Here is a 142980-nt window from a genome sequence, read left to right as displayed (position 1 = left end):
GAGAATGCCTAGGAGCTGTTGCAGTCCACTCCCAACCGCCCCACAGGGCGAATGTTTTAGGCTACAAGGTTGGTGGAGGGCTCTTGTGTGGGAGCCTGGTGAAGAGCTAAAGTCAGGCTAGGATGTCTCGTGCTTTCGCCGCACTGTTGAGTCCCAGTCATGAGCGGATTGTATCAGGGTGAGCTGGATGTGGGTCAGGAAGCGGCAAGGCATCGGTAGCACTGAGCAGCTTACAGCCAGAGGCGGTATCCGATGCAAGGGGCATCTGTTAGATTAGAGCCCTACGCAGAGGTATAGCCTTAAGTGCTAGGAGGTCTGTTGCACCGCCTTTCAATGGAAGCCATTGTCTAGCGGGCTGCTCTGCGCAGAGCATTTGCAGGCATAAGTACCAGTATCAGCTACCAGTTCAAATGTGCATTTTTCACTAATTTACTCCGATAACTGGGACAGGAAGTAAGGCGGGCTGGATAACTCTTTCTTCTACCTGCATTGGCACATCTTGTCAGGAATGATTGTCAAAGGGATTGCACTTCAGCCAGGTAATGTTAGCATCCATCCACACCAAGCCAATTGTTTACGCTTACCCTGGGCTGCATTTATACAGCACAGTATTAGGCCTTTGTGGGCCAGTGCCATGAAGTACTAGAATGAACTGAACAAGAGGCGTGACCATGGGTTACACTAGCAGACGTTTGGGGAGAGCTAGACCCCACCTATGGTCAAGGTGTAATTTTAAGTAGTTGGAGTTAGTACTCTTATTTGACCAGGGGTTTGATGCTACACAAGGGCATCGCTGTGTTGCGGCCAGACCACGGGCATTGGGTGTTTGCCAGGGTGCAGCAAGTGAAGGCAAGGCTCTTTCACAATCTGGCACCAGAACACAAGGTAGCCAGGGCCAACTTGTCTGTTGGGTGACTTGTGTAGACCCCTGTGTAGTTGTCACTCCAAGAAGGGGTGAGTTGTATCCAATAGTGGGCACAATACATATATGGCAGTTGTCAGCACCAAAAGTTACTAAATTACAACTGTATAGTGGGCGTACTTGCTGACCGGGCAGTATTGCTACAGCCTCCAAGGGACGATTAGTCAGACACCAGTAGCAGTGAGTGTGGCTTGCCCTCTTCGCAGTTGTTAGGAGAATTTAAATTCCATGTGCAGGTTATACTGGACTTGCTATCAGCGAGGCTCGTGTGCGAGCGGGTTAACTGCTTTGAAAAAGGCAGAAAAGGAGTATGGCATAACATATAGTCTACTAGGAATTAAATTAGGGACCAGCTACCTTTACACATGAATTTCGGTGGAGGGCAATTAAGTCCGGGGTAACCAAGGGTACCGGGTTTAGTGCTTTGCATCTTTGGTCAAAGCGGGTGGGCACACAGGTAGTGTCTAGGATCGTCCAGGCACACTCTGCAGTGTAGAATGCAAAAGAACTGCACGTTGCCACTATTTTGAGTTTGACAGATGCAACAATTTGATCCCTGACAAAATAAATCAAGGTTCTTATGGTCAGATGCACAACATACAACTGTTCACTCCAGCTTCACTGAAGGTAGTCTGTTAGCAGAGGTATAGAACGGCACCTCTTGCGCCAGGGGGCGGACATTGCACGGCCGACACAGCAGATAGTCTGCTGTCAGACGAGGGTGCTTGCGGGCTAGGAGGCCAGGCTATGTAGCAGAACTAATGCTAAGGACCTCTCGCCCCAACCGGACTGCCCGAGAGTGTGAGTACAGTGGGATTTGCAATGTTACAGGGTATATACAGGCCCATACAGGGGCAGAAGGGTACATTGCAGGTAGCTGCATAAATTGAGTGGGGGCAAGAGGGTGGTGTTAAGATCAAAATCTCGCAGCGGCAAGTTAGCCAGGTGACATGTGTCAGTTGGTTAGGCCAGAGTGTGTGCTGTGGCTCCATGAGCGGTTGGAAATGTGTTTGGAGCACCATCGATGACAATTCCAGAGCACACACTGCACCTCGGCCCAGTAGGTAAGGCCATATGCTCATGTGCTGTGACTGCAATAGTGGGCGCTATGCGAACAGTCTTGTTCGCCAGGGTTTAATAATCGCAAAGGTCTTTGCACATGTCGGGTCAACTTTAACAAAGTAGGTGCACTCGGCTCCCAGGGCGGGTTACGGGTCGCTTCAGTGATGCACGAAATGCCCTGTCCGCATAGCCAGAGTATATAGGCTGGTTGTGGAAGCGGTCTTCTAAGGAAGTGTGCTGCTGTTCCATAAATTGGGGAAACAGGTGTTAGGAAGCACAGAATGCTAGAAGGACTGCACCTACAGGTTGCAGGAGGTGGGAGCCAAATCAGCTTGAAGGAATATAGCGATGTTTAAGAGTAGAGCTCCATCCTGGGAGGCCATCACATTCTTGCAGATCGTGTGAGGTACTTGTACATTCCCAGAAACGAATAAACCGTTCAGTGCGCAAGTTTGTAGAGAAAGGGGCTTTGGCTGCATCAGACATGGGCGATGCCGGGCGAACATCAAAGGTTAATTTAACAAAGTTGGGGTGCACGTGGCACAGGTGAGCTTGCATTTGTTCCTACCGGGAAATTGCAGGTTGAAGTGAGAAAAGAACTGTTTTGGTGGGGGGGCTCTTTAGGCGATGGTGGCCGCGTCCAGAGCTTTGGCGGAGTTAAAGGGCGATCTGGAAGCATATGGGTACAGAAGGGTACCTCTGCAAGAGCACAATAGGGGTGCCAGAGCCAACTTCCAGGAGCCTCAGGGGAGAGTCCTGGAATAATAACGTCAGCGCCCCGTTAGTCTTTCGGGGGGTTGTGGGCCTGAACAACTTGGGGCTTGCCTTGCTACGCTCTGCCCTGAAAGGGGTGTGAGTAATAAGGGACCAATGTGTCACGTGATCCAGTAAAGGGATCACCCCCATAAGGGTAGCACTGATTGGATCCTCCACAGTGCCTGGCTCATCAGGCGGGTAGGGCAGCATAGGTTGGTACCGCTGCCGGCCCTTGGATCGCCCGTGAGATAACCCACCATATTGCATACTTTTGTATGGAATAAACCTGCAGCAATATTTTTCCCAAACAAAAGTTGTGTTGTGTATTTATTTATGCATGCATACTCTGTTGTGTGGGTGGGGTGTTTTGCCAATAATGGGACTAAGTATTAAAGCCATTTTAAATAGCGGTACGTGGCTGTTTTGTGTCGCATGTGTGTTTCGGGGCGGGGAGGAGTACAATCCTTGGTGAACACAGCCCTTTTTGCGGGTATGTCAGTTCCCATTTGTTTTCGATTGGTTTTTGCATCAATTAATTCATTTACCTCCAGAAATTGGAAAAATGGGTGACGCCTCAATCTGAGTTTCAATTGAGCAATGAAACCTATGGATAATAGGGATCTTCTTGTCGGAGTGTATTGCCATAGAGCCCTAATAAAGAAAAGGTGATCTTTACAACAAATGCACCAGATGTAGATTAGAACTCCCAAGTATAGTCTGTCATGGGGATGATGCCTGTTCTTCAAAGGAAGGTCTTCTGTGCACTGCTGGGGATCAGCGTGGGTGTGGAACCGTGTGTAAGATGGAAGTAGTCAAGGTCAGGAAAGCACGGTAAGGCTGCACTTAAAAGCTAGCCTATTGTATTATTTGGGGGGCGAGGGGGATCAGAGGGGCAAGCGTATTTGTTTCTGAAACTTGCGTTTCCAGTCAGCTCCCTCCCTGTGGCTATCGTTGTGGTATAGGTGGTACAGTAGCCCCTCGTTCATCATTACCACAGCCTGGGTTTTGTTAATAGCTGAAGAACAGATTTGTGTTGGTAATCACCTACTTCATTTCGTGGGTATTTGTTTTTGAAAACCTTGTATTAGCTTTTGTGAAGGTAACTTTCACTTTTACATTGTAAGTTGTAGTCCCTGCAGTGCTCAAAAGCAGGCTCATAATGGACACCCGAACTCCTCAGTAAGCAAGATCAATCAACCATTCATTTCTCATCAGATGATACCTTTATGTCTATTTATCCAGTCACACTGTCTTTTGGCATGTATTTCCCCATGTCTTCAGTCCTATGTGACCTAATTTAGTGGCCAATATATGGCCAGAGCCCTTGGTGTTTAAGGAAATGTCATGCCCTGTCATTATGAAAATGATCAACCAGCTGTTAAGTACACAGTGGATTCTTCTTTCTCAAATGTGTCAGACATTCGATCGTGGGCATCAACCAGCCTTCTAGACAAGTTAAGAACATTTGGAAGCCTGTACCTCTTCCAGTTAAGTGCCATCTTTAGTTTGGCTGCTAATATCCTGGGGAATAAGTATCCAGTCTGTCATACCCTCCAGGGAATCGGAGTGTATTTCCAAAACGTAGGGGTCCCTAGATATCAAGAATCCCTCCCCCCTGTTAATGGTGTAAAACATCTTTCCAGTAGATTTTAATGTCCAGACAGGACCACCATATGTGCATTGTACATATTGCATTCTTCCCTGCATCTGGCATAGAGGCTGCCTGATAGTATAATACCTGGCATAACCGTTTTTAGGTCGAGCATTCGAGACCTCCTGTATATACTTTAGTATATACTTATATGTGTATGTACTTTGTGGGCTCTCGATCAGCCCTATGACTTTTCTGCTTCCGCTTAGGGACTCTTTTTTTTCTGTTCAACTGCCTCTATTTAAATTGATAGAAAACGACCACCAGAGGTCAGTAAAATACCAGAATCAATTTAGCATTCTCTAGATTCCAGTCCATAGAAATTGTCTTCCACGAGCACTCGAGGACAATATTTTTTTCAAATCTTGGATTTTCAGTGATATGACCACCGCAGGCCCTGATTTCTTTATTAAAAACAGAGTTTTGGACTATACCATTTCCTGCTGAAAGGTAATATTTCTCTCCATGTGTTCCCATACCTGGCATGTCACACAGTTTGGTGCTTACCTTCCCTTCCTGTTAAAGAACAGTAGATGTTTAAGCACCCAGGCTAATCTGCTGCATAGCTAAATACATATAAGGTCCCAAAGGCGAGACCGAATGCATTGCAATGCTTGTTTTTTTAGCAATTCATGTAAAAGAATGGTCTACCTAGTTGTTTTGATAGGGGTCCCCAGCCTTTTCTGTAATAAGAGCTACATATGTTCATTAAAAATGATGGCGAGCTACTAATATTATCAGTGTTGTATCGTGACCACATCAGACAAGATTACATCATTGGCCACCCTATGTAAGACTGTCAGCGGGATCACTTCAGCGCATCAGGCAGGGTTGCCATTTGCAATGCAAAAAAGTATTTATCTACTTGCAATGCCTAGACATGGGTAATACAAAACAACCCTACCTGCAAAGCCTTTGGCAGCAAGATTATGATATGAGGAATAACCCTTCCTAGCACCACATGACTTATCACTCAAATATCAGCTTCAGATATATTTTAGAAATTCAAACGTTTCTCTCCAAACATAAGCTTAAGAGTTTTGGAAATACACACATTTTCATCTAAAACACACAATTTTCAATTTTCATATACATATGTTAATTCAACCAATCAAAAGCCTCTAATTTAGTAGACTGAGCTGCACGCAGGGGAGCTCCTTGTAGGTAGCTGGAGAGCTACCAGTGGCTCATGGGTGTTAGAAATGGGATCTCTGGTTGGCTAAGGCTTGCGCTAAAGCCAGGCAGAGACCACCACTCTAGTCAGGGCAAGGGAGTTACACGCCAAAGATAACCCCTGCTCACCCCCTTGGTAGCTTGGCATGAGCAGTCAGGCTTATTCTGAAAGCAATGTATAGAGCGTTTGCGCACGCACACAGCAACAACATACCAGGTACACCACAAAAGGAACTCCACCCAAGGTTATATCAAAAATAGCCTTTGTATTCTCATAACACATTAGAATAGTAATCACATAATATACATTGTGCCACCTGGCACTAGGTAATATCTACAAGGGATTATGTACACCTGACAGGGCCGACTGGACCACTGTCGGAACCATCACAAATTGAACTTAGTAAAAGTAGGACATCACATAAACGCACAACCAGTGATCACTGGTAACCACTGTACTCAGCATCATCCTGTAACATAAACCATATTATTCACAGTATCACATTTATGGTTTAAATGTTTTAATTAGTTTGCAAATCAAAGGACATAACCACATACATACAACTATCCTCATATAGTGCTATAATAATACCACTGAACCCAGTGACAGTAAAGCACTGCCCCAGCTGTATGCACCCTGTCGTGAGACAATACATATAAGATTTAACAATGAAATGCAAAGAAAGAAAAGGAAAAAGAAAAAGAAAAAAGACCCAGTAAAAGAAAACCCTCCCGGATCTCTAACCCCTTCCCTCCACCCCCTCCCCTCTTCATGCTCCACGTCCTCCACTCAAGTTATGTGAACTCCCCATCTACCCCCTCAGCCATCCACTTGCCCCACTTCTGTAAGTCGCAGCAACCGTAGATACCAGAGGCATGTGACCTCTCGAAATTCAGCAGCTAACAATGACAGAAATGGTTGCCACAGTTCCTCATATTTAGGTCCCTCCCCTGCCATGGTGAGTTCCAGCTTCTCCATACCAAGGACATGCCATAGGCGGTGCAGCCATCCCGTAAAAGTTGGGGCATTGGGAGTGCGCCAGTGTATAAGTATGTTTTGTGTCGCTGACCCAAGTGCAATAGCCATCTGTCTACCCCGGCGAGATTTTAGTGGATAGGTCAAGGGATTGGGGAGACCCAGTAGGACATAGGCCGGGAAGCGTGGTATCTCAGTCTCGAAGCATTTATCCACCTCGTCCAGCACTTGAGTCCAGTAGGGCTGAACGTGTACGCACTCCCAAAGTAGATGCACTAGGTTGCCCACTTGGCTACAGACCCTCCAGCACTTCGCCTCTCGGGTGTGATCCATTGCGTGCAAGCGTTCTAGAGTGTAATACCAGTATGTCACCATCTTCGTGAGTGTGTCTGTGAGTCCCATGTGATATGCCGAATGCCTGGCCCTATAATATATTCCCTCCCACTCTTTGTGGCTGAGTGTTCTGCCCAACTCACGTTCCCATCGCTCTCTACTTGGATTGTGATTGTATTTGTGAATAATCTGCAGTCTTTTGTAAAGGTCAGAAATGAGTTTTTGATCTGACGTGCGAGTGAGAAGCCATCGTTCTTAAGAGGAGAAGCGTCTGTCTGCCCTGGAGCAGACCTGTGGCTGGAGTTCCCAGTATCTCACCAGTATGTATCGAAGTCGCTTTGACTCCGGGAATCCACATTCCTGCTTCAGCTGAGCGAACGAGTAGACCTCATCAGCGCCATAGATGTGGTATAGAAATCGGCAACCAGCCGACCTCCAGCCTGCAAAAGCAGCTTTATCCATCGGAAGGAGTAAAATCAGGGTTATCTGCCAGCGGGGTGAGCGGGGACGGAAAGGTTGTGAGTGTGTTTGACATTAGTGGCATCCCACACTTCCAGGGGGGCCTGTGTGATATATGAAGCGTATAGATTAGGAGACTTATAAGGCTTGCGCAGGCAGGGAATTTCCTGCAGAAGTCGAGCCGCCACCGCCTGGTCCTGAAATAGCCAGTGTTTCCCGGATTCCCATCTACTCCACTCCACCAGGTACCGCAACTGTGCCGCCTGGAAGTAGAGCTGGAGATCTGGGACTCCCAGCCCTTCGTCTTCCAGAGCGAGCATTGTCAATGCTCGTCGCATTCGCGGTTTCCGACCATTCCAGATAAACTGGGCCAGGTCGGATTGAGTCTGTCGAATCCACCCGGCAGGCGGCCTCAGATGTAAAGTATCTGCGGTAGAATGGTCCTTTTCACCGCTGCCACTCTGCCTAACCATGACAAAGGGTAGTGTTTCCACCGGCCCAGTTCTTGGCGGATCTTCTGGCGCAATATCGCATAGTTAGTATTAACCACTTCAGGGAGAGAGGGAGCCAGCTGTATCCCCAGATATGGGACTGTGTCCGTAGCCCACTGGATGGGGAGCAGGGTCTGCAGGTATTCCTGGGTGGGTCGTGACAAGGATAGGTCTAGGGCCATGGATTTGTCTGCATTCACCTTAAATCCCGCAGCTCGGGCAAAGGCGTCCAGCTCTGCTGTGCAAGCCGGCAGTGCATTTCTCGGTTCAGCGAGCGATATTAACACATCATCTGCTTATAAGCTAATCATGTGGGTGTAGCCCCCAAATTTAATCCCCTGTACCTCTGGGTTCTGTCGCATTCTTTGGGCTAGGGTTTTCCATATAGAGGGCAAAGAGGAGGGGTGACAACGGGCACTCCTGTCTTGTGCCTCTTTCAATATGGAATCGGGAGGATGTGTAGCCATTCACTCGAACCATTGCTGTGGGAAACCTATAACAATTAAGTATGTACGTGTGGAATTGCTCCCCCATCCCCACTCTTTCTAGCACCTGTTCTAAATATGGCCAGTGCACATGGTCAAATGCTTTTTCAGCATCGATGGCTAGCATCATTAACTCTCCCGGAACTCGAGTAGCTTTCTTGATAAGATACAAAACTCTTTTGGTGTTATCTGCCGTTTGCCGTTCAGGGATAAACCCTGCTTGGTTTGGGTCAATGATGTCAGGCATATGGGGGCCAAGACGAGAAGCTAGACTCCCTGCGTATAATTTAAAATCTATGTTAAGGAGGGATATTGGGCGGTACGCACCGCAACAAGATCTATCCTTCCCGGGTTTGGGTATCACCGCTATAGAGGCCTCCAAGAGGTCACTTGGTATCGCCCCTTGGGCAGCAAAGGAGTTAAACAACTGGGTGAGAATCGGGGCGAGCACGGCGCAGAATGTCTTGTAAAAAATAGCAGAAAAACCGTCCGGACCTGGAGATTTCCCCGGCTTAAGACGAGATATGGCGGCTATGACTTCCTCCGTCTGGATATCCCTGTCCAGGTGGTCAGCTTGGGCCTTAGTCAAAGCTGGCAGAGGAACAGAATTGAGGAAAGCTATCCCTTCGGAACTTTCCAGCGAGTCCCCTGCGTAAAGAGTGGCGTAAAAGTCTCAGAATGTTTCCGCTATAGCGCCTTCCTCAGACACACATGTACCATCCGCTCGGGAGATCTTCTTGACCCCGCGTTGCCGCTGGACTTCCCTCAATTTATAAGCAAGGAGGCATCCACATCTATCCCCCCTGCATAGTATGCATGCTTCAGTCGTCATGCCGCAAACTCCGCCCTGTCCTAATCAAGTGCCGCTAGCTGGTGGCACACCGCCTTAAGCTGTCGCCACACCCTCGGGGCTCCCATTCTCTGGTGCATCTGCTCCAGCTCTCGGGTCCGCTGCGTGAGTTCATCCTGTTTGCGTCCACGCTCCTTATTGTCAGCCACTGACAGTGCAATGAACTCCCCTCTAATGACTGCTTTCAAGGCCGCCCATTGCATAGCAAGTGTGGTGTCCGGGTTTGCGTTATGTGAGATGTAGTCATCAATAGCGTGTCGTATGCGTTGAACAATGTCCTTTCTGTGTAGAAGAGTGTCCCTGAGTCGCTAGACCCTAGTCGGCCATGATATGGGCAGAAGGACGAGGGTGGCGAGGACTGGAGCGTGATCTGACAGAGCAGCCACTCCAATCTCGACGGCCGTCGTGAGTGCTCGGACTGATTCAGATGCTAAGAAATGGTCCAGCCGCGCATAGGTCTTGTGTGCATTAGAGTAAAATGAGTATTCCCTGGCAAGAGGGTGAAAGCTACACCAGAGGTCACACAGCCCCAGTTCCTGTATGTGTGTAACCCCCTCGGTCGATAGTGCCCCTGCTTGGCGAGTGCGTTGGCTGGATCAGTCCTTATTATTGTCAAAGACGAGGTTCAGGTCGCCCCCAAGATGATATTGCGATCTGTCGTGGCAGTGGCGTCTACGAGCACAGAATGCAAGAACCGTTCTTGGCCTTCGGGGCGTACAGGGAACCAATAGTAAATGTCTGTCCTCCCAAGGCGAAGCGATATGCTAAGAGCCTCCCCTTAATCTCGGCCACCCTGTGTAGGTCCTTCCCCCGGAACCTCTGAGCCACCAATATCGCCACCCCAGCAGTCTTAGTAGGGCAAGAAGAGAAGAATTGCGTGGGAAATTTCTGGGACCTGAGACGGTGGCAGTCTCTTGACAGAAGGTGTGTTTCCTGTAGAAGGCAGAGGTCTGTGTGGGAATTTTCCAGACAGGACAGAACTAATCTGCACTTCACTGGGTTATTGAGACCCCTTACATTAAGGGTTAGGACCTTAAGTGTGGTGGGAGGTATGTGTGTGATCTGGTGGTAGCTGTTGCGTCAAGAGGATGTCACATGTGGCGTCGCTGGCGTGCGTATCAGGCAGTCGGAATGGGTGTGTGTGGGCATCAAAACTCCCTTGAACTCTAAAGGATAAGTGGACGTGGAGCATCGTAATCCCTCCCAAAACAATCCTCAGATAACTCAACCTGAAAAATAATTCACAACAATAACTAAGAATCCAAAGTCCATCACTCGTCAGTGATCGGTGAGAAAGTATTGGGGTATATTCACCAATAGCGAAACGGAAGCCCTCCTCCCGCCAATGATCTGAACATTAGTAAAACAGGCAGCTACTATCGGACAGCAGTGAAGGTCAGACAGGATAGGAGCTAGATAGCTCTGCGGAGACAGCCTCCAGAGCCGACCTCTGGCCCTTCGCGACTTCTGCAGCCGGGGGTTTCCTGGGACGACGCCTGCAGCTCTGCTGGCGCCAACGGGGTCTGGAGTCCTCGGGCCCTGTCTTGGGTGTTTCCCCTCCACTCTCTTCGTCCGGGAGGTCTACGGCCAGAATCGCACAAGCTTCGGACAGGGAGCGTAAATGATAGAGTTTGTTGTCTTTGCAGAACACCAACCGGAATGGATGGCCCCAGCTGTAGGGGATACCGTGCTGCTGGAGATGCATAGTGAAAGGCTTGAAGATTCACCGTTTTTGCAACGTGAGCGCAGATAGGTCCTGATACAGCACTGGTGTCTGGTCACGAAACTTTATGGGATGCATTTGGCGGGCTTTTTGGAGAATAGTGTCTTTGGTGCGGTAGTCTTGGACACACACTAAAACGTCCGATCGAGGAGCCTTTGGCGCTCTAGGAGGCCCCACTCTGTGTGCACGTTCTATTCGCACCTCCGCCTCTGGTGGCCTGCCCAAAATGTGATTAAAGATCTCCTGCGTGTAAGCGAACAGGTCTTTCGAAGCGTCATCCACTTTTACACCTCTGATCCTGATATTATGGCGACCGGAGCGGTTTTCCAAGTCTTCAAGGTGGGTTTGGAGGTCTACTTGTTGAATATGGAGCAGGATGATCTCTTGTTGTAGCGCCGAAATCTCTACGTCCCTCCCTTCGCTCCACAGTATCACCTTTAGGCGTGAAATACATTCTGCGCCAACCTCACCAGCATAAACACATTATGCAATCATCTCATATGTCTAAACACATTAGACCCTAACCTCCTAAGCATAACTCATATTAGGGGCATAGCTCACAGTAGAGAATAATCTCACTAGCATAAACACGTTATGCAATCAACCTCATACATAAACCACAGTTAGAGGCATAAAACAGGGTGCGTAAATCATAGTACATGAATCACATTTCCTAGCACCACATAAATCACATTAGGGCCTGGCGACCTACAAACCCAACAGTCCCCTTGGCCAACTGGCCTTCTCAAAAGGGGCTCAAATGCCCTATGTACCAAAGTCAGGACGGCTGCCAATGCAGCAGAATCCACGTGCGCAATTGTGCTGGGGCAAAGGAGTGTATCTCACTCCTGTCTCATTCACAGGCAGCTGGGAATAACCAAATCAAGGGGCCCTGGCACCTCTGTGCCTCTTCAAATCAACTTGGCCCCATCGTTGTAGACATGGCACTGGCACTACACGTGCCCTCTGAGACCCGCTCTGGGACTTTTAGAAAATGAAAGTGCCCCTTTTATGCAGCTGCCCTCTAGCTAGCAGGGCAGCTGTACCCAAAATAGCCATGTGGGGAGGCACGGGCAACCTTGAGCCCTCTAGACCCCTGTAACTCGTGCTGGAGCGGCCCACTGTCAGGCGGGGCTGCTCTGAATCCCCCAAGCACTGGTAATGTGCCTCGAACGGCACCACCACAGTGGAGATAGCCCCTACTCACGTGCTCTCTCTGGAGGCTGTACTCTCGGCCTCCTCTGGTCTCCTTGCTTCACCAGCATGCGGGCATCAGGAGAGCCCCCACTCCTTGGGGGCTCTCTCTCCTCTCTGCTGCGGGACCGGCCTCACTTCTCCCGGTCTCTGCGGCACAGCAACACGTGGGGCTCCGTCTTCCTCACAGGAGCCCCGCTTGGATTCCTGCTCTGGCCGCACTACGCGGTATTCATGAAGGCGGGGTGGGCTCCCACCGGACTTTCTCTTTGGTTCGCCAGTGTAGGGTGGGCCCCCGCCTGGCTTTTCCTTCTCTCGCCGGGGCTCCCCTCTGCTCACGGGAGCCCCTCTCCATAACACGAGCACCTCTTTAGGCCCTGCCACCGGCCCCGCCCAGAGGCAGGCGAACTTTGCCTGGCTTCCGGGGCGGCCACTTTCCCTTGGGCTGCAGTGGTGATCTCCTCTTCGGCGCAAATGCAGGGTGGGCACCCGCAAGAACCACAGTAATTACGAGGTGGGCACCCGCTCAGGAAGAACTCACGGAAGCGAGATGGGCACCCGCTATCCTTCTCAGAATAAAGCGGGGTGGGCTCCCGCTCGGTCTCAGAATCCATAAAAGCGCCATCACGGGGGGAATCCCTATGCCGGGGATTGCCTCTGAAAGGGCCGCAGCTCAGCACTGCCCAGCCCACGCGCTCTGCTCCTTCTAAGGGAAGTTTTAGAGAAATAAAGCACTCTTCAGGGGCTAGGAACCACAGCTCCTCAGCAAAAAGTCCATGAGAGTTCCAGGGGGGCAAGACTGGGCCCAGGGAGGCAAGTCCTCATGGCGATTTCGTCTGGGCCCCAGCAGCAGCCCCCCGCAAGGTTCCGGAATCAGCACAAGAACTGAACAACTTTCATGGGGTCACAGCCCCTATATTTATATCACAGATTCTCTTTGTTTGACTGCAGGGCATGGAGGAATCAGATGCAACAGGTTCAGGGGGGATTTGGAGCACTTTGTTTTGCACGCTCCTCTTCCCCTTTGTCAGGTGGGGGCTGGGTGATCAGACACACCACAGGGGGCGGAGCCAGCATTCACTAGGGCATGTACCATCCTATTCAGAATCAGGGGATTACTCCTCCCACTACTCCCAGCCCAAATGTCCTATTCAGCCCAGCGCTGACTCACCCTGCCCCTCGTGGAGCCACACACACCTCCCAGCCCCTGTCACTCACAAGCCTGACATGCAATTCACATCAGGCAGGCAGACACATAGTACACTGAAATGCCAACTTCTAAAAGTGGTATTTCCCAAGTAGTCACAATAAATCTGCACACACCATTGCGCAGCATTTATTCTCACAATTTCATACATACTAGACTTGACCACACAGCTCCTCTCATAACAGTAATTACCACTACCACACACTGAGCAGGGAAACCCCAATGCATTCCTATGAGAAGGCAGGCCAAGCTCACCAATGTAACACAGAGAGAGCACACACTTCACACTGGACCACAGTGCTAAAGTGCCCAGAGGTCTAAAACCACCAACACCATGTCAGTACTTAACCGTTTGCGTGCTCATGACAAACCCAGCTCGTCATGAGGCAGAGTGGAGTTGTGCTCATGACGAGCCGGGCTTGTCATAACGGCTGCGGCCCGCCCACGTGTGATTGATTCCCCGCCTGTGCGGGAGAATCAATCAGTAGACGGGGTCGTGACGAGCTCAGCTCGTCATGAGCACAGCTCTACTGTGCCTCATGATGAGCTGGGCTCATCACGAGCACCGCGACGCCGCGCGCGCCCCCCCGCGCCATGGGGGAATTACCCCCGCGGCGAAGGGGTAAAGGCAAAAAGTTTAGGGGTGAACCTGCCAAAAAGGCCCAAGTCCAACAATGAGCTGCTCTTTGGAGAAGCCTGTAAACTTGCCGGCTATTTTTCTGACCAATAGAGAGAGCGTAGTAAGCTCTCTTTTGCTTGTCTAAACTTGCACCACATCTTATAAACAGTCGCCCGTCTGGCAAATGTTTACTCCCAAACCCGAAATCTAGTCTCAGTTGAGCTTGTCTGGTCGATTTCAGGAGGCACAAGCGGCCTCTCAATCGATTGCATAGTGCCCGATATAGCTAATTACTTATGACAACTGGAGGAATGCTGCCCCTTTGCCTTCATGCTTTCACGTCCAGCTTTTAACCTTTTCCTCTGACTTAGGACTTACTTTCTTCTCTCCTGATGACACCCCCTCTCATTCATCCTTTTCCTCACTTTTCCCTTTCAAACTCTCTATTTTCTTCTCTTCTATATTTTACTATCAGCTTTCACGTCTTTGTACTCAAGACTATACGCTAGTACTCTGTTACATGACACTTTGTATGCTAGGTCACTTTTCTGAACGTCCATCCAGTTTTCTAAACTATAATGACCATTGTAAACATATACCTGATCTCTAGTGACTCATCTACGTATAGATGAAAATTACCAGGTGCCGCAAATGCAATGGGTTCAAACTCTCTCCGTAAATTGCGTGAACATTCTCCAGCATTATGACCATGTTGCACAAAACCAGATTCTTTAAAAAGAAACAAATGAAACAAAACTTCATGTTTAACCTTAGTAGAAATTTCACGTGTCTAAAGAAAAGTCGACGCTTATCAACAGAATCTTGCCACAAGATTGTGATCCTATCGCCCCAGCCTCGAAGGAGTTGCACTGGCTGTCCCAAGTGTTGTGAGCCTCATTCAGATTGTTCTAAGGAGATGGCTCTCTCAGCTTCTGTAAATTTTACCTCCACACCACCCTACACACTTGGGTGCAACCTCAGATTTAGTAGGGCCAAGATGATCTGCATTCTGAACTCCCCAAGAAAGCATCAGGAAAAACAGTGAAAATAAGGGAGCTTTTTTTTTGGAATTACTTGTACCCTCTTCTGTGAGCTCTTCCCACCACACCACCCTTCAGAAAAGCACTACAAATAAGGCTAGTCAAAGTACCCTACGGCTAATAAACAGACCCTAATGGCACCCCTTTCTTTGTGGCCAGGCCTTTCTCACCATGAGTATGTCTTCTGCAAGCTCTCACCCTTGATTGTCCTGAATGCAAGCTTCCATTGTATTCTTTTTCGCCAGCTAACATCCTGATGATTGACTATGTCTTCTACATCAATATAATGTATTGTGGCATGGGTTTGGTGACATACTATTGCAATACTAATCAAAATAAATACATGGACAAAATGCATGTTTTCAGTGCTCGGGACAGTATTAGGTAAGCATAGGTTAGTGATACACTGGATGAATTCACAAGAACTATGACTCATTGTATGAATCAAGAGTATGAAATAATGCTCTACCAATCAAGAGTATGGTAGAATGCTCTACCCCAGGGAGGGGCTAATAAAGCTAATGAGACAAGACAATGGGTTCACTGAGGACATGGCAGTCAAGAGAGATGATAGAGCGCGATTGTGCTCTTTAACTTGTAGGGGTGCATTATAGTCACAAGTAGTTTGCACCTGCATATATTCCTTTGTCGTGTTAACTTTTGGTCATTAGAACGTGTAATGTAATAATGTGTAAAAAGTGAAAGATTAGAGATATTTTCGTACAACGTGGAGAAATTAACATTGTAATTGTGTTCTACATGATGAAGCGTAATTGTTCTGATTTTACAAGTGACTAAAGAGAAACTAATTTGTTGTCATGTAACGCACTGATTTCAACATACACAGTAACAATGCCAATGTATATGTGTGATTAATAAAGTTTCATATTGATTCTTATGTTAGCCGAATTTGTAGGCCTCATGTGTATTTTTCCTTGGCTCTCCAGACTCGTTGTTCGTAATGTTGTGTATACAGAATCTTTTCTTTCTCACGTTTCTGTTGCAGGTGGAGAAATTCATCTTTGTTAGTTAGAATAACGCTTTTGTTTTAGGAGTTAGGTTTAGAGAGGAAAGAATACATCTGAACAAACGGTGCTGATAACGTGGAGAAGGCCTGGGAATCAAAGTCATCGAGCCAGCGCTGGGAGCGCCACAACTGCATGGAAAAGTACTTACGAGGAGGTGTCCAACTGGATGGGACAGTGACGTGATGTGACAATGGGTGTGTCCTGTGATTTTGGTGTTGGGGTTAGGGACAGAAGTCAAGGGGAATCTAGGAGAGAGGAGATCTGATCGGAAGAGAGGAAGGATCATCTTAGAGCTAGCTCTGTAGCTTTATGCTACGTGACCCATTCAACATGAGTGCACTTCTGAGGAAGACTTCACACGCTAACACCTTTTCCTGAACTTACCTGGGAAATGCTAAGTAGGTAGGTCACGTTAGTGGTAGTGTAGGGACAGACTAAAGCTTATTAAATATGAACCTCCAATGAAGAAGAATCTCGATGTAGGCGCAGTTATATTCTGCGTCCTGATTCTAGAACTGGTCATCCTTTGTATGCTTCATAGACTCAATTTCACCCGTAGATTTGGCTTTGCATTAGTTCCAATGTATTTCTACACCCTGTTCTTGATGTGTTTGTATGTCCAGTTGTTCTTGGCTTAGGTAATAAACTAACTGAACATAGAACTGGGAGTCAGTGGTTCTTCGGAGTCAAGGTTCATTGAAATTGGGATGTATGATTGGCGTAAGATATTTCTACCCTCCACACTTTCAAGCAGGAACCAACGATCCATCGGCCAGGTGTTCCAGAGTAAATCTAGAATGTTGAACCTGGCCCCATGATCAGAGCAATACTACAGGAACTTAGTATTCGCATAGATGTTAGACCTCCACAAACCTTTTTTTGTCATCAAATAGAGGGAATGGATTGTTGTTAGAAATAAATAGCACTCATAGTGGTTCTGTGTTTAGAATCACCTTTTAACTGTAAACAAGTAATAAGAGGGTTGGATGGGGGAACCGCTATGCTGGACTGGGTGCAGTGCTCACTTTGTAAAATAATAAGTGCCAAGGCCCAAAGTTTTGTTCAGAAGCCTGTGGCCGACAGTTTAGAAGACTGGGGTGATGAAGACAACGTAATCCTCATTGCTTCTCCTACCTCTTTAATCCACCCTTTTACTGCACTCTTGTAGGTTATTTTTAATCTCTGCTTTCTCCCTTTGTCACTGTTTTCCTGACTTTCTCCTTTTGCGTTTTTCTCTCTATTACTCTGGATTAAAGTTTGTTGAGGAAAAATTAGTGCTGGGCTCTGAAAATTAGTGTCAGTGGGCCTTATCAGCAATCTGTTTAAACCTACCAGATTAGCACAAACAAGGACAGGGAATAGAGCAAGGAAAGAAGTGAGTCAAAACCGGATGGCTCCACGAAACTAGGGGCATAACATTAAGCTGGCGCAACAAAATTATCGCCGCTTTAGCGTCCGTTTTCGGACGAAAAGCGGCGATAATTTTATCGCAGTATCAGCAAGGTCACGCTATCGCGTGAATCCTTGCCTTGGCGCCCTTTTTCTCAAAGCCCAGCTATGCATCTCTAATGAGATGCAAAGTGGGTGCTCCTTCCCAAAATAACTGGAGAAATGTCACTAACTGACATTTCTCCAATTAACAAGGGAATCGCTAACCTGCTTAGCAAATGGAAAAGAAGCGCTAACCGCGCTTAACGCAGGTTCCTGTATGCCTGCTTTCAAGCTGATTTAGCCATGTAATCCAATGTGAGGTGGATTACATGGCTAAATCCACCCTGCCCTATCAGCAAGGTATCGCCTGTCACAGTGCGATTATCGCTGATTTCCAGCGATAATCACACTGTTTTGTAGCAAACGCATGGATTTCTATCGCTTTGGAGATAAGCGTTGCTGAAAGCACGCTATCTCCACGATGGAATCCAGCGATAGCCAGCGATAATTATCCTAGCGCTAAGTGCGCTTAGCGATATTTATTGCCGGTTGTTGCTGATAAACCCTCTAGTTTGAAGATCAGCAAAGTAACTACTACAGCACGCTTTAGTTTTACGACGCTTTACACATTTTCTCGTCAAATCTTTTCTGCTCCTCCTTGGGGAATATCTCACCGCGCTCTTTCCCACACCGATGTTGTCGGAATTCGGCTGCTTTCCCCTTTACATGAGACTTCTGCCATTAGCAGATGCAGGCAGGCTCGTCGCCACTGCGATGGAGCTCCGACAGAACTATGAACACTTAGCTGATTAATATGGGCAGCCACGCTATTAAAGGCGCCTCCAGATTTATTTCACATCGAGGGGAGTTTGTTTTGCATACGGTCCATGTCAGAATTTCAATTTAAAGTCATCGGCTGATGCAGCGTTTTAGTGATGTGCATAAATCCTATCGTGCAATAGCCCCTATATTTGTTTTTTCTCCCTTATTTTTTCATAGAGGCTTAATTGACAGTGATGAATTTTCTTTGTATCCCTGGCAGGCCCAGATACAGTAAGATATGAGAGATGTTTTATTGCTGAGCTGCCAATCCTTTAATCGAGTCTCTCTCATCCTAAAGCACAAACTGCAAACCTGTTGGTCTGTCTGGACGGCAGCTCTATTAGCAACGCGCATTCCAATGCTCTCAGTGCACCTTACAAGGACAATTGGTTAATTAGATTTTTATCTGAGAGTAAATGCAGGATTTTTGTGTTCTTTGTTGAAACAGTGTCCAAAACCCACTTGTTTTGAAACAAATGGGGGTTGTTTGTTGTGCACTGTGTTGCATTTCTGTTCAAATTAAAGAAAATGAGAGTGATTGGAGACTCGTTTAGACGGTGACGGGCTGTCACAAGGTAGGTGAGGCCCTGACACCACCCCAGTGCCAGACTATCACCACCACGTCTATAGAGCACCGCCTACCCGGTGTGTGTCTCTCTCTGATGAAAAAGCCTCTGTCACTGGAGAGGACAGACTTTCATCACTGGTGAATGCATGTTTAGTCTGCCCGCTCTGCAGTCTCTCACGGGTGAGTCGAGTGAAACCATGAAAACACCACTTTAATGTGAAAAAGAAGCATCCATTTGATGAGCTTTAATGAAACAGGTGCGGATATTTAACAATACAACTCTGGCACATGCCTTACAAGCTATTGAACCACACTAGGGGCCACATTTATCAAAAACTCATTTTGCGATTAACAAATAGCGATTTTTATCGAATCGCTATTTGGTAATCACAAAATGCTATGGATGGAAGGAATCGCCAAAGATTTAGCGATTCCTTAATATTATCAAGTAGCAAATTGTTAAATAGGTAATCGCTATTAGGTAAATACTTCTCCATCTGTTCCTATGGGCCTGGCCCAAAGGTGCGAATGGTTTTGCATTTGCTCATTTGTGATTACCTAATTGGTAATCTCAAATTAGCTAATGCAAAGCCAAGGGTGCCGCCGGCCTAAGGCTCCCCTGAAGCACCCCCAAAAATAAATGTACACATGTAAAGCGCACACATGCCATAGTGTGCGCTACAGGGCACATTATCAAAATTTGCAAATGGTTACCATTGATTTGAAGTCGATGGTAATAGCATTTTCTTAAATGCACAGTTTGCATTGAGAAAAAGCTTGATACATGTGCTAAGGGAGTCACAATTTGTGATTCCCTATTTGTAGATGCAATTTTAGGTAATCACAATTTTTGTGATTACCTAAAATTGCGACTACAAAGCCTTTCCTGTATCATGAAAGGCTATTTTGCACTTGCATTCAGCTGAATATTGTGATTCGCACGGTTTGCAAATGCAATAATTGTTTCATACATGTGGCCCTAAATATTTATGTACACCTGTCACTCCTTTCCCCCAAACTCCACTCCCCTTTACCAACAAGTTTGACTTCGAACTATTCCCTGCCACGTGTCCCCAATGCCAAAATCTCGTTACCAAACCTCATTTTGATTTCATAACTATTTCACAATTCCCTCAGACCCGCGAACACCCTGTCCCCCTTTAGCTGATCCTCCTGACCAGTAGCAATACCAATCACAACTGCATCCTAGCTCTGAAAGTCATACCATCTGCCTCACAGCGCACCTTTTCATCAGCAACTAAACCTTTCCATTTATTTTAACTTTCAAAACATCTTTTTACAAACAAAATCATCCGCCTCTGCTCCTTCCTGGAAAGTTTCTAAGAAATCTGTCAAGCGGGAATGACAAAAAAGGAGGGTGGGGAGAAACACTATTTCCCCATGTAATTTTTATAGGGAAGTTTAGAAAAGGCTACAACTAAAAAGACTGTACAGAATTACACATATGGACCGACAGATAGAGCTTTACCCAGAAAGCGCTATCTTTTTATTGTTGGGTGTAATTCTGTTCAGTAGTTTAAGAGATGAAGGTCCAAAATAACTAGATATCTGTTGTCACAGGAATCCTATAAGACTCTTGTTGAACAATTGCTTGAAATAACAGAAAAATGTGCATTCGCATTGGTGCTGCCCTCAAGACTCTTGCGAGTAAGAATAATGTGGTTAGTGGCCACAACATGAAGAAAAATGTTGCTGCCACCAGTTTAGGACACAGTGACTCGGTCTCTGGGGCATATTCTCAAGGAACTATCGCCGAGGTATCGGCACTTTAGTGCAGCCAAAGTCGCGATACATTTATCGCCCCATTCACAAGCTGGTGCTAACAGCCCATATCACCAGTTTTCCCGCGATAGCAGCCTAAAAAAACATCGCCACAGATGACCCCGGCAACTATTGCAAATGAGATGCAGAGTAGGCGCTCCCGTGCAAAAAGCACCAACACCACTCCGCAACATTCTCAACGACCAGCCAGATCGACGATAAGCACACAAAACATGCAATAAGGCGAATTAACTGCAGGAAATTACCACCTGCTCTCACCTGGTGTAGTCGGACGTCAAGCGGCACCAGACAAGGGAGCAAAGCCCAGAGCCACACATGAAGCACAACAGATGCCATGGAGCCACTCATCATGCAGCCCGGAGCCCCAATAGGGCAGCAACACCCACCGCCACCACACCCAGGTCCACCCCCCCGAGAGGTGGGAACCAGGCATGTGCTAAGGAGGCAAGTGACTCAAGAATGAGAAGGTACACAATGCCAAGTGTGGTGTAGATGTGATGGCCAGACTGCAGTATGCAGATCACACACATATCTAGGTCAACATACACCGCTGGTGTATGGAGTGAAGTGGACAGTGGACGCAACCATGGTACCCCAGCAGTGGGGAAGATCGGGAAAATGTAGCTTGTTACGTTCCCCCCCGTGTAAGCGTGAGCGGAGTGAGCTGGTCTTGCGTATGCCAGGCCAGCGTAGGGGTGTGAAGAAAAAACACATAGCTCTGGGCGTGGTTCTCTTCCGGAATGCCCAACGTTTCTGCCAGGGTGGAGCCTCTCACCTTGCCATGAGGCCGACGCCGTCATCGTGAGCGGAGTTGCTTGTGATCCTGTGCGCCTGCTGTACCCCGGGCCGCTGGTCTCCGAACCCGTCCTGCCCACCTCTGCACACCCAGGCCTCACTGCTCACCTGCCAACACCGGCGTGTGTCAAAGAGGGCCCACCACGTGCCTATGCGACCTCCAAGCCCGAGGCCCGTGATCTTGGCAGCCTGCTCAGACCATCACGGCCTCCTCGAGCAAGGCCCGCAGTCCTCCTTTCTCGTTGACGTACTCCACCGGCATACATAGCGGACAAGTAGGTCACACATTTGGAACTGAGTATTGATTACACTATGGCAGAGTACATATCTATGGCTGATTTTATGTCACTATACTCCCTTCGATGTGGTGCCACCAAGTCTGTGTATAGCATTCCAACCACAAGTGTCCGTGGGCTCTCGCGGACTACTGCCCTCGGAACACACTGCGCTCGAGTAGGTCACACATTTGGAACTGAGTCTTGATTTCATCATGGCAGAGTTCCTTTCATTGCACGCAAGAAGAGGTGTAAGAGGAAGATGCTTTTCAGTCAGGAGGATAAAAGGATCATCGTTATGGAGGTGTTCGAGCACTACCAACAACTGCCCTGGTGTCACTAACTCTGTGCTTCGCAAGCCGACGACACATGCTTGTGGGCCCATGCTGACCGCTGCCTTCGGCCTACACTGCGGTCTAGCAGGCCTCACACCAATCCAATCCAGTTTGTACCACATAGGACACGTCATCGTCGCTGATTGAACACCCGCTCAGCTCTGGTGTTTCTACCTCCGTCAACCACAAGTCACCCCCACGTGCCATTTCAACATTGCTGAGCCTTTGAAATCCTGTCAGGAGTCCCATTGCCTACTACTGCTTTTTTCAGTGCCCTGCGTTCCGGTGGCTGACTTGTGCATCATTGTGGTTTATGTGTTTATGGTTTATGTGTTTTCCACGCATCACATTCTCACCTTTCTTTCTGTCTTTCCTCTTTATCCTGGTATTCTGAAATTCTGTGTTTTCTATGTTGGGCTACTAACCACGTATTAGCTGAGTCGGCAGAAGTTCCCTTTACCTCCTTGATCTGTATAACTGTTGTGATTCTGCTCTGGATTCTTGTGTTATTCCATGTACCAACAGGGTCTTTCTTGTTCCTATGCCTATTGAGTACATCCTCGATTTCCTTGTTCTGAATTCTAGTTCCCATTTCCTTGTACCAACAGGGCATTTATTGTCCCAGTGCCTGTTGAGTACAGCCTTCTCTTGATTCCAGTATTCCAGTTCTTGATTTCTGAAGCCCTGTTCATAATTCATTGTCTTTGTTTTCTCCCTGCCTCCTTGCTGTTTTATCTGACTTGTATTCTGGTTATCCTTTCCACTGTGGTTTTCTGTTTCGTACCAAAAAGGTCCACTGTCTGTTTCAGTCCATATCTGTTTACAATGTGACCTCTGGCTTGGTCTTGGTTGGATCCGCTAAGGAAAAGGCTTCTATTGTTGCACCCAGGTCCTTTTGGATCTTACCTGTCTCAGTGTAGTTGTCCATCTCAGTTCACCTTTCACTAAGTACAACAGTCACTACAACAGCAGCGCCAACTATGACTGCGGTATGACTGTTGTTAAGAGCAATCTGCTGGTGTTAGTCCAAAGGACGTTCCCTAAACTAAGGGACTTCCTGTCATATACCAGTACATGGCTTACTTTGATGAAAGCTTATTCTTGCCTCCCTCATGTCCCTTTCCTTGCCCCTGCTTATAGCCCTCTCCTGTCCTCTGTAGTTCTGTGGCCACAATTATACTTTGAGGAGAGTAGTATTTGCCTTGCCCTGTTAACCTTGCTAGGTATTACCTATGGAATCACCTGTCACTGCCTTTGCTCCCTGACATCAAACCATGTATTTTGACGCAAACCCTGACTTACCAGAGTCAATTAACATCGGTTTGCTAAAAAATGGTGCACCTACCCAAGAGGGGTAACAAGCAGAAATTTCTTCATTTCTCTTTGTTACTTCTTCTTTTTATGTGTGCTGTCTTCTGCAGCACACATAAAAAGAGGAATATGCCTTGAAGGATTGGTTTTGTGCAGGAAAGCACCCCTTCCTGAACAAAAACAATCCTGCCCATAATGCAGTCACCCGTACAGCATGGCACAAAGGTGCCTGTGTTGGCAATAGGCTGACATGAAGTACGCCAATGCAAAGTGAAAGCAGAGGTTCTCCTTCTCTTAGTAGACATGGTGCATTTCTGTTCTCTCCTTAATCGCAACGCAGCAGGCTGCCTTGCTCTGTTGTGTTGCATGAAAAGTTAATAAAGCCAGGCCTTTGTCTTTTGCTCTGGAGGTCAAAATGCTTCTGTGGGGCAGGGCAGCATGCTATATCAAGGAGGGCACCACAACGTTGTACAGGCATTCAACAAAGTCCCATAAGGACTCAACAAGCTGGATACATTCTCAACCAGATCTAGCTGAAGTGGATTTGCTGCTGCAGAGAAGTTCCTATCGGTGGAAACCTTTTTCTTCAGCCCACTTGCAACTCGATTTGCCAGATCTGTTCCAGAGATTTTGAAGTCAAAATCTTTTTTTAAGTCCCAGATGTTCAGGGATGTTTGGAGAAGTCCAGATAGTCACAGCCAAGGTCTCTAAGAACTGCATTTCCGGATCAAGATTCACTCCAGCAGAGGCTCCAAGTAGGGTCCAGGTCAGGTCCAGTTGGTACTGGTCAGCTGGGCTCTTCAGGAAAATGCCTCTTGCAGTTTCTTGTGGCCCTGTAACTTACACAGGAGTCCACTTATTTGTCAAGGGTAGAAGTGGGATAAGATTCAGCCCTTCTGCTCTGCTCTCTGGTCTCAAACAGCAGGTGCTGTACTTCTTCTATTCTTTTATAGTTCCACTAGTGTTCTGAGGAGGGTTCATGGGATTCCACTTTTACATATGGCACTAGCTTGTAGATGGAGAATGCTCCTGGACCCTCCGTAACCAAAAGGGGAAACGTAATCCTACCTAATTTTGCAGCAGTTGCTGCATACCCTGATGAAAACAACCCCACAGTTCACCTCACTCACAAAATCAAAGATAGAAAAACCAATGTCCTATTGAGCAGAGATTGTGTGCCCACTCATAGTTGTGGCCAGGGTAAGGAGCAGTCCTCTCTTTATAGGCCACTCTAAACCAGTTCTGCTGCAGCTTCCTCCAATTGGGTTGGGTGTATGCCTGACTGGTAAGCAAAGGAAGTTGCCTGTGTGTAGGAAGGTAGAATCTGACTATATAGTTACCCCCACTTTTTGCCTGGTGTTTTATGGTTTATGACTTAGTTGGACTGGGATCCTGCTATTCAGGGCCCCAGCCTAGCTGCTTCCTCTCTACAATGGTTTGCATGTACATTAGGTACATATGTAATTGGATTCTGGAGTGCCTTATAAGCCCCTAGTGAATGGTATACTATGTACCTAGGGCATAGGTACCTCTGAGGCCTACCAGGGGCCGAAGCATGTATTATGCCACCCCTGGGAAGCACTCCAGAATGGCACCACAGGTCTGCTACTGCAGCCTAGGTAAGGGTGTGCTTGCACCCCTTACAGTGGTATAGGCTACCTATACCACTATCATTGCACACACATATAAAACCTATAAATCACTTCTATGGCAGGCCTTAACAATCCTGAAGGAAGAGTGCTTGGTTTTTATGTGAGAGGGTGCCCCTGCATGAGCAGAACTCCTCTTCAGCGTTCAGAGTACCTCCTCTGATGCTGTTTGTGGTGCAGCTTGACCATATACTCTTAAGTGCATTATAACCTTACGGTAAATGCTAACTTTGGGATGGCTGCCCGGAAGCATATCGTGTTTGGTGTCAAACACTTTGCAATACTACCACCCACCAGTTCTGGCGGCGGGGGTAGCATTCCACCCTTCTAGAGGGAGAGGCATGTTCACACTGGTCTAACCCGGTAGGACTTTCTTGAGCCCTGGCATCCCAAAATGGATGCCTCTGCCACAGACACGGGTCTGGCCTCCTGCTGCTGACCAAAACTCCAGCAGGGGAGGCCTGGACAATAGGTTTCTTGTCCCAGGGAGGTGTAACCACCTCCCCAGACAGGCAGATGTGTATTGGGGCTGGGCGGGAGCACTCTCTGGTGCTTTGAAGTCCTGCACTGGGGGCACACTTGGTGTCCCTGTGCATAGTCCAGTTCAAACCGGTTGCAGGGACTACCTGCCCCTGCTCTGGCATGAAACTGGACAAAGGCAATGGGTGTAACCACCCTTCTTTCCAAACCCTCCCATAGGTGGGTCCCTAGAGTATGTCCAACCCCCAAACTTAGTATAAGGATGGGAACTCAGTCCTTGCGACTTTAGATTACCCTGGACAAAACTCTGCAACATATATCATGGACCTTTGACGTTCTACTTTGACTAGAAGACTGAAGAAATCTCCCATGGGATCAAGGAGTGACTTCCCTGCTTTTCAGGCACCAAAGAAGCAACTGACCGGTCGGCATTGCTGAAGCTCCTGCTGGACGCCGAAGTCTTTGCATCACCAGAGGTAGATTTCCAGACTTCCCGAGTCTACCCTGAGTCCACAGCAAAGCTGAGGCCCGTGGCTATCGTGGGTGACATGGAACCGTGACTCCTGGACACCGTGAACTTTTGCAGTAACACTATCTTCTGGGACTTCCTTGAAGTTGTGCTTTGGGCTCTGAGTAGCCCCAGCCTTGAGCACCTCCTGCACCGAAGATTTCTGCCTTCCACTCCACGAGTGACCCGTGGGCCAGTTTGAAGTGCGACCGCTTGAGGCTCCTTCGCGATCGTTAGCCCGTTGGCTAGTAGGTTCCCACACAGCCAACTCCTCTTCTACTTGGGCTTTCCTGATTGCTCCAGATGTGCCCTGACTTACCCTTGCTGGGTGAGTCCCTCAGACCTTGCTGGTCTACACCGCAGTCCTTTCTCTGATTTCCAGGGTCTTGCCGTTGCCAAGACTTGTTGGGTCCATTCTGGTCGCCGACACCGCAGCACTCGACAGACTTTGTGGGACAGCTCGAGTCTGGCTCGTGGACTTTGTTGACGCCTCTTGGACCCCATGGTTGAAGAGTCAAGACACCGATCAACTCACCTGAAGCACCCGACATCTGTGGGCATTAGTCCATCTTGCCCTTGGTCACTGGCTAGTGACCCATACTCTGTCCCCTCTGCTTTCAGGTTCCTTCAATCCAAGATCCAGGCTTGGATCTCTTCGGACACTTCTCCTCTTCACGGCAGCAGCAGTTCTTTGCCAGCTTCCATTGCAATCGACGACGCGACCCAACACCAAAAGACACCTATGCACCCGGCTTCCCTGGGTGAGGTAACTCGAGTACTCCGGTGCTCCCGTGGGTGCTAGCCCTAGAACTTTAAGGCCAAAAGGGTTTGGTCCTGACTCGATTCTAAGTGTCCCTAATCTTTAAATTACCAACCGCGACATTGCCCATAGAAGCTAACGGGAACCCGCGGTTGTGTTTACACACTGCACACAGTCCCCGTGGGTCCTCTGTGTCACTACCTTGGGTGGTTCCTTGGGGTCCCAGCGATTCTACAGGCTCTAGACCTTGTGTCTAGTTCAGTCGTGGTTCTTATACCACTTTTTTGGTATATGGTTTGGTATGCTCCTAGGGCCCAAACGTGTATTTGTGCTATTACAGTTAATTGCTAACTTGTAAATTAAGTACTTCAAACTCCAGTCTCATAAAGAGACTAGAGGGGTGTGTTTTATCCTAAATACATATATTTTGAATATATACCTGGTGTGATTGTCCTTTCATTTGATCATTGAAGAGATTATAGACTGGTAAAACAAGCTGCTTTACATTCCTTCAAGACTTAGCCTGAAGGCTGCTCTCCTGGTAGAACGGGGTAGGTGTATACGAGACACGGACTCGGCGTGTCAAACGCGAGGAACTCCTTGCGTTCATCTACCAGGAACTGCAGTGGGATATCCTTAAGAATTATTAGGGTAGACCGAGCTGCAGGTAATACCAATTTGTGACAGAGATTGCATACTGTTTATTTTAATATTAGTTTAGATGTAGATAGACAAACATCTTTTTGGTCCTGAAGAATCGCCAGAGTACTTCTCTAAATGGAGCGAGAAACATGTCGACCTAACTGAGACAGTGTATATAACTTAGTTAATTACTCCTAGTTAATAACACTAAACCTCAGAATCTTTTAACTAGGGGAGAAGACTTCCTAATAAATTAGTTGAGTAAGTATTTCGACCCCTATTTTAAATACCCACGCATCTTTCATCTACATCACTTTAGAGCCCCATACACGCACGCATCCACCGGCTTCATTGGATTTAAAAGATCTCCATCAAAGTGCTCCTTGAACAAGAGCCCGTCGGGTATTGCACCAGCCGACTCGACGTAGGAGCAGCCCGATGATGATGCAATACATTCAAGGGGGTAACGTAAATTACGATAGCCCTGAGTTTGTGTGAGGGCCTCAAAATCCAACATTTTAAGTGTCCGTGAACACAGTTTTCCCTCCCCTTTCTCATATCTGACTTTCAGGAACAGCTTTGTTTTCGTTGTTGTATGCTCTCCATAGCTACCACTAGGATAGCTTTCAATAAAGGTTGTATTTAACCTATCAGCATAAGGGGTTATTTGGACTGATACAAGGTGCCCACTAGAATTAGTGGACAGCATATATCAGGCCACCTTCTCACACTGTGCACTTGTCATCTGGCATCTGTTTGTGACAGAAGAGGCCCCTTTGAAGTAAATTAAGTTCCTGGGCACTTGTTAATGTTGTGGCGGTGCACGCTCTAGGGGCTGCCCCACCCACTACCTCTGCAGCTAGATCACCCATGTATCCAGCTCAGCGGGTCTATGTTCCATGTAGCAGGGGGCGTCATGTTCAGGAACTGCCTTGTGGCAAGGCTCATGGTAGCGCTGCCTCATTGCATTGATGGCTGCGCTGCGTTTATTCATGTGCTCGTACTGATGTGCTTGTTTATAGTATGCTACTGATGCTGATGTTGTTTATTCTTCTAGCCTGGCCTATTCCCAGCTGCCCTGGGGTGGGGGCCATCTTGCGTGGGGCCGCCCTATAAAAGGCATCCCCATGCAAGCAAAGGTGCTCCTATTCGGAAGCCTTCCTGGGTCCTGGTAAATTCTGCTTTCCTGCGTTCTCTGTGCTGTTGTCTTGGGGCCTTCTGCTCGATCCTGCAGATCCTCGCAGACCATCACAAAAACTCGCTGACCATTGCAGGACCTTGTCTATACCTACAAAGAAGATTATAGTAAGACCAGTCGGGCCTTTAGCGTTATGCCCTTTTCGCCTGCATTGACAAATTGAAAGCATTTACAAGCTTCACGCTTTCTCTCATGAGTTGTCATGTTATTACATAAAAAAATCTTATGGTAGTGATAGCATTTAATATTTGGGCTGAGGTTTACATTTGGGAACTCCCCGTGATGATAATTGGGGAGTCTGTTGACATAGCGCACTCTGCGCCCCTCGGGTGCTTCTAATTTGGGGATGTTATTTGTGGCGCTTCATTCTTCATCACATTTAATAGTGTTTTTTTAACTGTTCTGAAATCAAATCCTTAAGAATCTTAGAGTGTGTGAGTGTAGAGTCCTTGACACTGTGAGACAGATACACCAGTGCAAATAATCACACCATCACTCTGGTCTTCATCGTCTCAGTCTAGTTGGTAAGAACATTTCATGAAAGAGACTCTGTGACTTGATCTGATGATTGTATACTGTTTGTTTATTGTAAGCTAACCTTTTTCCTCACCTGGCCACCCTAATATTCATTGCTATAATAGCCTCTGCGTTGGAGATGCCTGGAGGTGGACCAAGAGTCCATCAAGCAGATCCTGAGGAAGGAGCCATCGTTGATAGCACTACTCAACTTGTCTTCCAGACAGGGGAACAAAATGCCATCCCACACTCAGTTAATTGTCTCTGCTCTGACAGCAGTTTTCACACCTCATGAGGCCTTTTACCTGCTGGGTAACGGTAGTAGCCGAATTGCAAGTGCCTACGGGATCTTCAGGCAGGGAAAAGGTAACTTTATAAAAAGTCAATTTTCCTTGACATTTATTAAAAAAACATGCTTCATCATTAAGTTGGTATTAATATTAAAGACAGTCTTTGAATTATTTTTCTAGATGGTCCCTAGCGTGAGATAGCAGAATTGATATGCAGTACTGCTTCCTAGTGATCTCTATGAGCCAGTCAGACTTCCTACAGTGAATATATCTTTTGATGCATGGGAGGATGGCTGCCACCTGTGGGACTGGATGTAGAGCCTGTGCACCACAGGCCAGTGACATATATATTCACTGAAAAAAACCAAAGGTTACAGGGACTTTATAGTTAGGCTTAGACTTCACTCGTACAAAACCAGTAACATTCAGCAGTCATAGTTACCTGAGATAACTATAACTTTTGCCCCTGCAATGCACTGCTTATGAACTCACATATTACATCACTCATGACATGGTCAGTGACATCACTGATGACATTAATATGACATCTCAAATAACATAACATCACTGATGACATCATCCAGTGAGTGTTTTCTAAAAGTTTCTGAGTGCTAACGATATATATATATACTAAGATACTACAAAACTTAAATAAATATAATTGTGTACTACTAAAGAGTGATACTATTTGCAACACATATTATGTGAGTGGGTATGTGACTGTGTTTGTCCATGTGTAAGTAGGTCTGAGTGACTCTAAGGGTGTGTAAGGGGTTGTATGAGTGAGTGAGAAGCTATGTGAGTAGTTGTATGGGTGAGTGAGTGGGTGTATCACTGGTATATGGATGAGTGCATGGGTGTTTGTGTGAGTGACTGTCTGGGTGAGTGAGTGAATGTGAGAGTTGCTATATGGGTGAGTGTGTGCTTGTGTTAGTGACTGTATGTGAGTACATGTGTTAGTATCTATGAGTAAGTGAGTGAGTGTGTGATAACTGTATGGGTGAGTGAGGGGCTATATGAGCGACTGTATGGGTGAGTGAGTGGGTGTGTGGGTAGCTGGATGTGGCTGTATGGCTGTATGTTAGTGTCGGTATGTCCATATGGCTGGATGTGTGAGCAGCTGTATTAGTGAGTGAGTGGATGTATTAGTGACTCTATGAATCAGTGAGTGGGTGTGTGATTATGTATATGAGTGTGAATGGGTTTTTGAGTGGTTTTGTGGTAGTGGGTGTATGTGAGGTTGCATAGGGATATGAATGGGTGTGTGAGTGGTTTTGAGGATGATGTCATCAGTGATATCATTTGAGATGTCATTAGTGATGTCATCAGTGATGTCACTGGCCATGTCATGAGTGATGTTATATGTGAGGTCATAAGCAGTGCATTGCTGGGGGTAAGTTATAGTTAGCTCAGGTAATGTCACTGCTGAATTTCACTGATTTTGTACGAGCAAAATCTGAGCCTAACTATAATGTCCCTGTAACCTTTGTTTTTTTCTGTGAATTTCTATGGTTTTGTACTTTTAAGCGAACATATAAACTTTGAAAGTGAGTGTGTGAGTGAGTGGGTGAGTATCTCAGTGGGTGTGTGAGTGAGTGTGTGTCTCTTTGGGTCTGTGAGTTGGTGTGTGAGTGTCTCAGTGGGTGTCTGACTTGGGGTGTAAGTGTCTGAGTGGGTGTATGAGTACCTGAGTGCATTTGTGAGTGCCTGTGAGTGTCTGGATGGGTCTGTGCAGAAAAATGCCTCTATTTGCATGGCTAGCCCCCACGTTTTGCCACATTTCAAACTGTAAGTGCATTGGGTCTCTGCTAACCAGGTTTCCCAAAACTGTACCTCGATTGGCACGGCTTCAGTCACCCTTATAAGTCCCTACCAAATGGTGCCCCTGGTACCTATGCACAGGTACTGAAGAGGGTCTTCGGAGGATGCAGGACTGATTGTGCCCCCTCACCAAGGCTATGCACTCTACCACTGCAGACTACTTGCCTTGGTGCAGGAAAATCTAAAAATCCAAAAATTCAACATGCCTCCCATGCACTGTATAAGGTATAAGTAAACCACCCCTACTGCAAGCCCTCTGCCCTAAGGCAGGGTGCACTATATCCTATGTGTGGGCCTATCTGCATGAGAAGATAGGCCCCTACAATATCCAGTCTATTCTGTGAGGTTGTAAGTGAACAGGGAAGCCAAAAAGACTACATGGGCTGGATACTCGTTAACACAAGTTTCATAGCTCCATGATGGCTTCACTAATTTCTAAGGTATAGGTACCAAACATCTTGTCTTAGTAAATCCTCACTGATGCCAGTGATAGATTTATTAATATAGTCGTATAGGAGACCCTTTTAGAAGGTCTCCTGAAACCCTACCAAGCCCTAGTGTGATTCCTTGCCGGTTTTCATTAGTCTGCCCCCACCAGACATGTTTCTGAATTCATGGAGTGAGAGGCAGCGCTCTCGAGAGGACTGAGACAAAGTCTGCTCTGGGTGGAAATATTGCACACCTCCTCCAGGACATGATGGCCTTCCTGGGCAGTAAGATTCAAAGGCTGCCTTTTAAATCCAACCAAGGAACCTCCGTATAGTGGGGGAAGCCAAAAAGTACCTTTCCTGCTCCACTTTTGGTGGGAGGAAAGGCGGGAAGACTAGTGAGACTAGGAGGTTTGCCCGCCTTCTGCCTGCACCACCCCTGAGACGGGGCAAGGGAGGTGGACCCCACTTTTTACTTTCAACACTCTTGAATATTTGGAAAAAAGCCTATCAGTGTCAGGGATATACCCATCCCCTATGTTGGGTAAACATATAGAGGGTGTAGTCATTAGCTACTATCTTGATCCCCCTCAACAACCCCTATTTTTTTTTAACTGTTCTTTTTATTAGAAACAAGGTATGACATTTGAAAATGTGACAAACACAAGGAATGGCAGCAAAAGTGTAACACGGGGGACACATAGCAAAATAATAGCAACATAACGGTACTATAATCACAATTGTAGCATGTTAAGATCTCTTGTGATGGTTTCTTCTCTCGTCTTAGGGGGCACACATATTCCTCCCCTGTGGGTGTTCCCCTTGTCGCAGACCTGAGACCAATTGGACGGGCACCCCCTCGCTTTGTAGATGGTCTTTTCAGTGACCATACACCAGTTCATGTCCTTACTCCAGTCCCCAAGGGTTGCTGGGATCTGAGCCTTCCACAATCTTGCAATGTTCCGCTTTGCCACCATCAAGCCCAAAGTTACCCATGTATGCTCTTTGGAATTCAGGTCAGTTGGGTCCCATGTGTTTAGGATAGCAAGCTTTATATTAAAGTCCATTCCCAGAGTGTATGAATAAAGGTACCTTCTTGTCCACAGTGCCTGGAGCAACCACCATCTGTGCTGTACCCCATACAAACCAGTAGTGGACCAGACAGGTAGGAACGATGCAGGAGCTTCAGCTGTATTAAACGGGGCTTCGAGGAAATCGCCACCTCATGAGGAGAGGCCAGTGCTGCCAGCCACTCCTCATCATCCGAACCTGCTACATCGTCGTCCCATTTTGCCGGTAGCTGGACCAGGGGGTCGGGCATGATATTGATCAGCTTCTTATAGATTAATGATATAGCCTTCTCCGGCAAGTTACCATCTAGCACCCTATCCTAGAGCGGGGAGGACTCAGGGAGTGACTCTCCTTTTGGGAGCACGGCGAGCAAAGTGTGCCTAATTTGCAAATACCTATAATATTCGGAATGCGCCAGTTCAAATTCCTGCTGCAGCTGCGTAAAGGGAATAACAGCCCCTGAAGTCCACATGTCCCCCACCTTGTATATACCAATGAGATCCCAACGATCAAAGCCTTTTGAGAGGATCAGCCTACCTAGTTGCTCACTGTGCCAGAGTGGTGTGGCCTTCTTAATATTGCCCTCCCACCCCAATCTCTTCGTGGCCGCTTTCCACACCTGCACCGCATGCCCGGTGGGGCCGATCAAGGCCGGCTTCCACATGTGCACGTACAGTGCTCCATCAAAGCTCCCACCCGGCAAGAGCTACCTGTCGATCTGGAAGGCAGGGTCACCTGGAGGTCCATATGTACACTAGTTAATTGCTGCGAGGTGTGATGCCCAATAGTATTTCCTAATGTCTGATAATACAATTCCTCCGTCGAACCACCCCAGCGTGAGCTTGTGTGTGGCGATCCGGGAGGGTCTACCCTCCCAGAGCAGGTCCTGCAGAAGACAGTCTATTTCCTTAAAGTACGGGGAGTTAACGCAGTGAGGAGTGTTTTGCAAAACGTATAAAAATCATGGAAGGGACATCATCTTGAATAGGGCCGCGAGCCCTAAGAGAGACAGAGGGAGTGATTTCCAATGACGGACATCAGACTTAACACGCTGCAGGGGCAGTAGGAGATTATGCTCATAGAACCAGGACGGGTCTCTGGAGACCCAGATCCCCAGGTACTTGAAGTCATCTGTGGCTTCCACAAGCTGGAATCCCCAGGGGAGCTGGGGCATCGCCCCACTGAGGACATAGAGCACCGACTTAGTCCAGTTTTTTTTATAACCACCAAATCTGCTGAACACCCGGAAGATATTCAGGACATTGTTTAGGGATGCAGCCGGCGATGCAAGATAGAGCAAGATGTTGTCCGCATATAACGATATACGATCCTCCCAGCCAGAGGTCCACTTGCGGCCCCTGATAACAGGGTCTCTATGGACCCACATCGCCATTGGCTCGAGAGTCAGGGCAAAGAGAAGCGGGGACAAGGGGCAACCCTGCCTGGTGCCCCTGCCAAGTACAAAACTGAAAGATTTCCGGTTGTTGACCACTATTTGGGCTAGTGGCTGCTGGTAAAGGAGCTAAACCCATCTGATTTATTCAGAGCACAGGCCTAGTTTTTGGAGCACCGCAAACTTGTAGGGCCACTCAATGGTGTCAAATGCCCCAGCTGTGTCGAGACACCACTACTGCATCTTCCCTTATGGTAGCAGCTCGGCACAACACGCCATGGAGTCTGTGCAGATTTAGAGCAGTGTTCCTAGCGGGCATAAATCCCGACTGGTCCGGGTGAACCAGGCGGGCAATGACCTTCAGTAGTTGGGAGGCAAGGACATTCGCCAGGATTTTGGCTGCGCCATTAAGGAGCGAGATTAGCCTGTAGGGGAAGACCTTGTTGTTCGGTTTGCCCTCCTTGTGGATAACTACAATAGTTGCAAGTCTCTGATCAGCAGGTAGTATCCCCGCTTCTTTACTTTCAAGAAACATTTTGGTGAGATAAGGGGCAATCTTACCTGCAGTGAGTTTAAACATTTCGATAGGTAGGCCGTTAGTGCCCAAGGGTTTCCCCCCGCGTAAGTCATGGATAGCTTTCTCAACCTCCGTCTCAGTGATGTCGAGGTCTAAGTCTAGACGCTCCTCCTCGGTTAGCGAGGGTAGCGAGATATCTTGCAGAAAGGAGGATGCCTCCTCCTCCGTGTGCGAGGTTTAGGATGTGTAAATGGCCTGGTAGTACTGGCCAAAAGCATCGGGTATGTGCCGTGGGTGGTGAGATGAGCACCGCTATCCGTCTCTATTTCAACCACCACTCGGTGGGCCTGGTCTCTACAGTCTAGCCAAGCCAGTAGTTTACCAGCTTTGTCACCTACTTCGTAAATCCTACCAAGTGTAGCCCTTTGGCGGCATCAGTAGCTAAGTCAGTGTATTACTTAGTTTTAATTTGCAGTTCCTGTCGCGTCTCCTCCGAATGCTGCTCACTAAGTGCCCCTTCTAGCCGTACAATATCCCCCTCCAAGCGGGTCATGTCCGCACTCCTCTCCTTCCTCAATCCAGCGATTTGACCCAGGGCCACCCCCTGAATGACGGCCTTGTAGGCCTCTCACAGGGTAACGGACGAATCGACTGACCCCTCGTTCTCTTGAAAAAAGAGGGCAGAATCACCCAAGATCCTATCACTGAGCTGGGGAATCTTGAGTTACCAGGGGTTAATCGGGGCCGTGCGGCCTATGATGGGCTCCCCCACTTCCAGGCGACACAGAATCGGAGAATGATCAGAAATGCCCCTGGCTAAATGTTGTATTTCTTTGACACTATCGATCTGATGTGCTAGCGTCAGGACATAGTCATACTGCTGTGTGCTTCAGAATAGTATATGTACTGCTGTTCGACCGGGTGCAATTTCCTCCAAACATCTCCCAGACCCAGTAGTCCCAGGAAGCTGTGCATCTGCATACGGGAGGGGGGCAGGACCCTCTGAGGCCAGCGATCAAGGGAGGCAGAGACAATGGAGTTAAAGTCACCTCCGATTAATACCCTACCTTCCGGTAACCCCAAGAGGAGTTCTCCGAGATCCGCAAGGGCCTGGACGTGTAAGCCCGGCGGCACATAAACTGAGAGGAGGTTCAATTTACTCCCCTCCCAGGTCCCGCTGTGCAGACAAGGTCAATTGACATAGGGAACGATTTCCGTACCATTATTCCCACTCTGCGTGAGTCGGACCCAAAAGCTGAATGCGCCACCAGTTTAAATTCCCATCTTGACATGGCCCTACAGGCATTCCCAAGCAGGTGCGTTTCCTGTAACAGGATCACATCAGGGGAGTGTCGCTTTAAAAATTGGAGCACTATGCCCCGTTTGATTTTATCCCCCAGCCTGTCACATTCCATGACATCAGTTTGAGCCCTTGTCTAGATGCTACGCCCGTCCTGACTTGGGGAAGAGAAGTTCAGCCGTGGGGGAACCACCCCATGGGTGTCCCTGTGATAAAACGTACTAGTGAGTCACCCACACGGAAAGGCAGAGATGCCAAAAGCATACTGAAGTGGTTGCCAATTCTTGAATGATGCCGTGTATGTCATACTTATCTAACAGGAAACAAAACAAATGAAAACAACCTCTCCCGCCTCACCCTGCATTAAGAAAAGACCTCGGGGTATCACACTGATTGTGGTCCATTACGGAGAGACATAGTGCGCACCCAACCCTTGAAACATAGCAAACTCAACCCCCCTCCCTGCCTCCCTGTATGGCGGGATCAAAACCTCCCACCTCCCCCCAAACTTGCAGAGTGCCTTTCGCCCACCCCTTAAACTAGAAGGTGCGTGTAACCAACCGGGCACCTGTCCTGGACATAAGAGCCAAAAGAGTGAACAATGACCCAACAGATATATAGTCACAAATACTGCATACCAAAGTTTGAGTGACAGTCACTCCGCATAAAGTACAATCACATGAGCTCAGTCTTGCAGCAGGCACAGCCACTGGAAGGACGCGGCTGCTGCCCAGTCCAACAGGCCTACGAGACGGGGCCCACACACCGACAGCTTAAAATACAAACCGGTTATCCAAAACCTCCTGAGGCTGCTGAAGCCCGACGGGGTGCCTCTGTCTGGGCCACTCAGGGACCGTTCCTTGCCGGGTCTTGGGTGTTGTTGGTTCTCCGTTCTACCAAGCGCCAGCCATCCAACCAGTCCCATGCCTCCTCAGGGGTAGTGAAAAACCAGGCCTTCCCCTCTGACTCCACCCTCAGCTTACCCGGGAACAGCATGGCATATTTAATATTTTTCTCCCAGAGCGCACGTTTGACATCCAAGAAGCTGCACCGCTGCCGTTGCACCTTGAGGGTGAAGCCTGGAAAGAAAGTCACCCTGCTGTTCTGGAATTCAAGTAGGGGCGCAGCCCGGGCCGCCTGCAGGATAATGTCTCTGTCCCCATAGTTGAAAATCCTGACAACTATTGGCCGTGGGGGGGCGCCGGGCTTCGTTCTGCCCCCTAGCACTCGGTGGACCCTCTCGATGGAGAAGAAATTGGACAACCTCATTGGTTTCAAGTAAGTAGTGACAAGCTCCTCCACAAATAAATCTGCTGCCAGTTCCTCTGCTTTTTCCGGTACCCCCAGTATTCGAACGTTATTGCACCAAGAGCGCCCTTCATACTCATCCAGTTGCATCTCCAGTTTAGTGGTCAGGGTTTAAAGGTCGTCCACCCGTCACTGCAGGTCAGAAGCGTCGGTGACCAATGCACTTGCTTTCGTTTCCACATCTTGCAATCTAGTGATCATGGAGCGCATGTCCGCTCTGATGAGGGAAACCTCAGAGGATACGGAATAAATCCTGGACTCTAGGGACGTATGAATCATAGTGATTGCTGTGAGGATGTCTTGCAGCGTCGGTTCTTTTGCTCCCTCCCCCGAAGATTGCCTCTCCAACTGGGCATTGCCACCTTTTTTGACCGCACCAGAGCCCTTGTCCCACGTGAACTTCTCCAGCTTAGCCTGCACTGTGGCCTTGGAGCCAGGACCCCCAGCCATGACCGGACCGCACCAGGCGAGGAGCGAGCAGGGAGGCAAATGGCAAGCAGGCGGGTAACAAGAATTGTGTTGCGCAGCACAGCTCAATTGGGCCCTTCCCTCAGGGCTGTATATGGTACAGACCGACCCAATGTTGCTGTGTCAGATGGCCCTTACACTGGAGAACATGTAGCCACCGACCGCGATGACAACATCACACTCACCCCTCCTCACTGCAATATGATGAAGCTGGGAGCAGACCCACTCCCTGTTCCCCGGCCTGATAGCTCTGTCCGCTGGGGAATATGCCGACTGTATCATGGGGGAGGATGGCCTGGGTCAAGGAATGGTGGAGATCAAGATGCACCTCTGTTGTCATGCCCCAGGCCCAATACAACAAGTGGGGAGCACAAACAGCCCCTGTGCACAGCGCCAAGGTAGATAGTAGTTCACCAGACCAAGACAGGATTCACTGGGCGCAAGTGGGGGAAGGCCACTACTCGATGCAGCTGGTAGGTGGTGAAAGTGAGGGCCACAATTCTCTGTACGATGGTATTGGCAAATGGTGGAGAGGCGGACCTCAATGCGGCTGGACAGCAAGGGCTCAAAGCCAGGAAAACCAAGGGAGCACTCTCCCCCACAGCACATGTAATCCAGCCGATGGGCAAGGCACAGGAGAAATGCTGCATGCAGCTAAGCCCATCCCCCACCATGCCTCCAATGTGACCAAGGCCTGGGTGCTCCTGTTCCCGGTGCACACGGGGCCCCAAACACAGTCAACTGTGGCGCCAACAGCACCAGAGGGTTCGGATAGTCCCAGCACTGGGAAAAGCTGCGGTACGCCCTCCCGCGGGGTGCAGGCTGCAGCAGGATCTCCTCACCTGGGTGCTGGGAGCCCGAGCAGCCGCAGGTCCTTGCGTCATGCATGCCTCGTCCCGGCTAGCAAGAGACACCGCCCACTGGTGACAGGAGCTGCTAATCGGTCCTTCCTGCCTCCACAGCACAGCGGACAGGAGCAGGCACAGCGACCCTCTCAGGGGTCGACACAACGAAGCTGAAGTGATGTCGGTGTGCAGGGCCTGCGCGCCCCTCCCTCCTCGCTGAACCCGCTGCAGCTGGTGAAGTACGACAGCGACGGACGCATTCCGGAACGGGTGCGCTTGGTCAGAGCCGCTTCAGAAAGCAGCCATGCTGCATGGCGGTTGGCCACGTCCCCAACAACTCCTAAATATGGGGGCAGATTTACAAGCCCATTGCGACACATTTACGCCGCCATTGCGTCACTTCTGTGACACAGCGGCGGCTTAAACCATGCACCATGTTGCGCCTTATTTACAACGTGACGCATCTAGGGAGATGCGTCACATTGTAAAGCCCTGCGCTACATTAAACCTGCGTCAGGTTTAATGTATGCAGGGTGGGCGTTCCGTCGGATAAAGCCTCGGAAAAGTGACGCAGTGAAATCTACAAGATTTCACTGAGTCACTTTTCCGAAGCTGCTGCGTCAAAACCCTGTGCCTGCCTGAAGCAGGCGTAAGGTGTGACGCAGCATGTTAGGTATGGGCAGCCCCTGAGGATTGTTGGAGTTGTGTCGTGCTTGCGACACGACTACAGCAATGCACCGCTCTTACATCATCAGATGCGTCACGCATCTGTTTATCCTTGAGCCACGATGTGCCGCAAGGGTAAACTTGCATGACACATCTTACCTGGCGCATCCCTGCAGATATGCAGGGGTGTGCCAGTCCTTGTAAATCTGCCCCTTAGTATTTAGGTGGTTCCACGAGATCTTACTTCAGATTACACGGACCTAAAGAAGACACGCTGCTGATCCAGGAACTGAGCACTGCTGCAGAAGAAACTGGCTCCAAACCCTGCCAACTGAGAAAGGACTTGATAACGGTGGTCTGCAATTCCTACCTGATACCTGTGCAGCCTCCAAGAACCCTGGAACCCTGCTAGCCTTTGCCAATTGACTGGGATCTCCCTTTGGACTAGTGGTACTAGTCCACGGTACACCACCGTAAAAGACTGCCACGGGGTGAAGACCGGCACACACCGTGTCAACGTGATTCACCTTGTCAATCAAAAGTTGCAGCATCCATGGCTTGTTTGTCACCAGTCCGGTAACTGACCCTTTCAACACATCCATCAGCCAGAGGGATCCTCACTGTACCTATGACCAATGCTGGAAACAGCCCCACTACTGTGAGTTTGTACCTGCTTTCTGGTGGCGTTGACTGCGTGAAAGCAGCAACTTGGGCACAACCGCAATGGATTGCCCTCACCGCACCTGTCGATTAATGTCACTGGTGAAGAATAAGTTCTGCATCCCAAGACCTCTGGCACCGCCGACCCAGGTAACCCAGAACTGCCTTCTGTGCTGGAACCCTTTGACTTCCAAAACTTTGACTTCCCTGGAGTAGAACCTCCCCTGAACTCTGACTGACTAGGTGTGTGAGTAACTCTATGGATGAGTGGCAGTGTGTGAGTGTCTGTATACGTGCATATGATAGTGCTGTATTGATGAGTGACTGCTTGTATGAGTGACTGTATGGGTAAATGAGTGGATGTGTGTCTAGACCTAGGAATCAGTGAGTGGGTATGTAGTAACTGGTATTGGTGTGTCTATGGTTTCGAAAATGGGAGTCTGTATTTTAGAGTGGGTGTATCAAAGGTTATATTAGGGTGTGAGGAGGTGCATCAGATTATCACGTGGAGGATGTCATCAGTGATGTCACTGACCATGTCATGAATGATGTAATATGTGATGTCATCAGCAGGGCATTGCATGGGCGCGAGTTATAGTTGGCTCAACTAACCATGATCCAATCTGACATAGACCTTATGTGGAGCGGAATAATAGGTAATTCCATCATCTAGTAGATTCAACCGTGCCCATGCAACGATTTAGGAGTTATTATGTGCCAGATTAAGTATCGCTCAACATGTTTTTTTCCTACGGCCTCCATAGCGCTGCCCATACTCCATGCCCAGACCCTCAACCCCGTTTATGTTAAAATCACCGCCCAAGATGACCGGCTCGGGCCAGGAAGCCAATTCTGAGTCTAAGAATTCAAAAACATCCGGCTCATCCTCGGTAGATCCGTATGCGACCCCATAGTAACTACTTGGTCGTTTATTATACATTCCACCAAGACCCATCTACCCCATTGATCTTCCTGCTTTCTTATGACCGTAACATCCCTTCTTTTCAACAAAATAGCCACCCCTCTGGTCTTAGTCCCCTGTTTCGAGTGTGCAAGCAAGAAAAAACCCAGCTGTTCCATTAAATAACCCCTTGTCCCTTCTACATGTGTCTCCTGGAGCCAAACAAAATCCAACCGCATTAATCTCAGAGTGGCCGCAACGCTCTGTCTTTTCAGATGGTCAATCAGCCCGCACACGTTGAGAGAAGCAATCCTTATACTCATTAAAATACGTCGTATACCTGTCCCATCCAGATAACCAGTATGTCGCTACGTAATTTCCTCATCTCTTGTGAAAAATGTTTCATTCTTTTGCTGATACACCTGATATGACTGCGCAACCATCTCAGACTTGGTGCGGTGCTATACCGTGTGAGACCCCATCCCACCCCCACCCCCCAGACTCCCCACCCCCATACAGGCAAATAGGTCTCTCATGTGTGACAGCTTAGACTGAAGCAGTCGCAACCCCCCTCCTCCCGAAGCTTCCACCCTTTATATCCCTTAATACCACCTATTCCTAGGGGAGATCCCCTCTATCTGGAACATATCTCCCGATAAGACAAAAAAATAAAACACCCCCCCATCCTCCCTTCTGCTCCTTTAATTCTGCCAGGTACTGTTGGGTCTTGATTGCAGAAAAAAACATTCTAACATGCCCCTTAACAATGATCTTGAGCCTTGCCGGATACAACAGATAGGCCTCACGTCCTTGGCTCTGGAGGGGCGCAATCAACTGTCTGAGCCTCCACCTTCTTTCTACAGTGGCATGGCAGAAGTCTGGATGAGCAAAAAAGGTAACCCTGTCAAATGTACGTCTAGCCTCTAGTTTTGCCTTCTCCATAATCTCCTGCCTAAGGCGAAAATTACCGACATAGACAAGGATTGCCCGAGGTCTTGCAGCCTGGGATGCCCCATAAGATTTTTTTTTGAGTCAATGGGAAGCGGTGTGCTCTCTGGACTTCACTCTCCCACCCCCAGGACGTCAACTCGGGAAAAGCCCCCTTAAACAGATTAATAACAAATGACCTGACATCCTGCCCTTCGACTCCTTCCGCAACCCCCAAAAGTCTTATGTTATTTTGTCTCTGACGATTCTCAAAATCCTCCAATTTCCATTTGACATCCTCTGCCATCTTCTCCTGTGCCTCCTTGAATAAGTCAGTACAAAAGGGGGTGCCATCTACTGACATCGTCTTCCAGCCTTCCCGTTCTTTCCTCAACATGAGCGACCCTGTCTACCATCTCATCATACAATTTATTCATTTTTTTCATAGAGCTCTGGATTTTTTTCGCTGCCTGCTTAGCTCTCCGGCTCTTTGATCTGGCTTCGCCCTGCATTTGCTTCAGAGTAGTGTACAAAAGATCAAGTGAAGTGGCTTGAGGTAGGCTACTTAGATTGTCCTGGACCAGCTGTGAGTCAACTACCGTACCCTCCTGGTAAAGATGCTAGGTCGCAGAGTAGTCCCAGCGAAGCTTCCTGTTCGCCACAGCATCTAATGGACTAAGAGGAGGTTTTGATTTTGACTTTATCCTTCTTTTCTGCTGAAAACAGCTATGAGTCGCAGGTGCCTTCTGGACTGACGAACTTACTGCTAAGTCCGAATCAGAGCTTCTAACCAAACTTCCCTCGCTTGATAACAGGGAGTCCGTTTCCTCGTTGAGAGAGAAAAAACATTCCCTATCCGGAGTACCAGGAATCCCCCTATCTTGTATTAATGCGTGAACCTGTCCTGTAACCCCCACATCGCCAGACACAGCAGAAACCACAGGGGGGATTTTTTCAAGTCTAGTCAGCTTGTTGCTCAGTAAACTCTCGGCCCCCCCAGCAGCCCCCCCAGCGGCACCTGCAGCTTGCTCGAATTTAGCACCACAACCACCATTCACCCTGCTTTCAGTAAAAATCATTCCCCCACCGGGAGACTTGCCTTTTTCCATGCTCTGTATGTCCTGAACATCGGCTATTGGCCCCACAGAGACAACGCTCGAACTGCCTTGCATCTCTCCCGGAAATGCCTGAAGCACTGTTTCCGCTTGTTGCCCAGCAACCGCTCTTCCAGCGTCCTCCGACGGTGCAGCTCCAGTCTCAATCACTGCCGTCTCCGCTGCCTTCATGGAAAAGGATTCCTGCAAGGTAGGCTGCCGTAGTACAAGTTCCTTGGGGTCCTTAGATTTACCCCCATCTATGCCAACCTTTACTGCTTCCGAGTTGCGGATAGCTCAGTTGAAATCTTTCCTGCCGCTGGTCACCGCGGATCCACCGTCACCATTGCCTCGCGGGTCATCTGGCTTTTTGGTGATGCCTCTCCGTGGCTGTGTTGTGCAGCGCTGGATAGGGGCCAAACCGGGTCTTTCAGTGACTCCTTGCCACTACTATTCTCCTGCTGCTTCTTCTGGAAATTAGCGTCTTTCAGTTGCTTGGGCCCCCTAGGTGCCATGCTGACCTTGCCTCTGAGCCGCTGCAACCACTGAGGAAGCCGATCAGGCCGATAGTACTCCAAAGATGCCGTAATCCGCGGCACCCACCGGAGTGAACAAAAATCACGAATCCATGCCACTATCCGGTAATTCGTTAAGTAAGGGATCTCCAGCATTCCAGCATTCCCTATAGCATAATCAGGGCTTGGGGAGGGAGAACTGCGACCTCTCGCTGCAATCAGTCAGTGGCCATCTTGCCTAATTTAAATATATTAAATGATAATTTCTAACTATAACGTCCCTGAAACCTATGGTTTTTTTAGTGAATTTCTAAGGTTTTTTAAATCCTAATTTCTAACTATGCCTACAGAGGTAGGACATATAAAGAAAGGAAGAAAGGTACAGAAAGAAGGAAGAGTAATGGAGAAAGAGGCAACAGAAGTCCAGAAAGTCGAAGAAAAGTGAAGAAAGAAGCAAGAGATATGCAGAAAGAACCAACAGAGGTGCAGAAAAAGTCCTTGTTGCAAAGTCATCCTGTGCCCCCAACTTTTTATCGACTGGTACTGGTGGTGACTGACTCTGACTAACCAGGCCCGGAGCCAGTGCTATGTTGTAAGACACTTAGAATACAGTGAAAACACCAACATACACTTGGGTACACTATGGGTTGGGTTAACCCTGTGATTGGCATGACATCCCCTGTAAGGCCCTAGTACATAATAGGGCAGGGGGATTAAAACTACCTCTAACTCAGAGGTTCGTGAACAGGCAGGAAAGGTGCTGAAACAAGGAACAGGGGTGCAGAAAGAGGCAAGTGAGGTGCAAAAAGAAGTAAGAGCAGTGCAGAAAGAACCAACAGAGGTGCAAAAAGAGGCAAGAGCGATGCAGGAAAAGGTAGGAGGAGTGCACAAAGAGGCTGGAGAGGTACAGAAAAAAGCAGGAGGGGTGCAGAAAGAAGGAAGAGCAGTGCAGAAAAAGCCAAGAGAATTGCTGAAAGAAGCAACAGAGGTGTAGAAAGAAGCATGAGAAGTGCTGCAGAAAGAGGCAAGTGAGGTACAGAAAGAAGCAAAATCAGTGCAGAAAGAACAAACAGGGGTGCTGAAAGAGGCAAGTGAGGTGCAGAAAGAGGCTAGAGGTCTGCAGAAAAAAGCAACAGAGGTGCTGAAAGAGGCAAGTGAGGTGCAGAAAGAAGTAATAGAGGTTCAGAAAGAGGCATGGAGGATGCAGAAAGAGGCAAGAGAAGTGCAGAAAGAACCAAGAAAAGTGCAGAAATAAGCAACAGTGGTGCAGCAAGATGCTTAAGGGGTGCAGAAAGAAGGAAGAGAAGTGTCGAAAGAAGCAACAGAGTTGCTGAAAGAGGCGCGAAGGGTGCAGAAAGAGGCAAGAGAAGTGCAGAAAGAAACAACAGAGGTAGAGAAAGAAGCAAGAGTGGTACAGTAAGAGAGAAGAGAGATATAAAAAGAGGCAAGAGAGTTGGACAATTAGGGAAGAGGGGTGCAGAAAGAGACAGGAGAGGTGCAGAAAGATGCAACAGAGGTGCCGAAAGAGGCAAGAGAGTTGCAGGAAGAAGCAAGATAGGTGCAGAAACAAGCAAGAGAAGTGAAGAAAGAGGCAAGAGAATTGCTGAAAGAAGCAACTGAGGTTTAGAGAGAAGCAAGAGAAGTACAGATAGAGGCAAGTCAGGTGCAGAAAGAGGCAAGAACAGTGCAGAAAGAACCAACAGAGGTGCTGGAAGAGGCAACAGAGGTACAGAAGGACACACAAGGGGTGCAGAAAGAAGAAGAGGAGAACAGAAGGAAGCAACAGAGATGCTGAAAGAGGCATGAGGGATGCAGAAAGAAGGAAGAGAAGTGCAGAAAGAAGCAACAGAGGTGCTAAAAGAGGTACAAACCGTGCATAAAGAGGCAAGAGAAGTACAGAAAGAAGAAACAGAGGTACAGAAAGAGGCAAGAGTGGTGCAGAAAGAGGGACAAGAGGTGTAGAAAGAGGAAAGAGAGTTGCACAAATAGGGAAGAGAGGTGCACAAGGAGGCAGGAGGGGTGCAGAAAAAACTTAACAGAGGTGCCGAAAGAGGCAAGAGAGGGGCAGAAAGAAGCAAGTGAAATGCAGAAAGAGGCAACAGAGGTGCAGAAAGAAGCAAGAGAGGTGCAGAACCAAGCAAGAGAAGTGCAGAATGAGCTAAGAGAATTACTGAAAGAAGCAACAGAAGTTTAGAAAGAAGCAAGAGAAGTGCAGAAAGAACCAACAGAGGTGCAAAAAGAAGCAATAGGTGTGCAGAAAGAGATAGGAGTGGTGCACAAAGAGGCAAGAGAGGTACAGAAAGTAGCAAGAGGGGTGCAAAAAGAAGGAAGAGAAGTGCATAAAGAGGCAAGAGAATTCCTGAAAGAAGCAACCGGGGTGCAGAAAGAAGCAAGAGAAGTGCAGAAAGAGACCAGTGAGGTGCAGAAAGAAGCAAGAGCAGTGCAGAAAGAACCAACAGAGGTGCAAAAAGAGGCAAGAGCGGTGCAGAAAAAGGTAGGAGGGGTGCACAAAGAGGCATGAGAGGTACAGAAAAAAGCAGGAGGGGTGCAGAAAGAAGGAAGAGAAGTGCAGAAAGAGGCAAGAGAATTGCAGAAAGAAGCAACAGAGGTGTAGAAAGAGGCAACAGGGGAGCAGAAAGAAGAGAGAGAAGTGCAGAAAGAAGAAAAAGAGGTGCAGAAGGAGGCACGAAGGGTGCAGAAAGAGGCAAGAGAAGTGCAAAAGGAAGCAACAAATGTACAGAAAGAGGCTAGAGTGGTGCAGAAAGAGGGAAGAGAGGTGTAGAAAGAGGCAAGAGAGTTGCACAAATAGGAAAGAGGGGTGCTCGAAAGAGGCAAGAGGGGTGCAGAAAAAAGCAAGAGAGGTGCCAAAAGAAGCAAGAGAGGTGCAGAAACAAGCAAGAGAGGTGCAGAAAGAGGCAAGAGAATTGCTGAAAGAAATAACAGAGGTTTAGAAAGAAGTAAGCAAAGTGCAGAAAGAGGCAAGTGAGGTGCAGCAAGAAGCACGAGCAGTACAGAAAGAACCAATAAAGGTGCAAAAAGAAGCAAGGGGTGGTGCAGAAAGAGGTAGAAGAGGTGAATAAAGAGTCAATAGGGATACAGAAAGAGGCTGGAGGGGTGCAAAAAGAAGGAAGAGAAGCGCAGAAAGAGGCAAGAGAATTGCTGAAAGAAGCAGCAGAAGTGCTGAAAGAGGCACAAAGGGTGCAGAAAGAGGCAAGAGTAGTGCAAACAAAAGCAACAGAGGTACAGAAAGAGGAAAGAGTGGTGCACAAAGAGGGAAGAGAGGTGTAGAAAGAGGCAAGACAATTGCACAAATAGGAAAGAGGGGTGCCGAACGAGGCAGTAGGGGTGCAGAAAAAGCAAGAGAGGTGCCGAAAGAAGCAAAAGAGGTGTAGAAAGAAGCAAGTGAAGTACAGAAAGAGGCAACAGAGGTGCAGAAATATGCAAGATAGGTGCAGAAACAAGCCAGAGAAGTTCAGAAAGAGGCAAGAGAATTGCTGAAAGAAGCAACAGAGGTGTAGAAAGAAGCATGAGAAGTGCTGCAGAAAGAGGCAAGTGAGGTACAGAAAGAAGCAAAATCAGTGCAGAAAGAACAAACAGGGGTGCTGAAAGAGGCAAGTGAGGTGCAGAAAGAGGTTAGAGGTCTGCAGAAAAAAGCAACAGAGGTGCTGAAAGAGGCAAGTGAGGTGCAGAAAGAAGTAATAGAGGTGCAGAAAGAGGCATGGAGGATGCAGAAAGAGGCAAGAGAAGTGCAGAAAGAACCAAGAAAAGTGCAGAAATAAGCAACAGTGGTACAGCAAGATGCTTAAGGGGTGCAGAAAGAAGGAAGAGAAGTGTCGAAAGAAGCAACAGAGTTGCTGAAAGAGGCGCGAAGGGTGCAGAAAGAGGCAAGAGAAGTGCAGAAAGAAACAACAGAGGTAGAGAAAGAAGCAAGAGTGGTACAGTAAGAGAGAAGAGAGATATAGAAAGAGGTAAGAGAGTTGGACAATTAGGGAAGAGGGGTGCAGAAAGAGACAGGAGAGGTGCAGAAAGAAGCAACAGAGGTGCCGAAAGAGGCAAGAGAGTTGCAGGAAGAAGCAAGATAGGTGCAGAAACAAGCAAGAGAAGTGAAGAAAGAGGCAAGAGAATTGCTGAAAGAAGCAACTGAGGTTTAGAGAGAAGCAAGAGAAGTACAGAAAGAGGCAAGTCAGGTGCAGAAAGAGGCAAGAACAGTGCAGAAAGATCCAACAGAGGTGCTGGAAGAGGCAACAGAGGTACAGAAGGACACACAAGGGGTGCAGAAAGACGAAGAGGAGAACAGAAGGAAGCAACAGAGATGCTGAAAGAGGCATGAGGGATGCAGAAAGAAGGAAGAGAAGTGCAGAAAGAAGCAACAGAGGTGCTAAAAGAGGTACAAACCGTGCATAAAGAGGCAAGAGAAGTACAGAAAGAAGAAACAGAGGTACAGAAAGAGGCAAGAGTGGTGCAGAAAGAGGGACAAGAGGTGTAGAAAGAGGAAAGAGAGTTGCACAAATAGGGAAGAGAGGTGCACAAGGAGGCAGGAGGGGTGCAGAAAAAATTAACAGAGGTGCCGAAAGAGGCAAGAGAGGGGCAGAAAGAAGCAAGTGAAATGCAGAAAGAGGCAACAGAGGTGCAGAAAGAAGCAAGAGAGGTGCAGAAACAAGCAAGAGAAGTGCAGAATGAGCTAAGAGAATTGCTGAAAGAAGCAACAGAAGTTTAGAAAGAAGCAAGAGAAGTGCAGAAAGAACCAACAGAGGTGCAAAAAGAAGCAATAGGTGTGCAGAAAGAGATAGGAGTGGTGCACAAAGAGGCAAGAGAGGTACAGAAAGTAGCAAGAGGGGTGCAAAAAGAAGGAAGAGAAGTGCATAAAGAGGCAAGAGAATTGCTGAAAGAAGCAACCGGGGTACAGAAAGAAGCAAGAGAAGTGCAGAAAGAGACCAGTGAGGTGCAGAAAGAAGCAAGAGCAGTGCAGAAAGAACCAACAGAGGTGCAAAAAGAGGCAAGAGCGGTGCAGAAAAAGGTAGGAGGGGTGCACAAAGAGGCATGAGAGGTACAGAAAAAAGCAGGAGGGGTGCAGAAAGAAGGAAGAGAAGTGCAGAAAGAGGCAAGAGAATTGCAGAAAGAAGCAACGGAGGTGTAGAAAGAAGCAAGAGAAGTGCAGAAAGAGGCAAGTGAGGTGCAGAAAAACACAAGAGCAGTGCATAAAGAACCAACAGAGGTGCTGAAGGAGGCAGGAAGGGTGCAGAAAGACCAAGAAAAGTGCAGAAAGAGATAACCGAGGTACAGAAAGAGGCAAGAGATGTGCAGAAACAGCCAGGGAAGGTCCAGAAACAGGGAACAGAGGTGCAGAAAGTGGCAAAAGAGGTGCAGAAAGAGAAAAGAGGGGGGCAAAAAGGGGCAAGAAATCTGCCGTAAAAAAGAACAGAGGTGCTAAAAGACGGAAGTAAGGTCCAGAAGGAGGCAAGAAATCTGCAAAAAAAAGCAACAGAAGTGCTGAAAGAGGCAAGTGAGGTGCAGAAAGAGGCAATAGAAGTGCAGAAAGAAGCAACAGAGGTGCAGAAAGAGGCAACAGGGGAGCAGAAAGAAGAGAGAGAAGTGCAGAAAGAAGAAAAAGAGGTGCAGAAGGAGGCACGAAGGGTGCAGAAAGAGGCAAGAGAAGTGCAAAAGGAAGCAACAAATGTACAGAAAGAGGCTAGAGTGGTGCAGAAAGAGGGAAGAGAGGTGTAGAAAGAGGCAAGAGAGTTGCACAAATAGGAAAGAGGGGTGCCCGAAAGAGGCAAGAGAGGTGCCAAAAGAAGCAAGAGAGGTGCAGAAACAAGCAAGAGAGGTGCAGAAAGAGGCAAGAGAATTGCTGAAAGAAATAACAGAGGTTTAGAAAGAAGTAAGCAAAGTGCAGAAAGAGGCAAGTGAGGTGCAGCAAGAAGCACGAGCAGTACAGAAAGAACCAATAAAGGTGCAAAAAGAGGCAAGGGGTGGTGCAGAAAGAGGTAGAAGAGGTGAATAAAGAGTCAATAGGGATACAGAAAGAGGCTGGAGGGGTGCAAAAAGAAGGAAGAGAAGCGCAGAAAGAGGCAAGAGAATTGCTGAAAGAAGCAGCAGAAGTGCTGAAAGAGGCACAAAGGGTGCAGAAAGAGGCAAGAGTAGTGCAAACAAAAGCAACAGAGGTACAGAAAGAGGCAAGAGTGGTGCAGAAAGAGGGAAGAGAGGTGTAGAAACAGGCAAGAAAATTGCACAAATAGGAAAGAGGGGTGCCGAACGAGGCAGTAGGGGTGCAGAAAAAGCAAGAGAGGTGCCGAAAGAAGCAAAAGAGGTGCAGAAAGAAGCAAGTGAAGTACAGAAAGAGGCAACAGAGGTGCAGAAAGATGCAATATAGGTGCAGAAACAAGCCAGAGAAGTTCAGAAAGAGGCAAGAGAATTGCTGAAAGAAGCAACAGAGGTGTAGAAAGAAGCATGAGAAGTGCTGCAGAAAGAGGCAAGTGAGGTACAGAAAGAAGCAAAATCAGTGCAGAAAGAACAAACAGGGGTGCTGAAAGAGGCAAGTGAGGTGCAGAAAGAGGCAAGAGGTCTGCAGAAAAAAGCAACAGAGGTGCTGAAAGAGGCAAGTGAGGTGCAGAAAGAAGTAATAGAGGTTCAGAAAGAGGCATGGAGGATGCAGAAAGAGGCAAGAGAAGTGCAGAAAGAACCAAGAAAAGTGCAGAAATAAGCAACAGTGGTGCAGCAAGATGCTTAAGGGGTGCAGAAAGAAGGAAGAGAAGTGTCGAAAGAAGCAACAGAGTTGCTGAAAGAGGCGCGAAGGGTGCAGAAAGAGGCAAGAGAAGTGCAGAAAGAAACAACAGAGGTAGAGAAAGAAGCAAGAGTGGTACAGTAAGAGAGAAGAGAGATATAAAAAGAGGCAAGAGAGTTGGACAATTAGGCAAGAGGGGTGCAGAAAGAGACAGGAGAGGTGCAGAAAGATGCAACAGAGGTGCCGAAAGAGGCAAGAGAGTTGCAGGAAGAAGCAAGATAGGTGCAGAAACAAGCAAGAGAAGTGAAGAAAGAGGCAAGAGAATTGCTGAAAGAAGCAACTGAGGTTTAGAGAGAAGCAAGAGAAGTACAGATAGAGGCAAGTCAGGTGCAGAAAGAGGCAAGAACAGTGCAGAAAGAACCAACAGAGGTGCTGGAAGAGGCAACAGAGGTACAGAAGGACACACAAGGGGTGCAGAAAGAAGAAGAGGAGAACAGAAGGAAGCAACAGAGATGCTGAAAGAGGCATGAGGGATGCAGAAAGAAGGAAGAGAAGTGCAGAAAGAAGCAACAGAGGTGCTAAAAGAGGTACAAACCGTGCATAAAGAGGCAAGAGAAGTACAGAAAGAAGAAACAGAGGTACAGAAAGAGGCAAGAGTGGTGCAGAAAGAGGGACAAGAGGTGTAGAAAGAGGAAAGAGAGTTGCACAAATAGGGAAGAGAGGTGCACAAGGGGGCAGGAGGGGTGCAGAAAAAACTTAACAGAGGTGCCGAAAGAGGCAAGAGAGGGGCAGAAAGAAGCAAGTGAAATGCAGAAAGAGGCAACAGAGGTGCAGAAAGAAGCAAGAGAGGTGCAGAAACAAGCAAGAGAAGTGCAGAATGAGCTAAGAGAATTACTGAAAGAAGCAACAGAAGTTTAGAAAGAAGCAAGAGAAGTGCAGAAAGAACCAACAGAGGTGCAAAAAGAAGCAATAGGTGTGCAGAAAGAGATAGGAGTGGTGCACAAAGAGGCAAGAGAGGTACAGAAAGTAGCAAGAGGGGTGCAAAAAGAAGGAAGAGAAGTGCATAAAGAGGCAAGAGAATTCCTGAAAGAAGCAACCGGGGTGCAGAAAGAAGCAAGAGAAGTGCAGAAAGAGACCAGTGAGGTGCAGAAAGAAGCAAGAGCAGTGCAGAAAGAACCAACAGAGGTGCAAAAAGAGGCAAGAGCGGTGCAGAAAAAGGTAGGAGGGGTGCACAAAGAGGCATGAGAGGTACAGAAAAAAGCAGGAGGGGTGCAGAAAGAAGGAAGAGAAGTGCAGAAAGAGGCAAGAGAATTGCAGAAAGAAGCAACAGAGGTGTAGAAAGAGGCAACAGGGGAGCAGAAAGAAGAGAGAGAAGTGCAGAAAGAAGAAAAAGAGGTGCAGAAGGAGGCACGAAGGGTGCAGAAAGAGGCAAGAGAAGTGCAAAAGGAAGCAACAAATGTACAGAAAGAGGCTAGAGTGGTGCAGAAAGAGGGAAGAGAGGTGTAGAAAGAGGCAAGAGAGTTGCACAAATAGGAAAGAGGGGTGCTCGAAAGAGGCAAGAGGGGTGCAGAAAAAAGCAAGAGAGGTGCCAAAAGAAGCAAGAGAGGTGCAGAAACAAGCAAGAGAGGTGCAGAAAGAGGCAAGAGAATTGCTGAAAGAAATAACAGAGGTTTAGAAAGAAGTAAGCAAAGTGCAGAAAGAGGCAAGTGAGGTGCAGCAAGAAGCACGAGCAGTACAGAAAGAACCAATAAAGGTGCAAAAAGAAGCAAGGGGTGGTGCAGAAAGAGGTAGAAGAGGTGAATAAAGAGTCAATAGGGATACAGAAAGAGGCTGGAGGGGTGCAAAAAGAAGGAAGAGAAGCGCAGAAAGAGGCAAGAGAATTGCTGAAAGAAGCAGCAGAAGTGCTGAAAGAGGCACAAAGGGTGCAGAAAGAGGCAAGAGTAGTGCAAACAAAAGCAACAGAGGTACAGAAAGAGGAAAGAGTGGTGCACAAAGAGGGAAGAGAGGTGTAGAAAGAGGCAAGACAATTGCACAAATAGGAAAGAGGGGTGCCGAACGAGGCAGTAGGGGTGCAGAAAAAGCAAGAGAGGTGCCGAAAGAAGCAAAAGAGGTGTAGAAAGAAGCAAGTGAAGTACAGAAAGAGGCAACAGAGGTGCAGAAATATGCAAGATAGGTGCAGAAACAAGCCAGAGAAGTTCAGAAAGAGGCAAGAGAATTGCTGAAAGAAGCAACAGAGGTGTAGAAAGAAGCATGAGAAGTGCTGCAGAAAGAGGCAAGTGAGGTACAGAAAGAAGCAAAATCAGTGCAGAAAGAACGAACAGGGGTGCTGAAAGAGGCAAGTGAGGTGCAGAAAGAGGTTAGAGGTCTGCAGAAAAAAGCAACAGAGGTGCTGAAAGAGGCAAGTGAGGTGCAGAAAGAAGTAATAGAGGTGCAGAAAGAGGCATGGAGGATGCAGAAAGAGGCAAGAGAAGTGCAGAAAGAACCAAGAAAAGTGCAGAAATAAGCAACAGTGGTACAGCAAGATGCTTAAGGGGTGCAGAAAGAAGGAAGAGAAGTGTCGAAAGAAGCAACAGAGTTGCTGAAAGAGGCGCGAAGGGTGCAGAAAGAGGCAAGAGAAGTGCAGAAAGAAACAACAGAGGTAGAGAAAGAAGCAAGAGTGGTACAGTAAGAGAGAAGAGAGATATAGAAAGAGGTAAGAGAGTTGGACAATTAGGGAAGAGGGGTGCAGAAAGAGACAGGAGAGGTGCAGAAAGAAGCAACAGAGGTGCCGAAAGAGGCAAGAGAGTTGCAGGAAGAAGCAAGATAGGTGCAGAAACAAGCAAGAGAAGTGAAGAAAGAGGCAAGAGAATTGCTGAAAGAAGCAACTGAGGTTTAGAGAGAAGCAAGAGAAGTACAGAAAGAGGCAAGTCAGGTGCAGAAAGAGGCAAGAACAGTGCAGAAAGATCCAACAGAGGTGCTGGAAGAGGCAACAGAGGTACAGAAGGACACACAAGGGGTGCAGAAAGACGAAGAGGAGAACAGAAGGAAGCAACAGAGATGCTGAAAGAGGCATGAGGGATGCAGAAAGAAGGAAGAGAAGTGCAGAAAGAAGCAACAGAGGTGCTAAAAGAGGTACAAACCGTGCATAAAGAGGCAAGAGAAGTACAGAAAGAAGAAACAGAGGTACAGAAAGAGGCAAGAGTGGTGCAGAAAGAGGGACAAGAGGTGTAGAAAGAGGAAAGAGAGTTGCACAAATAGGGAAGAGAGGTGCACAAGGAGGCAGGAGGGGTGCAGAAAAAATTAACAGAGGTGCCGAAAGAGGCAAGAGAGGGGCAGAAAGAAGCAAGTGAAATGCAGAAAGAGGCAACAGAGGTGCAGAAAGAAGCAAGAGAGGTGCAGAAACAAGCAAGAGAAGTGCAGAATGAGCTAAGAGAATTGCTGAAAGAAGCAACAGAAGTTTAGAAAGAAGCAAGAGAAGTGCAGAAAGAACCAACAGAGGTGCAAAAAGAAGCAATAGGTGTGCAGAAAGAGATAGGAGTGGTGCACAAAGAGGCAAGAGAGGTACAGAAAGTAGCAAGAGGGGTGCAAAAAGAAGGAAGAGAAGTGCATAAAGAGGCAAGAGAATTGCTGAAAGAAGCAACCGGGGTACAGAAAGAAGCAAGAGAAGTGCAGAAAGAGACCAGTGAGGTGCAGAAAGAAGCAAGAGCAGTGCAGAAAGAACCAACAGAGGTGCAAAAAGAGGCAAGAGCGGTGCAGAAAAAGGTAGGAGGGGTGCACAAAGAGGCATGAGAGGTACAGAAAAAAGCAGGAGGGGTGCAGAAAGAAGGAAGAGAAGTGCAGAAAGAGGCAAGAGAATTGCAGAAAGAAGCAACAGAGGTGTAGAAAGAAGCAAGAGAAGTGCAGAAAGAGGCAAGTGAGGTGCAGAAAAACACAAGAGCAGTGCATAAAGAACCAACAGAGGTGCTGAAGGAGGCAGGAAGGGTGCAGAAAGACCAAGAAAAGTGCAGAAAGAGATAACCGAGGTACAGAAAGAGGCAAGAGATGTGCAGAAACAGCCAGGGAAGGTCCAGAAACAGGGAACAGAGGTGCAGAAAGTGGCAAAAGAGGTGCAGAAAGAGAAAAGAGGGGGGCAAAAAGGGGCAAGAAATCTGCCGTAAAAAAGAACAGAGGTGCTAAAAGACGGAAGTAAGGTCCAGAAGGAGGCAAGAAATCTGCAAAAAAAAGCAACAGAAGTGCTGAAAGAGGCAAGTGAGGTGCAGAAAGAGGCAATAGAAGTGCAGAAAGAAGCAACAGAGGTGCAGAAAGAGGCAACAGGGGAGCAGAAAGAAGAGAGAGAAGTGCAGAAAGAAGAAAAAGAGGTGCAGAAGGAGGCACGAAGGGTGCAGAAAGAGGCAAGAGAAGTGCAAAAGGAAGCAACAAATGTACAGAAAGAGGCTAGAGTGGTGCAGAAAGAGGGAAGAGAGGTGTAGAAAGAGGCAAGAGAGTTGCACAAATAGGAAAGAGGGGTGCCCGAAAGAGGCAAGAGGGGTGCAGAAAAAAGCAAGAGAGGTGCCAAAAGAAGCAAGAGAGGTGCAGAAACAAGCAAGAGAGGTGCAGAAAGAGGCAAGAGAATTGCTGAAAGAAATAACAGAGGTTTAGAAAGAAGTAAGCAAAGTGCAGAAAGAGGCAAGTGAGGTGCAGCAAGAAGCACGAGCAGTACAGAAAGAACCAATAAAGGTGCAAAAAGAGGCAAGGGGTGGTGCAGAAAGAGGTAGAAGAGGTGAATAAAGAGTCAATAGGGATACAGAAAGAGGCTGGAGGGGTGCAAAAAGAAGGAAGAGAAGCGCAGAAAGAGGCAAGAGAATTGCTGAAAGAAGCAGCAGAAGTGCTGAAAGAGGCACAAAGGGTGCAGAAAGAGGCAAGAGTAGTGCAAACAAAAGCAACAGAGGTACAGAAAGAGGCAAGAGTGGTGCAGAAAGAGGGAAGAGAGGTGTAGAAACAGGCAAGAAAATTGCACAAATAGGAAAGAGGGGTGCCGAATGAGGCAGTAGGGGTGCAGAAAAAGCAAGAGAGGTGCCGAAAGAAGCAAAAGAGGTGCAGAAAGAAGCAAGTGAAGTACAGAAAGAGGCAACAGAGGTGCAGAAAGATGCAAGATAGGTGCAGAAACAAGCCAGAGAAGTTCAGAAAGAGGCAAGAGAATTGCTGAAAGAAGCAACAGAGGTGTAGAAAGAAGCATGAGAAGTGCTGCAGAAAGAGGCAAGTGAGGTACAGAAAGAAGCAAAATCAGTGCAGAAAGAACAAACAGGGGTGCTGAAAGAGGCAAGTGAGGTGCAGAAAGAGGCAAGAGGTCTGCAGAAAAAAGCAACAGAGGTGCTGAAAGAGGCAAGTGAGGTGCAGAAAGAAGTAATAGAGGTGCAGAAAGAGGCATTGAGGATGCAGAAAGAGGCAAGAGAAGTGCAGAAAGAACCAAGAAAAGTGCAGAAATAAGCAACAGTGGTGCAGCAAGATGCTTAAGGGGTGCAGAAAGAAGGAAGAGAAGTGTAGAAAGAAGCAACAGAGTTGCTGAAAGAGGCGCGAAGGGTGCAGAAAGAGGCAAGAGAAGTGCAGAAAGAAACAACAGAGGTAGAGAAAGAAGCAAGAGTGGTACAGTAAGAGAGAAGAGAGATATAGAAAGAGGCAAGAGAGTTGGACAATTAGGGAAGAGGGGTGCAGAAAGAGACAGGAGAGGTGCAGAAAGAAGCAACAGAGGTGCCGAAAGAGGCAAGAGAGTTGCAGGAAGAAGCAAGATAGGTGCAGAAATAAGCAAGAGAAGTGAAGAAAGAGACAAGAGAATTGCTGAAAGAAGCAACTGAGGTTTAGAGAGAAGCAAGAGAAGTACAGAAAGAGGCAAGTGAGGTGCAAAAAGAGGCAAGAACAGTGCAGAAAGAACCAACAGAGGTGCTGGAAGAGGCAACAGAGGTACAGAAGGACACACAAGGAGTGCAGATAGAAGAAGAGGAGAACAGAAGGAAGCAACAGAGATGCTGAAAGAGGCATGAGGGATGCAGAAAGAAGGGAGAGAAGTGCAGAAAGAAGCAACAGAGGTGCTAAAAGAGGTACAAACCATGCAGAAAGAGGCAAGAGAAGTACAGAAAGAAGAAACAGAGGTACAGAAAGAGGTAAGAGTGGTGCAGAAAGAGGGACAAGAGGTGTAGAAAGAGGAAAGAGAGTTGCACAAATAGGGAAGAGAGGTGCAGAAGGAGGCAGGAGGGGTGCAGAAAAAATTAACAGAGGTGCCGAAAGAGGCAAAAGAGGGGCAGAAAGAAGCAAGTGAAATGCAGAAAGAGGCAACGGAGGTGCAGAAAGAAGCAAGAGAGGTGCAGAAACAAGCAAGAGAAGTGCAGAATGAGCTAAGAGAATTGCTGAAAGAAGCAACAGAAGTTTAGAAAGAAGCAAGAGAAGTGCAGAAAGAACCAACAGAGGTGCAAAAAGAAGCAATAGGTGTGCAGAAAGAGATAGGAGTGGTGCACAAAGAGGCAAGAGAGGTACAGAAAGTAGCAAGAGGGGTGCAAAAAGAAGGAAGAGAAGTGCATAAAGAGGCAAGAGAATTGCTGAAAGAAGCAACCAGGGTGCAGAAAGAAGCAAGAGAAGTGCAGAAAGAGACCAGTGAGGTGCAGAAAGAAGGAAGAGCAGTGCAGAAAGAACCAACAGAGGTGCAAAAAGAGGCAAGAGCGGTGCAGAAAAAGGTAGGAGGGGTGCACAAAGAGGCATGAGAGGTACAGAAAAAAGCAGGAGGGGTGCAGAAAGAAGGAAGAGAAGTGCAGAAAGAGGCAAGAGAATTGCAGAAAGAAGCAACAGAGGTGTAGAAAGAAGCAAGAGAAGTGCAGAAAGAGGCAAGTGAGGTGCAGAAAAACATAAGAGCAGTGCATAAAGAACCAACAGAGGTGCTGAAGGAGGCAGGAAGGGTGCAGAAAGAAGGAAGAGAAGTGCATAAAGAGGCAAGAGAATTGCTGAAAGAAGCAACCGGGGTGCTGAAAGAAGCAAGAGAAGTGCAGAAAGAGACCAGTGAGGTGCAGAAAGAAGCAAGAGCAGTGCAGAAAGAACCAACAGAGGTGCAAAAAGAGGCAAGAGCGGTGCAGAAAAAGGTAGGAGGGGTGCACAAAGAGGCATGAGAGGTACAGAAAAAAGCAAGAGAGGTGCAAAAACAAGCAAGAGAGGTGCAGAAAGAGGCAAGAGAATTGCTGAAAGAAATAACAGAGGTTTAGAAAGAAGTAAGCAAAGTGCAGAAAGAGGCAAGTGAGGTGCAGCAAGAAGCACGAGCAGTACAGAAAGAACCAATAAAGGTGCAAAAAGAGGCAAGGGGTGGTGCAGAAAGAGGTAGAAGAGGTGAATAAAGAGTCAATAGGGATACAGAAAGAGGCTGGAGGGGTGTAAAAAGAAGGACGAGAAGCGCAGAAAGAGGCAAGAGAATTGCTGACAGAAGCAGCAGAAGTGCTTAAAGAGGCACAAAGGGTGCAGAAAGAGGCAAGAGTAGTGCAAACAAAAGCAACAGAGGTACAGAAAGAGGCAAGAGTGGTGCAGAAAGAGGGAAGAGAGGTGTAGAAAGAGGCAAGACAATTGCACAAATAGGAAAGAGGGGTGCCGAACGAGGCAGTAGGGGTGCAGAAAAAGCAATTGAGGTGCCGAAAGAAGCAAAAGAGGTGCAGAAAGAAGCAAGTGGAGTACAGAAAGAGGCAACAGAGGTGCAGAAAGATGCAAGATAGGTGCAGAAACAAGCCAGAGAAGTTCAGAAAGAGGCAAGAGAATTGCTGAAAGAAGCAACAGAGGTGTAGAAAGAAGCATGAGAAGTGCTGCAGAAAGAGGCAAGTGAGGTACAGAAAGAAGCAAAATCAGTGCAGAAAGAACAAACAGGGGTGCTGAAAGAGGCAAGTGAGGTGCAGAAAGAGGCAAGAGGTCTGCAGAAAAAAGCAACAGAGGTGCTGAAAGAGGCAAGTGAGGTGCAGAAAGAAGTAATAGAGGTGCAGAAAGAGGCATTGAGGATGCAGAAAGAGGCAAGAGAAGTGCAGAAAGAACCAAGAAAAGTGCAGAAATAAGCAACAGTGGTGCAGCAAGATGCTTAAGGGGTGCAGAAAGAAGGAAGAGAAGTGTAGAAAGAAGCAACAGAGTTGCTGAAAGAGGCGCGAAGGGTGCAGAAAGAGGCAAGAGAAGTGCAGAAAGAAACAACAGAGGTAGAGAAAGAAGCAAGAGTGGTACAGTAAGAGAGAAGAGAGATATAGAAAGAGGCAAGAAAGTTGGACAATTAGGGAAGAGGGGTGCAGAAAGAGACAGGAGAGGTGCAGAAAGAAGCAACAGAGGTGCCGAAAGAGGCAAGAGAGTTGCAGGAAGAAGCAAGATAGGTGCAGAAACAAGCAAGAGAAGTGAAGAAAGAGGCAAGAGAATTGCTGAAAGAAGCAACTGAGGTTTAGAGAGAAGCAAGAGAAGTACAGAAAGAGGCAAGTGAGGTGCAGAAAGAGGCAAGAACAGTGCAGAAAGAACCAACAGAGGTGCTGGAAGAGGCAACAGAGGTACAGAAGGACACACAAGGAGTGCAGAAAGAAGAAGAGGAGAACAGAAGGAAGCAACAGAGATGCTGAAAGAGGCATGAGGGATGCAGAAAGAAGGAAGAGAAGTGCAGAAAGAAGCAACAGAGGTGCTAAAAGAGGTACAAACCATGCAGAAAGAGGCAAGAGAAGTACAGAAAGAAGAAACAGAGGTACAGAAAGAGGCAAGAGTGGTACAGAAAGAGGGACAAGAGGTGTAGAAAGAGGAAAGAGAGTTGCACAAATAGGGAAGAGAGGTGCAGAAGGAGGCAGGAGGGGTGCAGAAAAAATTAACAGAGGTGCCGAAAGAGGCAAAAGAGGGGCAGAAAGAAGCAAGTGAAATGCAGAAAGAGGCAACAGAGGTGCAGAAAGAAGCAAGAGAGGTGCAGAAACAAGCAAGAGAAGTGCAGAATGAGCTAAGAGAATTGCTGAAAGAAGCAACAGAAGTTTAGAAAGAAGCAAGAGAAGTGCAGAAAGAACCAACAGAGGTGCAAAAAGAAGCAATAGGTGTGCAGAAAGAGATAGGAGTGGTGCACAAAGAGGCAAGAGAGGTACAGAAAGTAGCAAGAGGGGTGCAACAAGAAGGAAGAGAAGTGCATAAAGAGGCAAGAGAATTGCTGAAAGAGACCAGTGAGGTGCAGAAAGAAGCAAGAGCAGTGCAGAAAGAACCAACAGAGGTGCAAAAAGAGGCAAGAGCGGTGCAGAAAAAGGTAGGAGGGGTGCACAAAGAGGCATGAGAGGTACAGAAAAAAGCAGGAGGGGTGCAGAAAGAAGGAAGAGAAGTGCAGAAAGAGGCAAGAGAATTGCAGAAAGAAGCAACAGTGGTGTAGAAAGAAGCAAGAGAAGTGCAGAAAGAGGCAAGTGAGGTGCAGAAAAACACAAGAGCAGTGCATAAAGAACCAACAGAGGTGCTGAAGGAGGCAGGAAGGGTGCAGAAAGACCAAGAAAAGTGCAGAAAGAGATAACCGAGGTACAGAAAGAGGCAAGAGATGTGCAGAAACAGCCAGGGAAGGTCCAGAAACAGGGAACAGAGGTGCAGAAAGTGGCAAAAGAGGTGCAGAAAGAGAAAAGAGGGGGGCAAAAAGGGGCAAGAAATCTGCCGTAAAAAAGAACAGAGGTGCTAAAAGACGGAAGTAAGGTCCAGAAGGAGGCAAGATATCTGCAAAAAAAAAGCAACAGAAGTGCTGAAAGAGGCAAGTGAGGTGCAGAAAGAGGCAATAGAAGTGCAGAACGAAGCAACAGAGGTGCAGAAAGAGGCAACAGGGGAGCAGCAAGAAGGGAGAGAAGTGCAGAAAGAAGAAAATGAGGTGCAGAAGGAGGCACGAGGGGTGCAGAAAGAGGCAAGAGAAGTGCAAAAGGAAGCAACAAATGTACAGAAAGAGGCTAGAGTGGTGCAGAAAGAGGGAAGAGAGGTGTAGAAAGAGGCAAGAGAGTTGCACAAATAGGAAAGAGGGGTGCAGAAAAAAGCAAGAGAGGTGCCAAAAGAAGCAAGTGAGGTGCAGAAACAAGCAAGAGAGGTGCAGAAAGAGGCAAGAGAATTGCTGAAATAAATAACAGAGGTTTAGAAAGAAGTAAGCAAAGTGCAGAAAGAGGCAAGTGAGGTGCAGCAAGAAGCACGAGCAGTACAGAAAGAACCAATAAAGGTGCAAAAAGAGGCAAGGGGTGGTGCAGAAAGAGGTAGAAGAGGTGAATAAAGAGTCAATAGGGATACAGAAAGAGGCTGGAGGGGTGCAAAAAGAAGGAAGAGAAGCACAGAAAGAGGCAAGAGAATTGCTGAAAGAAGCAGCAGAAGTGCTGAAAGAGGCACACAGGGTGCAGAAAGAGGCAAGAGTAGTGCAAACAAAAGCAACAGAGGTACAGAAAGAGGCAAGAGTGGTGCAGAAAGAGGGAAGAGAAGTGTAGAAAGAGGCAAGACAATTGCACAAATAGGAAAGAGGGGTGCCGAACAAGGCAGTAGGGGTGCAGAAAAAAGCAAGAGAGGTGCCGAAAGAAGCAAAAGAGGTGCAGAAAGAAGCAAGTGAAGTACAGAAAGAGGCAACAGAGGTGCAGAAAGATGCAAGATAGGTGCAGAAACAAGCCAGAGAAGTTCAGAAAGAGGCAAGAGAATTGCTGAAAGAAGCAACAGAGGTGTAGAAAGAAGCATGAGAAGTGCTGCAGAAAGAGGCAAGTGAGGTACAGAAAGAAGCAAAATCAGTGCAGAAAGAACAAACAGGGGTGCTGAAAGAGGCAAGTGAGGTGCAGAAAGAGGCAAGAGGTCTGCAGAAAAAAGCAACAGAGGTGCTGAAAGAGGCAAGTTAGGTGCAGAAAGAAGTAATAGAGGTGCAGAAAGAGGCATGGAGGATGCAGAAAGAGGCAAGAGAAGTGCAGAAAGAACCAAGAAAAGTGCAGAAATAAGCAACAGTGGTGCAGCAAGATGCTTAAGGGGTGCTGAAAGAAGGAAGAGAAGTGTAGAAAGAAGCAACAGAGTTGCTGAAAGAGGCGCGAAGGGTGCAGAAAGAGGCAAGAGAAGTGCAGAAAGAAACAACAGAGGTAGAGAAAGAAGCAAGAGTGGTACAGTAAGAGAGAAGAGAGATATAGAAAGAGGCAAGAGAGTTGGACAATTAGGGAAGAGGGGTGCAGAAAGAGACAGGAGAGGTGCAGAAAGAAGCAACAGAGTTGTCGAAAGAGGCAAGAGAGTTGCAGGAAGAAGCAAGATAGGTGCAGAAACAAGCAAGAGAAGTGAAGAAAGAGGCAAGAGAATTGCTGAAAGAAGCAACTGAGGTTTAGAGAGAAGCAAGAGAAGTACAGAAAGAGGCAAGTGAGGTGCAGAAAGAGGCAAGAACAGTGCAGAAAGAACCAACAGAGGTGCTGGAAGAGGCAACAGAGGTACAGAAGGACACACAAGGGGTGCAGAAAGAAGAAGAGGAGAACAGAAGGAAGCAACAGAGATGCTGAAAGACGCATGAGGGATGCAGAAAGAAGGAAGAGAAGTGCAGAAAGAAGCAACAGAGGTGCTAAAAGAGGTACAAACCATGCAGAAAGAGGCAAGAGAAGTACAGAAAGAAGAAACAGAGGTACAGAAAGAGGCAAGAGTGGTGCAGAAAGAGGGACAAGAGGTGTAGAAAGAGGAAAGAGAGTTGCACAAATAGGGAAGAGAGGTGCAGAAGGAGGCAGGAGGGGTGCAGAAGAAATTAACGGAGGTGCCGAAAGAGGCAACAGAGGTGCAGAAAGAAGCAAGAGAGGTGCAGAAACAAGCAAGAGAAGTGCAGAATGAGCTAAGAAAATTGCTGAAAGAAGCAACAGAAGTTTAGAAAGAAGCAAGAGAAGTGCAGAAAGAACCAACAGAGGTGCAAAAAGAAGCAATAGGTGTGCAGAAAGAGATAGGAGTGGTGCACAAAGAGGCAAGAGAGGTACAGAAAGTAGCAAGAGGGGTGCAAAAAGAAGGAAGAGAAGTGCATAAAGAGGCAAGAGAATTGCTGGAAGAAGCAACCGGGGTGCAGAAAGAAGCAAGAGAAGTGCAGAAAGAGACCAGTGAGGTGCAGAAAGAAGCAAGAGCACTGCAGAAAGAACCAACAGAGGTGCAAAAAGAGGCAAGAGCGGTGCAGATAAAGGTAGGAGGGGTGCACAAAGAGGCATGAGAGGTACAGAAAAAAGCAGGAGGGGTGCAGAAAGAAGGAAGAGAAGTGCAGAAAGAGGCAAGAGAATTGCAGAAAGAAGCAACAGAGGTGTCGAAAGAAGCAAGAGAAGTGCAGAAAGAGGCAAGTGAGGTGCAGAAAAAGACAAGAGCAGTGCATAAAGAACCAACAGAGATGCTGAAGGAGGCAGGAAGGGTGCAGAAAGACCAAGAAAAGTGCAGAATGAGATAACCGAGGTACAGAAAGAGGCAAGAGATGTGCAGAAACAGCCAGGGAAGGTCCAGAAACAGGGAACAGAGGTGCAGAAAGTGGCAAAAGAGGTGCAGAAAGAGAAAAGAGGGGGGCAAAAAGGGGCAAGAAATCTGCCGTAAAAAAGAACAGAGGTGCTAAAAGACGGAAGTAAGGTCCAGAAGGAGGCAAGAAATCTGCAAAAAAAAGCAACAGAAGTGCTGAAAGAGGCAAGTGAGGTGTAGAAAGAGGCAATAGAAGTGCAGAAAGAAGCAACAGAGGTGCAGAAAGAGGCAACAGGGGAGCAGAAAGAAGAGAGAGAAGTGCAGAAAGAAGAAAAAGAAGTGCAGAAGGAGGCACGAAGGGTGCAGAAAGAGGCAAGAGAAGTGCAAAAGGAAGCAACAAATGTACAGAAAGAGGCTAGAGTGGTGCAGAAAGAGGGAAGAGAGGTGTAGAAAGAGGCAAGAGAGTTACACAAATAGGAAAGAGGGGTGCCCGAAAGAGGCAAGAGGGGTGCAGAAAAAAGCAAGAGAGGTGCCAAAAGAAGCAAGAGAGGTGCAGAAACAAGCAAGAGAGGTGCAGAAAGAGGCAAGAGAATTGCTGAAAGAAATAACAGAGGTTTAGAAAGAAGTAAGCAAAGTGCAGAAAGAGGCAAGTGAGGTGCAGCAAGAAGCACGAGCAGTACAGAAAGAACCAATAAAGGTGCAAAAAGAGGCAAGGGGTGGTGCAGAAAGAGGTAGAAGAGGTGAATAAAGAGTCAATAGGGATACAGAAAGAGGCTGGAGGGGTGTAAAAAGAAGGACGAGAAGCGCAGAAAGAGGCAGGAGAATTGCTGAAAGAAGCAGCAGAAGTGCTGAAAGAGGCACAAAGGGTGCAGAAAGAGGCTAGAGTAGTGCAAACAAAAGCAACAGAGGTACAGAAAGAGGAAAGAGTGGTGCACAAAGAGGGAAGAGAGGTGTAGAAAGAGGCAAGACAATTGCACAAATAGGAAAGAGGGGTGCCGAACGAGGCGGTAGGGGTGCAGAAAAAGCAAGAGAGGTGCCGAAAGAAGCAAAAGAGGTGTAGAAAGAAGCAAGTGAAGTACAGAAAGAGGCAACAGAGGTGCAGAAATATGCAAGATAGGTGCAGAAACAAGCCAGAGAAGTTCAGAAAGAGGCAAGAGAATTGCTGAAAGAAGCAACAGAGGTGTAGAAAGAAGCATGAGAAGTGCTGCAGAAAGAGGCAAGTGAGGTACAGAAAGAAGCAAAATCAGTGCAGAAAGAACAAACAGGGGTGCTGAAAGAGGCAAGTGAGGTGCAGAAAGAGGTTAGAGGTCTGCAGAAAAAAGCAACAGAGGTGCTGAAAGAGGCAAGTGAGGTGCAGAAAGAAGTAATAGAGGTGCAGAAAGAGGCATGGAGGATGCAGAAAGAGGCAAGAGAAGTGCAGAAAGAACCAAGAAAAGTGCAGAAATAAGCAACAGTGGTACAGCAAGATGCTTAAGGGGTGCAGAAAGAAGGAAGAGAAGTGTCGAAAGAAGCAACAGAGTTGCTGAAAGAGGCGCGAAGGGTGCAGAAAGAGGCAAGAGAAGTGCAGAAAGAAACAACAGAGGTAGAGAAAGAAGCAAGAGTGGTACAGTAAGAGAGAAGAGAGATATAGAAAGAGGTAAGAGAGTTGGACAATTAGGGAAGAGGGGTGCAGAAAGAGACAGGAGAGGTGCAGAAAGAAGCAACAGAGGTGCCGAAAGAGGCAAGAGAGTTGCAGGAAGAAGCAAGATAGGTGCAGAAACAAGCAAGAGAAGTGAAGAAAGAGGCAAGAGAATTGCTGAAAGAAGCAACTGAGGTTTAGAGAGAAGCAAGAGAAGTACAGAAAGAGGCAAGTCAGGTGCAGAAAGAGGCAAGAACAGTGCAGAAAGATCCAACAGAGGTGCTGGAAGAGGCAACAGAGGTACAGAAGGACACACAAGGGGTGCAGAAAGACGAAGAGGAGAACAGAAGGAAGCAACAGAGATGCTGAAAGAGGCATGAGGGATGCAGAAAGAAGGAAGAGAAGTGCAGAAAGAAGCAACAGAGGTGCTAAAAGAGGTACAAACCGTGCATAAAGAGGCAAGAGAAGTACAGAAAGAAGAAACAGAGGTACAGAAAGAGGCAAGAGTGGTGCAGAAAGAGGGACAAGAGGTGTAGAAAGAGGAAAGAGAGTTGCACAAATAGGGAAGAGAGGTGCACAAGGAGGCAGGAGGGGTGCAGAAAAAATTAACAGAGGTGCCGAAAGAGGCAAGAGAGGGGCAGAAAGAAGCAAGTGAAATGCAGAAAGAGGCAACAGAGGTGCAGAAAGAAGCAAGAGAGGTGCAGAAACAAGCAAGAGAAGTGCAGAATGAGCTAAGAGAATTGCTGAAAGAAGCAACAGAAGTTTAGAAAGAAGCAAGAGAAGTGCAGAAAGAACCAACAGAGGTGCAAAAAGAAGCAATAGGTGTGCAGAAAGAGATAGGAGTGGTGCACAAAGAGGCAAGAGAGGTACAGAAAGTAGCAAGAGGGGTGCAAAAAGAAGGAAGAGAAGTGCATAAAGAGGCAAGAGAATTGCTGAAAGAAGCAACCGGGGTACAGAAAGAAGCAAGAGAAGTGCAGAAAGAGACCAGTGAGGTGCAGAAAGAAGCAAGAGCAGTGCAGAAAGAACCAACAGAGGTGCAAAAAGAGGCAAGAGCGGTGCAGAAAAAGGTAGGAGGGGTGCACAAAGAGGCATGAGAGGTACAGAAAAAAGCAGGAGGGGTGCAGAAAGAAGGAAGAGAAGTGCAGAAAGAGGCAAGAGAATTGCAGAAAGAAGCAACAGAGGTGTAGAAAGAAGCAAGAGAAGTGCAGAAAGAGGCAAGTGAGGTGCAGAAAAACACAAGAGCAGTGCATAAAGAACCAACAGAGGTGCTGAAGGAGGCAGGAAGGGTGCAGAAAGACCAAGAAAAGTGCAGAAAGAGATAACCGAGGTACAGAAAGAGGCAAGAGATGTGCAGAAACAGCCAGGGAAGGTCCAGAAACAGGGAACAGAGGTGCAGAAAGTGGCAAAAGAGGTGCAGAAAGAGAAAAGAGGGGGGCAAAAAGGGGCAAGAAATCTGCCGTAAAAAAGAACAGAGGTGCTAAAAGACGGAAGTAAGGTCCAGAAGGAGGCAAGAAATCTGCAAAAAAAAGCAACAAAAGTGCTGAAAGAGGCAAGTGAGGTGCAGAAAGAGGCAATAGAAGTGCAGAAAGAAGCAACAGAGGTGCAGAAAGAGGCAACAGGGGAGCAGAAAGAAGAGAGAGAAGTGCAGAAAGAAGAAAAAGAGGTGCAGAAGGAGGCACGAAGGGTGCAGAAAGAGGCAAGAGAAGTGCAAAAGGAAGCAACAAATGTACAGAAAGAGGCTAGAGTGGTGCAGAAAGAGGGAAGAGAGGTGTAGAAAGAGGCAAGAGAGTTGCACAAATAGGAAAGAGGGGTGCCCGAAAGAGGCAAGAGGGGTGCAGAAAAAAGCAAGAGAGGTGCCAAAAGAAGCAAGAGAGGTGCAGAAACAAGCAAGAGAGGTGCAGAAAGAGGCAAGAGAATTGCTGAAAGAAATAACAGAGGTTTAGAAAGAAGTAAGCAAAGTGCAGAAAGAGGCAAGTGAGGTGCAGCAAGAAGCACGAGCAGTACAGAAAGAACCAATAAAGGTGCAAAAAGAGGCAAGGGGTGGTGCAGAAAGAGGTAGAAGAGGTGAATAAAGAGTCAATAGGGATACAGAAAGAGGCTGGAGGGGTGCAAAAAGAAGGAAGAGAAGCGCAGAAAGAGGCAAGAGAATTGCTGAAAGAAGCAGCAGAAGTGCTGAAAGAGGCACAAAGGGTGCAGAAAGAGGCAAGAGTAGTGCAAACAAAAGCAACAGAGGTACAGAAAGAGGCAAGAGTGGTGCAGAAAGAGGGAAGAGAGGTGTAGAAACAGGCAAGAAAATTGCACAAATAGGAAAGAGGGGTGCCGAACGAGGCAGTAGGGGTGCAGAAAAAGCAAGAGAGGTGCCGAAAGAAGCAAAAGAGGTGCAGAAAGAAGCAAGTGAAGTACAGAAAGAGGCAACAGAGGTGCAGAAAGATGCAAGATAGGTGCAGAAACAAGCCAGAGAAGTTCAGAAAGAGGCAAGAGAATTGCTGAAAGAAGCAACAGAGGTGTAGAAAGAAGCATGAGAAGTGCTGCAGAAAGAGGCAAGTGAGGTACAGAAAGAAGCAAAATCAGTGCAGAAAGAACAAACAGGGGTGCTGAAAGAGGCAAGTGAGGTGCAGAAAGAGGCAAGAGGTCTGCAGAAAAAAGCAACAGAGGTGCTGAAAGAGGCAAGTGAGGTGCAGAAAGAAGTAATAGAGGTGCAGAAAGAGGCATTGAGGATGCAGAAAGAGGCAAGAGAAGTGCAGAAAGAACCAAGAAAAGTGCAGAAATAAGCAACAGTGGTGCAGCAAGATGCTTAAGGGGTGCAGAAAGAAGGAAGAGAAGTGTAGAAAGAAGCAACAGAGTTGCTGAAAGAGGCGCGAAGGGTGCAGAAAGAGGCAAGAGAAGTGCAGAAAGAAACAACAGAGGTAGAGAAAGAAGCAAGAGTGGTACAGTAAGAGAGAAGAGAGATATAGAAAGAGGCAAGAGAGTTGGACAATTAGGGAAGAGGGGTGCAGAAAGAGACAGGAGAGGTGCAGAAAGAAGCAACAGAGGTGCCGAAAGAGGCAAGAGAGTTGCAGGAAGAAGCAAGATAGGTGCAGAAATAAGCAAGAGAAGTGAAGAAAGAGACAAGAGAATTGCTGAAAGAAGCAACTGAGGTTTAGAGAGAAGCAAGAGAAGTACAGAAAGAGGCAAGTGAGGTGCAAAAAGAGGCAAGAACAGTGCAGAAAGAACCAACAGAGGTGCTGGAAGAGGCAACAGAGGTACAGAAGGACACACAAGGAGTGCAGATAGAAGAAGAGGAGAACAGAAGGAAGCAACAGAGATGCTGAAAGAGGCATGAGGGATGCAGAAAGAAGGGAGAGAAGTGCAGAAAGAAGCAACAGAGGTGCTAAAAGAGGTACAAACCATGCAGAAAGAGGCAAGAGAAGTACAGAAAGAAGAAACAGAGGTACAGAAAGAGGTAAGAGTGGTGCAGAAAGAGGGACAAGAGGTGTAGAAAGAGGAAAGAGAGTTGCACAAATAGGGAAGAGAGGTGCAGAAGGAGGCAGGAGGGGTGCAGAAAAAATTAACAGAGGTGCCGAAAGAGGCAAAAGAGGGGCAGAAAGAAGCAAGTGAAATGCAGAAAGAGGCAACGGAGGTGCAGAAAGAAGCAAGAGAGGTGCAGAAACAAGCAAGAGAAGTGCAGAATGAGCTAAGAGAATTGCTGAAAGAAGCAACAGAAGTTTAGAAAGAAGCAAGAGAAGTGCAGAAAGAACCAACAGAGGTGCAAAAAGAAGCAATAGGTGTGCAGAAAGAGATAGGAGTGGTGCACAAAGAGGCAAGAGAGGTACAGAAAGTAGCAAGAGGGGTGCAAAAAGAAGGAAGAGAAGTGCATAAAGAGGCAAGAGAATTGCTGAAAGAAGCAACCAGGGTGCAGAAAGAAGCAAGAGAAGTGCAGAAAGAGACCAGTGAGGTGCAGAAAGAAGCAAGAGCAGTGCAGAAAGAACCAACAGAGGTGCAAAAAGAGGCAAGAGCGGTGCAGAAAAAGGTAGGAGGGGTGCACAAAGAGGCATGAGAGGTACAGAAAAAAGCAGGAGGGGTGCAGAAAGAAGGAAGAGAAGTGCAGAAAGAGGCAAGAGAATTGCAGAAAGAAGCAACAGAGGTGTAGAAAGAAGCAAGAGAAGTGCAGAAAGAGGCAAGTGAGGTGCAGAAAAACATAAGAGCAGTGCATAAAGAACCAACAGAGGTGCTGAAGGAGGCAGGAAGGGTGCAGAAAGAAGGAAGAGAAGTGCATAAAGAGGCAAGAGAATTGCTGAAAGAAGCAACCGGGGTGCTGAAAGAAGCAAGAGAAGTGCAGAAAGAGACCAGTGAGGTGCAGAAAGAAGCAAGAGCAGTGCAGAAAGAACCAACAGAGGTGCAAAAAGAGGCAAGAGCGGTGCAGAAAAAGGTAGGAGGGGTGCACAAAGAGGCATGAGAGGTACAGAAAAAAGCAAGAGAGGTGCAAAAACAAGCAAGAGAGGTGCAGAAAGAGGCAAGAGAATTGCTGAAAGAAATAACAGAGGTTTAGAAAGAAGTAAGCAAAGTGCAGAAAGAGGCAAGTGAGGTGCAGCAAGAAGCACGAGCAGTACAGAAAGAACCAATAAAGGTGCAAAAAGAGGCAAGGGGTGGTGCAGAAAGAGGTAGAAGAGGTGAATAAAGAGTCAATAGGGATACAGAAAGAGGCTGGAGGGGTGTAAAAAGAAGGACGAGAAGCGCAGAAAGAGGCAAGAGAATTGCTGACAGAAGCAGCAGAAGTGCTTAAAGAGGCACAAAGGGTGCAGAAAGAGGCAAGAGTAGTGCAAACAAAAGCAACAGAGGTACAGAAAGAGGCAAGAGTGGTGCAGAAAGAGGGAAGAGAGGTGTAGAAAGAGGCAAGACAATTGCACAAATAGGAAAGAGGGGTGCCGAACGAGGCAGTAGGGGTGCAGAAAAAGCAATTGAGGTGCCGAAAGAAGCAAAAGAGGTGCAGAAAGAAGCAAGTGGAGTACAGAAAGAGGCAACAGAGGTGCAGAAAGATGCAAGATAGGTGCAGAAACAAGCCAGAGAAGTTCAGAAAGAGGCAAGAGAATTGCTGAAAGAAGCAACAGAGGTGTAGAAAGAAGCATGAGAAGTGCTGCAGAAAGAGGCAAGTGAGGTACAGAAAGAAGCAAAATCAGTGCAGAAAGAACAAACAGGGGTGCTGAAAGAGGCAAGTGAGGTGCAGAAAGAGGCAAGAGGTCTGCAGAAAAAAGCAACAGAGGTGCTGAAAGAGGCAAGTGAGGTGCAGAAAGAAGTAATAGAGGTGCAGAAAGAGGCATTGAGGATGCAGAAAGAGGCAAGAGAAGTGCAGAAAGAACCAAGAAAAGTGCAGAAATAAGCAACAGTGGTGCAGCAAGATGCTTAAGGGGTGCAGAAAGAAGGAAGAGAAGTGTAGAAAGAAGCAACAGAGTTGCTGAAAGAGGCGCGAAGGGTGCAGAAAGAGGCAAGAGAAGTGCAGAAAGAAACAACAGAGGTAGAGAAAGAAGCAAGAGTGGTACAGTAAGAGAGAAGAGAGATATAGAAAGAGGCAAGAAAGTTGGACAATTAGAGAAGAGGGGTGCAGAAAGAGACAGGAGAGGTGCAGAAAGAAGCAACAGAGGTGCCGAAAGAGGCAAGAGAGTTGCAGGAAGAAGCAAGATAGGTGCAGAAACAAGCAAGAGAAGTGAAGAAAGAGGCAAGAGAATTGCTGAAAGAAGCAACTGAGGTTTAGAGAGAAGCAAGAGAAGTACAGAAAGAGGCAAGTGAGGTGCAGAAAGAGGCAAGAACAGTGCAGAAAGAACCAACAGAGGTGCTGGAAGAGGCAACAGAGGTACAGAAGGACACACAAGGAGTGCAGAAAGAAGAAGAGGAGAACAGAAGGAAGCAACAGAGATGCTGAAAGAGGCATGAGGGATGCAGAAAGAAGGAAGAGAAGTGCAGAAAGAACCAACAGAGGTGCAAAAAGAAGCAATAGGTGTGCAGAAAGAGATAGGAGTGGTGCACAAAGAGGCAAGAGAGGTACAGAAAGTAGCAAGAGGGGTGCAAAAAGAAGGAAGAGAAGTGCATAAAGAGGCAAGAGAATTGCTGGAAGAAGCAACCGGGGTGCAGAAAGAAGCAAGAGAAGTGCAGAAAGAGACCAGTGAGGTGCAGAAAGAAGCAAGAGCACTGCAGAAAGAACCAACAGAGGTGCAAAAAGAGGCAAGAGCGGTGCAGATAAAGGTAGGAGGGGTGCACAAAGAGGCATGAGAGGTACAGAAAAAAGCAGGAGGGGTGCAGAAAGAAGGAAGAGAAGTGCAGAAAGAGGCAAGAGAATTGCAGAAAGAAGCAACAGAGGTGTCGAAAGAAGCAAGAGAAGTGCAGAAAGAGGCAAGTGAGGTGCAGAAAAAGACAAGAGCAGTGCATAAAGAACCAACAGAGATGCTGAAGGAGGCAGGAAGGGTGCAGAAAGACCAAGAAAAGTGCAGAATGAGATAACCGAGGTACAGAAAGAGGCAAGAGATGTGCAGAAACAGCCAGGGAAGGTCCAGAAACAGGGAACAGAGGTGCAGAAAGTGGCAAAAGAGGTGCAGAAAGAGAAAAGAGGGGGGCAAAAAGGGGCAAGAAATCTGCCGTAAAAAAGAACAGAGGTGCTAAAAGACGGAAGTAAGGTCCAGAAGGAGGCAAGAAATCTGCAAAAAAAAGCAACAGAAGTGCTGAAAGAGGCAAGTGAGGTGTAGAAAGAGGCAATAGAAGTGCAGAAAGAAGCAACAGAGGTGCAGAAAGAGGCAACAGGGGAGCAGAAAGAAGAGAGAGAAGTGCAGAAAGAAGAAAAAGAAGTGCAGAAGGAGGCACGAAGGGTGCAGAAAGAGGCAAGAGAAGTGCAAAAGGAAGCAACAAATGTACAGAAAGAGGCTAGAGTGGTGCAGAAAGAGGGAAGAGAGGTGTAGAAAGAGGCAAGAGAGTTACACAAATAGGAAAGAGGGGTGCCCGAAAGAGGCAAGAGGGGTGCAGAAAAAAGCAAGAGAGGTGCCAAAAGAAGCAAGAGAGGTGCAGAAACAAGCAAGAGAGGTGCAGAAAGAGGCAAGAGAATTGCTGAAAGAAATAACAGAGGTTTAGAAAGAAGTAAGCAAAGTGCAGAAAGAGGCAAGTGAGGTGCAGCAAGAAGCACGAGCAGTACAGAAAGAACCAATAAAGGTGCAAAAAGAGGCAAGGGGTGGTGCAGAAAGAGGTAGAAGAGGTGAATAAAGAGTCAATAGGGATACAGAAAGAGGCTGGAGGGGTGTAAAAAGAAGGACGAGAAGCGCAGAAAGAGGCAGGAGAATTGCTGAAAGAAGCAGCAGAAGTGCTGAAAGAGGCACAAAGGGTGCAGAAAGAGGCTAGAGTAGTGCAAACAAAAGCAACAGAGGTACAGAAAGAGGAAAGAGTGGTGCACAAAGAGGGAAGAGAGGTGTAGAAAGAGGCAAGACAATTGCACAAATAGGAAAGAGGGGTGCCGAACGAGGCGGTAGGGGTGCAGAAAAAGCAAGAGAGGTGCCGAAAGAAGCAAAAGAGGTGTAGAAAGAAGCAAGTGAAGTACAGAAAGAGGCAACAGAGGTGCAGAAATATGCAAGATAGGTGCAGAAACAAGCCAGAGAAGTTCAGAAAGAGGCAAGAGAATTGCTGAAAGAAGCAACAGAGGTGTAGAAAGAAGCATGAGAAGTGCTGCAGAAAGAGGCAAGTGAGGTACAGAAAGAAGCAAAATCAGTGCAGAAAGAACAAACAGGGGTGCTGAAAGAGGCAAGTGAGGTGCAGAAAGAGGTTAGAGGTCTGCAGAAAAAAGCAACAGAGGTGCTGAAAGAGGCAAGTGAGGTGCAGAAAGAAGTAATAGAGGTGCAGAAAGAGGCATGGAGGATGCAGAAAGAGGCAAGAGAAGTGCAGAAAGAACCAAGAAAAGTGCAGAAATAAGCAACAGTGGTACAGCAAGATGCTTAAGGGGTGCAGAAAGAAGGAAGAGAAGTGTCGAAAGAAGCAACAGAGTTGCTGAAAGAGGCGCGAAGGGTGCAGAAAGAGGCAAGAGAAGTGCAGAAAGAAACAACAGAGGTAGAGAAAGAAGCAAGAGTGGTACAGTAAGAGAGAAGAGAGATATAGAAAGAGGTAAGAGAGTTGGACAATTAGGGAAGAGGGGTGCAGAAAGAGACAGGAGAGGTGCAGAAAGAAGCAACAGAGGTGCCGAAAGAGGCAAGAGAGTTGCAGGAAGAAGCAAGATAGGTGCAGAAACAAGCAAGAGAAGTGAAGAAAGAGGCAAGAGAATTGCTGAAAGAAGCAACTGAGGTTTAGAGAGAAGCAAGAGAAGTACAGAAAGAGGCAAGTCAGGTGCAGAAAGAGGCAAGAACAGTGCAGAAAGATCCAACAGAGGTGCTGGAAGAGGCAACAGAGGTACAGAAGGACACACAAGGGGTGCAGAAAGACGAAGAGGAGAACAGAAGGAAGCAACAGAGATGCTGAAAGAGGCATGAGGGATGCAGAAAGAAGGAAGAGAAGTGCAGAAAGAAGCAACAGAGGTGCTAAAAGAGGTACAAACCGTGCATAAAGAGGCAAGAGAAGTACAGAAAGAAGAAACAGAGGTACAGAAAGAGGCAAGAGTGGTGCAGAAAGAGGGACAAGAGGTGTAGAAAGAGGAAAGAGAGTTGCACAAATAGGGAAGAGAGGTGCACAAGGAGGCAGGAGGGGTGCAGAAAAAATTAACAGAGGTGCCGAAAGAGGCAAGAGAGGGGCAGAAAGAAGCAAGTGAAATGCAGAAAGAGGCAACAGAGGTGCAGAAAGAAGCAAGAGAGGTGCAGAAACAAGCAAGAGAAGTGCAGAATGAGCTAAGAGAATTGCTGAAAGAAGCAACAGAAGTTTAGAAAGAAGCAAGAGAAGTGCAGAAAGAACCAACAGAGGTGCAAAAAGAAGCAATAGGTGTGCAGAAAGAGATAGGAGTGGTGCACAAAGAGGCAAGAGAGGTACAGAAAGTAGCAAGAGGGGTGCAAAAAGAAGGAAGAGAAGTGCATAAAGAGGCAAGAGAATTGCTGAAAGAAGCAACCGGGGTACAGAAAGAAGCAAGAGAAGTGCAGAAAGAGACCAGTGAGGTGCAGAAAGAAGCAAGAGCAGTGCAGAAAGAACCAACAGAGGTGCAAAAAGAGGCAAGAGCGGTGCAGAAAAAGGTAGGAGGGGTGCACAAAGAGGCATGAGAGGTACAGAAAAAAGCAGGAGGGGTGCAGAAAGAAGGAAGAGAAGTGCAGAAAGAGGCAAGAGAATTGCAGAAAGAAGCAACAGAGGTGTAGAAAGAAGCAAGAGAAGTGCAGAAAGAGGCAAGTGAGGTGCAGAAAAACACAAGAGCAGTGCATAAAGAACCAACAGAGGTGCTGAAGGAGGCAGGAAGGGTGCAGAAAGACCAAGAAAAGTGCAGAAAGAGATAACCGAGGTACAGAAAGAGGCAAGAGATGTGCAGAAACAGCCAGGGAAGGTCCAGAAACAGGGAACAGAGGTGCAGAAAGTGGCAAAAGAGGTGCAGAAAGAGAAAAGAGGGGGGCAAAAAGGGGCAAGAAATCTGCCGTAAAAAAGAACAGAGGTGCTAAAAGACGGAAGTAAGGTCCAGAAGGAGGCAAGAAATCTGCAAAAAAAAGCAACAAAAGTGCTGAAAGAGGCAAGTGAGGTGCAGAAAGAGGCAATAGAAGTGCAGAAAGAAGCAACAGAGGTGCAGAAAGAGGCAACAGGGGAGCAGAAAGAAGAGAGAGAAGTGCAGAAAGAAGAAAAAGAGGTGCAGAAGGAGGCACGAAGGGTGCAGAAAGAGGCAAGAGAAGTGCAAAAGGAAGCAACAAATGTACAGAAAGAGGCTAGAGTGGTGCAGAAAGAGGGAAGAGAGGTGTAGAAAGAGGCAAGAGAGTTGCACAAATAGGAAAGAGGGGTGCCCGAAAGAGGCAAGAGGGGTGCAGAAAAAAGCAAGAGAGGTGCCAAAAGAAGCAAGAGAGGTGCAGAAACAAGCAAGAGAGGTGCAGAAAGAGGCAAGAGAATTGCTGAAAGAAATAACAGAGGTTTAGAAAGAAGTAAGCAAAGTGCAGAAAGAGGCAAGTGAGGTGCAGCAAGAAGCACGAGCAGTACAGAAAGAACCAATAAAGGTGCAAAAAGAGGCAAGGGGTGGTGCAGAAAGAGGTAGAAGAGGTGAATAAAGAGTCAATAGGGATACAGAAAGAGGCTGGAGGGGTGCAAAAAGAAGGAAGAGAAGCGCAGAAAGAGGCAAGAGAATTGCTGAAAGAAGCAGCAGAAGTGCTGAAAGAGGCACAAAGGGTGCAGAAAGAGGCAAGAGTAGTGCAAACAAAAGCAACAGAGGTACAGAAAGAGGCAAGAGTGGTGCAGAAAGAGGGAAGAGAGGTGTAGAAACAGGCAAGAAAATTGCACAAATAGGAAAGAGGGGTGCCGAACGAGGCAGTAGGGGTGCAGAAAAAGCAAGAGAGGTGCCGAAAGAAGCAAAAGAGGTGCAGAAAGAAGCAAGTGAAGTACAGAAAGAGGCAACAGAGGTGCAGAAAGATGCAAGATAGGTGCAGAAACAAGCCAGAGAAGTTCAGAAAGAGGCAAGAGAATTGCTGAAAGAAGCAACAGAGGTGTAGAAAGAAGCATGAGAAGTGCTGCAGAAAGAGGCAAGTGAGGTACAGAAAGAAGCAAAATCAGTGCAGAAAGAACAAACAGGGGTGCTGAAAGAGGCAAGTGAGGTGCAGAAAGAGGCAAGAGGTCTGCAGAAAAAAGCAACAGAGGTGCTGAAAGAGGCAAGTGAGGTGCAGAAAGAAGTAATAGAGGTGCAGAAAGAGGCATTGAGGATGCAGAAAGAGGCAAGAGAAGTGCAGAAAGAACCAAGAAAAGTGCAGAAATAAGCAACAGTGGTGCAGCAAGATGCTTAAGGGGTGCAGAAAGAAGGAAGAGAAGTGTAGAAAGAAGCAACAGAGTTGCTGAAAGAGGCGCGAAGGGTGCAGAAAGAGGCAAGAGAAGTGCAGAAAGAAACAACAGAGGTAGAGAAAGAAGCAAGAGTGGTACAGTAAGAGAGAAGAGAGATATAGAAAGAGGCAAGAGAGTTGGACAATTAGGGAAGAGGGGTGCAGAAAGAGACAGGAGAGGTGCAGAAAGAAGCAACAGAGGTGCCGAAAGAGGCAAGAGAGTTGCAGGAAGAAGCAAGATAGGTGCAGAAATAAGCAAGAGAAGTGAAGAAAGAGACAAGAGAATTGCTGAAAGAAGCAACTGAGGTTTAGAGAGAAGCAAGAGAAGTACAGAAAGAGGCAAGTGAGGTGCAAAAAGAGGCAAGAACAGTGCAGAAAGAACCAACAGAGGTGCTGGAAGAGGCAACAGAGGTACAGAAGGACACACAAGGAGTGCAGATAGAAGAAGAGGAGAACAGAAGGAAGCAACAGAGATGCTGAAAGAGGCATGAGGGATGCAGAAAGAAGGGAGAGAAGTGCAGAAAGAAGCAACAGAGGTGCTAAAAGAGGTACAAACCATGCAGAAAGAGGCAAGAGAAGTACAGAAAGAAGAAACAGAGGTACAGAAAGAGGTAAGAGTGGTGCAGAAAGAGGGACAAGAGGTGTAGAAAGAGGAAAGAGAGTTGCACAAATAGGGAAGAGAGGTGCAGAAGGAGGCAGGAGGGGTGCAGAAAAAATTAACAGAGGTGCCGAAAGAGGCAAAAGAGGGGCAGAAAGAAGCAAGTGAAATGCAGAAAGAGGCAACGGAGGTGCAGAAAGAAGCAAGAGAGGTGCAGAAACAAGCAAGAGAAGTGCAGAATGAGCTAAGAGAATTGCTGAAAGAAGCAACAGAAGTTTAGAAAGAAGCAAGAGAAGTGCAGAAAGAACCAACAGAGGTGCAAAAAGAAGCAATAGGTGTGCAGAAAGAGATAGGAGTGGTGCACAAAGAGGCAAGAGAGGTACAGAAAGTAGCAAGAGGGGTGCAAAAAGAAGGAAGAGAAGTGCATAAAGAGGCAAGAGAATTGCTGAAAGAAGCAACCAGGGTGCAGAAAGAAGCAAGAGAAGTGCAGAAAGAGACCAGTGAGGTGCAGAAAGAAGCAAGAGCAGTGCAGAAAGAACCAACAGAGGTGCAAAAAGAGGCAAGAGCGGTGCAGAAAAAGGTAGGAGGGGTGCACAAAGAGGCATGAGAGGTACAGAAAAAAGCAGGAGGGGTGCAGAAAGAAGGAAGAGAAGTGCAGAAAGAGGCAAGAGAATTGCAGAAAGAAGCAACAGAGGTGTAGAAAGAAGCAAGAGAAGTGCAGAAAGAGGCAAGTGAGGTGCAGAAAAACATAAGAGCAGTGCATAAAGAACCAACAGAGGTGCTGAAGGAGGCAGGAAGGGTGCAGAAAGAAGGAAGAGAAGTGCATAAAGAGGCAAGAGAATTGCTGAAAGAAGCAACCGGGGTGCTGAAAGAAGCAAGAGAAGTGCAGAAAGAGACCAGTGAGGTGCAGAAAGAAGCAAGAGCAGTGCAGAAAGAACCAACAGAGGTGCAAAAAGAGGCAAGAGCGGTGCAGAAAAAGGTAGGAGGGGTGCACAAAGAGGCATGAGAGGTACAGAAAAAAGCAAGAGAGGTGCAAAAACAAGCAAGAGAGGTGCAGAAAGAGGCAAGAGAATTGCTGAAAGAAATAACAGAGGTTTAGAAAGAAGTAAGCAAAGTGCAGAAAGAGGCAAGTGAGGTGCAGCAAGAAGCACGAGCAGTACAGAAAGAACCAATAAAGGTGCAAAAAGAGGCAAGGGGTGGTGCAGAAAGAGGTAGAAGAGGTGAATAAAGAGTCAATAGGGATACAGAAAGAGGCTGGAGGGGTGTAAAAAGAAGGACGAGAAGCGCAGAAAGAGGCAAGAGAATTGCTGACAGAAGCAGCAGAAGTGCTTAAAGAGGCACAAAGGGTGCAGAAAGAGGCAAGAGTAGTGCAAACAAAAGCAACAGAGGTACAGAAAGAGGCAAGAGTGGTGCAGAAAGAGGGAAGAGAGGTGTAGAAAGAGGCAAGACAATTGCACAAATAGGAAAGAGGGGTGCCGAACGAGGCAGTAGGGGTGCAGAAAAAGCAATTGAGGTGCCGAAAGAAGCAAAAGAGGTGCAGAAAGAAGCAAGTGGAGTACAGAAAGAGGCAACAGAGGTGCAGAAAGATGCAAGATAGGTGCAGAAACAAGCCAGAGAAGTTCAGAAAGAGGCAAGAGAATTGCTGAAAGAAGCAACAGAGGTGTAGAAAGAAGCATGAGAAGTGCTGCAGAAAGAGGCAAGTGAGGTACAGAAAGAAGCAAAATCAGTGCAGAAAGAACAAACAGGGGTGCTGAAAGAGGCAAGTGAGGTGCAGAAAGAGGCAAGAGGTCTGCAGAAAAAAGCAACAGAGGTGCTGAAAGAGGCAAGTGAGGTGCAGAAAGAAGTAATAGAGGTGCAGAAAGAGGCATTGAGGATGCAGAAAGAGGCAAGAGAAGTGCAGAAAGAACCAAGAAAAGTGCAGAAATAAGCAACAGTGGTGCAGCAAGATGCTTAAGGGGTGCAGAAAGAAGGAAGAGAAGTGTAGAAAGAAGCAACAGAGTTGCTGAAAGAGGCGCGAAGGGTGCAGAAAGAGGCAAGAGAAGTGCAGAAAGAAACAACAGAGGTAGAGAAAGAAGCAAGAGTGGTACAGTAAGAGAGAAGAGAGATATAGAAAGAGGCAAGAAAGTTGGACAATTAGAGAAGAGGGGTGCAGAAAGAGACAGGAGAGGTGCAGAAAGAAGCAACAGAGGTGCCGAAAGAGGCAAGAGAGTTGCAGGAAGAAGCAAGATAGGTGCAGAAACAAGCAAGAGAAGTGAAGAAAGAGGCAAGAGAATTGCTGAAAGAAGCAACTGAGGTTTAGAGAGAAGCAAGAGAAGTACAGAAAGAGGCAAGTGAGGTGCAGAAAGAGGCAAGAACAGTGCAGAAAGAACCAACAGAGGTGCTGGAAGAGGCAACAGAGGTACAGAAGGACACACAAGGAGTGCAGAAAGAAGAAGAGGAGAACAGAAGGAAGCAACAGAGATGCTGAAAGAGGCATGAGGGATGCAGAAAGAAGGAAGAGAAGTGCAGAAAGAAGCAACAGAGGTGCTAAAAGAGGTACAAACCATGCAGAAAGAGGCAAGAGAAGTACAGAAAGAAGAAACAGAGGTACAGAAAGAGGCAAGAGTGGTACAGAAAGAGGGACAAGAGGTGTAGAAAGAGGAAAGAGAGTTGCACAAATAGGGAAGAGAGGTGCAGAAGGAGGCAGGAGGGGTGCAGAAAAAATTAACAGAGGTGCCGAAAGAGGCAAAAGAGGGGCAGAAAGAAGCAAGTGAAATGCAGAAAGAGGCAACAGAGGTGCAGAAAGAAGCAAGAGAGGTGCAGAAACAAGCAAGAGAAGTGCAGAATGAGCTAAGAGAATTGCTGAAAGAAGCAACAGAAGTTTAGAAAGAAGCAAGAGAAGTGCAGAAAGAACCAACAGAGGTGCAAAAAGAAGCAATAGGTGTGCAGAAAGAGATAGGAGTGGTGCACAAAGAGGCAAGAGAGGTACAGAAAGTAGCAAGAGGGGTGCAACAAGAAGGAAGAGAAGTGCATAAAGAGGCAAGAGAATTGCTGAAAGAAGCAACCGGGGTGCAGAAAGAAGCAAGAGAATTGCAGAAAGAGACCAGTGAGGTGCAGAAAGAAGCAAGAGCAGTGCAGAAAGAACCAACAGAGGTGCAAAAAGAGGCAAGAGCGGTGCAGAAAAAGGTAGGAGGGGTGCACAAAGAGGCATGAGAGGTACAGAAAAAAGCAGGAGGGGTGCAGAAAGAAGGAAGAGAAGTGCAGAAAGAGGCAAGAGAATTGCAGAAAGAAGCAACAGTGGTGTAGAAAGAAGCAAGAGAAGTGCAGAAAGAGGCAAGTGAGGTGCAGAAAAACACAAGAGCAGTGCATAAAGAACCAACAGAGGTGCTGAAGGAGGCAGGAAGGGTGCAGAAAGACCAAGAAAAGTGCAGAAAGAGATAACCGAGGTACAGAAAGAGGCAAGAGATGTGCAGAAACAGCCAGGGAAGGTCCAGAAACAGGGAACAGAGGTGCAGAAAGTGGCAAAAGAGGTGCAGAAAGAGAAAAGAGGGGGGCAAAAAGGGGCAAGAAATCTGCCGTAAAAAAGAACAGAGGTGCTAAAAGACGGAAGTAAGGTCCAGAAGGAGGCAAGATATCTGCAAAAAAAAAGCAACAGAAGTGCTGAAAGAGGCAAGTGAGGTGCAGAAAGAGGCAATAGAAGTGCAGAACGAAGCAACAGAGGTGCAGAAAGAGGCAACAGGGGAGCAGCAAGAAGGGAGAGAAGTGCAGAAAGAAGAAAAAGAGGTGCAGAAGGAGGCACGAAGGGTGCAGAAAGAGGCAAGAGAAGTGCAAAAGGAAGCAACAAATGTACAGAAAGAGGCTAGAGTGGTGCAGAAAGAGGGAAGAGAGGTGTAGAAAGAGGCAAGAGAGTTGCACAAATAGGAAAGAGGGGTGCAGAAAAAAGCAAGAGAGGTGCCAAAAGAAGCAAGTGAGGTGCAGAAACACGCAAGAGAGGTGCAGAAAGAGGCAAGAGAATTGCTGAAATAAATAACAGAGGTTTAGAAAGAAGTAAGCAAAGTGCAGAAAGAGGCAAGTGAGGTGCAGCAAGAAGCACGAGCAGTACAGAAAGAACCAATAAAGGTGCAAAAAGAGGCAAGGGGTGGTGCAGAAAGAGGTAGAAGAGGTGAATAAAGAGTCAATAGGGATACAGAAAGAGGCTGGAGGGGTGCAAAAAGAAGGAAGAGAAGCACAGAAAGAGGCAAGAGAATTGCTGAAAGAAGCAGCAGAAGTGCTGAAAGAGGCACAAAGGGTGCAGAAAGAGGCAAGAGTAGTGCAAACAAAAGCAACAGAGGTACAGAAAGAGGCAAGAGTGGTGCAGAAAGAGGGAAGAGAAGTGTAGAAAGAGGCAAGACAATTGCACAAATAGGAAAGAGGGGTGCCGAATGAGGCAGTAGGGGTGCAGAAAAAAGCAAGAGAGGTGCCGAAAGAAGCAAAAGAGGTGCAGAAAGAAGCAAGTGAAGTACAGAAAGAGGCAACAGAGGTGCAGAAAGATGCAAGATAGGTGCAGAAACAAGCCAGAGAAGTTCAGAAAGAGGCAAGAGAATTGCTGAAAGAAGCAACAGAGGTGTAGAAAGAAGCATGAGAAGTGCTGCAGAAAGAGGCAAGTGAGGTACAGAAAGAAGCAAAATCAGTGCAGAAAGAACAAACAGGGGTGCTGAAAGAGGCAAGTGAGGTGCAGAAAGAGGCAAGAGGTCTGCAGAAAAAAGCAACAGAGGTGCTGAAAGAGGCAAGTTAGGTGCAGAAAGAAGTAATAGAGGTGCAGAAAGAGGCATGGAGGATGCAGAAAGAGGCAAGAGAAGTGCAGAAAGAACCAAGAAAAGTGCAGAAATAAGCAACAGTGGTGCAGCAAGATGCTTAAGGGGTGCTGAAAGAAGGAAGAGAAGTGTAGAAAGAAGCAACAGAGTTGCTGAAAGAGGCGCGAAGGGTGCAGAAAGAGGCAAGAGAAGTGCAGAAAGAAACAACAGAGGTAGAGAAAGAAGCAAGAGTGGTACAGTAAGAGAGAAGAGAGATATAGAAAGAGGCAAGAGAGTTGGAAAATTAGGGAAGAGGGGTGCAGAAAGAGACAGGAGAGGTGCAGAAAGAAGCAACAGAGGTGTCGAAAGAGGCAAGAGAGTTGCAGGAAGAAGCAAGATAGGTGCAGAAACAAGCAAGAGAAGTGAAGAAAGAGGCAAGAGAATTGCTGAAAGAAGCAACTGAGGTTTAGAGAGAAGCAAGAGAAGTACAGAAAGAGGCAAGTGAGGTGCAGAAAGAGGCAAGAACAGTGCAGAAAGAACCAACAGAGGTGCTGGAAGAGGCAACAGAGGTACAGAAGGACACACAAGGGGTGCAGAAAGAAGAAGAGGAGAACAGAAGGAAGCAACAGAGATGCTGAAAGACGCATGAGGGATGCAGAAAGAAGGAAGAGAAGTGCAGAAAGAAGCAACAGAGGTGCTAAAAGAGGTACAAACCATGCAGAAAGAGGCAAGAGAAGTACAGAAAGAAGAAACAGAGGTACAGAAAGAGGCAAGAGTGGTGCAGAAAGAGGGACAAGAGGTGTAGAAAGAGGAAAGAGAGTTGCACAAATAGGGAAGAGAGGTGCAGAAGGAGGCAGGAGGGGTGCAGAAGAAATTAACGGAGGTGCCGAAAGAGGCAACAGAGGTGCAGAAAGAAGCAAGAGAGGTGCAGAAACAAGCAAGAGAAGTGCAGAATGAGCTAAGAAAATTGCTGAAAGAAGCAACAGAAGTTTAGAAAGAAGCAAGAGAAGTGCAGAAAGAACCAACAGAGGTGCAAAAAGAAGCAATAGGTGTGCAGAAAGAGATAGGAGTGGTGCACAAAGAGGCAAGAGAGGTACAGAAAGTAGCAAGAGGGGTGCAAAAAGAAGGAAGAGAAGTGCATAAAGAGGCAAGAGAATTGCTGGAAGAAGCAACCGGGGTGCAGAAAGAAGCAAGAGAAGTGCAGAAAGAGACCAGTGAGGTGCAGAAAGAAGCAAGAGCACTGCAGAAAGAACCAACAGAGGTGCAAAAAGAGGCAAGAGCGGTGCAGATAAAGGTAGGAGGGGTGCACAAAGAGGCATGAGAGGTACAGAAAAAAGCAGGAGGGGTGCAGAAAGAAGGAAGAGAAGTGCAGAAAGAGGCAAGAGAATTGCAGAAAGAAGCAACAGAGGTGTCGAAAGAAGCAAGAGAAGTGCAGAAAGAGGCAAGTGAGGTGCAGAAAAACACAAGAGCAGTGCATAAAGAACCAACAGAGATGCTGAAGGAGGCAGGAAGGGTGCAGAAAGACCAAGAAAAGTGCAGAAAGAGATAACCGAGGTACAGAAAGAGGCAAGAGATGTGCAGAAACAGCCAGGGAAGGTCCAGAAACAGGGAACAGAGGTGCAGAAAGTGGCAAAAGAGGTGCAGAAAGAGAAAAGAGGGGGGCAAAAAGGGCCAAGAAATCTGCCGTAAAAAAGAACAGAGGTGCTAAAAGACGGAAGTAAGGTCCAGAAGGAGGCAAGAAATCTGCAAAAAAAAGCAACAGAAGTGCTGAAAGAGGCAAGTGAGGTGTAGAAAGAGGCAATAGAAGTGCAGAAAGAAGCAACAGAGGTGCAGAAAGAGGCAACAGGGGAGCAGAAAGAAGAGAGAGAAGTGCAGAAAGAAGAAAAAGAAGTGCAGAAGGAGGCACGAAGGGTGCAGAAAGAGGCAAGAGAAGTGCAAAAGGAAGCAACAAATGTACAGAAAGAGGCTAGAGTGGTGCAGAAAGAGGGAAGAGAGGTGTAGAAAGAGGCAAGAGAGTTACACAAATAGGAAAGAGGGGTGCCCGAAAGAGGCAAGAGGGGTGCAGAAAAAAGCAAGAGAGGTGCCAAAAGAAGCAAGAGAGGTGCAGAAACAAGCAAGAGAGGTGCAGAGAGAGGCAAGAGAATTGCTGAAAGAAATAACAGAGGTTTAGAAAGAAGTAAGCAAAGTGCAGAAAGAGGCAAGTGAGGTGCAGCAAGAAGCACGAGCAGTACAGAAAGAACCAATAAAGGTGCAAAAAGAGGCAAGGGGTGGTGCAGAAAGAGGTAGAAGAGGTGAATAAAGAGTCAATAGGGATACAGAAAGAGGCTGGAGGGGTGCAAAAAGAAGGAAGAGAAGCGCAGAAAGAGGCAAGAGAATTGCTGAAAGAAGCAGCAGAAGTGCTGAAAGAGGCACGAAGGGTGCAGAAAGAGGCAAGAGTAGTGCAAACAAAAGCAACAGAGGTACAGAAAGAGGCAAGAGTGGTGCAGAAAGAGGGAAGAAAGGTGTAGAAAGAGGCAAGAGAATTGCACAAATAGGAAAGAGGGGTGCCGAACGAGGCAGTAGGGGTGCAGAAAAAAGCAAGAGAGGTGCCGAAAGAAGCAAAAGAGGTGCAGAAAGAAGCAAGTGAAGTACAGAAAGAGGCAACAGAGGTGCAGAAAGATGCAAGATATGTGCAGAAACAAGCCAGAGAAGTTCAGAAAGAGGCAAGAGAATTGCTGAAAGAAGCAACAGAGGTGTAGAAAGAAGCATGAGAAGTGCTGCAGAAAGAGGCAAGTGAGGTACAGAAAGAAGCAAAATCAGTGCAGAAAGAACAAACAGGGGTGCTGAAAGAGGCAAGTGAGGTGCAGAAAGAGGCAAGAGGTCTGCAGAAAAAAGCAACAGAGGTGCTGAAAGAGGCAAGTGAGGTGCAGAAAGAAGTAATAGAGGTGCAGAAAGAGGCATGGAGGATGCAGAAAGAGGCAAGAGAAGTGCAGAAAGAAACAGCAGAGGTAGAGAAAGAAGCAAGAGTGGTACAGTAAGAGAGAAGAGAGATATAGAAAGAGGCAAGAGAGTTGGACAATTAGGGAAGAGGGGTGCAGAAAGAGACAGGAGAGGTGCAGAAAGAAGCAACAGAGGTGCCGAAAGAGGCAAGAGAGTTGCAGGAAGAAGCAAGATAGGTGCAGAAACAAGCAAGAGAAGTGAAGAAAGAGGCAAGAGAATTGCTGAAAGAAGCAACTGAGGTTTAGAGAGAAGCAAGAGAAGTACCGAAAGAGGCAAGTGAGGTGCAGAAAGAGGCAAGAACAGTGCAGAAAGAACCAACAGAGGTGCTGGAAGAGGCAACAGAGGTACAGAAGGACACACAAGGGGTGCAAAAAGAAGAAGAGGAGAACAGAAGGAAGCAACAGAGATGCTGAAAGAGGCATGAGGGATGCAGAAAGAAGGAAGAGAAGTGCAGAAAGAAGCAACAGAGGTGCTAAAAGAGGTACAAACCATGCATAAAGAGGCAAGAGAAGTACAGAAAGAAGAAACAGAGGTACAGAAAGAGGCAAGAGTGGTGCAGAAAGAGGGACAAGAGGTGTAGAAAGAGGAAAGAGAGTTGCACAAATAGGGAAGAGATGTGCAGAAGGAGGCAGGAGGGGTGCAGAAAAAATTAACAGAGGTGCCGAAAGAGGCAAGAGAGGGGCAGAAAGAAGCAAGTGAAATGCAGAAAGGGGCAACAGAGGTGCAGAAAGAAGCAAGAGAGGTGCAGAAACAAGCAAGAGAAGTGCAGAATGAGCTAAGAGAATTGCTGAAAGAAGCAACAGAAGTTTAGAAAGAAGCAAGAGAAGTGCAGAAAGAACCAACAGAGGTGCAAAAAGAAGCAATAGGTGTGCAGAAAGAGATAGGAGTGGTGCACAAAGAGGCAAGAGAGGTACAGAAAGTAGCAAGAGGGGTGCAAAAAGAAGGAAGAGAAGTGCATAAAGAGGCAAGAGAATTGCTGAAAGAAGCAACCGGGGTGCAGAAAGAAGCAAGAGAAGTGCAGAAAGAGACCAGTGAGGTGCAGAAAGAAGCAAGAGCAGTGCAGAAAGAACCAACAGAGGTGCAAAAAGAGGCAAGAGCGGTGCAGATAAAGGTAGGAGGGGTGCACAAAGAGGCATGAGAGGTACAGAAAAAAGCAGGAGGGGTGCAGAAAGAAGTAATAGAGGTGCAGAAAGAGGCATGGAGGATGCAGAAAGAGGCAAGAGAAGTGCAGAAAGAAACAGCAGAGGTAGAGAAAGAAGCAAGAGTGGTACAGTAAGAGAGAAGAGAGATATAGAAAGAGGCAAGAGAGTTGGACAATTAGGGAAGAGGGGTGCAGAAAGAGACAGGAGAGGTGCAGAAAGAAGCAACAGAGGTGCCGAAAGAGGCAAGAGAATTGCTGAAAGAAGCAACTGAGGTTTAGAGAGAAGCAAGAGAAGTACAGAAAGAGGCAAGTGAGGTGCAGAAAGAGGCAAGAACAGTGCAGAAAGAACCAACAGAGGTGCTGGAAGAGGCAACAGAGGTACAGAAGGACACACAAGGGGTGCAAAAAGAAGAAGAGGAGAACAGAAGGAAGCAACAGAGATGCTGAAAGAGGCATGAGGGATGCAGAAAGAAGGAAGAGAAGTGCAGAAAGAAGCAACAGAGGTGCTAAAAGAGGTACAAACCATGCATAAAGAGGCAAGAGAAGTACAGAAAGAAGAAACAGAGGTACAGAAAGAGGCAAGAGTGGTGCAGAAAGAGGGACAAGAGGTGTAGAAAGAGGAAAGAGAGTTGCACAAATAGGGAAGAGATGTGCAGAAGGAGGCAGGAGGGGTGCAGAAAAAATTAACAGAGGTGCCGAAAGAGGCAAGAGAGGGGCAGAAAGAAGCAAGTGAAATGCAGAAAGAGGCAACAGAGGTGCAGAAAGAAGCAAGAGAGGTGCAAAAACAAGCAAGAGAAGTGCAGAATGAGCTAAGAGAATTGCTGAAAGAAGCAACAGAAGTTTAGAAAGAAGCAAGAGAAGTGCAGAAAGAACCAACAGAGGTGCAAAAAGAAGCAATAGGTGTGCAGAAAGAGATAGGAGTGGTGCACAAAGAGGCAAGAGAGGTACAGAAAGTAGCAAGAGGGGTGCAAAAAGAAGGAAGAGAAGTGCATAAAGAGGCAAGAGAATTGCTGAAAGAAGCAACCGGGGTGCAGAAAGAAGCAAGAGAAGTGCAGAAAGAGACCAGTGAGGTGCAGAAAGAAGCAAGAGCAGTGCAGAAAGAACCAACAGAGGTGCAAAAAGAGGCAAGAGCGGTGCAGATAAAGGTAGGAGGGGTGCACAAAGAGGCATGAGAGGTACAGAAAAAAGCAGGAGGGGTGCAGAAAGAAGGAAGAGAAGTGCAGAAAGAGGCAAGAGAATTGCAGAAAGAAGCAACAGAGGTGTAGAAAGAAGCAAGAGAAGTGCAGAAAGAGGCAAGTGAGGTGCAGAAAAACACAAGAGCAGTGCATAAAGAACCAACAGATGTGCTGAAGGAGGCAGGAAGGGTGCAGAAACACCAAGAAAAGTGCAGAAAGAGATAACCGAGGTACAGAAAGAGGCAAGAGATGTGCAGAAATAGCCAGGGAAGGTCCAGAAACAGGGAACAGAGGTGCAGAAAGTGGCAAAAGAGGTGCAGAAAGAGAAAAGAGGGGGGCAAAAAGGGGCAAGAAATCTGCCGTAAAAAAGAACAGAGGTGCTAAAAGACGGAAGTAAGGTCCAGAAGGAGGCAAGAAATCTGCAAAAAAAAGCAACAGAAGTCCTGAAAGAGGCAAGTGAGGTGCAGAAAGAGGCAATAGAAGTGCAGAAAGAAGCAACAGAGGTGCAGAAAGAGACAACAGGGGAGCAGAAAGAAGAGAGAGAAGTGCAGAAAGAAGAAAAAAAGGTGCAGAAGGAGGCACGAAGGGTGCAGAAAGAGGCAAGTGAAGTGCAAAAGGAAGCAACAAATGTACAGAAAGAGGCTAGAGTGGTGCAGAAAGAGGGAAGAGAGGTGTAGAAAGAGGCAAGAGAGTTGCACAAATAGGAAAGAGGGGTGCCCGAAAGAGGCAAGAGGGGTGCAGAAAAAAGCAAGAGAGGTGCCAAAAGAAGCAAGAGAGGTGCAGAAACAAGCAAGAGAGGTGCAGAAAGAGGCAAGAGAATTGCTGAAAGAAATAACAGAGGTTTAGAAAGAAGTAAGCAAAGTGCAGAAAGAGGCAAGTGAGGTGCAGCAAGAAGCACGAGCAGTACAGAAAGAACCAATAAAGGTGCAAAAAGAGGCAAGGGGTGGTGCAGAAAGAGGTAGAAGAGGTGAATAAAGAGTCAATAGGGTTACAGAAAGAGGCTGGAGGGGTGCAAAAAAAAGGAAGAGAAGCGCAGAAAGAGGCAAGAGAATTGCTGAAAGAAGCAGCAGAAGTGCTGAAAGAGGCACGAAGGGTGCAGAAAGAGGCAAGAGTAGTGCAAACAAAAGCAACAGAGGTACAGAAAGAGGCAAGAGTGGTGCAGAAAGAGGGAAGAAAGGTGTAGAAAGAGGCAAGAGAATTGCACAAATAGGAAAGAGGGGTGCCGAACGAGGCAGTAGGGGTGCAGAAAAAAGCAAGAGAGGTGCCGAAAGAAGCAAAAGAGGTGCAGAAAGAAGCAAGTGAAGTACAGAAAGAGGCAACAGAGGTGCAGAAAGATGCAAGATATGTGCAGAAACAAGCCAGAGAAGTTCAGAAAGAGGCAAGAGAATTGCTGAAAGAAGCAACAGAGGTGTAGAAAGAAGCATGAGAAGTGCTGCAGAAAGAGGCAAGTGAGGTACAGAAAGAAGCAAAATCAGTGCAGAAAGAACAAACAGGGGTGCTGAAAGAGGCAAGTGAGGTGCAGAAAGAGGCAAGAGGTCTGCAGAAAAAAGCAACAGAGGTGCTGAAAGAGGCAAGTGAGGTGCAGAAAGAAGTAATAGAGGTGCAGAAAGAGGCATGGAGGATGCAGAAAGAGGCAAGAGAAGTGCAGAAAGAAACAGCCGAGGTAGAGAAAGAAGCAAGAGTGGTACAGTAAGAGAGAAGAGAGATATAGAAAGAGGCAAGAGAGTTGGACAATTAGGGAAGAGGGGTGCAGAAAGAGACAGGAGAGGTGCAGAAAGAAGCAACAGAGGTGCCGAAAGAGGCAAGAGAGTTGCAGGAAGAAGCAAGATAGGTGCAGAAACAAGCAAGAGAAGTGAAGAAAGAGGCAAGAGAATTGCTGAAAGAAGCAACTGAGGTTTAGAGAGAAGCAAGAGAAGTACAGAAAGAGGCAAGTGAGGTGCAGAAAGAGGCAAGAACAGTGCAGAAAGAACCAACAGAGGTGCGGGAAGAGGCAACAGAGGTACAGAAGGACACACAAGGGGTGCAAAAAGAAGAAGAGGAGAACAGAAGGAAGCAACAGAGATGCTGAAAGAGGCATGAGGGATGCAGAAAGAAGGAAGAGAAGTGCAGAAAGAAGCAACAGAGGTGCTAAAAGAGGTACAAACCATGCATAAAGAGGCAAGAGAAGTACAGAAAGAAGAAACAGAGGTACAGAAAGAGGCAAGAGTGGTGCAGAAAGAGGGACAAGAGGTGTAGAAAGAGGAAAGAGAGTTGCACAAATAGGGAAGAGATGTGCAGAAGGAGGCAGGAGGGGTGCAGAAAAAATTAACAGAGGTGCCGAAAGAGGCAAGAGAGGGGCAGAAAGAAGCAAGTGAAATGCAGAAAGAGGCAACAGAGGTGCAGAAAGAAGCAAGAGAGGTGCAGAAACAAGCAAGAGAAGTGCAGAATGAGCTAAGAGAATTGCTGAAAGAAGCAACAGAAGTTTAGAAAGAAGCAAGAGAAGTGCAGAAAGAACCAACAGAGGTGCAAAAAGAAGCAATAGGTGTGCAGAAAGAGATAGGAGTGGTGCACAAAGAGGCAAGAGAGGTACAGAAAGTAGCAAGAGGGGTGCAAAAAGAAGGAAGAGAAGTGCATAAAGAGGCAAGAGAATTGCTGAAAGAAGCAACCGGGGTGCAGAAAGAAGCAAGAGAATTGCAGAAAGAGACCAGTGAGGTGCAGAAAGAAGCAAGAGCAGTGCAGAAAGAACCAACAGAGGTGCAAAAAGAGGCAAGAGCGGTGCAGATAAAGGTAGGAGGGGTGCACAAAGAGGCATGAGAGGTACAGAAAAAAGCAGGAGGGGTGCAGAAAGAAGGAAGAGAAGTGCAGAAAGAGGCAAGAGAATTGCAGAAAGAAGCAACAGAGGTGTAGAAAGAAGCAAGAGAAGTGCAGAAAGAGGCAAGTGAGGTGCAGAAAAACACAAGAGCAGTGCATAAAGAACCAACAGATGTGCTGAAGGAGGCAGGAAGGGTGCAGAAACACCAAGAAAAGTGCAGAAAGAGATAACCGAGGTACAGAAAGAGGCAAGAGATGTGCAGAAATAGCCAGGGAAGGTCCAGAAACAGGGAACAGAGGTGCAGAAAGTGGCAAAAGAGGTGCAGAAAGAGAAAAGAGGGGGGCAAAAAGGGGCAAGAAATCTGCCGTAAAAAAGAACAGAGGTGCTAAAAGACGGAAGTAAGGTCCAGAAGGAGGCAAGAAATCTGCAAAAAAAAGCAACAGAAGTCCTGAAAGAGGCAAGTGAGGTGCAGAAAGAGGCAATAGAAGTGCAGAAAGAAGCAACAGAGGTGCAGAAAGATACAACAGGGGAGCAGAAAGAAGAGAGAGAAGTGCAGAAAGAAGAAAAAAAGGTGCAGAAGGAGGCACGAAGGGTGCAGAAAGAGGCAAGTGAAGTGCAAAAGGAAGCAACAAATGTACAGAAAGAGGCTAGAGTGGTGCAGAAAGAGGGAAGAGAGGTGTAGAAAGAGGCAAGAGAGTTGCACAAATAGGAAAGAGGGGTGCCCGAAAGAGGCAAGAGGGGTGCAGAAAAAAGCAAGAGAGGTGCCAAAAGAAGCAAGAGAGGTGCAGAAACAAGCAAGAGAGGTGCAGAAAGAGGCAAGAGAATTGCTGAAAGAAATAACAGAGGTTTAGAAAGAAGTAAGCAAAGTGCAGAAAGAGGCAAGTGAGGTGCAGCAAGAAGCACGAGCAGTACAGAAAGAACCAATAAAGGTGCAAAAAGAGGCAAGGGGTGGTGCAGAAAGAGGTAGAAGAGGTGAATAAAGAGTCAATAGGGTTACAGAAAGAGGCTGGAGGGGTGCAAAAAAACAGGAAGAGAAGCGCAGAAAGAGGCAAGAGAATTGCTGAAAGAAGCAGCAGAAGTGCTGAAAGAGGCACGAAGGGTGCAGAAAGAGGCAAGAGTAGTGCAAACAAAAGCAACAGAGGTACAGAAAGAGGCAAGAGTGGTGCAGAAAGAGGGAAGAAAGGTGTAGAAAGAGGCAAGAGAATTGCACAAATAGGAAAGAGGGGTGCCGAACGAGGCAGTAGGGGTGCAGAAAAAAGCAAGAGAGGTGCCGAAAGAAGCAAAAGAGGTGCAGAAAGAAGCAAGTGAAGTACAGAAAGAGGCAACAGAGGTGCAGAAAGATGCAAGATATGTGCAGAAACAAGCCAGAGAAGTTCAGAAAGAGGCAAGAGAATTGCTGAAAGAAGCAACAGAGGTGTAGAAAGAAGCATGAGAAGTGCTGCAGAAAGAGGCAAGTGAGGTACAGAAAGAAGCAAAATCAGTGCAGAAAGAACAAACAGGGGTGCTGAAAGAGGCAAGTGAGGTGCAGAAAGAGGCAAGAGGTCTGCAGAAAAAAGCAACAGAGGTGCTGAAAGAGGCAAGTGAGGTGCAGAAAGAAGTAATAGAGGTGCAGAAAGAGGCATGGAGGATGCAGAAAGAGGCAAGAGAAGTGCAGAAAGAAACAGCCGAGGTAGAGAAAGAAGCAAGAGTGGTACAGTAAGAGAGAAGAGAGATATAGAAAGAGGCAAGAGAGTTGGACAATTAGGGAAGAGGGGTGCAGAAAGAGACAGGAGAGGTGCAGAAAGAAGCAACAGAGGTGCCGAAAGAGGCAAGAGAGTTGCAGGAAGAAGCAAGATAGGTGCAGAAACAAGCAAGAGAAGTGAAGAAAGAGGCAAGAGAATTGCTGAAAGAAGCAACTGAGGTTTAGAGAGAAGCAAGAGAAGTACAGAAAGAGGCAAGTGAGGTGCAGAAAGAGGCAAGAACAGTGCAGAAAGAACCAACAGAGGTGCGGGAAGAGGCAACAGAGGTACAGAAGGACACACAAGGGGTGCAAAAAGAAGAAGAGGAGAACAGAAGGAAGCAACAGAGATGCTGAAAGAGGCATGAGGGATGCAGAAAGAAGGAAGAGAAGTGCAGAAAGAAGCAACAGAGGTGCTAAAAGAGGTACAAACCATGCATAAAGAGGCAAGAGAAGTACAGAAAGAAGAAACAGAGGTACAGAAAGAGGCAAGAGTGGTGCAGAAAGAGGGACAAGAGGTGTAGAAAGAGGAAAGAGAGTTGCACAAATAGGGAAGAGATGTGCAGAAGGAGGCAGGAGGGGTGCAGAAAAAATTAACAGAGGTGCCGAAAGAGGCAAGAGAGGGGCAGAAAGAAGCAAGTGAAATGCAGAAAGAGGCAACAGAGGTGCAGAAAGAAGCAAGAGAGGTGCAGAAACAAGCAAGAGAAGTGCAGAATGAGCTAAGAGAATTGCTGAAAGAAGCAACAGAAGTTTAGAAAGAAGCAAGAGAAGTGCAGAAAGAACCAACAGAGGTGCAAAAAGAAGCAATAGGTGTGCAGAAAGAGATAGGAGTGGTGCACAAAGAGGCAAGAGAGGTACAGAAAGTAGCAAGAGGGGTGCAAAAAGAAGGAAGAGAAGTGCATAAAGAGGCAAGAGAATTGCTGAAAGAAGCAACCGGGGTGCAGAAAGAAGCAAGAGAAGTGCAGAAAGAGACCAGTGAGGTGCAGAAAGAAGCAAGAGCAGTGCAGAAAGAACCAACAGAGGTGCAAAAAGAGGCAAGAGCGGTGCAGATAAAGGTAGGAGGGGTGCACAAAGAGGCATGAGAGGTACAGAAAAAAGCAGGAGGGGTGCAGAAAGAAATAATAGAGGTGCAGAAAGAGGCATGGAGGATGCAGAAAGAGGCAAGAGAAGTGCAGAAAGAAACAGCAGAGGTAGAGAAAGAAGCAAGAGTGGTACAGTAAGAGAGAAGAGAGATATAGAAAGAGGCAAGAGAGTTGGACAATTAGGGAAGAGGGGTGCAGAAAGAGACAGGAGAGGTGCAGAAAGAAGCAACAGAGGTGCCGAAAGAGGCAAGAGAGTTGCAGGAAGAAGCAAGATAGGTGCAGAAACAAGCAAGAGAAGTGAAGAAAGAGGCAAGAGAATTGCTGAAAGAAGCAACTGAGGTTTAGAGAGAAGCAAGAGAAGTACAGAAAGAGGCAAGTGAGGTGCAGAAAGAGGCAAGAACAGTGCAGAAAGAACCAACAGAGGTGCTGGAAGAGGCAACAGAGGTACAGAAGGACACACAAGGGGTGCAAAAAGAAGAAGAGGAGAATAGAAGGAAGCAACAGAGATGCTGAAAGAGGCATGAGGGATGCAGAAAGAAGGAAGAGAAGTGCAGAAAGAAGCAACAGAGGTGCTAAAAGAGGTACACACCATGCAAAAAGGGGCAAGAGAAGTACAGAAAGAAGAAACAGAGGTACAGAAAGAGGCAAGAGTGGTGCAGAAAGAGGGACAAGAGGTGTAGAAAGAGGAAAGAGAGTTGCACAAATAGGGAAGAGATGTGCAGAAGGAGGCAGGAGGGGTGCAGAAAAAATTAACAGAGGTGCCGAAAGAGGCAAGAGAGGGGCAGAAAGAAGCAAGTGAAATGCAGAAAGAGGCAACAGAGGTGCAGAAAGAAGCAAGAGAGGTGCAGAAACAAGCAAGAGAAGTGCAGAATGAGCTAAGAGAATTGCTGAAAGAAGCAACAGAAGTTTAGAAAGAAGCAAGAGAAGTGCAGAAAGAACCAACAGAGGTGCAAAAAGAAGCAATAGGTGTGCAGAAAGAGATAGGAGTGGTGCACAAAGAGGCAAGAGAGGTACAGAAAGTAGCAAGAGGGGTGCAAAAAGAAGGAAGAGAAGTGCATAAAGAGGCAAGAGAATTGCTGAAAGAAGCAACCGGGGTGCAGAAAGAAGCAAGAGAAGTGCAGAAAGAGACCAGTGAGGTGCAGAAAGAAGCAAGAGCAGTGCAGAAAGAACCAACAGAGGTGCAAAAAGAGGCAAGAGCGGTGCAGATAAAGGTAGGAGGGGTGCACAAAGAGGCATGAGAGGTACAGAAAAAAGCAGGAGGGGTGCAGAAAGAAATAATAGAGGTGCAGAAAGAGGCATGGAGGATGCAGAAAGAGGCAAGAGAAGTGCAGAAAGAAACAGCAGAGGTAGAGAAAGAAGCAAGAGTGGTACAGTAAGAGAGAAGAGAGATATAGAAAGAGGCAAGAGAGTTGGACAATTAGGGAAGAGGGGTGCAGAAAGAGACAGGAGAGGTGCAGAAAGAAGCAACAGAGGTGCCGAAAGAGGCAAGAGAGTTGCAGGAAGAAGCAAGATAGGTGCAGAAACAAGCAAGAGAAGTGAAGAAAGAGGCAAGAGAATTGCTGAAAGAAGCAACTGAGGTTTAGAGAGAAGCAAGAGAAGTACAGAAAGAGGCAAGTGAGGTGCAGAAAGAGGCAAGAACAGTGCAGAAAGAACCAACAGAGGTGCTGGAAGAGGCAACAGAGGTACAGAAGGACACACAAGGGGTGCAAAAAGAAGAAGAGGAGAATAGAAGGAAGCAACAGAGATGCTGAAAGAGGCATGAGGGATGCAGAAAGAAGGAAGAGAAGTGCAGAAAGAAGCAACAGAGGTGCTAAAAGAGGTACACACCATGCAAAAAGGGGCAAGAGAAGTACAGAAAGAAGAAACAGAGGTACAGAAAGAGGCAAGAGTGGTGCAGAAAGAGGGACAAGAGGTGTAGAAAGAGGAAAGAGAGTTGCACAAATAGGGAAGAGATGTGCAGAAGGAGGCAGGAGGGGTGCAGAAAAAATTAACAGAGGTGCCGAAAGAGGCAAGAGAGGGGCAGAAAGAAGCAAGTGAAATGCAGAAAGAGGCAACAGAGGTGCAGAAAGAAGCAAGAGAGGTGCAGAAACAAGCAAGAGAAGTGCAGAATGAGCTAAGAGAATTGCTGAAAGAAGCAACAGAAGTTTAGAAAGAAGCAAGAGAAGTGCAGAAAGAACCAACAGAGGTGCAAAAAGAAGCAATAGGTGTGCAGAAAGAGATAGGAGTGGTGCACAAAGAGGCAAGAGAGGTACAGAAAGTAGCAAGAGGGGTGCAAAAAGAAGGAAGAGAAGTGCATAAAGAGGCAAGAGAATTGCTGAAAGAAGCAACCGGGGTGCAGAAAGAAGCAAGAGAAGTGCAGAAAGAGACCAGTGAGGTGCAGAAAGAAGCAAGAGCAGTGCAGAAAGAACCAACAGAGGTGCAAAAAGAGGCAAGAGCGGTGCAGATAAAGGTAGGAGGGGTGCACAAAGAGGCATGAGAGGTACAGAAAAAAGCAGGAGGGGTGCAGAAAGAAGGAAGAGAAGTGCAGAAAGAGGCAAGAGAATTGCAGAAAGAAGCAACAGAGGTGTAGAAAGAAGCAAGAGAAGTGCAGAAAGAGGCAAGTGAGGTGCAGAAAAACACAAGAGCAGTGCATAAAGAACCAACAGATGTGCTGAAGGAGGCAGGAAGGGTGCAGAAACACCAAGAAAAGTGCAGAAAGAGATAACCGAGGTACAGAAAGAGGCAAGAGATGTGCAGAAATAGCCAGGGAAGGTCCAGAAACAGGGAACAGAGGTGCAGAAAGTGGCAAAAGAGGTGCAGAAAGAGAAAAGAGGGGGGCAAAAAGGGGCAAGAAATCTGCCGTAAAAAAGAACAGAGGTGCTAAAAGACGGAAGTAAGGTCCAGAAGGAGGCAAGAAATCTGCAAAAAAAAGCAACAGAAGTCCTGAAAGAGGCAAGTGAGGTGCAGAAAGAGGCAATAGAAGTGCAGAAAGAAGCAACAGAGGTGCAGAAAGAGGCAACAGGGGAGCAGAAAGAAGAGAGCGAAGTGCAGAAAGAAGAAAAAGAGGTGCAGAAGGAGGCACGAAGGGGGCAGAAAGAGGCAAGAGAAGTGCAAAAGGAAGCAACAAATGTACAGAAAGAGGCTAGAGTGGTGCAGAAAGAGGGAAGAGAGGTGTAGAAAGAGGAAAGAGAGTTGCACAAATAGGAAAGAGGGGTACCCGAAAGAGGCAAGAGGGGTGCAGAAAAAAGCAAGAGAGGTGCCAAAAGAAGCAAGAGAGGTGCAGAAACAAGCAAGAGAGGTGCAGAAAGAGGCAAGAGAATTGCTGAAAGAAATAACAGAGGTTTAGAAAGAAGTAAGCAAAGTGCAGAAAGAGGCAAGTGAGGTGCAGCAAGTAGCACGAGCAGTACAGAAAGAACCAATAAAGGTGCAAAAAGAGGCAAGAGGGGTGCAGAAAGAGGTAGAAGAGGTGAATAAAGAGTCAATAGGGATACAGAAAGAGGCTGGAGGGGTGCAAAAAGAAGGAAGAGAAGCGCAGAAAGAGGCAAGAGAATTGCTGAAAGAAGCAGCAGAAGTGCTGAAAGAGGCACGAAGGGTGCAGAAAGAGGCAAGAGTAGTGCAAACAAAAGCAACAGAGGTACAGAAAGAGGAAAGAGTGGTGCAGAAAGAGGGAAGAGAGGTGTAGAAAGAGGCAAGAGAATTGCACAAATAGGAAAGAGGGGTGCCGAACGAGGCAGTAGGGGTGCAGAAAAAAGCAAGAGACGTGCTGAAAGAAACAAAAGAGGTGCAGAAAGAAGCAAGTGAAGTACAGAAAGAGGCAACAGAGGTGCAGAAAGATGCAAGATAGGTGCAGAAACAAGCCAGAGAAGTTCAGAAAGAGGCAAGAGAATTGCTGAAAGAAGCAACAGAGGTTTAGAAAGAAGTAAGCGAAGTGCAGAAAGAGGCAAGTGAGGTGCAGAAAGAAACAAGAGCAGTACAGAAAGAACCAATAGAGGTGCAAAAAGATGCAAGAGGGGTGCAGAAAAAGGTAGGAGGGGTGCAGAAAGAGGCAAGAGAGGTACAAAAAGAGGCAGGAGGGATACAGAAAGAAGGAAGAAAAGTGCAGAAAGTGGCAAGTGAGGTGCAGATAGAAGCAAGAGCAGTACAGAAAGAACCAACAGAGGTGCTGAAAGAGGCAACTGAGATGCAGAAAGGGGCAAGAAATCTGCCGAAAAAGCAACAGAGGTGCTGAAAGAGGCAAATGAGGTACAGAAAGAAGCAAGAGAGGTGCAGAAAGAAGGAAGAGAAATGCAGAAAGAAGTAACAGAGGTGCAGAAAGAAGCAACAAGGGTGCAGAAAGACATAAGAGGGGTACAGAAAAAGGCAAGAGAGGTGCAGAAAGAGGGAAGAAGGTTACAGCAAGAGACAAGAGGGGTACAGAAAGAAGCAAATTAGGTGCAGAAAGAGACAACAGATGTTTAGAAAGAGGGAGGAGAGGTGCAGAAAGTAGAAGAGATTTGCAGAAAGAGGCAAGAGAAGTGCAGAAAAAGAAATGTGCAGAAATAAGCAACAGAAATGCAGATAGAGGCAAGAGAGGCGCAGAAGGAAGCAAGAGTGGCTTACATACCAGTAGTATCAATTTAACACCCACATTTAGCAATAAGTAACAGGTGACCATTCTAGGTTTGCAAAGGGGATTCCACCACGGTGTAACACTTGTCACTGCATTTTTGGTACCGTTTGAGCCGTTTGAGCAAGAAACAAGGCTTTTTTTGTTCAACTCTGCAGATTAGGGAGCAGATGATGAATTATGTGGCTAATGCAGAAAATGTATAATTGTGCAAAAGTCAGTGCAGCATAATTCCAGTGACCCTGCTCATATCTCTGATTGGGTCCACAAGTGCTCTTCAGTGATTCCTATTTTTTGTCTCACCCAGTCCATAGTTGAACTTCTATGGAAACGAGGAAGACTAAGCCTGAGGTTACCAGTCCACAATACAGACTACCATACCACATAATTACTCTCCATAACACAGAATCCCACTCTACATAATTCCTATACCCTAAATACCACATACTTTCTAGCCACATAATTTCACTGCACAACATACCACATAATTCCACTACACACAACGTACATCCACTCCATTCCAAAAAACATTGGTAAAAAACTTTTACATTTACAACGCCAATAGCTCTAACTCTCGCAAATGCGAAACCTATTACATTGCAAACATTTTTTTAACTAGTAGTCGCGTTTGCACAGTGGTAGAGAAATGGTGCTGGGCCTCCAACCAACGCTCAGGAATTCCGCTGTGTAAGATTTACAGGAGGTACCAGAAGGGCTTCTTGGCCCCCAAAGTCCCTCAGGAGTAAAGTGGACTTCATCCCCAATCCCGTAGTCTGCCAGGAGGTGCGTTTGCAGAGTAGTGGAGAAAGGGACCATGGCCTCCAAAGACGTCTTAGCAATCCTACTGTGTGAGACTTACTGGCGGTAACAAGAGTGGTACTTGGCCCCCAAGGACATCCTTGGGCGCCAACTACCCCTCCTATTACCTCCAGTAAGTACCACACAGCAGGATTGCTAAGTTCTCATAACAGGCCATGCCACCTATGCCCACGACTCTGCAAATGCGCTCCCTGCCGCGCTCTTCAAAGGGGATTGAAGTCCCCTTCACTGCTGGGGGTTCTTAGGGGCCAACTAGCCTACCTCTTATCTCCACTAAGCCCCACACAGTAGGATTGCTGATAGGTAGACACAAGCCACGCCCCCTTTCTCCACCACTCTGCAAAAGCGCCTCCTGACGTGTTCTAAGTTGGGGGATTAAGTCCCCTTTCCTCCTGAGGGTCCATAGGGGCCAACTAGCCCTCCTCTTACCTCCAGTAAGCCCCACACAGCTGGATTGCTGAGAGTGGTCTGAGACCACGCCCCCTTTTTACGCCACTCTGCAAACGCGCCTCCTGGTGCACTGCTGCTCGGGGGATGACGTCCACTTGGGTCCTGAGGTCCTCAGGACACAAGAGGACCTCATCGCCCCACGAGTAGTGCGCCAAGAGGCGTGTTTGCAGAGTGATGTAAAAATGGGCATGGCCTCGGACCACCTCTCTGTAATCCAGCTGTGTGGCGATTACTGGAGGTACCTGGTGGGCTAGTTGGCCCCAGGGGCCCCCAGTATTCAAGGGGACTTAATTCCCCAGCTTAGAACGTGCCAGGGGGCGCTTTTACAGAGTCACGCAGGGAGGCGGCAGGGCCTCCAGCGAGCTGCCGGTTTCTTTTTTCTTTTTTATAAATTTGTTATTTTATAGGAGAGGGCTGTGTGGCCCCCCTTTCCTTGGCCACTTTTGGCCCCGGGGACCCCATCCCCCAGGCCTGGTAGCATTGTTGGTTTTTAAAAAAAAATTGGGAAGGAGGCCACATGGCCCTCCTCCTCAGGCCAATTATGGCCCCGGGGACCCCATCCACTGGGACCGGACATTCCGTTTTTTTTTTTACATTTTAATTAAAGGGGAGGGGGGCCTAGTGTTCCAAGGGACCCCAACCCCCGGGTCCGGCCCTCAGCGTTGGGGACCATGGGGGAGCCTCAATGCCACCACGCTCCCCACCTCCTGCAGGAGCCGGCATTGCTTTTGCTTGAGCCCCCCACACTAATTATTAGCTATAGCATTGGGGATCTGGCAGTCCCCAGGGCTTGGGGGAATCCAATTTTAATAAAGCCCCTGGGAGATGGCGGGCCCCGGGGCGGGCCCCCCACACCATAATTTACTATTGCCCTGGGGCCTGGCCCACCTAGGGGCTTATTAATTTCGGCCAGATTCGCGCACCCAGCATGAATTAGGCCAAAATTATTTTTTAAAAATGCTTTTTTTAGGGCCTGTGGGTCAATGTGGGACCCCCTGTGCAGGCGTACGGGGTCAGGGTGTTTCTACCCTGCCCCCTTTTCTTGTTTTTACCTTATTTTTACCTTTTTCTTGTGACTCGGTTACCGAGTCACAAAATGGCTACCAACACTGTCTGGTTTCGGGTGTTGGCAGCCAATCAGAGTGAAGCGCGTGACAGGGAGGGTTTATGAATCCTCCTCGGTGCTCAGATATATACATTTTTATTTTTTGAATTTCTCAGCAACTACTGAACAGATTTACACCACTTAAAAAAAAGCATGCATTCTAGACCAGGACCTACCTTTACAGCAGTTCGGGCTGTAGCTTTGTCTAACGTTTCCTATGGAAATGAACATATGAACATATATATATATATATATATATATATATATATATATTATCTTAGGACCGTGTTTCCATAGGAAATCTCAAAATTCTATTTTGAATAACTTTGGCGCCGGTTGACGAATCCTCGCGAAATTTTCAAAACTAATGGGGCGCTCCGTTCAGCTCCTACCCTGAAAGTCTCGGGGTGATTCGTCAAGCGGTGGCCGAGAAAAAAGGGGGGTCCCAAAACACGTTTTCCCCATGCATTTTTCCATAGGACCTTTAGACGCAGCTACAGCCCGAACGGCTGAACAGAATCACTTGAAATTTGGCAGAGAGGTAGTCCTCAGGTCAAGGATGTGCCTTTTGTAGGTCTGGTGTAAATCTGTTCAGTAGGTCCTGAGAAAATAGCATTTAAATCAATATATATATCTGTAAGCGCTCTCCGTGCGCTTACCGTAAGCTTACCGTACGCGTACGGTGCCGTGCGCGAGCTCAATTCTGATTGGTGGTTACATGACTGTAAACATTCGAATCGGTCGAAATCAGGAAGTGTCGGCCGCCATTTTCTGTCTCTCGCACTGAGAAACAAAGGTGGGGAACGTGATAAGGGGGCAACGAAGAGAGTTGCAGACCCCCTAGTGTTTGTCAGGGGGTCCAAGAAGGACCCAAAAGTACGAAAAATACATTTAATAATTTTTTTTAAAAATCGCGGAGTGCGCGTACGGTAAGCTTACCGTACGCGCACGGCAAAAAAAAAAAAAAAAAAATAAAGAAGTAACAATCACATTTAAAAAATAAATTGAAGGACCCACAAGGGAGAAAATAACAAATGTTACTGTGAAAAAAAAGGCGCGGTGCGCACGGCATGGACTGCGCAACGTGGGTGCTCGGCACGCGAAGCGCACCGTGCGCCCACAGCGCGCGCACGGGGCGTGAAGCGCACCGTGCGCGCAGGGTGTGCGCAAAGTGAAAAACCAGAAAAAAAAATAAAAAATAAATATATAACTTAGCATTTAAAAAACCGTACAAATTCACTGAAAAAACCATAGGTTTCACACACGTTATAGTTAGGAATTATCATTTAAAAAACCTTGCAAATTCACTTAAAAAACCATAGGTTTCACACATCTTATAGTTAGCTGTACATTTCACTCGTAAATAACCAATGAAATTCCACGTTATAGTTAGATCAGGTAACTATAACTTGCGCGACCACAATCCACAATGTGTAATTTCAGATGTCATCATTGATGTCATGAGCGATGTCACTGACCATGTCATGAGTGATGTAATCTGTGACGTCATCAGCAGTTTATTGTGGGCGCGCAAGTTATAGTTACCTGATCTAACTATAACGTGGAATATATATATTACCTACTGGCGGTCGCCAGTAGGTAGTTATAGTTAGGACCACGTTTCCATAGGAAATCCGCAACATTCTATTTTGAATAACTTTGGCGCCGGTCGACGAATCCTCGCGAATTTTTCAAAATAGGTGGGGCGCTACGCTCCGCTCCTACCCTGAAAGTCTCGGGGGGATTCGTCAAGCGGGGGCTGAGATAAAAGGGGGGTCCCAAAACGCGTTTTTCCCATGCATTTTTCCATAGGACCTTTAGACAGGGCTACAGCCCGAACGGCTGAACAGAATTACTAGAAATTTGGCAGAGAGGTAGTCCTCAGGTCAAGGAAGTGCCTTTTGTAGGTTTGGTGTAAATCTGTTCAGTAGATTCTGAGAAAATAGCCTTTAAATCAATATATATATCTGAGCCAGCTTACGGTGCACTTACGGTACGCTTACCGTACGCGCACGGTGGCGTGCGCGAGCGCGATTCTGATTGGCTCTTAGATCTTAGTAAACATTCGAATCGGCCGAAACCAGGAAGCGGCGGCCGCTATTTTCTCTCTCGCACTGAGAGTGATTTTTAAAATATAAAGTCCAAAAACATGTAAAGGGGCTGTTTAGACAGCTCCCACACACATAGCCATGTTGAGGGAGTCCCCAAAGATCCCCCAAGGCCAAAAACTGAATTTTTATTTTTTCGGTAATTTTGCCGATTACACTTACTGTACGCGTACGGTAAAAAATTAAAAAAATAAATAAATTATCCACACTCTCTCCACCCCGTGTGCAATTGGTGCCCGAAGAGCACCAATTGTGCATGGCTTATTACACCTGAGATAAACTAAAATATTTAAAAAAATAAAAATAAAAAAAAAAATTATCCACACTCTCTCCACCCCGTGTGCAAATGGTGCCCGAAGGGCACCATTTGTGCATGGCTTATAAAATATACGAAAAATTAAAATATTACCTTTCAAAACGAAGTGCATCATATGTCCTCCATGTGCGCACGGTGCGCGAAGCGCATCGTGCGTACATGGCCCATCTAGCGTAACGTGGGCACCGCGCACCGCGTGCCCACCGTGCGTGCACGGCACTAACTGTGTACAGTGGGCGCGCGGTGCGCGAAGCGCACCGCGTGCTCACTGTGCGCGCACGGTGCGCGAAGCGCACCGTGCGCGCACGGAACGAACTGCGTTAAGTGGGCGCGCACGCCACGAATGGCGTAAAGTAACTTAGCATTTAAAAAACCGTACAAATTCACTGAAAAAACCATAGGTTTCACACACGTTATAGTTAGGAATTAGCATTTAAAAAACCATGCAAATTCACTGAAAAAACCATAGGTTTCACACATGTTATAGTTAGCGGAAATTTTACTGATAAAAAACCAATGAAATTCCCCCGTTATAGTTAGTGCAGGCAACTATAACTCACGCGACCGCAATCTTCTGCTGATGACATATGTGTCTTTATGAAAAAAAAATATTTGTAATATATGTATAGCTAAAAATGTATGGAAGAAGACATGGGCAAATAAGTGTCTAAATACAGTATTAGCATCAGCAGAGGATTGCGGTCGCGTGAGTTATAGTTGCCTGCACTAACTATAACGGGGGAATTTCATTGGTTTTTTATCAGTAAAATTTCCGCTAACTATAACATGTGTGAAACCTATGGTTTTTTCAGTGAATATATATATATATATATATATATATATATACATATATATATATATATATATATAACCAACGTCAGGGAATGCCATCCTTCATGCTGACAGTTTCCATCCTCGCAAACTCGTAGAGAGTATTCCATATGCAGAATGCCTGAGGATGAAACGAAACTGCAGCACCCCAGCCAGTCTTCAGACATCTACAGATAGTCTTTTCACATGGCTGAAGAATAGAGGTTATGATACCAAAACACTCAGATTAGCACAACAAAAAAGTGAGAAATTCAAACGGGAAGATCTTATTTTCAAGGACAGCACACAACAATCACAGAAGACAATAGACCATACACCCAGAATCATCACAGGTTACAACACTTATCACCAGAATCTAAGAAAGATTCTTTACAGACACTGGCACTTAGTACAAAATGACCCTACCATAGGACCAATCTGTACTAAATTCCCCCAGTTAGTTTTCAGAAAAGCAAAAAGCATGCACCAGGAATTGGTCAACAATGCGCCCATACACACCAAGGGGGGCACTTGGCTCAGACCCCAGAGGGGCTTTCAGAAATGTTCCAAATGCAAAGCCTGCAAGTATGGAGTGAACACAAGAACCATCTCTCTTCCCCTTAAAAAAACCCCATTTGAGATCCGAGGGAGTTTTTCTTGCAAAACGGATTTTGCAGTATATGTCCTCCGCTGTACCTGCAACAAATTGTATGTGGGGAGTACGATACATCCAGTACATGTCCGGATATTACAACACCTCAGGGCCATCACTAATGATGACCCGACATATCCGGTAGCTAGACACATCAACCTGCACCACGAGGGCAAAATAAAAGAAATATCCTATTTTGTCATTGACAGTATTGCAAAAAACATCAGGGGAGGTAACAGACAATTATGTCTGAGACGACTGGAATCTAAATACATTATTCTTCTGGATAGCAAGATCCCCAATGGGATGAATGCTGATGAAGCACTTAATGTACATCTTTAGTAATTAGGGAATGCCAACTGTGCACGCATCCCGCTCCTGAACTTCGATCCTTAACGCATGGTTCCTTTTTTCTTTTTGATTTTTCCTAAATTTTTCTTGGCACATACACCATTATAATACACGTTTTATTTTTAACATTTGTGCTTGTCTGCCCACTTGGGCTTCACTTTGAAAGCAAAAGTAAAAGTAAGAGCAAATACTGTGTTTGACAAATTGTATTTCACAAATCATTGAATTATTATGACTTATGCATTTTAATTATACGTCAAACTAAACCACAGTGTTCCTTTTACAACAATGCATTTAATGTTTCACAAGTCACAAATACGATGTGTATTTCAATTCAGCATTGAATTTTTTGTTTTATGGCTGAGACATACCTGTTATTTCTTTTATGTCTATGTATACAGTTGCTGTGGCAACCATGGTGGAATGTGCCTCGTTTTGGAGATATAAACTAAAACTGTAGAGGGACCAGATGTAGTGAAGACGACGGTTTTCCCGTCGAAACGCGTCTTGGCATCCTTGTGAAATAAAGTATCTCTTTGATTTATCATCCCACGGAGTCAGCGCCTGGATTTGTATGCGCACTGAATTCAGGATTGGTTTAATATATACATATATATATATATATATATATATATATAGTGCCTCATTTATGAGAAGTGTTGCATCCCTGCGTGAAAGCAGCGATGCAACACTTCCCAGTGCCATTTCCTTGCGACACGAATGATGCGTCATATTTACTGTATGACGCATCATGTCGCAAGGAATGACAGATACGTCAGTATTACTGACGCATCTGTCGGCGCAAAAGTGGTGCAATGCTGGAGTTGTGTCAGGAGCGTGCCACAGCTCCAGCAATGTTCCCTTCACATGGGGCAAGCCCCATGTGAAACGGCCTGTGTCACCCTTACGCCTGCCATGAGGCAGGCATAAGGTTTTGACACATTGACGTCCTAGAAGTGGTGCAGTGAAATCTCATAGTTTTCACTGCACCACTCCCATGACCTTTTCTTTTGTGGGAACGCCCACCCTGCATACATTATACCTGGCACAGGTGTAATGTAGCGCAGGGGTTTATGAAGTGACGCATCTGCCCAGATACATCACTGCTTTAATATGGCGCAACATGGTGCATTATTTATGCCGCCGCTGTGTCACTAAAAGTGACGCAATGGCAACGCAAAAGTGACGCAGGCCTTCATAAATAAGTCTCATAGGGCCTCATGTAGGTAGCATACCATTTACCACTTCTAAAATACCGAACGTTACCGAATCGGTATTTAAGAAGTGGTAACTCGTATGTAGGTAATGAGTCGGTATTTTTTACCGATTCGTTACAATTCGGTAATTACCGAATCGGTATTTACCGATTCGGTAATGAGGCATACCTTCCCATTGAGGGGAAGGTATGCCTCATTACCGAATCGGTAAATACCGATTCGGTAATGGTGGAGAACATGCAAGGGTGGCAGGGTGTCACATTGACACCCTGTTGCACCCCTGATTCGGCCATGTGTGCACATGTGGCACACATACATGCCCTAAGGGCATGTATGTCTGCCACATTGCACACTGCTAAGCGCTTCAAAATGCATACACACATACATTAATTATTTACCACCAACTATAAGTTGGTGGTAAATACCGACTCCTAAACACACCCACACACTCCCCCTACATATCATTTCTGGAATCGGAATTTACCGATTCGGTAAAATTACCGAATCGGTAAAATTACCACATCGGTAACGTTACCGATTCGGTAGTTTTACCGAATCGGTAAATTCCGATTCCAGAAATTGACCCCCTACATACCAATAGCCAAAATACCGGTCGGTAACGGTATAATTACCAAAAATCGGCCGTTACCGACCGGTATTTGGCTACCTACATGAGGCCCATAGTGTCATAGTGAGCCTTGTTGTGCATTGAAAGTTTCAGGATGATCCATCAAGCGGGGCTGAGAGAAAGAGGCGGGTCACAAAAAATGGATTTTACTAAGTTAATTTCCATAGGACCTTTAGACACGCCAACAGCCCGAACCGCTCGACGGATTTCACCAAATTTGGCAGATAGGTAGCGTTTGGTCCAGAAAGCTATTGTTGTTGGGCTATTGGGTTGTTATTGAGTGTTAATCGGTTCAGTAGTTTTCGAGATATTTAAGGAAATTCAAGTTTGTATGTAGGGCAGAGCCTAGAGACAGATTTCATGGTGGGATCTGAGTGGCTGCCAACACCTCAACCAGGGAGTGCTGGCAGCTATCTTGGGACCAATATACATGATAGCACCCCATTGAAATGCATCGTAGCGTATGTCAGGTTTTGAGAATCACAAAAAGGAGTGCGTATAAATGGTGATAACAGATTTTTGTTAAAATAGAATTAATTTGTTGATGGTACCACAATAATTTTAGGAATTTCATTTTTTCTAAGGGGATTTTACCCGGTGCAAAAGTCTTTTGCTGGAATTTCAGGGATCATGTTAGAGAGAAAACTATTTTCTCATGATTTTCTCATAGAGGTTATGGAAGGTGCATCAGAAGCTAAATTGAGAGCAGATTTTCTGCAAATCCATACTATCTTTCTCAGCCATATGATAATGAAGTCTGACATTCTCAGTAAATCATGGACTTAGAACAGCAGCACCCTGTCATTTGATTGCCTTGTGTTCTACTGCAGCCTCCCAGAGTGTTCTAAAGAGCAATTACAATGCTGACAGTCTTACTTATGACAAAAGTATGGCACACCTGAAGCCATCTTGATTTAATCAAACTAGCAAAACATAAATTTTTAATTTAGAAAGGAACGAAATGAGGGCGTTCAGTTTGTCATAGAAATTATGGTTAGTGCTGTAGAAAGAAAAAGTAGGATACATTTTAAGTGAGTTCTCTAATATCTTCCTCTTCTATTTCATTAAAACATTCTTACATGTAGACTGAAACATGCACTTTCAACACCAGCTGTAGACTGCCAGTTAACTCCCTGGTAATCAGCAGCTTTATTACAGTGTTATAATGAGCAACTAGAGTGCTAACATTCTGAATTCCTGCCAACTATGTGGCACATCTGAACACCATCTTGATGGAATGAAATTGGAAAACTGAAAGCATTTTCTACCGAGGATTCTGCAGTAAATGAGGAAATTTGAGAGCTTCACAACAAATATGTCTCTGAAGAAAGCAACTAGAGAAAACAATGCCCAGATATAGCACAAATATTAGCCAAATGTAGGCCAAGTTTAGCCCAATAACAGAAGTATGCAAAACACTAAGGGGCAGATTTATGAGCCCCTTGCGCCACTTTTGCGTCACTTTTCCCATGTTAAAAGTGACGCAAAAGTGGAGCAAGGGGCTCATAAATCTGCCCCTAAATTACTTTGTTTTTTGAAATTTTATATAGTTCAGACTTGACCCGAAGGTATTGGTTTTAGGTATGGGGAGATTAAGTGATTTGCCTAGAATCACAGGATGTCTAGCTGATACCGAAACTCGAACCTGGTTCCCCTGTTGCAAAGTCTGCAGCTCTGGCCGTGACACCATATCCCTTCCCTAATGTGTAATATATAACCAAGTGATCAACTGGATAAAAAAAAAAAAAATAGCAAATTATTTAAAAGTCCTTTGTCACCATTTGAGAACTCAGAAAATATATCCTCATTTTAGTTGGGTAGAGCTCTAACCATAATTTCTGTGGGGATAAGACCTAGGGGTGGGCGGAATTTGCGAAAGTGACTTTCGCAAATTATTGCGAAAATGTTACAAATCTCCGCAAACACGCGCAAATATCGCGAAGAAGCGGAAGTTTTTTTCCCGCCCGTTCGTGGTATTTTCTGCATGGTCGCGGCTCGCCAACTTACCCATGCGGTTGCTTGCGGGCGCGACCATCTTGTTTTCACTCTTCTCGCGGTGCATGATCGCGAGAAGAAAGACGTGATCGCGCGACCAATGACATTACTGCGGGCGCGAACTGTCGAGAGATAGCGCAAATGGCTACTAACAATCCAACATCTTGTGGAGAACGCGACCGGATCGGGAAAACTTGTCGGCGAACGCGGGGATTCAGGTAAGGCGATCGCACGCGCGCGAGAATGTATTATTTTACAGCGCGAGCAAGAAACAAATTATCGCTAAGCTGCGGAATGCGGAAATTGTGACATTTTCGCGCTCTCCGCGGAACGTGAAAATGTCAAATTATCGCAATTTCCGCGAGCGGAACGGAAATTTAGCTCAGGCCTAGATAAGACCCTCTCATGGAGGAGGGTGTAGAGGCAAAAAGTTGACCACCTGGGCAGGTGGAAGGGACAGTGGCAGCATAACGAACCATGGAGGTCAGGGTAAAGGAAGGAAGGGGAAGCAAAATAACCGTGCTGTACGACAAGAGAGGCTGTGGCGATATAAAGGACTATTGAGGGCAGAAGGGCAAGGCCGTGGCAGTACAACCATACATTCCAGCAGAGCCAATTCAGGCAGGAGATTCCTGATGTTATTAGGCCCAAAAAGGCTTTATTTTATTTGTCACCTGCCTAAAATGTAAGTCAATGGGAAAATCAATTCCCCAGTTTTTTTTTTCAAAATCTACCTCTTACCAAGTTCAAAATGTTGGCAAGTAAGTTACATTGGATCACGGAGGGCATGAGTAATGAGGTAGGGGTGATGGAGCAAGGACTTGTGGAAAAGTGACTTGCTCAGAATCAATCCTCTCGTTTAACTTACTAACATGTTATTAATTACGTATTGTGTAAAACTAACGCACATCAAATAAACACATGAATTAGTAAAGCTTGCATATGTGTTTGCTAACGTTAACCAACTCAAACGAAGTACTAAAGCCACTCTAACAGGGAAATCTTTACTGCGCATGCGCCAACTGCATCTACGTAATATCACGTATTAAGGCTTGGAGGGAAATTCTTGCGCATGAGCAAAAGGCACCAAAATGGAGTCTTGAAGACTAGCGTGCATAGCACCTGCTTAGCTGAACCAAAATCGAGCTATTTTACTAATGCTAATGTGGGGAAAGTATTAATAAGTAAAAGGGGTTAGCGTAGAGACGGGTGGTGCACAGTGAAACCATTTATTTGTGAAAATACCATTTGTCTTTTCTGACTTTATCACTAGTACGCATTTGGGCCTCTTGTGTATGTCTGGAGTGAGCTGAGTCATGTGGTTTTTGCGCATGACAACTGAAAGTCAGCCCGGGAGAATGACAGGCGGGTCGGGAAGAGGACAAGGTCGCAGTATGCCTGAGAACTGGCAGTGAAAAATCTAAATGAATGAGTCTACATGTTCAATGTAAAACATTTGTTGCAGATGGAATGTGAATGTGGGTGGGAAAATAAAACATGAATAAAAATTAAGGGGATGGGTTTGTTAACAATGGGTTAACTGAAAAAGTAATATGTAAGCATCGTGTGATGATCTTCCCCCCTTGCCTGACCAATTAGATTTCGTATTTTTTGCAATATTGAAACTTTAGTGGGTGGTACATGAAGAGTGAAAGGTATAGCTGAGGTAGCTTTAGTTAGTTAGAGAGAGACGTCGAGGCTGAGATGTTGTGAGCCGTGGGTGTTGTCGGAGTAGAGAAAGATTCTGATGAAGAACTCGAATGCAGAGCCCTCTATCCTAATTTAATTGGGTTAGAAAGAAGATCGCGGAAGAATCTCAAGGAGGAAGAGAGTGTCAGAGAGGGGCACAACGTGACAGTCGGTGTTAGAGAAGTCATCTATCTTGTCCTGAATAGGGGTGGGCGGAATTTGCGAAATTAACTTTCGCATACTATCGCGAAAATGCTGAAAATCTCCGCAAATACGCCGGAAATATCGCGAAGAGGCGGACATTTTTTTCCCACCTGTTCGCAGTATTTTTTGCGTGATCGCGGCTCGCAAACTTACCCATACGGTTGCTCATGGGCGCGGCTATCTTGTTTTTACTTGTCCCGCCCTCTTGCGATGCTTCGCGCCCGTTCGCGGTAGATATTTCCTGTTCGCGACCGCTTTTACTTGATCGCGTTGCTTTTTGCTTGCTCGGGGATTAAATATTGCGCGAAATTGCACACGTGGTCGCAATGGGCGCGGCCATCTTGTTTTTCACTCTATTGCATGGTTCTGGGGCCTGATTTTGAATCCTCCCTACATCTTTTCAACCCTTTGTTTAAAGCCACTTTTTTTTTATCTTTCTTATTTATTATTTCTCTAACTATTTTCCTGGCTCTATATTTTTGGTTTTTGTCTACTTGTTTTTGTTTTTTAGCTACTTTTTCTCTCTTTCTATTGCCTGCTATTTATTTCCTTTACTTCTTTAATTTTATTACCTTTTCTTTCCCGTCCCGTCCCAGAACCATGTCTAAGGGTAGGGCTGGTCGTTGTCGCAGCCAGAGCCGCGACCGCCTTCCTTGCGGAAGGCGGCGCCCCCAAGGGGTGCAGGCACGAGCCTTATTTGGGGAGGTGGAGTTGGCTGCACTCATTTTCTTTGTGCAGCGCCACCTCCCCTCAACCCTGGCAGCAGGTGACAGGCCTGGGTCCGGGTACGGCCTCTGGGAGCGTCGGCAGCGGTGGGGGAAGGTGCGCCGGGCAGTGTCGCGCTTCTCTGGGGTCCGGCGCACCCAGGCGCAGCTGACGCACCGGTGGTCCGACATCCTGGACCGTGAGCAGGACCTGCTGGACCTGCTAGGAGTGGAGGTCCCGGGGCTTGGTGAGTAACTATTTAATTATTACTACTTTGTGCCTGTTCTTCTGCTTCGTGTTATATATTGCGAATATCTTTTTTTTCTTCCAACCAGCTAGAATGTTGCTGCTTACATTCCAGGTTAATTACGTTTAAAAGGCTTCTGTGATTATGACACAGGTGCTCTTCTGCACTACTACTAATCTTACTTGTTTGCAACTTTGCGTTTGCGCTCGCTTAGCGTGATTCTGTAAGAGTTTATTTTAGAGAAATTAAGTTACGTACGTAATGCTACAGTGACTCTATTCCACTCCTTACTTTGTCCTGTCACTAAGAGATAGGGGCGGATTGATACTTAGGTTTAGGTACTTTGTATGAGTTTCTAATTTAAAAGTGGTATGCGTGATGCCCCCTCAGTTACGTGACGTGCTGCTAGTATGGCAGTCTTTATTAGAACCTTTTCTAGTTTGTTCAATGAGTGGTGGTAATTGGCTTAGCACTAGCAGAACATCAGCATCAATCAATCAACCCAAAATTTGGTGTATACAAAAAATGTAGTCATGTGTTCTCCATTTTACCATATGCATTGTTAAGGAATAAAAGAAGTGGAAATGCATACTTACTGTACAATTGGCATGCCTGGAATAGGTGGGCTAGGTCGGGTGGTACGTCGTAATTAGGCTTAGTTGTAACTTAGTATTCTGGTATCAGAATGGAAGACTGGATTACTGTTGATAAATAGTAACTTAAGTAGTCGATCCGCGAATCCCCCGATACTATTTGTTGACCAGATGAGATCGGTCAATTTAGTTATTGCAATTGTTGTTTACATAAGTGTTTTTTGACCGTTCTTTAAAAATATTGTATTTGTTTGACACCATCCATCAATGTTTGTCTCTTTCTTATATCTTTCCTGTTCATCAGCACCCAGGGGAAGACAGACAGGGAGTGGGCAGTCGGCGGGACAACAGTCCGAACACCACCACCAGGAGGACACCAATGAGGGCTCCTCTGCTGGCCCCAGTAAATCTTCTTGTTTTTAATAATATTTCTTATTCCATAACTTTTACTGCACCATATTTTTCGCCAACTATTGTTTCAGTTTCCCAATGCTATTTTTTACCAACAATTATCCTTCGATCTGTACGGTTTAAAAAATCTTGTTATCCCTGCCTCTGCTATGATGACTCTCAGTACTACTACTACTACCAGTCTGTCTGTACTGTAGTAGCTAAGCTTGCCCAGTTGGCCAGTGCCACTCTTTATGTGAAAGGTTGTAATAAAACTCAGATTCACCAGTAGCTCTAGCTATTGAGTCCAGTGCTTTGGGTCGTCCTCTTGTACTACTTCTAGTCTTATTGATCTTGAGTCTTTGTTAATCTTGAGGTTTTGACAATTCACAGCAACAAATGCCCAACCAGATTTATTACTATTTTGATATGATAGCCTATAGGACATACCACTACTGTTGAAGGGATCTTGCACATACAGACCTTTGCACAAGAAAATAGGATGTTGGTGATGGTAGGTTGGACCTTCCTCACACACCTCAATCAGAAATTCAGAACCCACCCCAATCCCCTGCTCGACTATAGTACTGTCTTGTCATAACTATTAGGTCTCTGAACCTTCCCCCCAAGATACCCAACAAGTAGACAACCCAGAGCATAACACACCCAACCTCTCAGTCGTGGAAGCAATGCACATGCACACCCTTACTTTAATTTGCTCACTCGTGTAAGTTAGTCCACACCAAATACCACCAAGTCTATGTAAGTTCAAAATGTTTATTTCGAATTGAGAAGCTCTGTACATTGTTCTATTATAAAATGCAGCACCAACCGTAACATTAAAACAATAAACATTGTTACACTTACTTACAGTTGGGAATTAAATCATGATAACTGAACAGTGGTGGAAGGCAGCACCACCATCCCCTAGGAATTTATTTTATATAAATTTATAAATGAAGATCTGAGGGAAGGGACCCCTCACCTTAGAAGAACCTAGTACTGGTAGTTGTTGCATCATTCATAAGCTCTGCAAAGCTCTGGCTCGTAAAAGGGAATCTTCCGTCTGTAATGCGAAAAATTAAATGGTGCGCGTTAGTATATTGCAACTTGCAAGCATTTCTCAGACGTGCCAAAAAGTGTAGCATTTATGGATAAGCAATATGGACTAACAGTACACCAGTACTTCATAAAAAAGTGGCTTGTTAATGTTTTTGTTGACCGTTTGTACGCAGCGCGTAGACAGTAGCAGTGTGAGGCAGGTCATGTGGGCTCAAAGGTGTCTTATACAAAAAGCTGCAAGGTAACGTCACAAGTGCAAAAATAAAAGACACAAAGGTAAAATGGTTGCATGGCTCGGGCTAACTAAGCAAAGGCTAGAATGACCATATATAACTATTAAGGTCTACTCTACTACTACCTGATTTGTACTAGTGATGTATGTTAGTATACTATTAACTCATTTTTCAACCTTGCTACTGATCAATAGGGGGAGGTGTATATGACGCCTAATAAATGTGTAATGTTTTCTAGGCGCACTACCGACCACCATTTCCGGGCCAGCGAAGGCGACGCGGAGGGAGAGGATGCGGCAGTTGCTGCAGATACCGATGATGGAGCGGTAGGGAGAGTGGCAGCACCAGTGGCGGGCGGTGGTAAGTTAGATTCATAGTCCTTAACTATTGTTGAACTTGACAGTACACTCACTGCAAGGGTGTACTGTATGTATACTGTACTGTTGAGACTTAGGGCCCCATTAGGATGACGGGCGTATTGCCCCCGCCGGGCCGGCAGTATTCACCACCGACACCGCAGGGGCAAACCTCCCGCCATCCCTGTAGAAAAGAGTCAGACCCCCCACATGTCGACCAGGCAGAAAAGGGATCAATATGGTGGTGGTGTCTCTCTGAACACACCGCCAGCCGTATAATCTGCATTTTGGAATGCCTTTGCGTGGCGGCATTGCCTTCCGCCACGGAAAGGCATGCAGACATTGCAGAGTATGCTTGGGGGCCCCCATGGAGGGTACCTATGCTATGGTACCCCCCCTGCCTTTCAAAGCAAAACGTGACAGGCTCCACGCGGGGCCTGTCATGTTGTGCTTGGAAAAGCAGCCCAACATGTATTTTTAGCATTGCTTTCGGCACCGCCAACCAGAATGTAAAAAAAACAGGATGCGCCCGCCTCTGTGCCGGGCGCATCCTCCTAATTAATTGTCCCCACGGGACCCCCACCCTTTTTAGCGTGAGGATGGCGGGCGGACAAAGTCCGCCTGCCATCCGATGTCCTAAGTAAGTATGAGTTGTTATGAACATTTGAAGAGTGAACTAAAAGACTAGAATCCCTTTAATTGGCATAGGAGCGGGAGTATTGAGTAACCAATGGCCTCATCTATCTGATTTCAACTCCGCTTTGAAAGTGTTATGGAGAAGAGCACCTGGTGCACTGTTCAACTAAAAAGTGAAAAACGGGTGGAAGGAAGAAGGACGGGCGAGATTTAAAATGTTATGTACTACTGTGCTTTATATTATAGTGCTACTCTACCATGCCACTATGTGTATAAATAATTAAATTGTCTTACTGTTTTTCTAAGAGTGTATTTTACCATTGTCTTGTTTTTTTCTTTTTGATACACAGCTACTCCTAAACTCAATCGAAAGGAGTTGGCCGCCAAGGCACGGCGCCGGAAGCTGGAGGCAATCCAGCGTGAATACCAGCGGCTGGTGGTCTTGGCAGAGGAGGAGGATACTGCAGCAGCACTTGAAGCCTCCTCCAGTGCCCCGGGCCCCAGCCACCGCCCTCCAGCGGTACGGCGCCACCGTCTGGCGGCTACCCGCCGCCACCGCAGTGCCATCTCTGGTGCTCCCTCACTGTGGCTGCAACTGCCGCGCCCTCAGACACTGCGTCGCCCGTTTAGAGGGGCAGATGCGAGTCCTCCTTCAGTCCCGCCCCACACCTTAGTCCCTGTCTTCAAGTTCTGCCCCTTTTTTAATTCTTGTTTGGGTGGGTGGGAACTGGTTTGGGCGTTGGGTTTTCGGACTACTATTTTCTCCTGGACTTTCCTACGGACATTGGTTGGGGTTAGGGAGGGGGGTGGGTCAGCTTTTGTGGGTTTTTAGTTTATTTTTGTTAGGGTAAATTAAATATATTTTTCTATGTTACATGCAATGTTGTTAATGTTTTGCAGGTGGGGTTACTGTTTTACATCACACTGTTTCCTTGCTGGTGCAGTGCCGCCCATAGCCTGTGTTTGATTTAAATAATTGGCTGACTGTGTAAGACACAAACAGACAGATGCGACACACCTCACTGATTGACTTGTCCTACTAGTACATTCAGTCTGTCCTCTAGTCTAAGCATTCTTTATCTGGACTGGTGTGTGAAATTGAATTCATTGAAAACATGTCCATTATTAATTCTGCCTCCCCCAAACTTCTCTCTTACCTGTGCTTGATGTTTATGTTTACCTTAGGCACAGCAATGGCTGCATGGTGAAGATGGTTTCCTTTTTCCAACATGCCATGATAGGGGTGGTAGTGGTAGTATAGTAGTAGTCGTAGACACTGGCAGGGCGGCAGCATTTGCAAAAAAAGAAAAAGAGACAGTCAATCGCCTTTGAGAGACTGTTAGAGGAGTAGTAAAATGAAGTACAGTACAGAACTTACCGAGCAACAATAATATGCTAAAATATTTTACAACAAAAACATAATGGTGGTTGGGATAGCTTACTAGACAGAGTTACAAACTATAGTTGTGTCGACTCGAGTCACTTGACTAGGCCTACAGCCTAACAGTTAGTGCTGTGTATGAGGATTGACAACAAAAAAATCCAATCAATGCCAGCAATTAATGCTGAGGTATATGTTCCTTTGTTAAATAAAATAACCTCTAAAATATCCTACTCATGGGTGGGCAAGCAGAAGAAGATCATCGCTCTGCCTTGAAATTGAAGTACTGTTGCTTTCGCCACATCCGCCCCAGCAAGTGTGTGATTAAGTATTAGTGTACATTTAATTTAGTCACACCGACAATAAGTCACATAGCCCGGGGGAAGAGGGTTAGGGTTTGTTGAATGGATGGCAAGGGGGTTTTGGGAAAGGTTTGACATTGAAAAACAGTATGCATGGACAAACAAACGACAATCTTTGAATACTAACATATCCATATGTTAAGGGAGAAAAAGGAAATGCATGCATGATGATGAGAGACTCGGATTACATACACTTCTTGTTCTGTTGTTCCGGCCTTAATACTTTTACAGATAGCAAATAGAAATTTTAAATATTGGTAGGGAAGAATCGTAAACAGAGAGCAAACCTAATGATGATAATAACAACAACAAGAACACACTTTTGTAAAGATTGTATACAAAAAAATTATTCAAATTGTTTAAAAGAAGATAAAAGTTGATACTGTTACTGTGTTATCCTGGTAAAAAATGTGGACTGGATTTGCATCTCGGCATTCCTCTTGGTCCTCTCGTCCATCAATCTTGGGTGTGTCGCCACTCTCCATTGCCCGGCTGGAATTGTTTTTCGATTTATTGGTAAGGTAAGTGTGCAGTGTAATGTTTTCCAAAGTATAGGGCAAGGCCCGGCCTGTAATTGTAGATGGAAAACCAAAGGGGATATTGAGAATCAAAGTTGAAACAAATGCACAAGTTATGGTGCAGTAACACTTTCCGAGGTGGCATGTATGCATCATCTCTACTCTAGTCTGTTTCCAGCATTGACCTTCAACAATAACAGGAGAGAGCAGGCCCACAGTGACAGGCCTGACGGCACGTTGCTTAGCAGTAGCACATCCTACGTTAGACTTTAGATCACTTTTCTTTTTTTTTTTAAAGAGTTGAACAAAGGCAATGCACATTATCCATTCCAAACATAGCATTTTACAGTTTAAGTTAGTAAATCAATGCACCGCAGTCATCCCACCGCTACACTCTATTCCACTTCTACACAGACATTTGGGTCTGCTGTGGTTGTTGTTGACGTGTTTACCTTTAGGCTTTTAAGTTTTTCTTTTATGCCACTCATGAAACGTCCTCCTGACTTCATCATCATCTCTGATACTTTTACTGACTGACTGTGAAGATCGGCCTGCAGTAGAAGTAAAATTGTTATTACACAACAAGAGTAGAAATATTATTGACTTGGTGTCCACCCCCACCCACCTCGCCGGACACACACTCGACGCCGTCTTCTCATCCAGCACAGACATCGACTTCAGCCACGCCACAGAGCTTCAATGGACGGACCACAGCTGCGTCCACTTCACCTTCAAGAGAACAACGACCCACCAACACCAGCAACACACCGCCCACAGAAGCTGGAACAAGATCACAGCAGACCAGCTCGCCACCTCCCTGAGCCAACACCCTCCTGCCAGCTCAGCGAACCCCAGCCAGGCCGCCGATAACATCACGAAGTGGATCAGCAACTGCGCGGACGAACTCGCCCCGCTGAGGACCCCGCCTAGCAGACCCGGCAGCAAGAAGGCCCCATGGTTCACCGACGAACTCAAGAGCTCCAAGAAGAACTGCCGAGCCCTCGAGAAAGTCTGGAAAAGGGATCCGACACCGGACAACAGGACCTCCTACAAACTTGCCACCCGGAAACACCACCAGCTGATCCGCGCCGCCAAGAGAACAGCATTCAAGGACCGGTTGGACAACAACGCACACAACAGCAAGGAACTCTTCAACATCGTGAAAGAGCTTTCCAACCCCAACGCGGGAAACAACGACATCACCCCTTCGCAAGACCTCTGCAACTCCCTGGCTTCATACTTCCACAACAAGATCGCGGACATACACAGCAGTTTCAACAACCAACCAACGCACACCACGACCGACCAGCCAGCCCCCCCCACCACCACCCTCCACGCCTGGACCCCGATCAGCACAGAAGACACCATCCGCACGATGAACTCCATCCACTCCGGATCACCAACCGACCCCTGCCCCCACCACATCTTCAACAAGGCCGACGCTGTCATCGCACCCCACCTGCGAGACATCATCAACACATCCTTCGACACCGCCATCTTCCCCGAGAGCTGGAAACACGCCGAACTCAGCGCTCTACTCAAGAAACCAACAGTGGACCCCACCGACCTCAAGAATTACCGCCCCATCTCGCTTCTCCCGTTTCCAGCCAAAGTCATCGAGAAGACCGTCAACAAGCAGATGGCCGCCTTCCTCGAGACGAACGGATCCCTCGACCCCTCACAGTCCGGCTTCCGAGCCAAACACAGCACCGAGACCGCCCTCATCGCCGCCACCGATGACATCCGAGCCCTGATGGACAATGGAGAAACAGCGGCCCTCATCCTTCTAGACCTCTCCGCGGCATTCGACACGGTCTGCCACCGCACCCTAATACGGCGCCTCAGCAACAGCGGAATCCAGGACAAGGCGCTGGAATGGATCATCTCCTTCCTCGACGGAAGAACACAGCGAGTCCGCCTACCACCTTACAAGTCAGAGGCCTCCGAAGTCATCTGCGGCGTCCCCCAAGGATCATCCCTGAGCCCCACCCTCTTCAACGTCTACATGAGCCCCCTCGCGGCCATCGTACGGCAAACACCACCTCAGCATCATCTCCTACGCCGACGACACCCAGCTGATCCTCTCCCTGACCAACAACCCCGCCGCCGCCAGAGCCAACCTACACGAAGGGATGAAAGAGGTAGCCGAATGGATGACGACCAGCCGCCTGAAACTGAACTCGGACAAGACGGAGGTCCTCATCCTGGGCTCCTCTCCCTCCGCCTGGGACGACTCCTGGTGGCCTCCCGCCCTGGGCACCGCACCCAAACCGACAGACCATGCACGTAACCTGGGCTTCATCCTGGACTCCTCCCTCTCCATGACCAGGCAAGTCAACAGCGTCTCCTCGGCGTGCTTCAACATCCTACGCATGCTACGGAAGATCTTCTGGTGGATCCCCACAGAGACCAGGAAGACCGTCACCCAGGCCCTCGTCACCAGCCGACTGGACTACGGCAACGCCCTCTACGCCGGGACCACCGCCAAGCTCCAGAAGAGACTCCAGCGGATCCAAAACGCCTCAGCCAGACTCATCCTCGACATCCCACGATCCAGCCACATCTCCGGACATCTGAGAGACCTTCACTGGCTCCCCATCAACAAGAGAATCACCTTCCGCCTCCTCACCCACGCACACAAAGCCCTACACGACCAAGGCCCGAGCTACCTCAACAACCGAGTCAACTTCTACGCTCCCAAACGCCACCTCCGATCAGCCAACCACGCCCTCGCCGCCGTCCCCCGCATCCGCAGAGCAACTACAGGAGGAAGGTCCTTCTCCTACCTGGCCGCCAAGACCTGGAACTCCCTCCCGTCCGACCTGCGCCTGACCCAAGACCACCTCTCCTTCAGGAAGAAGCTGAAGACCTGGCTGTTCGAGCAGTAGCGGCACCCCCCCCCCCCCCAGCGCCTTGAGACCCTACGGGTATGTAGCGCGCTTTACAAGTGTCACTGATTGATTGATTGATTGAGTCAGTCTTTAGTGTGTACAGAAAGATAGATTACTAGTACACTTTGACTTCACTTTGTGCACAACAAACAAACAATGAAAACACAAACACCAATCGCTCAGAGTCAGGTGTCCAATGCATACCATTAATTGTCATTACCTGTTCCTTCTCATCTTAAGTTAACGGGCCGTCTATTTCGCCATCATCATCATGGACGGTGCTGTTGTCTCAATCATACTCATTGCGCAGATTGAGTGAGTTCCCTTCCTGTATTTAATTAAAAGCAATGTATCACCAAGCTGCAGGAGAAGTACAAATTTCTTATTTGCAAGAAGGGGAACATTGAATTCACCTTGAGTTAAGTTTAGTGTGTTCTGTAGAAAGATGATTAGTGCACAGTTACATAACTTCATGCACAACAAACACAACAAAATCATTCAGTCTGCGACTCTGCGTCCAATGCATGGCATCAATCATTACCTGTTTCATCTTATTTTCAGTTTATAATGGGCAGTCTCTCTCGGCTCTGAAAGGAGGATAGCTATAGTATTCATCTGATTCATGCTCCACTTCTTTTGGCAGGACTAGGAAAGTTTGAATTTGTTCTTCTAGTATTTACCATCATCCAATCATCATTCATGAGGGCAATGGATTTGGGCGGGACATTCAGTATGATGGAGCGGAGGAGCTGGATTCGGAGGACTGTACTGTCAAATTGCAGACACCTGAAACTTGTATATGAAATAAGAAGAGTAGAAGATGGTGGTAATGGATTTGTTGTGATTCACAAGTTTATAACCGGAACGACAGACACACAAATAAAGGTGGAAAAAAGGGAGGAAGACAGTAAGTGCAAGCCTAATTGTCAGGGAAGTATAGCTCGTCCTCAAACTCTGGGGGTTCAGCCAGTAGTAGGTAATCATCATGTGACACACTACTTCCATCACCTGAGCCGCTGTCCTCATCTTCCTCCATTGCTTCAGGTATTGTGTAATTCCGTGGTATGAAGTGCTGATTCATTTTGATCATTGTTAACCTCTCCACGTTTTTGGGCGAGAGACTTGTCCTTCTCAATGTTACAATGGAACCAGCAGCACTGAAAACACGTTCGGAAGAGACACTTGCGACAGGGCAAGCCAGATAGCTTATCGCCAGCCTGCTGAGCAGTGGCCATTCAGACCTTTTCCTATACCAATACTGCAATGGGTTTTGATCAATGTACGCCTCTGTTGGGTCGTCCAGATAGGCCTGGACCATCCGCTCAATGTTCAGGGGTGCTGCTGGTAAGCTTTCGTGCTCTTTTCACTGTGCATCAGCACTGTGCTTATTAATGCCTAACTGTACATACCAATTGTCTAACGTTTGTACTGGGCCTAATGATCCAGTTATTGTTGCTGTTGTCGATAGTGATGGTGAGTGTTGTGATCCAAACGCACTGCCCTCAGCCGACGAAGTTGCACTTGATCCTGCATGCCCTGCTGCAGTACTTCTTGTGGGTTGATCTTGCGGGCTTTTAATTAACAGCCGTTCATTTTCCAACTTACTGGCTGCTTCAGCTATACAAGTTTTGTAGCGGGCAACATCAATATCGGAAAAAGCAAAGAATGTCTTCAGTCCAAATTTTGCACGTGGATCCAGAATTGTTGCACAAATGTAATGTTCTTGTGACAAAATTTTATTTTGTATCCTTACATTTTCAGCTAAGCGACGGGCTAAGCTCTCCACCAAGTGATAGGCTTCCCTTTTGTCCTCTACACCTTTGTATGATTCAGACACATTCTTCAGCTGATGCTCTAGCATTTGCAATAATGGGATAGCTTGGCCCATTGTACAGTCCTCCTTGCTGACTTCACGTGTGATGACCTCAAAAGGACAAAGCATCTCAGTCAGGCATTTAATTAGGCTCCATTGCTGCATCTCAAGGTTCATGCCTTTAACAGTAGCATCCCTCTTCTTTTCCAGACATATTCATGGAGTGACCTGTACTGCTCATACAGACGATCAAGTATGTAATACGTTGAGTTCCAACGTGTTGCCACCTCCTGGATGAGTGCCTTGACTGGCATCCTATGTTCACGTTGGATGATCCTCAGCTGCTTCCGAGCTTTAAAAGAATGGCTGAAATGAGTGCATATTCTTCGGCAGATGGCCAGTAAATTGCTGACTATGGTTCTTTTTTCAGAAAGTCTTGAACTATAATGTTTATGCAGTGCGCCAAACACGGAACCCTGAAATAGGAACCAAGTTCCATGGCCTTAAGTACATTACTGCCATTGTCTGTGGCAACAAAACCAATACTAAGCCCTCTTGGCCGCAGCCACTCCAAAACCTTGCTGCGAAACTCATCTAAAACGTTTTCAGCCGTATGAGATTTCTCCATGGTGAACATGGCTACAGTTGCATGTTTCCGAGTACCTTTAAAAATCGCAGCTGTGTCAACTGCACCTCGTGCAGATAGCTTATCTCTAACCCCCACAAAAGAGACCCTGTGTGCAGTGATGCACATGTAATCTGTGGCTTGACAACTGGTCTACATGTCTGTTGTCAGGTGGATATTGTGAACAGCACTCTGCTGCAAAGCTTGTCCAACCAATTTCAGCACATCATGATGTAGTGCCGGAACAGCACTTCTTGCAAAATAGGACCAGCTGGGAACCTTCCATTTAGGGCAGATGGCTGACACAAATTCAAGGAAACCCACCCCTTCCACAAATGAAAAAGTAAGAAGGTCCAGCGCTAACATTTTAGCCAGCTTCGCATTGTACACCCGTGCCGTTGGGTGGTTGCGTTGGAACTGCCCCTCCAACCTAAACATGCTCTCAATGGTAGGCTGGATTACTTTCCTTTGTGGTGCTGTTTTCATTAACCCACTTAGGCTCAACGACACAGTTTGTCTCATTGCGGTACTCGGTCGCCTTGGTGTCTCAGCCTGACTCTGAGTATGGCTCTTATTGCGGTGCCACTCAGATGTTACTGAGGAGGATTTGGGCGGTACCACTGCACTACTGGGGACAGGGCTAGAAATGCCTCCCTCTTCTTCACCTTCCACCGCAATAATACCGCTCCCTGATTCTTCCTGACCAACTTCAATGGGTTGAGTTTTTGTACTTTCTTTTAACTGAAGTAGGTGATTCTCCCACACGATAGTGTGGTGTATTCTGAGATGACTTGCTTGGCCTCCGGTACAATAGTTTGTACCAAGATTACCCCGCCGAACACCTTGCCGACAAATTGAGCAGATAGCGACGTTCTCCTCCTTGGTGCTAACAGAAAAGAAGTCCCAAACTGGGGAGGAGAACTTTCTGGCACTGCCGGATGTGCCACTTTCAATACCAGATGAACTGGAGGGTGTGCTTGAAATGTGACCCTGTGCACCTAGACTGTGACTTTTACTACCACTACCTACTGAGATGGTTGAGCTGGATGTAGGTCCCTGCCGGGCCTTGGAAAATATGGCAGCTGGAGGTAGTGGTGGTGTAACCTGTGTTGGTGATATCCGTGCTACATCCCGCTCAGTAGCAGCCTTTCTGGATAGGGTGAGAATGTTGGTCTCCAATCCCTTTGGGGCGGGAGTAATGTGCGTGATGACTGGCTCGTCTTCATCAACATCAGCATCACCCCCTCTTCTACATCTTCCTCCATAACTCTAAGTTTTTTCTGGGACCTTCCTTTTCAGAAGCATTGTCTTGTGGTGTATATCACTCTCAGACTGAGCTGGTGGGTGCCAAGTGGCATCATGATCATCAGAAGCGGGGCTTGAAGAAGAAGATGATGGACTAAGCCTCCTTTTCCTTGCTGGTGGTCTGGAAGACATTAGATCTTCTGAAACAGTGGTTTGACTTTGCTCCACTTTGTTTGCAGGAAGCTCGATTTCCTGAAATGCCCCTACGTCAGGAGCAACAACTACTATGGTGGGCTGTTGCGGCTGCTGCTGTTCTTGTTGCAGCCGCTGCTGTTCTTGTTGCGGCCGCTGCTATTCTTGTTGCGGCCGCTGCTGTTCTTGTTGTGGCTGCTGCTATTCTTGTTGCGGCTGCTGCTGTTCTTGTTGTGGCTTCTGCTGTTCTTGTTGCGGCTGCACACTTATCTGCTGTGTTTGCGCCTGTGTTGATTGTGTACTACTTTGCGATAATGACATTTCTTCAACATCGCTGCTCGTTAGTAGACTGGCTACCTCTGCGACACTAAAGCCCTTGGGCCTAGGTTGGTGGGGTTGGACCGCTGGTGCTGAGGTGCTGCTCCCAGCTTGGTTCCCGGACAACGCTGCTGCAGGCGTAACTTTTTTGGTGCCAAAAAAAACATTGGCCGGCACACCACCAGTCGTCGTTAATGGCACTTCCTTTTTCTGTTCCTTCTTCTCACCGGCAACTTTCTTGGTACTGGACCTGGTACCTTTCTTTGGGGCCATCTTCTTCAGATGTCAGGCAGGGTGCAGATGCACAACATGTTCTGGTCACACGTGGACGTGATGCGCAGCAGGACTTCTGTCTGGCTGGCAGTACAACGGGTAGCCGGGTGATGCTAATGACACCTCCTCCTCTGGCTTTTTGTGCACCTAAAAGCAAATAAGCCAGGAGAAGAACATCAGTGAAAAGTTGCATTTGTTGTTATGGTTCAGTTACTTACTACTGTACTAGTGCAAACAAAAGATATAGTCTAGCCATTTATGACTTTTTTTGAACAAGGGCTTTGTTATCCTACTGTGTACAGTCAGTCACACACTACACTCTCAGGAAGGATAGGAAAGTTAATAAGAACCACCAAAATAAAAATGTAATGGAAGTGGGGTGGACCCTATTTGCCATTAAATTATTTGAGCATCTCAGCATCCATGCAGCTGCTGCTGGCAAAGGGGGTGAATGGATGGAAGCAGTAAGCCAATAGGAAAACCATGCAGGCCTATATGGCAAAAGCAGGACACTAATAACTCCCAACACAAAAAAAGGCCACCAGCCACATGGACACTCACAAATCACAAACAAGCAGGGGGCCTGGGAAACACCAGGAGCTGACAAAAGGCCTATAAAAGCCAGGTAAAGGATGCATGCTAAAGCACACTGCTCTGCCTTTTTAATGCAACAAAATGCAAATACGAACATTCACACGCCCCAAAAAGGTCTACAGGGTGCATGCATTGCACACCAACACACGCCAGACACACACAACAAAAGCATGTCTTTAAGACAACCAACATCAGAAAGCCCACCCCAAAAAAACACACTTCCCCAACTCAATCCACTGCCATCCATGCCCTAAATGATGTCTAAATTCAACAGACCACTCAGAAAGCACTTGATTAATAAAGCTGTGGCTACCTGCTCTGATCCTACTGGATGAAAACAGGCCTGTTGGCAGACAAGGCCAGGCAAGCTTGCAGGCCTAGGCTTCAAAATGGCCACCAGCCACATGGCCAGGCCCAACAACATCAGAAAGCCCACCCCAAAAAAACACACTTCCCCAACTCAATCCAATGCCATCCATGCCCTAAATGATGTCTAAATTCAACAGACCACACAGAAAACACTTGATTAATAAAGCTGTGGCTACCTGCTCTGATCCTAGTGGATGAAAGCAGGCCTGTTGGCAGACAAGGCCAGGCAAGCTTGCAGGCCTAGGATTCAAATGGCCACCAGACACATGGCCAGGCCCAACAACATCAGAAAGCCCACCCCAAAAAACACATTTCCCAACTAATTCCAATGCCATGCAGGCCCTAAATGATGCTTGAAAATGAAATACATTAAAAAAACACCAAAGGAACAGTTGCTTCATCATGCACACACCCATGAGGCCATGACTAGCTCGGGCCTACTACTGACTACTACTACCCCCAACATTTAAAAAAAAAGAAATGATGATAGTTACCACAAATAAATTGTAGTTACAACAACTGCAATGCCCACAATCAAACAGACACAACAACCACTTACTTGTAAAATATCCAAATAAAAAATACTCAAATCCAATTGCAATGATGCAGCAGACAAAAAGAGTGATCTTTCCAGCTCTAAATCCAAAGGCAGAATGAGCAGGAGATGGACAAAGCACTGGGAGGAGCCTGCTGGACAGGAACAGAAAGTTGGAGATTCTGTGGCACTTCCTCCCTCTCCCCACCTTTTTAAAAAAGGACTCCTTGCACAAAAAAAGACAGCCAAATGTCAATCTGAGGAGTTGTTTTCATCCAAAATCATCATTTGCAGAAGGTTTCATGATGCTTGAGCTGATATTGTTCTCCAAATTGAAAATTTTACATGTTCGAGTTCTCGAGCTTCACATTACTTCCGCCGGATGTTGATGGCGTGTCCAAAACGACTTGATCGAGTTCTCTCGCTCCCTGTCGCGTTGCATATGACGTGTTCGGGGTCCCTTTCTCCTTTTCGCGTTCGATTAGACGTGTCCGCGTCCTCACGCTCTCGCTCGCGGTGGAGAATGACGTGTTAGAGATCGCAATCTTCTCATACTCTCGCGGTGCGTGATCGCGAGAAGAAAGACGTGATCGCGCGACAAATGACGTGATCGCGCGACAAATGACGTTCATGCGGGCGCGAACTGTCGCGAGACAGCGTAAAATGGCTACCAACAATCCAACATGTCGTAGAGAACGCGACCGGGTCGGGAAAACTTGTCGGCGAACGCGGGGATTCAGGTAAGGCGATCGTGCGCACGAGAGAATGTATTTTTTTACAGCGCGAGCAAGAAACAAATTACCACTAAGATGCGGATTGCGGAAATTTTGACATTTTCGTGCTTTCCGTGGAACGCTAAAATGCCAAATTATCGCAATTTCCGCGAGCGGAACGGAATTTTGGCCCAGGCCTAGTCCTGAATCCTGTCTTGAAGTCTTTGTCTCCTGAACTATCCCAGAGGACCCTTACCAGCCCTTTGGCCAGGGGGTTGGTCTTCACACCATTCTTGGTAAATATAATTTGGTGCATTTGCAAATGTTCTTTTCTCTCTGTCCTCTCCTTTCTGAGCATAAGTCATTGCAAAAGTTCAGAGTCTTTGTTTGATGATTTGTTTAATTGAATTTTCTCTCCTATGAGTGACGGTGACTGTACTGTATTTTTGAAGGGGTTCACATGCAATTAATTTAGGTAAAGACTTAAATCTTATGTGGTTATTTACTTCAAGGTATAGAGAAGTTTTTAGAATTTCGTTCATCATCACCATCAATTAGTTCAACTAATGGTCCAACGAGCAGAGGAAAGAACTTTTTGATCAGTGAAAGGTTAATTAGGAATGGTGAATAACTAATTATGATATTGTGATCACCCACATAAACTTTGACTTCAGCGGTTTACTCAATTGTGTGTGTTTATGGGCCCAGGTGAGTGTATGGTAGTGGAGTATCTGTTGTTGGTATGCCGTTGGGTCAGTTTTCTGGTAGCAGAGCCAAGGTTATTATTGATTAGTTTGGTGATGAGTAGTGATTGATTTATGTTTGACAAAAAGAGTTAGCATCTTGTTTTATGTTGTCTGGAAAATTCCCGGGATATGACTATCGGGTGGTGACAGAAACCACACTGCAGTGAGGTTACTCGTCGCTTGGAATAACACTAAGAAGCTATGCAGGGCTGGCAGGTTTGAATTAGGGACTATTTTGTATAAAAGTCGAGTGTGAGTGAGTGCAAAAGGTTTGCTGGTGAAACTTTGGTCTTATATCTCCTAGTAAGGGTATCACTGAAGGAGTAACAGGTTCTCTTGAGCTTGAATGAAGGGTAAACAGAGGTTTTTACTCGCAGTAAAAGAGGAGCAATTCTGAGACTCCAGAAGTCAGAAATCTATCCTTTGTTTAGCGGAACAAGCAGAGTAGTGAATGTTTTTATGTTGTCATTAACAAAGAATTTAATTAAAAGTATTAAGAAGTACGTTTGATCGTATTACCTTGTGAAGGGAGGATCAGTTGCCGAAGTAGTGCTGACGTCACAGAGAGCTACGCTGGGATTGGTTGAAACAGCGTGTGTGCGACAGAAGCTGATTGTAAAGGAGGGGTCAGTAGTGAGGAGTAGAACTAACGACATTGAAAAGGGCGCGCTGGCATTAGTCAGACCACGAGCATGAGACTGAGTCTGATTGGATGATTGAATAGAAACTGCTCTAGGATTGGCCGACGAAAATCTGTATGTTTGATTCTGATTTGACTGCTGGTGTGAATCGCCCGGACAGAAAAGCTCGAGGGTTTGCGGATTATTGTTTCTTACATCGAGTATCTAGAATGTATGGAGAAAAGAGAAAAATGTTGTTAATAAAGAAAATTAAAAATGTCTTTAACAAAGATAAGCCTGTGTTGACTAGAAAGGGAATTTCTTTTCCGCCACCAAAGACGCCTGCTTCATTTATGATGATGGAAAGAGGATATCATACTTGTGTATGGTTGGAAAATTGGATAGAATATACGAAAGGTGATGGTGTTCTAGCTTTCCCTGAAAATGGTACGTTTAATGGGAGAATTCTTCAGAATTTGAGGATGAGGATGAATGATTTGGACCCAAGACCTAGGTTAATTCAGTATGAGGCTTTAGAAGAATGGGAGACTGAGTCATATGAACGAGAGAAAAATCGAGGTGGGAGATATAAAGGATTCTTTCCCCGATATTTGCGTGAGTCACGTGAAGGTCAGATGAAGCAATGAAGAAGAGCCATGGTATCAGAAGATTTATACCCAGTGTTGATGGCTGAGGAACAGTCAGGAAGCAAGTGTAAGGAAAAAACAAAACATATGAATGTGACAGGATATGGTGAGTCAGATGATGAATTGTTGGAGGACATTTTAACTAAACACCCTCTACTGTATCAAGAAGGACCCAGTAGAGTCACCCCAAGTGTGCCAGTAATTGGAACACCCTTAATTCCACAAATTTTACATGACAGATCAGTTAATAGGGTGCTTCAAGACAGAGAAAGAGAAGCGTTGGGTAGAAATAGAGAGGAATTAATACAGAAAATAGGCAAATTGAATTTAAACCCAGAAGCATTGACAGTACCAGTGACTATAGGTCCTGGTATTCCATTATATGGAGATAAAATAAGTTTCCCAAAACCCCAAGCTGTAACAACTCCTTTGAGCAATCCTAGAAAGGAGGTATCAATATCTGATGATTCAGTCATTTCATTAATGGACCTTCTGATAAGAGAACCTGTAAGTGAAACCCCAAAAAGAGTTACATCAAGTAGTTCAAAAGAAAGAAAGTCTGTGGTACCCTCAGGAACCAGAAGCTCAACAACGATAACTCCAGAAGATTTGGAAAGATGGGCAAAGGGGATAGAAAAACAAGGCTCACCCCCAAAGATTTTAGATATTTACAAATTGATAGTAGAATTAAAAGAGATGATAGCTGGAAATGTGGGAATAGAAAGATTGAACCATTACAATAAAGAAGAGTTGTTGTTTATATGTAGGAGCATAACCAGAAATGTAAGATTGTTTCATGAGAAATTGACAGAGCTTGCTGCAGAGACTGGAGTGGACATAGGGAGATCGAAATTGTTACAGAAACCATATCGCCCAAATTTACGGATAAGGATTTGGAGAATATGGAATGTGTCTAGTAAGAAACTACAGGTAAAGGAGTTAATGAATATTTTGCGAAAATGGGGAGACATTGACAAGTGGAGAACTAGGTGGACAAGAAAGAAAGAGGAAGCTCAGGCGAAGGAAGCGTCATCTGCATTCTTGTTAAAAGAATCAGAAAAGGCAGAATGACTGTGTCCCATGAGAGAGGTACCTGGTGGTGGATATGTTCATGTTCCATGGAGCCGACAGGATATTTTGTCATTCACAAACGAATTCCCTAGATTAAGAGAGAAACCAGTTGAATGGTACAATCAAGTGGATAGACTTGTGAAAGTTTCGAAGGTTCTGTTAAAGGATCTGGATGGTTTGTTTGACATTGTGGTAACTATTGATTTATGGACGGAGTGTAAGATTACAGTTGATTGGCCAAGCGAGGAGCATCCAAGAGATTTGAAAAAAGGAGCACCCTCAGATGAGGTGATGAAGAAATATCATTAAGTAATTACTTTTCTGAAATGGAAAATCCCTCCCAAAGAAACAGATTAGGTAAAGATAGATAGAACAACTCAAGAGCCGAATGAGTCTGTACATGCATTTTATGAGCGGTTGCTACAGGTGTTTGAACAGTATAGTGGCTTTGAGAACATTGGTGATAAGGATATGGGACATTTTGTGCATCGGTTTGTGTATGGTCTGAAACCGGAGATTAGTCAGATAATGCAGCAGCATCTGTTGTGTTGGCAGAGCAAGCCAATCAACAACATTTTGAAATACGCAAAATACTGTGGGGATGATATTGAGGCGAGGCATAGAAAATTAAAAGAGAAAATGATGTGGGCACAAGTAAAATTGGCAGAACAACAGGAGAGTAAATTAAATAGTCAGACTGATAATCAGGTGCAGGAGCAGAATCAGAATGTTCATGCGGCAAATGGTGGTAAATTAGGAGGACGAATGAATAGAGAGAAAGCAAAGAAGAAGTTTCCTTGTCATGCGTGCGGAAAGCTTGGACATTGGAAGAACGAGTGCAAGAGTATTCAGATTAATAATGAGCAAACCAAAATTTAAATCCACAGGCGCAGAATGAAGTGCTCACGAATCAGCCGTAGAAGGTAGTTAATCCACAGTGTCAGGTGCCACCAGCTCCTATGCCAAATTTTGTAAACCAGCAAAAGTACAATGTGGATGCCGGATTTCAAGGAAGAAGGGGTAAGAAAAATTCTGTGGTTTCACAATATCTTTTACAAAATAATGATGAAGAGTTTAATTACTTGCAATGACGGTGCCTGAGGGGGAGGAAGAGGAGTACGAAGTTGGTGCATCCTTGCCAGTAGATCAGTCAAGTCCATTTATTGATGGGAAAGTGGAAGGTAATGATATCATTTTTCTATTGGATACTGGTGCTACCTGTTCTACTGTGAGAACAGCAGACATCCCAAACCTACCCCTCTCGGGAGATTCCATCCAAGTTGTAGTAGTTACGAATCAACAGACTAAAACCCCAATCACAGAACCAATGGAAGTGCACATTGGTAATTTTAAAGACATGCATAGATTCATAGTTTGTGATTCTAGTCCAGTAAATCTATTAGGCAGGGATCTGTTATGCAAGATGAATTGCACAATCTATTGTACACCAGATGGTGTTGCTTTTCAAACCCCTGATGAAGATATTGTATATAAAAAAATGCTTGCTAAACAAGGCACGGAAGTAGATGAAATGTATTCTTTGATGACTGTAAATGATTTACCACAAGAACTAAAAACAACAGTGAACCCAGAAGTGTGGGATTTCACAGGAAAAGAAATTGGGCTAATGTCAAACGTAGATCCAGTGAAGGTGACAGTGAAAGAAGGTGCAGTTTATCCCAACACCCGACAATACAAAATGAGTCCAGAGATGAAAGCAGGAGTTGCTTCTGAAATTGACCGAATTATTAGACAAGGCATTTTAAAGGAAATATTGAGTAGACCTTGTAATTCGCCTATAATGGGACTCAAAAAGCCTAGCGGAAAATACAGGATAGTGCAGGATTTGAGAAAGATCAATAAAATTGTAGTGCCCTGTTGTCCCGTAGTGCCAAATCCAGCAGTGATTTTTTATCAGATACCCTGAAATGCAGGCTGGTTTACAGTGATTGATTTATGTCAAGCCTTTTTTCTCTATTCCTTTGCACCCACACAGTCAGTATCTTTTTGCATTTAAGTTCGAAGACCGTATCTTGGCATGGTGCCGAGTTCCTCAAGGCTATACATAGAGTCCCTCGATTTTTAATCAAATTTTGAAAAAGTGTCTGGAGAATTTAGTCATACCCAGAAATTAAGTCCTGGTACAATATATTGATACAAAAGGGGGTGGTGATGGACGGAGCATCAGAATCAATCAAACACTCACACCCAGTCAACAGATCTGGGTTTGATCCATCACCGTTCTTTAGCCCACTCTGCCACCCCAGTTCAGACATGGCCATATGCAAATCAATCTGACCCAGTGCCTCATTGGAACAGTCCAGCCCGAACTGCCAAGCTGTGCCTTCCCTGGACCGGAAACAAGCTTCCTAGGACCGGTTTCTGGCATATCAGCCGTCTTCAGCCAGGCTTGCTTGAATCCAGTGGCAAAGTGAGCAAGGGACTCACGTCTGAGCATACCCTGCCAACTTATGGCGAACAAAGCGGTACAAAAGGGGGTGATGATGGACGGAGCATCAGAATCAATCAAACACTCACACCCAGTCAACAGATCTGGGTTTGATCCATCACCGTTCTTTAGCCCACTCTGCCACCCCAGTTCAGACATGGCCATATGCAAATCAGTCTGACCCTGTGCCTCATGGGAACAGTCCAGCCCGAACTGCCAAGCCATGCCTTCCCTGGACCGGAAACAAGCTATATAGGAATATATTGATGACCTACTAGTGGCATCAAAATCAGAAGAAGATTGTGTTACTGATTCAATTGCATTACTAAATCATTTGGCTGAAGAAGGACACAAGGTGTCTCCAGAAAAGTTTCCATTTTGTCGACAAGAAGTTAGATATTTAGGCCACAAAATAGAAAGAGGAGTGAGAAAAGTGACCCAAGAGAGAATTAAGATAATCAAACAAATGCAGTTACCGCAAACTGAAAGGGAGATAAGAATGTTGCTCGGAGTGGTAGGATACTGTCGGCAGTGGATTTTTGGGGTCCCCCTACTGGCAAAGCCATTGATTCAGTTAACACGAAAAAGAGTGAAGGACCCAATTGTCTGGAATGATGATTGTGTGGAAGCATTTGTGAAATTGCGAAATTGTCTGTGTGAGGCCCCTGCTTTAGGCATGCCTGATTATATGAAAGAATTTGCACGTTTCTGTTGCGAAAGAGAGAGTTGTGCGCTTTCACTTCTGACTCAAAGGCATGGATCAAGCCGATGTCCAGTGGCATATTTTTCTGCTACTCTGGATTCGGTGGCTTCAGCTTTACCTGGCTGCTTAAAAGCAGTAGCTGCTACTTGTATGAGTCTGGAGCAAAGTGAGTCAATTGTAATGGGACATCCAGTCAAGGTTTATGTCCCACATTCAGTCGAGATCCTTTTAACAAGAACTCGAACACAGCACCTTACCCCTAGTCGGATGATTAAGTATGAAAGAGTGATTCTTGGAGCAGAAAATGTGACAGTGATAAGGTGTACAATGGTAAGTCCTGCCACATTGTTGCCAGATCCACGTTGTGAAGAAGTGAAAGATGAATTGGATCATGATTGCTTGGATATGACTGAGATGTGTACCTAGCCACGACCTGATATAAAAGAAGAGCCCCTGAAAGAGCCAAATCCTGAATTATTTGTAGATGGCTCATGCCTGAGAATAGAGGGAGGAGGACTAAGTGCAGCGTACGCTGTGTGCAAAGTATCTGGGGTTGTTGAAGCATCCTGTTTAGCGGGAGTCAAGTCTGCACAAGTTGCTGAATTGGTGGCCTTGAGAAAGGCATGCAAAATTGGGAAAAACTAGAGAATAACCATATTTACGGACAGTCAATATGGTTTCAGGGTTGTGCACAACTTTGGCCAGCTATGGATGCAGAGGGGATTTCTGATTTCTTCAGGATCCCCAATCATAAATGGCAAAAATGTGAAAGTATTGTTGGAAGCAATACAATTGTCAAAAGAAATAGCAGTGGTCAAGTGTGCTGCTCACCAGTCAGGACATGAGTATGTGGCGGCAGGTAACAGATACGCTAACCAAATTTCTCAATATTGTGCGAGGAATAACATGGCATTGAACAGAAAAATTGAAACAAGTAAAATCAGCTGCCAACTTATGCTCTTCTCAGCTCTAGAAACATGGGATGAGGTGAGACAATTTCAGGATGAAGTTGGGGTGAGCAAAAAGGAAAACTGGATAAAATCAGGTTTGTGAAAGGACAGAGGATGATGTATGGGTGTACACTGATGGCAGACCAGTCATGCCAGACTGCCTACTTTCTCAAATGGCAAGAATGTATCATGGGGACACACATGTTGGTAGGGATGCCATGATCAGACTATTCAGACTTCAGGGTAGTCGTAGCGAGTCTTTGCCAAAGATGCTTAATTTGTCAGCAGCAAAATCCAGGCAGAAAGACAGTGGTCAGTTAGAGAAAAATTGGAAAGGAAGAAGGACCATTCACGAGATTGCAGCTTAACTCTATAGAGTTGCCTCCAAGCAATGGAATGAAGCATGTCCTTGTCATAGTGTGCTTGTTTTCACGATGGGTGGAAGCATACCCCACGAGAAGAAATGATAGCCTTACAGTTGCCAAACTACTGTTGAGGGAGTTGATACCTCACTTTGGTTTTCCAGTCACTTTGGAATCAGATAGAGGACCTCATTTTAATAATGAAATAATTTGTTTAATCTGTGAAGCATTCAAAATTTAGCATACCACCCAGAGGCTTCTGGAGTGGTTGAGCAATTAAATGGCACAATCAAATCAAGGTTAAGTAAAATGTGTGCAGCCACATCACTGAAATGGCCAGATGCATTGCCTCTTGTGTTGATGGGTCTCCGAAGTATTCCTGACAGGAAAACTGGATTGAGCCCACATGAGATACTCATGGGAAGGGCAATGAGACAAGCATTTATTCCTGGTCACAAATTAATGAATATAACTGATGATCCGGTCTTGGATTATTGCAAAGGATTGGCTGACCTAGTGCGTTCTGTCTCTCATCAGGTTGGACAAGACGCAATTGCCAGGCAGCCAACGCAAGCACATGATTTGTATCCTGGAGACTGGGTGGTAGTGAAGAAACACGCCAGAAAGTCGTGCTTAGCACCCAGGTGGGATGAACCACGTCAAGTCATACTGGTCACTACTACAGCAGTGAAGTGTGCAGGTTTACCCAATTGGATACATGCAAGTCATACTAAAAGAGTTCCAGGCCCCACAGAAGAAGAACAACAACTGATTGATCCTGTTGAGACTGCTGAAGGTTGTGAAGTCGGAGAATCTAGAGTGATAGATTCTGAAGTAATAGATGAGCAAAAGTCAAGGGGGATGGATACCAGTGATTGTCATACCTGAGGTTGTTATTCAGACAAGAAGAAGAAGAAGATTAGAGAGACAGGAAAGTAGTGAGGACCTGATAGGTCTAGAAGAACACGCTCAGGAAGAAGTGAACAAGGTTACTCAAGACTCTGAGTAGGACCAGACAGGGAAAGAAGAATATACTCAGGCGAACAGAACTATCAAAAGACCTGAGCAGGGACAGACAGGAATAGAAGAACACATTCAGGCAGCAGAAGAGCCAATTGTAGTAAGACCTGAACAGGACCAGTTAGGAGAAGAAGAACAAGTTTGGGAAGAAGAAGATCAATTTGAAATAAGACCCGAACAGGAACAGATAGAGGAAGAAGAACAAGTTCAGGCAGATGAAGCAACAATAATAAGACCTGAACAGGAACAGGTAGAGAGCAATTCAGAAGAAGAGGAAGAAAAGATTGTGCAAAGACACCCTGAAAATAAAAGAACTTTAGAAAAATACAGAGAGGGTGAAAGTGCAGCACAAGTTAAAAGGGTCAGAAAAGGTGATAACTGGCCAGGTGGAGTCAAAAGATTGAGATACTATCTGAGAAAAACAAACAAAAGACCAGAGCAAGTGAATAAAGTTACTAGTCAAACTCAGTCTAAACTGTCAATTGTGAAAAACACTCGCAGAAGTCCAAGACTGAGAGTTCTGAACAACAAATTCAAGGGTCCTGAGTGGACCTACGCAATATTAGAATAATTTGAAAATTTAGATTTGAGTGAAAAGACAGAAGAAATAAATGCTGCACAGATTGAAGAAGGGAAAGTGAGGCCTCTTTGAAAAATAAGAGTTTGAACTTATAAGCGAACAAAAGAAAAGAAGAGAAATCTTCTTAGATTAAAATGGCTAAAAACGAAGTTACTGAGAGACTAAAATGAAGTTTTAAACGAAGATGCTGTAGAGCTCGCATATGCAGCATTTTATTAGTGGTTTCAGTATGGCTATTTCTAACAGTTGCAGTTCCTTATTTCATGATAATAGACAAAAGGAATGATACAGATACTAATGAGAAAACAGCTACCATGAAAGGAGATAGAGTAGAATTAGAAGCACCAGATGGGATAGATTTACATCACACAGTATAAGATATTGACACATCTTTAAATGTCTTCACAAAGTTGTTATTTCAATATGTAGATACAATGGAGATTAGTGATTGTTATGTTTGTATGAAATTACCAGCTTCAGTGTCAGAAGGAGTTACATATCACCATTTACCTTTAACATATGGCATTTCATGTATTGTACTAACAAGTTTGTTCTATAGACCAGAAAAACTTCAGTATTATTATTCAAACTTAGATGTAGTATTTTCAGAAATTCCTATTCAAAATAATATGAATACAGTGCTTAGTAGTCCGGATGCACAGTTTATGGGTGAATTTTTCCTAACAATGCAGTTAATAGATATAGTAAAGGCACACAAAAATAACCTAACATGTACATTACGCGAAGAAGAGAAAGTGTTTTTGAATTTAGTTGAAAAAAGGAGACAGGATTTCAAAAGGAAAGCTGCTGAACAGAAAACCCATGTACCTCCATGGGCTGAGAAAGAGGGAATTTATACAGCTGGCAAAGCTCATGCTGCGATGTCTCTAGACTTTGTGAAGAAAGGGAAAACCTGCCTTTATAGAATAAAAACAGATTATAATAACGTATTTATTGGTTCCAGTGACTGTGAACATAACTTCCTGTTTTTGGGAGGTTGGGGACTAAAAGGGGGAACTGATCCAGTATTTCCTGCGGTTTACTACGTGTGTGGGAATACTGCTTATTATAAGTTACCTGCAAGGTGGTATGAAAGTTGTTACGTTGGGATAGTATTTACAAAAATATATCATATGAAAAGAATCACTGGAAGCAATGAAAATACTAATAAACTAACATGAAGTAAGAGAGCTAGTTTTTCAGAAATAATAGGTGACATATTTGGTGCATTGATACCTTCAGTGGGAGTCATTCTAAATTCACATAGAATTTGTCAATTGTCAATAGTAGTTGATCGTCTCTCGACTGATACTGCTGGGGGTTTCTTGATGAATAATACGGAGATGGTTGCGATTAGGTCTCTTGTTTTACAAAACCGACTTGCGCTTGATGTCTTATTGGCAAAAGAGGGCGGAGTCTGTAAAATGCTGAAAGTGCAACATTGTTGCACTTACATACCAGACAAAAGTAAGGAAATCAGAGTGAATATTAGGAATATTACAAGACTTCATGAAGATTTGAAACCACTGGAAGTTGACAGTGTATGAGAAAGACTAACAAAGAGTATTTCTTCAATTGGGACTTGGTTTACTGACTTAGGGAAAAGTGTTTTAGGTCGAGTAGTTGAAATAACAATAATAGTTTTAATAATTATGATTTGGTGTAAATGTTGTAGAAACAAAGGAAAGCGAAGGAAATATGAAGTGAATGGAAAAGGAAAGAAAAGAAAGTATGAAGAAATCCAAATGGAGGAAATGAAGGGAAAAATGGATAAAAAGATGAAAGATTTAGAAGACAAAGATGAGACCAAGAGAGAAAAGGGAGAAAATGAAATTGAAAAAAACTGAAAAGTTGGCATCTGGTTGGGGATGGGTAATTTTGTAATGGCTCAAAATGCCATCAGAGAGGAGCTTGATGGGGCAAGGACTCGTAGAAAAGAGACTTGCTCGGAAGCAATCCTCTCATTTAACTCACTAACATGTTATTAATTACGTATTATGTAAAACTAACGCGCACCACATAAACACATGAATTAGTGAAGCTTGCATATGTGTTTGCTAACCTTAACCAACTTGAATGAATTACTAAAGCCGCTCTAACAGGAAAATCTTTACTGCACATGCGTCAGCTGCACCTACGTAATATGATGTATTAAGGCTTGGAGGGAAATTCTTGCGCATGAGCAAAAGGCACTAAAATGGAGTCTTGATGACTCCCATATATGGCACCTGCTTAGCTGAACCGAAATCAAACTATTTTACTAATGCTAATGCAGGGAAAGCATTAATAAGAAAAAGGGGCTAGCGTGGAGACCGGTGGCATACAGGGAAACCATTTATATCTGAAAATAACATTTGTCTTTTCTGACGTTATCACTAGTATGCATTTGGGCCTCTTGTGTATGTCTGAAGTGAGCTGAGTCATGTGGTTTTTGTGCATGACAACTGAAAGTCAGCCCGGAAGAATGACAGGCGCGTCGGGAAGAGGACAAGGTCGCAGAATGCCTGAGCCTGAGAACCGGCAGCGAAAAATCTAAGTGAATCAGTCTACATGTTCAATTTAAAACATTTGTTGCAGATGGAATGTGAATGCGGGTGGGAAAATAAAACTTGAATAAAAATAAAGGGGATGGATTTGTTGACAATGGACTAACTGAAAAAGTGATATGTAAGCATGGTGTGATGATCTCCACCCCTTGCCTGACCAATTAGATTTCATATTTTTTGCCATCTTGAAACTTTAGTGGGTGGTACATGAAGAGCGAAAGGTATAACTGACGTAGCTTTAGTTAGTTAGACAGAAACATCAATACTGAGATGCTGTCAGCTGTGGGTGTTGGAGTAGCGAAAGATGCTGATGAAGAACCCGAATGCAGAGCCCTCTATCCTAATTTAATTGGGTTAGAAAGATCGCGGAAGAATCTCGAGGAGGAAGAGAGTGTCAGAGAGGGGTGCGACGCGACCGTCGGTGTTAGTGAAATCATCTAACCTGTCCTGAATCCTGTCCTGAAGTCTTTGTTTCCTGAACTATCCCAGGGGACCCTTGCCAGCCCTTTAGCCAGGGGGTTGGTCTTCACACCATTCTTGGTAACTATAATTTCATGCATTTGCAGATGTTCTTTTTTCTCTGTATTCTTCTTTTTGAGCATATGTCATTGCAAAGGTTTGGAGTATTTGTTTGATGATTTCATTAATTGAATTTTCTCTCCTATAAGTGACGGTGACTGTACTGTATTTTTGAACTGGTTCACATGCAATTAATTTAGATAAGGACTGAAAACTTACCTGAGTCTGTGGTTATTTACTTCAAGGTATAGAAAAGTTTTTAGAATTTCGTTCATCATCACCATAAATTAGTTCAACTAATGGTCCATCGACCAGAGGAAATAACTTTTTGATCAGTGAAAGGTTAGTTAGGAATGGTGAATAACTAATTATAATATTGCGATCACCCACATAAACTTTGACTCCAGTGGTTTACTAAATTGTGTGTGTTTATGGGTGCAGGTGAGTATATGGTAGTGGAGTATCTGTTGTTGGTACGCCGCTGGATCAGGGGCATTGACTTTGATAACAGAGGGCAGGGGCACCAAACTGACTTTACAGGGTAGGCATCAGGGATTACATCAGCGCAATACTCCACACAGGCAAGGGGGACAGCAGTGCAGCACAACAGACCATGGAACGCAATGGGGGGACAGTGTCTTGCACATGGACTTCAGAGAGCAGAGGGTAAAGAGGCTAGGGCAGCAAGCTGACCATATTGGAGCAACAGGAGGGACAGGTGCTGCATAACGAACCATGAAGGGCAGGAGTGAGGGGGCAGGGGCATGACACAGACCAGACAAGGCACAGCACACCATGGAGGGCAACAGTGAGACTATAATGGCATACACACAGACAACAAAGGGAAGGTGGGAGGGGTTCAGGGGCAGCAAGCTAACAACACAGGGCAGGTGGGAGAAGCTATGGCAGCACAGAAGAACATGCATGTCAATCGGGAGGGTCAATGGCAACACAACGGCTATGGTAGGCAAGAGTGAGGGGGCAGAGGCATGCACAAAGAACCCTGGATGACAGAAGGAAGGGGTAGGGGCTGGACACAGACAAAAGATTGCAGGGGAAGGGGCTCACAACAGACCACGCAGGGCAAGCAGGAGGAGCAGTTGCAGCACTATAGAGCATGGAAGGCAGAAGGGGAGGGCAGCACAATGGACCATGGAGGACAGAAGGGAGGGGATAGGGGCATGGAACTTAGATAGACAGGGTGGAGGTGGCAGGGTCAGGTGGTAGAACAGTGAGTGTGAGTAGGTGTGTGAGTGGCTGTATGGGTGAATGAGTGGGTGTGCGAGTACCTGTATGGGTGTAGGAGTGGTTGTGTGACTGTCTATATTGGTGACTGAGTGAGTGTGTGAGTGACTGTATAGGTAAGTGTGTGGCTGTATGAGTGGCTGTATGAGCGAGGGAGTTTGTGTGTGAGTGGCTCTATGGATGAGTGAGTGTGAGTGCGAGTATCTGTATTGGGGAGTGAGTGGGTATATGAGTGGCTGTGGGGTGTGAGTGGCTGTGTAAGTGGCTGTTTGGGTCTGTAAGTAGATATGTGAGTGGATGTATCAATGACTAAGTGGCTGTATGAATGCCAGTACGGGTGAGTGACTGTATGTGTAAGTGACTGTGGCGGCTTGAGTGGGTGGTTGGTTAACTGATTGGTTGGATGAGTGGCTGTATTGGAGAGTAAGTATCTATGTGAGTAGCTGTATGAGTGAGTGAGTACATGTGTGAGAGCTTGCATGGATGTGTGAGTGGGCATTTGAGTGATTGTATGGGTGAGTGAGGGCTCTGTTGAGAGGCTGTATGGGTGAATGACTCGGTGTGTGAGCAGTTGTATGGTCAATAAGTGGGTGTGAAAGTAGCCATATCGGTGAGTGAGTAGTTGAGCGAATGACTGTAAGGTTCAGTGAGTGGCTGTGTGAGTAGGTGTATGGGATAGTGTGTGGCTGTGTGAGTGGCTGTATGGGTGAGGGAGAGGGTGTATGAGTGGTTGAATGGGTGCGTGACTGGATGTGTGAGTGGTTCTGTGGATGATGTCATCAGAGATGTCATGAATGATGTCTCTGAGTGATATATATATACTGAAAAACCAAAGATAACAGGGAAGTTATAATTAGGCTCAGATTTCACTTGTAGAAAACCAATGAAATTCAGCGGTTATAGTTACCTGAGCTCACTGTAACTTATGTCCCCACAATGGACTGCTTATGACCTCACATATTACATCACTTATGACATGGTCAGTGACATCACTGATGACATCACTCATGCTATCTCAAATGACATCACTGAGGACATCATCTAGTGAGTGTAAGTAATTTTTAAGAGTTTATGATTGTTAAACATATATACTACCTACTTCAAAAGGTAAATTAGTATACTAGATGCACTACTACCAAGTGATAATACTTCTAACATATATTATGTGAATGGGTGTGTGACTGTATGTACCCTTGTGTGTATGGATGTTTGAGTGGCTGTATGGGTGTATAATTGGGTGTGTGAGTAGCTGTGTGGGTGAGTGAGTGGGTGTGTCAGTGGCTGTATGGGCTAGTGAGTGGCAGCGTGAGTAGTTCTATGGGTGGGTAAGTAGATGTGTAGTGACAGTATGGATGAGTAGATGTCTAAATGGCTGTATGAGTGGGTGACTGGGTGTGTAAGTGGCTGTATGGGCAAGTCAGTGGCTGTTTGAGTGGGTGTTTGGTTAAGTGAGTTGGTGGGTGAGTAGTTGTATTGAAGAGTGAGTGTCTGAATGGCTGTATGGGTAAGTTAGCAGATATATGAGTGCTTGTATGGGTGTGTGAATGGGTATGTAAGTGGTTGTGTGGGTGTGAGAGTGAGTGTGTGAGTGCTTATATGGGTGGGTGAATGACTGTTCAGATGCAATATGGGTGAGTGAGTGGGTGTGTAAGTAACTGTGTAGGTAAATAAGTGGTTTTGTGAGTAGCTGTATGGGTGAGTGTGTAGCTATGTGACTGACAGTATGGGTGAGTGAATGGTTGTATGAGTGGCTTAATGGGTGAGTAAATGATTGTATGAGTGGATCTATGGAGCAGTGACTGGGTGTGTGAGTACTCGTATGGATCTTTGAGTGGTTTTGTGGGTGTGTGAGTAGGCATACAATGTTGTATGGGGGAGTGAGTGGGTGTGTGATTGTAGTACTAGAGGTACTCCTATGTATTGAAATGACCTGATGACCTTTGACTGGCAGAATTGTAATTGACTTGTGGTGTTTCACCTTCTCTCAGCTTGAATGTACATCACCATGGTCCCTGCATGTGCCTTTTTTCCTTTTAGATTTATTTTGTGTCTTCTTGTAGATGCAAAGGGGGAGAACTTTCGCAGAGTAGGACAACCTTGCCAGGAACAGACCGTGTGGGATGTACCTTTGAAAGCATGAGAGAGAGAGAGAGAGAGAGAGAGAGAGAGAGAGAGAGAGAGAGAGAGAGAGAGAGAGAGAGAGAGAGAGAGAGAGAGATGTGGAATGTACTTCTTGGTCTCGGAGTGCAGTTTTATAAGCAGTGGTGCTCAGATGTGCATTATGTTGTACATTGGGAGATGAAGTGTATAATGCTATAGGCAGTCGTGCACAAAATGTACATTGTGTTGTACATTGGGAAGTATGATGAAGTCTTTACTATTGGCTTTGACATGGCCTCATGCCATCTTGAATTCTGACTCTGTCTAGCTTGAGCCTTTGCACACAGAGGCAGGCCCCTAGATTACTCAAGTTGTTTAGGTTATTCATGTTCAAGGTTGTTTGTAGCCTGTACCTTTGGGGATTGTAGACTGTACTGCTGGAGACTTTTGTAAGCTCTCTTAAGATAAAGACTGGAATACATGAGAGCACAGAGGGAATGTGAGAACTCGTTTTCCTTTGTAATGCTTGCATGGAAAATGGCCAACTCCATTAAGTTTCCTTGGTGCAGAGGAGGGCCCTCGGAACCTTCTAGCATGTTTTGAGATTATAAAGCTGGGGTTTGTTGACTTAGAGACTGGGATTTGTTTGGCCTGAACGACGGACGCGTCTACAGAGCAACAGCTCCTGGCTTTGCTGAGTCTTTGCTGAGTCTCTTGACCCCGGCTGTGAATCCCCCTGTCTGGAGTGGGCCAAGATGAAGTTTTCAGCCGGTGATGTGTTTTATTTTTGATTATTGACATTGTTATTTGAGAGTGTCTGTGTGCACATTCAAATCTCCAGTGGCTATAATTGTCATTGTGATATGTGAGTGTCTGTGTGCACATTCAAGTCTTTAGTAGTTGTGATCATCTGATGAATTTAGTGTATATATCTTTCTGATTTCTTAGAGTGGGCGTCCATCGTATTATTATCTGCTTTCATGTAATTTTATTCAATTCATTTAACAGTTGCATTTGCCTAGTTATAAGTGTGATATTATTGCTTGCACATACCTATACATATATATCTATATAAATTTGAATGGTGTTCATTTGACATCTGGGAAAGCCTTTTTGTTAGAGAGTGTTGCATAAATAAAACCCCATGCCTCATTCAGAGAACAGTCTTTTGATGTGTTTGATTCTATAAGAGTGACATACTATTCCTGGTGGTGTGTTGTTTTAATTGCTTCACCGTGTTTGAGCCTCCTTGTGGGAGGGCGGTGTTTTCTATTATTTGGGAGGGTGAAGCACTACAGTGAGTGGTTCTGTGGATGATGTTATGAGTGATGTCATCAGTGATGCCACTGACCATGTCATGAGTGATGTAATATGTGAGGTCATAAGCATTGCACTGTGAGGAGGTAATAGTTAGGGTATAGTTAGCTCAGATAACTATAATTGGTGGATTTCTATGGCTTTGTAGAAGAGACATCTGAGCCTAGCTATAATGTCCCTGTAACCATTGGTGTTTTCAGTGAATTTCTAATGGTTTTTAAATTCTTTTTCCTAACTTTAATGTCCCTTTAACCTTTGTTTTTTTAAAGTGATATTCTATGTTTTTTAACTAGTAGTCACTTTTACAGAGTGATGGAGAAAGGGGGTGGTGCCTCCAACCGGCTCTCAGGAATCCCGCTGTGTGGGACTTACTGGAAGTAACAGGAGTGGTTCTTGGCCCCCAAACACCTTCAGCAGCCAAGAGGATGTCATCCCATAACCAGTAGTGTGTCAGGAGGTGCTTTCACAGAGGGGTGGAGAAAGGGGGTGGGGCCTCAAGCAACCTCCCCAGGCCAGCTATTTTTAACAGCCAGTATGCGTGTGTCCACAAATGGTTGCACTAATTACTGTGGAAAGCAGTTCAAAGGGATTTAGAGCGGACACTGCTGGTTGGGGGCCCATTTGCGGGCTTTGAACTGCTTTGCACAGTAATTAGTGCAACCATTTGTGGATATTAATTGCCAGGACTCTGACTCCCATAACGCTATGCCGCGGTCATTGGATCAGCCCATCTAGGGGCGTAGAAATCGGCATTATGAATAGAGAACTGAGACCGGTGCTGCATGTAACCATTCCAGCTAGGACCTCTGAGGAAGGAAGGATGATTTCTGAAACGCGTCAGGCGTGATGTGGAAATGGCTCTCATTGAAAGCAGTAGGTAGGAGTCTGCTCATACCCGGAATAAAGGCTTGCCACCACTTGCTTGTATCTGAGTTCTGCTCTATTGTGTGGGCAAATTGGAGCGTGAATATACATAAATATATATATAAATATTATCATCATCAAATCATCATTTCGGTTTAGTGTAAACCATAAAAGATAGACAATAACAGGTCACACACCATAATGATAGAAAAAAAACATACAAAATAATTATGCCTTTCGAAGGTACCGCTTTAGACCATTTACATAAAAAAAGTTCTCTATTTAAATACAAAATTCTAAAAACAAAAACAAAATAAAAGAAAACCGCTCATCTATTTGACAGTTTAAAATATAATAAATACAATAAAAATGCTAGGCATAGTTGTATTTATAAAAGGCATTTGAGGAGTACTTAAATCAAATAACATTGCAAATAACCAAGGACTATAGGTGACTGTCTATACATCCTTTAAGTGCAGCTTCCTGGTAGGAGTCCAATCAAAAAGTGCAAATGCTTTGAGTGCAACAAATTTACCTAACAGGACATCCCTCTTAGCATAAGGTCACTAAAATTTCAAGCCTTCCTTTACACTATTATAAGCACATCAAACAGGTATCTACTGATACTAAAAACTGTTTTTGAGAAGTGTCAGTTTTCATTATTCTTTCTGCCTCAAGACAGGATCTAAAGCCCATACTTCGGCAAATGGGTTTGATCCATTTCTTCCTAGGTTTAACATAAGCAGGGCAGAAGAATAATATGTGTAGGTAATTTTCTCGAGTGTCATACTGGCATAATACACAGCCCTCAGTATTGTTCTCCCCTTGTTTACGGACCCATTTTGATGTGTTCGAGTTGGTTTGCAGAACACCATATCGAAATTTCATGTATAGTGATTTTGCTAACTGTGGCTGTGCTTCATCCAGAAATGGCTCAAGACTCGGAGTTGGCTTCATAAGAAGAAACTGAGGGGGATATTCTCAAGAACGTGTGATAACCATAGCAAAAGTAAATTGACGCAACCTTCAACATCGCAGTCTATCGTGGGAAATTTACGCCGTGTTAACCAAATATTCACAACAGGGCAGCACCATGCGATAGTCTCCAGGTAATGCGTCAAATGAACGCCTTAAAAT

The sequence above is a fragment of the Triturus cristatus genome, chromosome 5_2, assembly GCF_964204655.1.
Source record: "Triturus cristatus chromosome 5_2, aTriCri1.1, whole genome shotgun sequence".
Lineage (NCBI taxonomy): Eukaryota > Metazoa > Chordata > Amphibia > Caudata > Salamandridae > Triturus > Triturus cristatus.
The sequence above is the reverse complement of the archived record's forward strand: the minus strand, read 5'-3'. Positions refer to the sequence as shown.